The 144,179-nt window shown below is 38.0% G+C and overlaps 2 protein-coding genes across 2 annotated transcripts; one reads left to right on the plus strand and one right to left on the minus strand.

The window, feature by feature from the left end:
* Positions 1–8,112: 8,112 nt before the first annotated feature.
* Positions 8,113–54,731, minus strand: KIF15 (kinesin family member 15). The gene is given in 36 exon segments (XM_088150918.1): positions 8,113–9,249; positions 9,252–9,303; positions 9,734–9,865; positions 10,101–10,266; positions 11,576–11,613; positions 11,964–12,036; positions 12,991–13,100; positions 13,415–13,579; positions 13,834–13,938; positions 16,318–16,464; positions 19,584–19,706; positions 20,145–20,249; positions 21,531–21,617; positions 21,773–21,848; positions 23,025–23,110; positions 23,927–24,077; positions 25,419–25,584; positions 26,606–26,711; positions 26,991–27,098; positions 27,702–27,899; positions 28,916–29,057; positions 29,967–30,108; positions 31,356–31,533; positions 32,689–32,898; positions 33,158–33,249; positions 35,829–35,952; positions 37,028–37,150; positions 38,360–38,485; positions 38,571–38,780; positions 40,867–41,046; positions 43,881–43,978; positions 44,410–44,447; positions 46,208–46,284; positions 48,085–48,268; positions 48,591–48,624; positions 54,549–54,731. Coding segments are annotated over 36 exon segments (4,236 nt in total). The 5' UTR covers positions 54,568–54,731; the 3' UTR covers positions 8,113–9,184.
* A 4-nt stretch (positions 54,732–54,735) lies between these two features.
* On the plus strand, positions 54,736–66,950 carry KIAA1143 (KIAA1143 ortholog). The gene is made up of 3 exons (XM_007437532.3): positions 54,736–54,918; positions 58,607–58,754; positions 66,179–66,950. The coding sequence occupies exons 1-3, from the start codon at positions 54,811–54,813 to the stop codon at positions 66,376–66,378; spliced, it is 456 nt and encodes a 151-aa protein (XP_007437594.1). The 5' UTR covers positions 54,736–54,810; the 3' UTR covers positions 66,379–66,950.
* The last annotated feature ends 77,229 nt before the right edge of the window (positions 66,951–144,179 follow it).

The following is a 144,179-nucleotide window of genomic DNA, read 5'->3' on the forward strand; positions in this document are numbered from 1 at the left end:
AGTCCTCCCCATTAAAGGTTTGCTTCTCTCAACTCATTTCAGAAGAGGAGTGGTTGTGGGAAGAATTGCAGGAGGAGGAGAACTGACTTATGGGCTGATGGCAGTAACAGGAACTGACCATCTGCAGTGGGACACGCTGAAGGTCTCTGGAGGCTGCATGTGATCTGTGGAGTGCCTGTGTGTGATATAAGCCATAAAAAAGTATCCATGGGAAAAGGGATCAACCCCAAAGGTAAAAGAACACCTTGAGTGGTAGCTTTACACAAGTAGGTAAAGCCATTTTCCCAACTTCTCAGCCCTAGGAAGAAGGCAAAGGCACAATGGCAAACTGCTTCCGAAAATGCTGCCAAGAAAACTGCAGAGAGTCAAGACTGACTCAAAGGCACACATACACATCCCCCCCTCCCCCCCAGATAGATTACTGACCTATCAACTGAGAAAAGAACACAAGAAGAGTTTAGTTTAGGAGGGAAAGATTTAAAAGATTGAGAAAGCCAAAGAATACCAAAAAGAAATTAGTATGTGCTTTGTGAATTATAGAAAAGACTTTGATTGTGTTGATCACATCAAGCTGTAGAAAGTGCTCAGAAAAATGGGAATCCCCGTACATCCCATTGTCCTCATGAGAAACTTATATACAGGTCAGGAAGCTACAGTATGGACAGAACATGGTGAAACACTGGCTCCAGGTCAGCAAAGGAGTGCAACAAGGCTGCATACTCTCCCTTTATTTATTCAATATATATGCTGAATATATATTAAGGGAAGCTGGATTGGAAGATGAGTGTGGTTTTAAAATTGGAAGAAAAAGCATCAATAAGCTGTGCTATGCTGATGACAGTACCCTGATAGCCAAAAATGCAAAAGATCTGCAAGCCATAGTACTAAAAGCCAAAGAACACAGGGAAAAAATGGGACTAAAATTAAATATAAAGAAGACAAAACTAATGACAACAGGTAGAACAACCAGCCTTAGAATTGACAATGAAGATATCGAAGTGTTGCATAGCTTCTGCCTTTTAGAAGCAACTATCAGCAGTAAAGGAATATGCTGCAGTCAGGAAATTTGCTGCAGACTAGTACTTGGTAGAGCAGCCATGAAAGCCTTGGAAAAGATATTTAAATGCCATGATGTGTCTATATCTACAAAGATCAGAATTGTGCAAGCCATGGTATTCCCTGTGATTCTCTATGGAAGCAAAAGCTTGACTTTGAAGAAGCAGGACAGGAAGAGTATTGATGCCTTTATGCTTTGGTGTTGGAGAAGACTCCTGAGAATACCATGGACAGCCAAGAAAACAAACTGATGGATCACTGAACAACTCAACCCAGAGTTCTCACTCGAGGCACAAATGACCAGGCTCAAATTATCCTACTTCGGACACATTATGAGAAGACCCAACTCTCTGGAAAAGGCTGTAATGCTGGAAGGATAGAGAAGAGGATAACCAGCAACAAGGTGGATGGATTCAGTTACAGTGGAGATAAGTGCACCATTGGGAGACTTGAAAGAACAGGTTAGAGACAGATGTTCATGGAGAAGATCTGTGTGGTTGCTAGGAGTTGAAAATGACTTGATGGCACATAATCAATCAATCAGGAAGGAAAGATGTATGTCTCAACTGTAGAACAGATGATCAACCAGTAAGTATTATTCTGAACTATATGGAAAAGAGACACCAAATTTAGAGAAGATTACAGAGTATTTAAAAGCAATACAGATTGAGATTCACAGATCAACAAAAGAAAGCTTTTAATAAACCAGTCATAAAAGATGGAATAAAATAAGCAATATGAACATTAAAACTGAATGAATTCCCAGGAACAGATGTTTTTCTGCAACATACTATAAGACTTAAAGAAATACTGATGGAACCAGTAATGATGGACATCAAGTATTTCCATTTTCATGGCAAAAGGGATTTATTTTATTTTTTTTTATTTACAAAGAGATCCAGCTCATCCAGAGACATCCAGGGCTATCTCTTTATTGAATGCAGATGAAGAGCTTCTAACGGTTATATTTGCAGAGTTTAAGTGGCCTTCTACTTGATCTAATTCATCCTGATCAGACTGGATTTGTCCTAGAGAGACATATGAGAGATAATAGATATATCTAGAATGCAATTGATAATATTAATTAGAAAAATAAGAAAGCAGCTGTGATTTTTTTAATATATAATTTTGGATGGCTTTTTATATTCATTTCTTTGAAGAAGATGAATTGTGGCTCGATTTTTTTCACACCGATACCAAGTATTATTAATGAACAAAGAGCCAAGATAATTGTAAATGGATTTTTATCACATAAATGCATTCTAATGAGAGGGATAAAGCAAGCATGTCCTTATCTCTTCCTTTATACATATTGGCATTGGAACAATTTGCAAAGAAGATATGGCAAGAGAATAAAATTTCAGGAATCAAATTGTCTCTTCAGGAGAGGCAAGCTGTTCAGGACCTCTTAAAGGAATTATTAGATTTGGCCTGCATACAAATAGGCAAGATGGAACCAAGATTGTGGGAGAAAAGTTGGTGTGGCTTTCAACTAAGTTTTTGCCTTCCTCCCACCTACCTAAGAAGCTGGACTCAATGTTTATTTGCCCTTTCACTGTTACACATCAAATTAGCCTGGAGGTTTCCTGTCCACAATTACCTCCTTCAATGAAGATTCATCTGGTATTTCACCAGTTGTAACTTGTTTAACAAGAGCCATCCTGTCACCTGCGTTCTGCACCTGTTCCTCCCCTCCCCTTCCCCCCCCCCCCCGCTCCACCACCCCCAGCTCTGATGGAAGAGGAATATGAGGTGGAATATATTCTGGATTCTGTAATCATCAGGTTGGATAATTTTTTTCATGCTTGTTAGCAATCTCATAAAATTCAACTATTCTGGAAGATGATTCACCTTTGAAAGAAACTGTTTTTAAATATCAGCTTTTCATTCTTGCAAGCTTTTTTTCTGTTAAGCATTACTAAACCTTACATTCCTATTAACTATACAGTTGGCCCTGTACATAACAGCAGCTTTAAGTACTTTAAGTTTCTTACAGAATTTGCACATAATTCCTTTTTTTTTAGAAGAATGGAAGACTAAGCTATAGGAGTATGCATCAATCTGAAAAATAACTTTATATTTAAAAAAACACACATTTGATACTGAATATAATTTAACATAGAAACTATAGCCTATAACTCTGCACATGGACTACTACTTTTGAACTACTTTGGGGTTTCTCTTAATATAAAGCTTTGAAATATTAGATTTTGTCTGATTTTATTATAAGGATAGGTTTTCTGAGATTAGATAGAAACTCCTGTTCAAATGTTTATTCTGACTGATGATTCTTATTATATTGGCTGTCTTTGCTAATGATTGATTTTTGACAATGGTTTTAAAATGCAAAATTAATATATCGTTATAGGCAATACTAATCTAATGTTAGTTCAAAAATTCTTATTCAGTTTTATACAGCTTGTAAAAATATTTCCCATCTTTTTTGTTCCTTTATTTCTTTGTTCCTCTTTTTTCTTGATTGTGCTTTCAAGCATCTGTTAAAACAATAGAATAAGCTTTTTTTTTAAAAAAAACCCTGTCAAAATGGCTCATTCATGGCACATCTCAAGAGATGGCAATTGGGAATGTAGCTATTTAATGGTGTTAACACGATTTTCTACAGTTACTAATTTTTAGTAGGTGGCATTCAGCCAAGCCATTCTCTTTTTTACCCCTGTATTACTAGGTGTGTTTACTCTTTTGCATGTCAAGATTTCACTGGGTGGCATATCAGTACGAAAGAATGCTGCATATTGTATGACCCCTCTCTGTTGTATGGATTTACTTTACTCTTTGCTAGAGCACCAGAACCATTATAAAATGAAGAGACATGGAATATCAGTTGCATTTGTTTTTGGGCCCAATAATTTTAATTTGGAGAGGATTAACTGCAGTTTGAAGCCAGCTGATTATCTTTCCAATATAAAAATCTTCAATTACAGAGGAGCCCAAACCTAAAGTGTTAATCCCTTACTACAGCAATATTGAAAATTCAGGAAACTTTCTATCTTTATGTTTGTCCTTATGGCTCTGAGGAAGTTGAATAAACATAGCATTCTTCCTAAGCCGTGTATTTTATAAATACATATATCATTCTCTTATTGATCCAATTTATGGTCCTTTCAGTGTTCCATGATGGGTAGCAATCTAATTTTATACTAACTCAGACCCACAGATGACAGACAGACAGACAGACAGACAGAGACAGACAGACAGAAACACAAATGTGGCCAAATTTTCTGTAGTGGCCAAGTAAGATTTGAAAAGACAGTATTCCTTTGCTTCATTGAGGGAAGGCAAATTTTATGTCTTGTGTTTGCTATTTTATATTATTTTGTGTACATGATTGGTCATTGATTTAAGTTATGCTAACAGATTTGACCAAATTTATAATTCTATTTTTTCCCCATAACCTGCTTTTTCTGTTGATCTAATTTCCTACTTTTGGCTATCACAGTTCCAATGCAAGATACACTTTTTCAATATTTTATATTTAGCAGCTAAATTAATTTCTTATGTTTCATCAATTACACAAAAAAGCTAATTTTGAAAGAGTAGATAATTTTTCAAATATGTTCAAAAATCAATCAAAAATACTCTTATTGGGCTTTGCCACAAGAGATATTGATAAATACTACCTTATTTACACCTCTGCTAATGCAGTGTAAAAAGGTTGTAATTTTATACAGGATAATTTTAGTGAATTAATATTTTGAAAAAGCTAGGGAGGATCAGTTAGTATTAGTGTGGGAGACTGCCAGGAAATTGCAGGATTATAGACAAGACTGGGAAGGAAAAAAAACATTTGGAAGCCACTAGCAAATCACTTAATTATTGTTTGTAAGAAAACTACATTGATGTACCCATGTAATCACTAGGAGTCAAGCTCAATTTGAGGAAGCTTTGCTTTTTAAATGACTTCTCTGAATTTAGCAATGGCTTGCTGAAATAGATGTAAAGCTAATTCTATACAAAGTTTAAACATTATATCATCCTCCCACCTGCCCAGAGTTTAAGATTTTCAAGAGAACTGACTGTGCTTAGTATAAGAATTTTACAGCAAGGAGATTCCCTGGCTATTGAATGAAGTAGATGTACACCATTCTTCAAATATTGTTAATGATCTTGCTTGATATAATCTAAATATTTTACAGAGAGGGCTGGATTTGACTCTTGAAACCAAGCTGGTGTTTTGTGACCATTTATATTGCAAAGGATTAGTCACAGCATTGCCATCTATTATTAATTCTCTAATACTATACACTCATCTATCTTCTTGTTCTTCCAACTTTCTACTCTATAGACTCAGTCACCCACTACAAGATCAGAAATGGGAAGATTAGGAGTGTTCTAAATACAGAATTAGAAACAATTCCTAAAGGAAGGAGTGAAGGAGAAATGCCAGATGCAAACTTCAGGAAGATTTGCAAATTTGAGGTTGTGGTGAAAACTTAAGAGATTAATTGGGCTATGGACCAATCAGAAGAAACCAAATTTAACTATCCTTGCTTGCAGGCTTGGGTATAATGAAAGCTGGAGTGATAGAAGAGGTTTCTCAGTGGAGCAGCAAGCATGAGGATCCCCTTCTTAAATGGTAGGAATTCTTCTGCTCCCAAATCCTGGACCCAGTGAGGGTCCCTTACCTCATTCGTGGGGGATTTAGTAAATTAAGAGTACCCCAAACCAAGTTCTCATGTTAAGGTGGACCATCTGAATTTTATCAGTGAGATGCCAGACAGAAATATCGTTTCCCTTCTCTTTCCTGAGCACGGGAAAAGGGGAAGAATAAGTGGTTTTTTGGCATGATTATCATTGAAAGAATCTAAGAATCTCCTTTTTAAGAAGGCATTATATTGTGCAGAACACTGGAATTATAGATTATTCCAATATCTCAAGATTTAGTCTATTTCTTTCAAGTTTAACATCAGAAAAATGAATACATATAAGTTGTGCTTACCTAATAGTATAATCAATCCTTCTGTTTGGGCCTTTAAGCAATGCCTACAATTTTGTAAGTTTACAGGGAGATGGAATCCATTGGAGTTGGGTGGCTACAATAAATTTGAAATAATAATAATAATAATAATAATAATAATAATAATAATAATAATAGTTATCTGCTTTGCCTGCTAGTTTTTTTGTGTACCGGCCATGTAATACTTGGCATGGCAAAGCAAAGTATTACAATGGCCAGTACACAAAAAACTAGCAGGCAAAGCAGATAACAAGACCTGGCAATGGCTAAGAGCAGGAAAGTTGAAGAAAGAGACAGAGGGGCTAATTCTGGTTGCACAAGACCAAGCCTTAAGAACAGATGCATACAGAGCCAGAATTGAGAAGACAGCAACAGACAGCAAATGCCACCTCTGCAAAGAAGCTGAAGAAACAGTGGACCACCTAGTTAGCTGCTGCAAGAAGATTGCACAACTGACTACAATAGTGGACATTACAATACCCGGAGATAGCAGAATAGAAGAGAAAGGACTGGAGAAAATCACAAGATATAAAGACCTGCAAATAGAAATAAAATGACTATGGCAAAAGAAAGCAAAGATAGTATCAATAGTAATAGGCACCTTGGGTGCAATCCCAAAACATCTGGGGTAGCATTTGAAGACCCTTGGCATTGACAAAATCACTATCAGTCAATTGCAAAAGGCAGCTTTACTTGGAACAGTTTGCGACGATACTTTTAACACCATCAAACAACAACATCTGCCTATCCCAGGTCCTTGGGAACAACTCGATAGGTGGATAAAAATGCCAAATCCAGTCTAAACATCTGGCTGACTGTGCGACCAACAACAATAATAATCGAAGCATTATAAGACACAAGTCCATCAAACATGCTTGCAGGTTACCCTCCCCAGCCCCTCTGTGCTTGTGCTGGCCACTTATGCAACCCAAGCCTCGCTGAGCCTCCTTTGCACCCCCGTGCATCTTCCCCAAGTCTCACCTCCCTCACGCACCCTCCCCAATCCTTGCCATGCCTCCCTCACACCTTCATGCACTCCCTAGCACCCATCCCAAGCCTCACTGCGCCTCCTTGACCCTTGCCATGCCTCCTGTGCATCCTTGTGCAGCCTCCCTTGCACCCTCCCTGAGCCTTGCTGCACCCTCACATCCCCGCACACCTTTCCTGAGCCTTGCAGCACCTCCCTCATACTCTCCCCCCAACCCTCGCCATGCCTCCTGTGCACCCTTATGCACCCCTTCACACCCTCCCTGACCTGGCAGCAGCCACTTAACTGCCTGCCTGCCTGCTTGCGAGCTGTCTGGGATTTGCAACTTCCTGTCAGCTTCCCCACTGACTTGATTGTGGGAAGCCAGCAGGAAGTTGCCTTGCCTAAGAACTTCAGAATTCAGTTAACAATGGCAACTGGGACTGCAGGGATTGCTGTCGCTAAGCAGTGCAGTCATGCTTCCCGACTGCATTGATTAGTGCCAGAAATTCCAGTCCCAATTGCTGTCATAAATCTAGGACTATCTGTATAGTATTGGGTAGAGTACCATATAGCAAGAAGACTATAAAAATGTTTTATGTAATGAAATAAAGAAGATAGCTGGATCAGAGAATGGGATGTCTTAAGCATATCCTGATGTTTACCTGGTGGGCACACACTCTTCACATTAAATATGTTCACAGTGTATTAAGCCATGATTTGTTGAACAAGCCATGATTATTGGTTTCTATAATACATTCAATTAGAACCAAACAAACCACATTATGGCTTAACATGGTATGTGAACTCATTCATCAAGTCTAATATAGAGGCCATATTGCAGAAGCTTTGAACCTTGCCAACCAGGATAGGATGTATAGATAGAAGCTTGGAGGGCTTTAAAGTGGCTGTGGAGCTATAGAAGGATATTAACAGAAGTACATTTTCCAATTAATTCCTGGTTCTCTCTGTTCTATAATGGAAAGCAAGAAAGAATGAGGCTTTTGTGAATTTCACAAAGTTCAGTAAACCACATGCCCTAAATAAAAATAAGTTTTAATACCCCCCCCTTTTTTAAAAAAAGACTCAATTAGTCATACATTTTATATTTTGGACTTTAAAAAGTAATCATACCAAACATGGGGGGAAATCTTATACTTAAAAAAATACTCAAGAATGCATTAACATTTACATGGTTTGTAAACCAAACCAACCAACCAATCTACATACCTTTATTATTTCAGTCAAACTAAGAATAATGGAACAGAAAGCTAGATGATAACAAAAGGATGTAAAATGTCCACATTTTCTTAAAGAATAATAATATCCCAGTGAGAAATATAAATTGATCAAGTTTCTAAAATACTTACTAAGGGGAGGGAATACTCTTGATGGCATAATAGTGCGAAAGACTATGTATTCAGCATCCCTTGGTTTAAGCTGGGAAATAGGGAAGCAGTTTTATTGTGCAATTTAATATGTAGCTGAAAATCTACAAAGGGAATACTTTACTATGGACTCTTTACTGAAACTACTTACCTAACAATATTTTTCCAAGTCAACTTTTCACATTGGACTGTAGTATATAGTATTTACCTAAGTGCAATAAATGAGAGTAGCAACATGTGACTTTAATTGGATGACAATTCTAATATTAGTCTCAAGTTGCTTTAGTTTCACAATTACAGCAATCCGCTAAAAATGAGCACTAATGCCAAGGAAAGAAAAATGCTATGAAAAGAAAATCTAGGATAGTAAACTGGAATTGCCTACTTAGGATATAATTAATAGTTTTGTTTTACAAAAAAATTTTACTTGTAGAAAATATATTTGAGTAATAAAAAAAGTACATTAATATCCAATGTACATACAACATTCAATATATACATTATGGTATATAATACAGGGACTTTTAAGTGTAAAATTAAACCAGTATAAGAAAACTGACAGAAAACCATGAAATCATTTTACAAGTCATTAAGGAGACAGAAATCATCCACAGTATTTACAATATAAGTAAATGGGGCTGATGTGCACTTTGGTTCATTGAAGGAAGAATGCAATAAAAACAGAAAATTCCACTGAAGCACCAAACATCTATTCAGATCAAGAATATTCTACTCAGATTTGTTTTATAGTTTATAACAACCTTCAGGAAACAGCAATTTTGGCTACTGGCAATAAGATTAGTCATAGGCCTTTGCTTTGTGGATATTATTCAGTTTAATATTCTTATTTCTTGGTATAGTTAATCTTGACATCTTCCTTTCAAAAAGGCATTCTCGACACGAAGTACTTCAACTTCCTGCAAAAAGAGAAAAATAATATTCAGCTAAAACATAAATTTATAAATGTAGCCATTTATTCTTGCTTAGATTAAAAACTCAGATGTAAGAGCAAAACTGCTAAGCTCATGAAGAAAGATACTATTACTTGAAAGAGCAGCTGGAATATATGAAGCAAAAGTTGTTGAATGGGACACAAACAAGTTAGATGTATCCTAGTTATAGTGCATTCCAAACCTGCACCCTTTGAATGTATTGGGACCGCAATTCTCAAAACTTTCTGGCCATCCCAATATATCTGGAAATTGCCTGATTTGGGAAGGCATGGAATTTCTTCTGAGCAGAAGGTGTGCAGCATTAAGAGAACAAAAGAATCATTACTAAACATTTGCCTTAGCTCCTAAAAAGAATAAACTTTAAAACCCAGTTTCAATTCTCTTCTAATCTTACCTCTATTAATTTAGCATTCTCTTTTTTCAACTTCACAAGATACTGGATCTTCTGATTTGCATTTTGGTGACCAACCAGCTTTCCATTCTCTTCAGCAAGAGACTCAATCTGTTTCCTTAGCAGGGACATCTCCTGTTTTCAAGAGAAGCAGTGGAGAAATAGGGAAATTTACTTGAAGATACCCTCTAACAACTTAATCAATACAGTATACAAAACTTTCCAATAAAACCAAAATTATAGCAATTCTGTCTTTCAACTGTACTGCAGGATTTCTATATTTTTCTGTTTCAAACTCTGAGGTTCATTCACAGTATGACAACTAACTCCAAAACTGTGCAATTACCAACCAATGTGCATTAATTAATACCGTTTCAATTTTTCCTTTTTCTTCAAACACTTCCTCCAGCTCCCGTGTCAATTGTTCTTTCTCTTTGAATGCCTTTGACTCTGAAGCTTTTGACCATTCCACTTCTTGAATAATTTCTTGAAAGGCAATCTCCTTGTTTCTAAGATCATTTTTGATGTTCTCTAATCTATGGAAAAAGATTTTAACATGAATTGTGAAGTTAACTGTCATACTTTTTTTTTTTGGTTACCCATAGCTTTACAGAAACAGTGTCAACTTTTTTTTGCAAAAGCAGGGATGTATACTTCTAAAAAACAGAAATTGGAAATTATTTAGCAGCTGCATCTCTGTGCTACTGGGCTGCCATAATTTACCAACAGTTAACCGTGGAATCCCATCTTGCCTGAACTATACTGCCTGCTGACATATTTATGGGACATTGTTTATGCACTGAATATTCTGACTGCTGACAGCTTGCTGAGACTAGGCACATGGGAGAAAACAAAGGCAACGTCAGGAAAACCAATGATCCCACTCCTAACTGAGGGTCTGGAGTGTATGAACAAAATGGTCTCGATGGAAAACTCGCTTGCTCCATCCTCACTTGGTGATACTTTGAATGCTGGACTGTGAGAAATTGAGAGCTCTGTTGCATATGCCTGCCCACTAAGGAGACCACAAAGCTAGGACTGATGGAAATAACTTCAAAGGAGGGGCATTTTTCCATGTTTCATAAACATTTCCAATTACATCAGGACTGTATTATTGTTTTCCTCATCCTCCAGACCCAATAGATTGTTTTTTAAAGGAACCACAACAAAAGATTGGGCAAATTACACAGCCATGTGGTCACCAGGAGTTGAGCTGAACTGAGGGAGGGTTTACTTTTTCATTGAAGGTTGAATTTTTTAACCACCTTAAAGCTGATCAGTGCATTTGTTCTGGAAATCTAACAAAACTCTTTCAATAATTCAAACTGACTCATAAAGGATAATTGTTAGTGAGTTTAGTCTGTTGGCCAGAGCAGTGTAATCCTGGAAATCTCCAATGAAAGCACTAAGGCTATGGGTTGTTACTGAGGTTGCAATTAGAAAGCTTAAAGAAACCAAGTACAAAGACATATAATTGTAATATATTCCACTGTAATCAATTCATTGATTTCCATGAACCTTCAATTCCAAATAGTTTATAAAATATACAATATTAGTTTTCTACTGCCATCTGCTGGTTGAAACCAAGGGATAGGCCACTTTTTAAAAAAAAGAAAAGCAACACTATTCTGCTTTAAATACTTGCTTTTTAAATCTTAAAATATTCAGTATATCCTTTTTACTTCTGCTTAATTTTAACTCGACATTATTACAATTATACATATACGTACATTTTGCTTGTTTAATAAAATACACAGTAGTACTGGTCAATACTATTCAAATTCAGCTAATCTACATTTAGCCATACTTAGTTAATCTCTATATATTTAGAAATGTTTCACTTACTCTGAAATAGCTTTCAGCATTTCTTCTACTGCTTTATTCTAGATAGAGGAAAATAAAAGTTTCATATAACTAGCAGGAACCATATAAAAACTGTTCACTGATAGTCAATCCATCTTCTGAAAACAATATGTCATCATTCTCTAGTTTATATTGTCTTATCTATAATGACAGATATAAGAGATAATATATATATATATAATCTCTTATATAATATATAAGTGATTGTGTAGGTCAGCTCCATAAAGGCAAGGAATATTACTTTTTTCTTGACTTTTCTCAAAATGCTCAAGAAACACTACTTAAACAAAAGACCAATAAACAGAGTTACATCCATAGTGAATGTCAAATCTTTATGAGATAGCCATCATTATATCAAAAGTTGCAATACCTTTGCCAGTCTCTCTTCAATTAGTTCCCTCTCTTTTTCTCTTAGGTCTTGAATATCTGGATATTTTGTACCACTGTAAAAACCAGTTTTGAAAAGTGCATTTTAATTTTAAAGCATGTGTTTCTTCATATTTACAACAACCAGTTTTATTATTTCCCTTACTGCCTCTAGAGAGTTGAGGTTTAAAACATGGTATCTGGCCATCAACTGAATGTTACATTGATGAAACATATTATAGAGCACAAAAGCTTGTTAGTTTTTAAGATACCAAAAGTCTCATAACACAGCCATCTATAAACAGGGCTCAGATTCAAATTTTTAGCAAATAACTGAAAACTGAAGTGTTCCTAGAAAGCCCCCATTTTAAAAATCACATAAGCATCTTAGCTAAGAAGTTTCATTTTATTCAGAAATGTAACGTAACACATTTCCACAAAGTAATTACAATATATATTTGTAGTTTCCTCCTGACATCTACTAAGATGGATATTGGAGTTTTCTACTGTATCTACTATACACCGGTTTAGGAGCCATACTATTATTAACAGTTGTTGTTTTTCTTTAGCCTTTATCCTGCTCCGTTGCGTAGGCTGCTTGTTTTGCACTGTGCTTGGCTAGTTCTTACAGCAAAGTTAACAGTGCATGATGTAACAAGGAATTTTGTTTTTAACATCTGGCCGCAGAACCTGATGCTGATTTGGGGTGAGCGGGAGTGACTGGTTCAATGCCACTTAACTGTTTTCCATACCTAAAACAAAACTAGAACTTGGGTCTCTCTGCTCCTAGTTCAACACCTTATCTATTACACCACACTGGCTCTCACTATCATTAATGCTAATCTAATCAATTTTTTAATCTAATCAAGACAAAAGTCCAACACCATTTATGGAATTATGGAATGACCCAAGCTAGAGAATCTTTAAAAACAGACTTCTGTAAGCGTGATACAGGATGGCAGAGCAGGAAACTGCTTCTTTATTTTAAAATATTTTAATGTAAGATAACCTAAAGTTAAGCTGATTTATACCTGGTCCTCCTCCCTCTTTTGAATTCTTCAAGCTGGCTCTGCAAATGTCTATTGTTTTCCATTAATACTTGCATTTCCAGACAAGTATTTTCGAAATCACATAACTGACCCTAAATCAAAAAGGATTATATGACTTAAAACAAGCATTTCATAATGGTTCAATAGCAAACCTGCATGTTTTCCTATAAACAAAAAACTGTTGACTAAAAAGAATTATGTTCATGTTTGGAAAGATTATATGGAATCATTTTCTTCAAGATTAATGATTTAACCCATGGGCTTTGTTTCCCTCTCTTGTTTAAATTAAAATAACTCCATCAGGACATTTAAAATTATATTTTTATAAGGACATCAAGTAGATTTAAACATTAGTAATAGGCCACTAATGATCAAATTCAATGTACAAAGTATCTGAATTATTTACCTTTAATCTTAATATTTCATTATTTTTAGCATCTCTTTCTTCATTTAACTCGGATACAAGACATTCCAAGGTAACTGCAGTGGCTCTCTGGTCTTCTATTTTCTGTTCACATATTTCTAACAGCTTTGCCAGATTTCTGTCATAGTTTGATGGAGTTTGGGGACTCTAATTCAGCACACATTAAAAAAAAAAGCACTTGAAAACATTGCATGTTGCATATAATACAATATGGTTGCTGTGGAAAAGTTTTACTTGACTTACTCTTCTGTTAAAAGTAATATATAAATGGTGTTTGCAGTAGACCTTTTGCCTTGTTTAAACACTAGAATCTCTTTCAACGTTGAAATATATTAGACATATACACTTCATGGAAGCTGCTGCATATGAAACAGTGAATTACTTTCTAAGAAATACCATACCTGTGGAGTTGCTTCATTAACAGATTCCATAACACAGTCTATTTGATGCATTTTCAGTTCATACTCATTTCTCCTGCTTTCCAGTTCTTCTGACTTTTTGTCCAACTATGGAAAACAGCCAATGTTTTAAAAAAAATCACAGAAAAATCATATTTATCTTCAACAGAAAGAGGAAAACCATGGTTCTAGACAATTCTGAGAACCTGAAACATTTGTAATTGCATGGTAGAATCTGCTTTTAATACTACAACTTATTAGAAAGCAATACCCTTAGCAAATTTTCTATGAGATCATAGCCAAGATCAGGGGTTTTCAAACTGTTTCAGGCCACAGAACCTGTTAGTATAAATAAATAAATCACAGAAACCCTGATGCTCTAGTAAAAGAAAATTGTCTGGATTTGAGTGAAAGGGTGTGTGTGTGTTTGCCCTTAGCCTTTCACGAAACTCCATCAAGTTTTCAGTTCCACAAAACAGTTTGAAAAACCTTAGATTACTTTTACACTGATGCATCAGTGCAAACACTTGGACAGAAACATTTCTCTAGCCATTAAGTGATTTACTTCATATTCTGAGAGTTTGCTATATATACTGTGATATTTAAATATGAACATATTCATGGTCATTTATTACTAAAGGAACTAATATTATGAAGGACTTAGTTGGAGCACAGCCAAACATATATACATTGTGAATGGCTTGGGAATAGGAAGTATTCAGGGGAATGGGAAGTATTCAGGGAGCTGTTTATATCAAACCTTAATGTAAAATCTGAGAATGATGTAACAAACATAATGAATTTGCCTTATTTTTGTATTAGCAGCCTCACAGTATATTGAGTCTAGTCTAGCACTGCTTGCTTCATATCAAGGCAAGAAATCAACAGGACTAATGTATGGCACCTTTTATTTCCCAAGTTTCAGTAAAGCCAAATAAGAAGACTTGAGATGAGGCTTTTAATAAACAGAGGTTTTATTGGCCAAGGAAACCTTCTGGATGGCTCAAGGAGTGTTGCCCAGAACCACACCTCGCAAAGCAAGCAACAAAGATTTTATAGGCATATTCGGATATTTCAGATAGTACATCCCCTCATATCCATACAAGGGAATTTTGGGATGACCCAGGGAAAGGTAAAGGTGGGCCTAAAGAGGTGAATCTAAGTTTACATACCTAACTTCTTTGGAATTTAGGGCCTCTCTCGTTGCAACTTCTTTGCCTGGTACCGATCTAATTTATGGCTTCAGGCATATGGCTAATTGCTTCTAAGGAAATGGGGTGGGGGACTGCTGTGCTCTCTTAGAAGGCAATCAGGCATTCAACAAAGGGATAAGATGGAGGAAAGAAACGCTGTGCTCTTTACAAAGCAAGTTAATCCTTTGTAAATAAGATAGAGTGCACTATCACATGCATGCCCACACATTATGAGAGAGTGTAAAATTGTGTATCAAAACAATGCCCTTCACTAAGACCCATCTTGCAATACAAGAAATAAATCTGTTTCTATTTGTTACTCTTCGAGGCAAATTTGTACTTTAATCAATCCATTTCCAAGTTATTTTTTCAAGATCCTAATCTGGGGAACATTTGGAATATGAGAATATATTATATGCAAAAAATTTCACTTCAATTTTCAACATGATTGAAACATTCATTTATTGAGTCCTTATCCTTATGAGCAGATAAACACAAATCCTCTTAGGAAACTGGCAGATGCCACATTGCTACCTATGTTTAGTTGATTCTCTTTTGAAAAAAATAATCACTAGCCTCAAATGTGAAAAGCTTCGACTATTACCAATTAGCAGACAGAAAAGTCAAGAGATCAAACATAATCCTTTATTATAAAATATATTCAGAAACTTTGCAGTAAGGGGCCTGCAAAGCATGCATTTCCAGCAAAAATGGAACTAATTCATATATTACAAGAATATATCCTTTGAATATATGTTCAGTCTTTGATAATCCAGAGTTCACTTTGTATCTGAATTTTGTATTTAAAAAATGCATGCAGGCCATTCTTTTTAGCATATCATAAATATGGGAGTGTTATTTATTTAAAACATTTCTGGCCTTGTTTAGAAAATGCTAAACCATAGTTAGCATTACATGTATAAGCCTTAGACTTTTTCATTGCTTTCCCATTTATATTTTCAGATGCCTCCACCAGGAAGAGTTCAGAGGTTTTACTTTCATTTTCAATTAACTGCAATTTAGTACTATCTTAAAAGATTTTATGTTTATTGGAAACAAATCAATTTTATAAGCTAGGGTTGAATTTGGCTCACTTTCATTAAGTCACAATTTATTAGTCATAAACTAAACCGCGTTCACCTGAAACAAGCAAAAGCTTCTAAGTTCTTTCTCACACTTGAAATTAAGAAACAGGAGCTTGTAAACTTGATGTTCATTCATATAATGGATCAGGAGAAGAGGCAGTTTTTTTCACTATTAATCAGGGCTAATAACAATAAAATTTCACAATCACCTCTTTCTGAAGTTCTTGGATTAATGCTTCTTTTTTAATTAAGTCTTCTTGTGCTGACTGAAGAAGTGCTCCATGATTTTTAGAAGCTTCCGTTAAATTGCGCAGCTGTTCAGAGGTATGATCCAGCTCCTCACAAAGAATCTCCTTCTATGTAAACAAATAACCTCTGTAACTAATAGCTCAGCAAATAAGATTGTTCATGATACAATTAGCATGCACACAAACACATAGCCTTTGCTGTTTCTGCATTTTTTAAAGCTGTGCTTTAAAATAAATGTAATAGAATGGTTCTAGTTACCTAGAATTTAAAATCTTAGATAAAATTATTTTACATAGCCGTTCTAGGGCCAATTAATATTATTCTAAAGTTAAGTTGTTTGTGCAGTACAACTCTGTAAAGCCACACTATTCAATACAGTTTAAAATAAAGCTGGAAGCTAGAAAGGTTATTATCACATTCTATAAATTAACAGATTATATGAATGTAAACCAGGAATAGGCAACGTAATGCCTTCCAGAAATTTTGGATTACAGTACCTAAAAAACAAAACAAAACAAAACCCCGTATAAAATGAATAATGTTATCATTGGAGCTACTTGGGTTACTTGAGGGACTGCCTCTTCCAGATTACATCTACCCGCCCTATCAGGTCCGGCAGAAGACGTATGTTATGGGTTATTTACTAAGGAGCTACATCTGGCGGGACCTAGGAGATGGGCCTTTTCTGCCATGGCACCTGCCCTGTGGAACATCATCCCCCCCAACGTGAGATTGGCCCCATCCCTGTTAACTTTCTGTAAGTCTGTTAAAACTTGGTTATGTCATCAGGCCTGGGGTCTCAAGGGATTGGTGAGTTAATGAGATGGTTCCACTGTCTGTAAGATCTGATGCTCTCTCCTTCCCTTTTTAATTATATACTAATGTTTTAATTGTTGATTGCTTTTTTATATTGCTGTTTTATAATTTTTATTGTAAGTCACCCAGAGTCACGTTTTGTGAGATGGGTGGCTATATAAATATAAGTAAAACAAATAAAAATAATAAATAATGGTCTGAAGTTGTGGGAGTTTGTAGTCCAATCATCTGGGGGCAGCAAACTGTGCAACGTCAGTTAAGTTATAGATTTTTCTGCAGTGGAGATTACTCCAACCTTGCATTTCCTGTAAACAGATTAAGTAACTACATGAATCAAATTTTGAAGCTAGTGATAGCTAGCATGACAAGGCAATCCAGAGCTGGGCTTCTATGAAAATCTTGTTTAAAACAGGCAAATAACTGCAGCCAGGTGTTTTTTCTCCCTAAAGAGGAAGAAGTACATCAATTGCAGAATCCTGTTTCTAAAGCAGATGAAGGACACATTCCTGAATAACCTTCATGAGGCTTAGTCATGAAATAAGTACAGCTACAGTATAATTCAAAACTAAATTTATATATTTCTTGGAGTACCTGTTAAAATTAAGAAAGACATCCTGAATGTGACAATACACTGCATATATGTTTACTTTTTGGGATGTTGGTAACAGCATGCTGGCTTGCATGTAGTATCTATATTACATATCCAAGCTTGTACAGAACAGCACAAACATGTTTGGAGTAAAGCAGGGCTGTGGTTGTACTTATGACAGATAGATCAAAATGTGCCAAAGTTGACCAATACTGTCTTTGCTGTTAGCAGGGTTAGGGTTAGTAAGTAATGTGTGCAATGCAGTATCTGTGTTATACATTATCTTACTACAGTTATGTGAAAGCTTTAATTGACCAAAGTCATGATAAGCAATGGATGTGAGTATTAATGGGCCCATCTGGTAATGATAATGAAATATGGAACACCATTGTTTGAAATATAAAAAGAATAAATAATAAAGCATAGGGATTAATAAATAAAATTAAAGAAAAATATTGTGTGTCTGTGAAGCTAAGAAAAAGGGAAAAGATGTAATAGATCTGAATGAAGATTGTCTGAACTTGCAGAGTGGGGCTGATGATGCATGCAGGGAAGTAAAGATTTATGTTTAATTATTTGCAAAACAAATATATTAAGGAAAAATAAAAAATTAATAAAGGGGAAGACCAAAAAAGTTGTAGTTGGATGGAATTGATGAGATTGTGAAAAAGAGAGAAGTGAAGTTTATAGAACAAAACTTTTTGAATGAAGCAATGTATGGTCATGATGGAAGCAAGGATGGCTTATAAGGATAGAAAAGTCTGGAGAGATAAAACAAATGTTGCTGGTATAAACCAATTTTAGCTGTTTCTTTTTATTTTTTCATGCCTTTAATTTCTTTGGTTTACTCTTTCTTACCCCCTTTCTGTTCTTTGTATAATGTTGCTTACTCCAAAAGGAAATTACATAATCTAGTCCTGAGTCAAGTGCTGAAACAGCTCTAAACAGCCAAAGCTGCATGTGAACCTTCCATATTGTTCCCAAAGAAAATATATGGATGTTTTCCATGAAGACAAAAGCAGTTGAACTTGCCTCAAGACAGTCCTTAGTTTATGGACTGGATGAGGGCAACAAAATGTAATCCACACAAGACAGAGATATTCCTTATCAGAAGAAATGTAAATTAAAACTCAAGTAAGTCTTTAGCTTGTACTACCATCAGATTTCCAAAGTAAGTATCACAGAAGAACTTTGTACTTTAAATGTTAGATAAAAAAATATTTTAAAAATAATACATAATCTAATACATGTTCTTAGAAATAATTTCCATTGAGCCCAAGAATTTATGCCAAATTTAATGCCATTTAATTCTTGCTATCTTTTATTTATTTATTTATGCAATTTATATGGCCGCCCAAGTCACTCACAGTGACTCCAGGCAGCTTACAGGAATAAAAATCCAAAATCCAAAACCCACTACACCCCCCTGACCCTCTGGCAACAACAACACATTTATACTAGCCATTTGATGGGCTCTGTATCAACCTGGGATCACCAGGCCCACTGGCAAAACCATCTCTTCAGGGCATTGCGGAAGAGCATCAAGGTGGGGGCCAGTCTTATCTCTGCGGGGATTTTTTGGTTTCTGATTGTGTCCATTGATTAAAACATTATTCAGTAAGAGCTGAAATTTGTTAAAAAACATCAGAGTTCTGATTTTATACTTGGTCATGATTAGCTGGGTCAAGAAAAAGATATAATTTTTTATTCCAACTAAATGATTTATGTCAATTAGGAATTTTATGTACATATTTCAGTATGTGACTGAATTATAAAACGTGATACATACTGTAAAATAGGAAGATACACCATGAATCTTACCTCAATTTTATCAGCAACCCGTATTCTCTCCAAGGTGTCTCTCAAATCTTCAATCTGTCTCTTCTGATCTTCAATAATAGTTTCGTTTTCTTCTTTTGCAATCAAAGTGGAATTATACTTACTCTAAGTAAACAAGCAAGAATCTCACATTATGGTAGAAACATTTTAATACTAATCAGTAATGAAAACTGCTGAGAATAGGCTCTGTAACACACATCCCTTACCCCTTGTCTCCCATATCTACAGTATGAAGAATTAAGATTAAATATATTGGCTTGAATAATACCACAAAATAAGAAATCTTGCCCAAAATAAATATCCTGTAACAATATTGCTATTTACATATTCTAGTTATTAACCAGAAGTTTCTCCTAATTTTGCTATTACAATTTTTTATTTTTAGAACATCCAAGCTTTTGCTCCATGCCCACATTTCAGTTGTTCAGCTGCTAAAACAGACGCAGAACATTCAGCATAATCTGCTGATCAAAGAGCTCCAACTGCTTTTATTCCACTTTTACCCTTCACTTGTGGTACCATGTGGGTATGAATGTAGCATACTTTTAGGTCCTCTAGCTCACTTATGAGCCCTTCTATGCATTCTGTCTTCTGACTGGCAGACATCCTCATCTCCAGAATCTGGCTCATGAGATCTGTTATAACCCCCTAAAACAGCAAAGCAGAATTAATTGTGACTTTTTAAAGATGCATAATTTTGTACAACAACAGTCAGCATCACCAGATTTGTTGTCTATGGACACAAACACCTAAACAGTTCTTGCTGTCAAATCTGCTTTTAAGGTAAGAGAAGAAACTTATCTTCTCTGTTGTTCACTTTTCCTAGCCTCCTGGATTGCTCCCCCCGCCCCCAACCAATGAAACCTCGTTTTAATAGACCATTTGGTGAGAACATGTCCATTATTCCTGAATTCTGTTAAATACAGAAGTATGTCATCATGGTAAATTTCTGCCATTTTATCTGATGATATCATTGCATAAATGATACAAATCACCATGGAAATCATAACATGAATGTAAACTTAACATAAATGTACTTATTCCTCCAGACTATTTCAGACACCACACACTTGTCAGTTATTTCGGGAGGATTTCTGGGTGGAAATCTGGTCTGCTGAATTGAAAGTCTGCTAAATAGTAGCCAATTAAAACAAAGTTTCATTGTTTTTCATATGCTTTCTAAGAAAACCATAACTACTTCATGTAATGTATTTATTTCTTCACAACTGTATTTTATCTTTCCTTTCTGTTCAGTTTAACTGCTCTGTGATCTCAAGAAAAGATGCATTTCGTTTAAAGAGTTGCAGACAGCTGTTATCTTTATGCTACAAAGTATTTTTTTATCTTTGATTCCATGACACTGCAGAGTACTACAGGGTTATCTCTACTGAAATATATATGAAAAAGCTAATACTAAAGTCCACTGGGGTACATTTTATTCCCAGTAACTAGTTAAAGTAGGATAAGGAAAATAATTTAGAATTTTGCCTGTACAGTATTGTTCCATTTTTTAGTGTGTTTATACCACTTTAAGAGCACCAGAGAAGATTTTTTTTCTTGTTCCTCAGCCTCCCCATATGCTAGATGAATGAAAACCCACAGTTTTCATACTATAGGGGATTCACTATAAAGAGTGAATTTTGCTGCAAGTTGGCTTTACTGCAAAACAGTAATAATAATATTTAATAGACTTGACTTCATTAAAAGTATTAAAGAAAAAAAGATCCAGGTTGTTAGCTTGTTTAGCAGGCCAGATTTTGGAAAAGTGAAACTAACTCTAGAACTATTACCTTGGAGCAGTTCAGGGAATGGGCATGGTATACAAATCTGGGGCTTCACTCAGTCTCATAAAGATTTTATGTTAGTTTCGGATTATGTGTGAACTGGCCCTATATTTATAAAGAATACAACTGAAATTGTACACATTACCTTATCAGCAGTGTTTATTTTTTGCAAAGAAGCAACTGTCTCTTCAGCAGCAATTAAATCTTCCTCCAATTTCTGCAATTTTGCTTCCTAGAAGAAAATTACCTACTCTTAAACTTTGTTTTCATGCACTTGAGATGGAAAAAAGATTACAACCTCTTGGGGGTTTTGCAAAAATAGAAACCAAATACCATAAAGAAATTCATAATTGGAACTTTCTGAATTTAAAGAATAGGTTGTAGTACCTGCTGCTCACATCTTGACACCATTTCATAGGACTGTTTTTCTAGCTCTGAGATTTGAAGTGCTTTCAAGTGTTCCCTTAGAAGAGAATGGATACGTCCTTTTAGGAATCCTCATTTATATATTTAAAGAAAGGTACTAAAAGCAAACCAGTTTGTCTAATTCACTGTTGTTCTAATAGGGCTTATGTTTTAGCCTAATATTTAAATGATAATTTTATTACCAAGGGGAAACAAAATCCTTCTCAACTCATTATGGTAATAATTAGAACTCTCTCAACAAGCTACCGTATTTTTCCGACTATAAGACGATACTTTTTTCTAAAATCCTTACCCTAAAAACTGAAGGGCGTCTTATTCAAGGAAGTCATCCGAGAATCGCGCGGTTCCAAACTGCCCATACTTTGTTTCTGCAGAGAGGCTTCCTCCTATTGCTAGCCTCCAATCACGAGTGACATAGCTTGTCTCCCAAACAGACTTCCTCCAATCATGAGCCTGATGTAACTGACGTCAGCTGATGCTGGACAAACCAATTAGAGGAAGGCTGATTGCAGAGACAAGCTATCTGCAGTTTCACTAGTGATTGAATGTAATCAGTTAAGCAAAAGAGCCTGGAAATAGAGCTGCAGAGAGACAGTTTGGACCTCCTCCCACTGAGTGTATCAGGTCAATGTTAACTAATTACTAAATAAAAATGTGTTCTGCACTATCTTTAAAATATTGATTTTTTAATTTTGGACTGGAAAAGTGGGGGTCATCTTGTACATGGGGGTGTCTTATTGTTGGAAAAATACGGTATTATATAATGAGAATAATAAAGTTCAATCAAACATAGTTTTCATTTATTTAGTGCTATGCTATTTGGCTCTGGTACCTTATTTTAATGTAACATTAAAAAAAAACAAAGATGGGCTTTCATTAATAATAACTGGTAAGGTTTATCCATTAGCATCTGGACAGTATTTTTCTGAATACTGCTCGTCAAATATTGTCTCACTGAGCTAACTATCAACATGTTATTTTGAGCTTGTATTAAATTAGTAAATTCAAGTTGAGTTAGAAAAAGATTGGGCACACATAATGAAAATGTAAGGAGTGAGAATTTCAGAAGTGGTAAAAGTATGGCACTAAAGGTTGTATTTCATTCATTTCTCCTTTTGTGTTTTTCTAAACTTAAAATAAGTATTCATTTTTTTCAGTGAATGATACAAGAAACCCACAGTAGGAATCAAAATTTCTAATACGCAGTCCTTACTTAGAATGATGTTCTTTATCTTCTTGTAGCTGCATTGTTATTTTGCGATTATGTTCTTTTTCACTTTCCAACAAACCTAATATATTCTAAAATATAACAAATATTAACATATTTGGTGCATGACTAGAAACATTTTCAATTCTCTTTAAGTTTACATGATATCCCAATTCAAAAGTGATAGGCAGAAGCAATGGAGAACCTCCCTCATGGCTCTGATAAAGAATCGGCTCTGTTCCACATCACGCTCCATTGTGTCAGTAATTACTGAGGTTGCAAGAATTTTAATTTACAGATAAAAGTCCAGAACACTGTACAGTATTTAAAAAAGAAGAAAAAGAGGAAAAAGCCATGTGCAGTGGGACTACAATCAACATAATTTTGGAACTATGGATCAGAGACTGGAGTCTCCATTGATCTAAACATTTGGACAGCTACGCATTAGCACTGGGAATGCACAAAACTCTCAAGTATTTTAGGTAATGCAAAGCTACTGTAAGAAATTTGTGTTTAGCATTTATTAACAAGGACGGTAGCTTGGGAATTATTAACCCTAACCCTAGCTCTTATCCTGTTCTATGATCTTAATACGATTTGATTGATTATGCAGAATTACATAAGATCATCTTCAGTTCAACAAATTAATAAACTGCTTTCTGTGACAATGGTCCTTTTTAGCTATTAGCTAGTTCCTTAGCTAGAAGAAAGTCTATGAAGGGATGGTTCTCTTTACCCTGTCTTGTTTCCTCATCAATGTCATGCTTGAATAAGAAATTTGCATATGTATATTTGCAACATGTATCTTGGGAGTTGAAAAGAGCAGGTCTAGACTTTACCCATCACTGTGAATAATTCTGGATCTACTGTATATAGTACATTAAAGCTTTGGAATGTTTATTGCTCACCTGAAGTTCAGTTTTCAGTTCTTCACTTTCATGCTTGCTGTCAATGAACTGCTGTGTCAATTGATCAGTCTCAAATTTCAGTATTTCCTGGAGATTTTCATATTCATCTTGTAGGCCTGTTTTTTCTTCAAGTATTTTTTCATATTCTAGCCTTCAATGAAATAATTTAATCATGATATATGCTTTAAAACAAATTGAGGGCATCTTCTCAAAGATGGAGGCAAGGATAGCTAAAAACAGAAAGGCAGGCAGGCAGACAAAGCAAGCACCAATACACATGCATTTTTGGGGATGAAATCAGATCCTTATAACCCTTCATGTAATACTAGAAACTCTTTGCACAGTAGAAAGAAGGTCTATTTATATCATGCAATTTAAAATTGCTGGTTTATATTCTCCTTTTGTCAGGGAAACCTTGCTACATCTGACTTGCCTGCTGATGAGTCACTGATTTAGGGTTATTTTCTTATTGTGCTTTTATTTCTCATAAGAAACAAGCTAGGTTTCTCTGTTCTTATGATTACTCAATGTAATTGAGAGCATGACCATCCAACAGTCTATACTCTACAGGAAGATCAAGAGGCAAGACATCTTTAATGAGAAATTATCTTCCATTACAGATCTTACAACTGAAGAGTTCCAAAGAACTCGTAAGTGCACTAGAATACAATTAAAACCCCCCACTGCTATAGACTTACTGTTTTCCCCCTTAGAATAGATTTCTAAGCATGTGTGTGTGTGTGTGTGTGTGTGTGTGTGTGTGTATGTATGTATATATGTACTGTATGTATGTATGTATATGTGTGTATATATATACACACACACACACACACACATACAGTATATGACAACAAGATCAATGTTTTTAAAATATTTAAACCAGCACTTCAATACTCACAAAAATCTGTTGTAGGGCAGACAGATACTTTGTATAGTTCAAACTATAAAAAACTAATATTGCACCAACATTTATACTGAGATATGTATACACACAGTTATTTACTATATTATCCACTATGCAGTTATCCACACACAGTTATTTACTATATCATCCACTATGTTACTATGTCTTTTTAGAAGAACCATACGAAATATACAGAATTCTTCCATAGCCATGTTTCCTGTGATCACAAGATCAATTCCACTAGAAAATAGCAACTGATGATGATGATGATGGGAAGATGTAATGATAAATGATTTTTAATGGAAATTAAAAGTCAGAGTAAGAGTTTTTTTAAAAAAATTCAATTAATTAAAGGAGTCCTGCACAATTGTAGTCCAATTTTTAAAAATTACATAACTGGCACTTTCATTTAGGAGAAAACAACCTATGTGAGCATGATACAACACATGCAGATCTTTCTGAAGTCATCACATGTGGCAATGTACACTACATAGTAATGCTATTTGGGTGGGAAATAAATTGTTTGATGTGGCCCTAAGTATATTTTCAGTGATTTATAAATGAACCTTTTTGGTGATAGTAACATACCTAACATTATCAAGTTGCAGTTGTACATTCATATGTCTAATAGAAAGATCGTTGATTTCTTTCTCCTGATTTTCTCTGAAAATATCATATTCCATTTTTAGACCAGACAGTTCCTTATCTGCAGACTGCAGAACAATTCTCAGGTCATGAACCTCACTCTTCAGTACTGTTAAGTGAAATGAGAAGATTCAAACAAAATCCACATAAAACTTGACTATTGTAAAAGTTTCATTAAAATATGCTAAAACCACTAAATGCAAAACCTTGTTTAATAGCTAAAGAAATACGTACACATATGTTCAAAGTTATTCTTCCCTATTTTCAGTAGAAACGTATATAAAGAAAGAAAACAAAGTCCAAATATACAATTGCAGAAGATTTAAGAGACAAAAACAGGCTAAGCACTTCGGTTAAGAGATTAGGTCAGTTAATCAAAACTCTTCTTTCCTTATTTTAGTTTCCTTTAATTTCATCAGGATAGGTTTCCCAAAACATTTGTTGACATAAATATAGTTTTATTATATACTAATTAATTCAGCATTGGTCAGTGACCGTAATAAATGATTGATTGAATTAATTTAACTTTCATTCTGCAATCACTAATCAGTCAGGTTATCTGGACTTGTATAGATGGTGTTAAGAAAGCAAAAGCTCAGAATGAACTGTAACTTTTATTGTGACTCTCAGTCCAGAAAGCCATAATAAGGCAGCTTGCATAAATAAGCATGAGTACTTCAAGGCTGATTCTTCCTCTTTAATGCATACATAGTTTTGGGACAATATTCGGCATTCTTCCCATCAACACCTACTTTTTATTCAATTGTGGCTTTTTTATCAACTCTCGCCCTATCATACTCCTGGCTTATTAACTTTTTACTCCTTTCTCTTCAAGACTGCAGGAATTTTCACTCTCTGTGGACAGTGCAGCTGCTATGCCTCTCAGATACAAAATACACTTACAAGCTCCATGCTTCAGAGGAACTGACACATTCCTTTAATTAGAAGAATGGAAACACAGACTACTCTTATCCACCAGTAACAGTGACCACAACAATTTCCAAAAAAGAGAAAAGTCCTTCCTCGCCCCACCAAAAGCCATTTCCACACATCTGAAACAGGTTTTAACCACAAAAAAACAGTGCAAACATTATACTAAAACCAATACAGTCTTTCATTAAGAAACTTACTGTCAGCTGTGTTCTGAGTTTCCTGGTACTGCTTTTCTAGACAGTCTATTTTTTTAAGAAGCTCTTGCTTTTCTGTTTGCCAATCACTTCTTTCTGAAGCAAAAAGCTTCAGTAAGGGGGAAAAAAAGAAAGAAAAACACAAAGAAAAAAATTAACAACTGATGTCAAACACAGGGATGCATATGATACACAGAATCATCTGTTTCTGTTCTGATTAGCTCTAGGTCAATCTTGGAGATGGAAATAACTGTAAGCATATAGTCTAGGAAAAAAAAACACAACTCCATTTTCAGTTCAGGATTAATCAAGCAGTGACATGTTCTGTGCAACAATGATAATAATTTAAAGTAGCTTTCATTTCTTCAGCCAAAGAAGAATGTCTTACCTCTTGCATTTGGGAAGAATGGTGCTCCAACTTGCTAATATGCTGCTGAAGCTTTATAGTTTTACTTTCCTCTGCATCTAGTTTGATCTGAAGATTGCTCAGTTGTTCCTGCAGTAAAGGAACATTTGGGTTTTTTTTAAATGTCACTTATATATTTTAGTACAACCTTCAGAGGAAATATTTGATTTCTGTGTAACTATACTGTAGACATCTCCAACACACTAGATATAGCTACATATTTTAGAAGTCTAACTATACAGTTTATATTTGCCATCTGCCACTAACTGCTTCTCAGAATTTCAGTGAACCAAAGTACTGTTGCTAAGCAAATCATTAGTGCTGCCAATCCAACAGATTTGTAACTTTCTATAAAATTTTGGCCAGAATTCACATTGAGAGACCCACTATCTGTGGGTACTGTATAATATAATGGTACTGTACAGATAAAAAGAGATAAAGCCCAAGAATATATCTGGAATCCAAGATACAGAATTTTGCCTGGGGCCTAAAGTGAAAAACCTTATAGTCTTAGACAGCTCTCATTGGAACTTTGAAGATATACGCATAAATTTACTCCAAAATAGTCTACCCAGACTACTTGATCTAACTCCATTCACATTTCCAAACCCTAGTCAATAATAGCTACTTGAGTATTCTGCTTAGTGTATAAGGTTTTTTTTTTTAAATATGCACTTTGATTTGGAGAATTACCTGCACCATTCCCAACTCTTCTGCAATAGCCTCATATGCTTGCTCATTCATCTCAGGAGGCATGGGTTCATTAAAAATATCATCCACTGGCTGTTCTGAACTCTGAATATCAGCAGATTCTTGTCTCCACATTTCAGGAGTTAATCTTGGCACTAATCGAGATCTCAGCTGATAAGCTTTTGTAGGTGTAGTCATGTTCTACAATAGAAGTTTAAGATTTTTTTTTAACATAAGACATTTACTTAAGTAAATAACAGCAATATGACTAGCTTTAGCAGCAGATTTGGATTCTGAAATAAAATTTTAAAAATGTTAGTAAATGAACGTTCTCCTTATCTATTACTTGCTCCTGTCAAAAGTATTTCTAGAAGATCACTAATGGACCTAAAGCTATAGAATAGCCTAATATTTTAAATAGTGTAAACACTCCAAAGTCACATGATTTTCTCTTTAGTTTCTTGTCTTCCTTTTTTGGAGGACTCTGATTGTTAAATTTAGCTATGTTTCTTTTGAAGATCTTTCTTGTGACTTTTCTTCAAAACTGATCCATTACAGGAATTCAATCAATCCCATTGAATACAACTACTCAAGTTGTGACCTGGATACCCACAGAACCATCTTTTCCCACTGGCTTCTGCTCATCCCATAAAATTGGGAAGGATAGGCTCTCTCCACATTCCTGCTCTTAGGGACTGTCATCTTCAGGGCACAAGAAAGTAAATCTCAATTGCAGCCTCCTGCTTTGGAACAGTTTAACTCCTGAGATCAGATTGACTCCCACCCTTACTCAGCTTTAGGGAAGCTATCCTAACCCAGCTTTTAAAGAGAGCCTTGGGAATAAAGCTCCTATGAGCAATGAACACCCATCATGGGTTATGTTTGATGTTTTACTGTTTCTCTGGTGACAATTTCTTTGTAACTGTAATTTGTTACATTATTTATTTTGATTTTTTTAACCTTCTACTGTAATAAGGGAATGTAAGCCATTCAGGGTCCTTTTGGATTGGAACAGCATATAAACCCAAGTAAATAAATAATTCAACCAACTAGAAGAAATATGGCATAATAATATTACAAAGAATAACTTTCATACATGAAATCCCCAAAATTTGTACTAATTTTAAAAATGCAAATTATTGCACACCATTATTTATGTCATTCATATCCCTTTTAATTGTGGTGTCTAGATGAACTTCTATCATCACAGTTCATACCTTTAATGTTTCTCTGTGGATTTTATTAAGATGAGACACTTCCTGGCGTTTACAAGCTTTAGTTGCTTCTAAAATCTTTTCAAGATGCTGATTTGCCTTCTGCAGAGACTGAAGTTCTGATTCTAATTCCATCTGCTTTTTTCTGTTTAGAGTAAAAAAAGTTAAAAAATAACAGTTGAAGCACTAAAGTAAGTTGTACATAAAAGCAATTTCACAATGAAAAGGACAGTTATTAAATAAGGATGCCCATAAAACAGGAAATGTGTTTTGTTTTAAGCCTTGAATAAAACAATCTCACTTGAAACATTCTGTAAAAATGGTTGTTTTCCATTAAAAAGATCCAAATGATTTTTTGGAGATTGAAACAAACCTCTAAAAATGCAGTTTATTTCAAACTTGAAGCACTTAAAATGCCCTATTTCAAGTTTCTTTTCTGTGTTTAACATTTGGAAGTTGCCACTTGAAATAGCCATGTTTGGTTCCAAGGTTGAAACAAAACATGTTTTGACCTTAAAAGCAAAATTTAAAAAAACCTATGTTGTTTCATGTCCATAAAATTCTAAATGGCCATTTTGCATTCCTTCTACTCAGATGAAGGGAGATATCTCAAAATAGGCTAAACTTCTCACCTATTTGTTAAATCCAAGATTTAAAGGTTTGGAAGTAACTGAGATCAGTCAGCTGTGACTGGAGTGGAGGAAGAAGGCATTACTGTTTCTAAAATCTTGGTTTGGATTGTTTTATATTTGTGACTTTCATTATTAATTCATCATTGTTGTTTGTACTTGATAACTTGTTTGTTAATTTGCACTGGAAATTTCTTGTGTCACAATATTAACTAAATTCCTACTCAAGTTACTAGATACAAACAAAAAAAATGTTTGGCTTTTCACACAGCTTTTTTCTTCAATCTTTTCAATTATTATTTTTTCATTTCATAGATATAAGTAATACTACGTAATAAAATTTTCTGAACCAGAGTTTTAAGAATTAATAATGTGTAGAGAAGGTATTTTGTAGAAGAATGTTAGGATACATCTGTTCATCTTACTTTGTTAGCTCCTTGAATTCTTCATGTTCTTGCTTAGAATTTGCCAGCTCACTCTGGGTATGCAGCAGGCGTTCCTTCAGCCTTTCAACAGATCCTGCAGAACTGCTATCTGCTGCCAAGGTGGCAGAACATACCTGCTGACCTGTTGGGAATTTTTTTCTTTTAAAGTTACTCAATACCCGTTCCTTAGTTGGCTTTTCTTGCTAGCAGATTTAAAACACTGACCAGTTAAACCTAAAATGTGCTTAATATACATTAAATCTGTGCAAATCCTTCAATGAGCCACTCTGAAGGCTCAGTGTAGCTGCTCATGACCTTCCTGAGGAATTTGGTCCATGCCTTGAAGGATCAACATAGTCCTAATATACACTTTCACTTTTTAGTTTTAACCTAGTTTTCGCAGATATATGAGCTGGAAAATATGGCTTGCTAACATCACTTGGACTGTAAATGAGGCATACATGGTTGATTGTTCCTATGCAAACACATATTCGTTACATAGAAACTAGACCTATAAAATCAATGCCTCTTATATTTATGCACTTTTCCCATATTTTCAGAAGCTACTTCTTATATTTCTTTGAAATAAAAAGACATTTTATGTATTCGGTCATTTGAGGTGATCTTTCATTGTAAGCACTGCCTCCATGTTTAATTTAATTTAACTTTCCAATTTTGAGGCCATGAGACTCCACAGTGACACTGGGCAGCTTACAATGAAGTAACATTCAAAATAGCATATACCAAAGAAAAAAAAAACCCAGTTTGGTGTAGTAGTTAAGGCACCAGGCTAGAAACCAGGAGACTGTGAGTTCTAGTGCCGCCTTAGATGTGAAGCCAGCTGGGGACTGTGGGCCAGTCACTCTCTTTCAGCCCTAGGAAGAAGTTCTTGTAGAGAAAACTGCAGGGATTAGTCCAAGCAGTCATCAGGAGTCAAAAAAAAAAAAAGGAGAAGGAGAAAGAGAAAGAGAAGGAGAAGGAGAAGGAGAAGGAGAAGGAGAAGGAGAAGGAGAAGGAGAAGAAGGAAAAGATGATATAGTGGACTGGAAGACACATCCTTAATAGAAAACCAAAAAATATCTAAATGAAAAACCCCAAAGGAGAATGACCAACCATCCTATCTCAAGGGCTGGGAGAACAACCAGGTTTTCAACAATTTACTATGTTTATCAGTATTTGGTTCATTTAATTTAGAAAAAACATAATTCTCCAAAGAAATTGGATAAAACTGGCAAGCTTGAAAATGCAGTGCCCAAAAAATTAGTGAAGGATTGCTTTGAAAGGAAAATAATGTCATAAATAATGCAGTATTATTTGATTAAGGTGTAATTGTTTTAAAATTAGGGTTAATTTTAATTATATGAAGAAATTTAAATACATTTTCCATACCTTTTTTATTGCATTCTTTATTTGAAATTTCTAAGAAAATATTTTCCAACTCGGCCATGGTCTGAGCATCCATTTCTTGGGTTATTTTCACTGTTTGTAGTGAACGAAGCTGTTTATTTTCCTCTCGGAGGATATGGTTCTCCATGGCATATTTTGAAACTCGTGGATGCTGTTCTACCTATTCATAATTGTTTAAATTTATGTATAAACATATTAGTACCAAACTTAAAACAAAATTTACATTTGTTACTGTCTATGTTCATTTAAAAATCTGCTACTACACATACAGAATTGGATTCAAAATTATACTCATAGTAGACAACTACAGTCAGTGGAAATTAAATTAATCCCAACTAATTTAAGTGTCACTGATTTCTATGGGAGTTCTCTAAATAATAATTAAGCCTGGGCCAATCCAGTAGCTTGAAAATATTTACATTTACACTTACACTTAAAGTTCAGACTTTATCCTAGTTTGAAACCATTTTTAGAATATAGCTCAAAACAAATATCTAAAAGCCTTGTATCTTATACTCCTCAAATAAAGCAGAGATAAGCACTTCCTTACCGAGTTAGTTTTATTAATAATAAGTATGTATTTTAACCTCATGGAAAAATCAATAAAAATAATAGTTTTTAAAAATACAATATATAAATCAACAAGATCAAATAAATATCCTATATGAAAGGAACGCAAAACCTATAAAATCAAAATTCAATCCTTGAGTTATGTAACAGTATCTTAGTAATACATTTAAACTGTTTACTAAACTACCTGCAGAGAACTGGTTCACACAAGATGCTAAACTTCGGTTAAACGCAAATGGAATGCATCAGGAGAAGCTAGAGAGATACATTTCCTTCTTGTACTATAATAATGTTGTATTAAGGTATAATGTCTGGTTTGTACACAACTACAAGCCATGTGGAAAGGGAAACTGTCATCCCCCCCCCCCCCAATTTTGTGGAAAAGAAGGATAATGTGCAAACTGGAACATTGTTAAGGCTCACCTGGCTAGTACTTAATCATGCCTTAACTTTATACTGTAGGTGAAACAGTTCACCACAGCTTTTCCATCTGAATTTTAAAAATGATAGTAATACACATATTTCTAACCAAATGCTAACCAAAATCAAGCTAAGGAAGGACAGATCTAATCTAAATGACTAAGCATTAAGCTAACCTCCATGCATAGGGCAGTATATTAGCTATTTGCAACTTAAGCAGGGAAAGGCAGTTGCTATTTGTATGTTCTTTGGAGGCATTTGGCTTGCCGTATCTAAACATAATGGATATACTCCAAAAACTAGACATTTAACAAAATACATCTACCTGTTCTCTGAGAATCTTTAATTCTTCCTTCAATTCTCTGAAAAAATCTTCTTGATCTTTGGGCAAAAAACTTCCATGAGCTTCTTTATGTATTTTTTCCAGGCGAGTTATATGATCCTCTCTGAATTTAATTATCATTTTATTGGACTGAATGAATTTTTCCTTTGTCATACAGAGATCTTCTAGTTGTCTAACTTTTTCTAATAGCACCTTAAAATAAATGTAGATTATTTAGCAAATATAATAACAATATGAATCATACATGATTTATTTTGGAAATGATCAGAAGAAATTATTTAAAAAAAGGCAGGAACACATTGTTAATATTCTTTTTGTATTCACTGTCTTTATTCTCAATAAAGAAATACTGTGTTTATTCTTTCACAAGTGGAAGAAAACTGATATGTGACAGCATAAAGACATTTGTTCTTTGAACTTCTTAAATACTATTTCTAAAATCAGTGCTTACCTTTTTTTCACTTTCACATTTTTCCAAGAAGAGCATAGCTTCAAAGAAATGATTCATATAACCTGTATTTCCAGCATCATGCATGACAGTAGCTTAAAGATAATGTACAGTGATATAAATGTTAGAATAAATTAAACCAGAAAAATATTAGCTATGTTTTACTTGGTATATTTAATGTTTTCATATGCTGTAACAAAATGCACTTTGCTTAATAATGATAATCAAATATTAAAATAGATTAAATAATATTCAGAATGAAGAAGAGTTTGATCTCTTTTCTAAAAATAAATGTTGTATTGCCTAGATACCATAACTCATTAACACTTTAATTATGCATTAAATTAAATCTGCACAATCGTAAATATGATTACTCATTAATCAGATTCACTAGATTAAATTAGTTTATCAGTTTAAATTGGTAGAGAATTAGGTTCATCTAAAACCAGTGAAATAAATAGGGTTACTTAGAAATGCTTACTTCTCCATAGGATTAGTCATTAGATTGTAATCTTATGTATATTTAAATGGAAGTAAATTCCACTGCATAAACTGGGTGGATGAAGTTCATTAATTAATTAAAGTTCATTAGTTTTAGTAACTACTTAAATCAATAGTGCCAAGTCAGAATGTCATCTTGCCTGTTAGAAACAATAACTGTGCAGCTAACTATACCTGGATCAAACTATTTTGATTAGGTTTCAAGTATATAATGTTATATGTGCATAACACTCCTAATTTGTTTGCCTACAGAATTTTACCCTTAAGTTTTTCATATTGTCTAATTGTGAGAGACAGCCTCTGTGGCACACAGACCAGCACCTTTCTGGAATGGAGGAGGTAAACTGAGAAGTATTAAAATAGGGACAGCTGAAAACTAGCACAGGTTAGAGAAGGGCTTGCTATTTGTGAGAGCATCAAAACTGTGAGGTGGAGATGGCTGAAAAAAAAAAGAAGACAAAAAGCAGAAGTCACAAAGGCTATAGAAAAATCCATTAAGAATGGTGATGGTTGCTGGGCCAAAGATGGGAATTGCTGGAGAGTAGCTGTGTGGGATCTTGAGGCAAGGACAAAAAGAAGAGAGCTAGCAAGAGAATAATTCCCACAGGGGCCACTGGGAGAAGGGTGGAGCCTGAGAGAGAAGAATGGCATGGCATCAACAGGACAAGGCAAGCTACTGCTGTACCCATAATAAGTAACTTCAGACCCAGGTGCTTGAAGGAAAAAGCAAATGACTCTAGGGAAAGAGGGGAGGGGAGACAGAAACAAGAGATAGTAGTAAAAATAATTAAAGTCTAAGAGTTAAACTACAAAGGAATAAGAGTCAAGAAAGTGTTAAAAGAGATAGATAATCAGGGAGAAGTGAGAGCAGGGGAGATGAAGTGAAGAACAGTGTTAGGGCACAGAAAGATGTTAAATGTAGATAAAGTTTCAAGGTCAAAAACTGGAGTCTAAAGGAAATTGAATTGAAATAAGACAGAAAAGGAACAAACTCTTACAAATGTATAGGGAGAAGGTTTAAGCGGGACACAAATAAGATATCACAGTCTGTAATATGTGAACACCCAGTAATATTTTGAATATAGTTGTGTAATAAAGCGTTTTCTGTAATAAGAGCCTGATCTCCTGTCAGTCACCATCATTAATTAAAAAAGCAATAAGAAAACTAATCTACAGCAAAGGTATGTACACAACATACACCCAGTACCAATAACAGCCTTATACAAGTGAACCAATTGCAAAATGTTGCAGCAGAGTAATTCTTTCCAGAGTTCTAACTGGGTCCTGTTTATACTCCAGGTTATTTTCATTTTTTACTGACCCCTTGCAATTACTGAATTAATAATCCATACTCAGTGGGTTCTTTGGATCTATGTTTGGATCTTACAATCTTCAGAGGAAAAAAACCCTATTTGTTTTGGACTTTGGGGTGTATTTCAGTAAACCACTTCACTTCAGATTGCAGTTCACCAAGCCTGCTATTACTTTTCTCTAGTGTATGTAAGATATTTTTTAACTAATTAAGGAATTTATACTCAGATAACAGGTGGCCAAGTTAAAATTGAAAACATTTCTTTTTAAAAAGAACAGATTAATTACACTAAAACAAATTAGCTTTTGGAAAAACAATACAGGTAGTCCTTGGTTAATGACCACTTGTTCAGTGACCGTTCATAGTTATGATGGTGCTGAATGAGTGGTACTTAGACTGCTCCTTGACGTTCTGGCTATCCCAGCACCACCACGGCCACATGATTGTGATTCAGGCACTTGGCAATTGGCTCACACTTATGACGGTTGCAGCATCCCACCGTCACATGATTGCCATTTGTGAACCTTCCCTGCCGGCTTCCTACAAGCAAAGTCAGTGGGGAAACTGGCAGGGTTTCCCTGTAAGTCGCTCCCACATCTGCCCCTTTTTCTCCTGCCGGCTTCCCCATTGACTTTGTTTGTTGAAAACTGGCAACAGGTCACAAGGAGGTCCTCACTTAACAACCCACGATCTCACTTAATGACAGCAATGGGGACTGCCAGGATTGCTGTCACTAAGTGATGTGGTTATGTGACATCACACTTTAACAACTGCATCGCTTAGCAATGGAAATTCCAGTCCCAATTGCCATTGTTAAGTGAGGACTACCTGTATACAGATAAAGATGGGGGGAAGACTTACCAGCAGGAGTAGAAATACCATTTATACTCTGCCCTGAAGTAATCAAAGCAAGCTGCTCTTTCAATTTCTTCACTTCAGATTGCAGTTGTTTTACATTCCCTTGAGTATCTTCATTTATCACAGCCTTGAGCGGGAATTTAAGGTAATGAAACAAATACGAACACAAAATTCATAATCACACAGAAAATCCTACTATACAATTCAATCTAAGGTGCTCACTCTTAAAAGCCATTCTATAATGAGAAAATAATTTTGAAAAATAAGACTATATTCTGCTGGTAACTCATTATTTAGCCCAGAAATTAAAAAAAATTGAATGTAGTGTTCCCTTGTAAACCTTATTTTTCAGAAAAATAAACTGAGCAAAGCACATACAGCAAAGGTTTTAAACCTGAAGGCTCAGAATGAAAATGGACTTTGGAACCATCTTCTCCTTTTTTCTGGACACTACCTCTACTTATATCTATTACTGTTTCTTCCTCATCTGTTTAATAGTTGACCATCATGCTCTCTGTTGCCACAACCCTAACTTTCCATGTTCAAAACTAAAGCATTTAAACCACAGATACCCACAAATGTTTATAAATAGATGCATAAATTTGATTTGTATTATGTAAGTTATCCACATTATGCACAATTTTCTGTCTTTCAGTTTTGTTCTTTCTAGTTCATTAGTTTTTAACAAACTGAACTAAACTTTTAATGCCAATATTTTCAGCTTATTATCTCATGCAAAAAAGCTAGCGTGTCTTCAGTCTAATCACAGGAAACTGCAATTTAGAAGCTTCTTCAATATCATCCAACAGCTGAAATGGCTAATATTGTTTTTGGAGTCCAAAATCCTCAATAAGATTTTAAATTTAATAGATAATACATATTATTCACAAATATAAATACATATTTAGTTATAGAGCTTAACAATGTGAGATCTAGCTCCATGTATCATTTTAGAAGTTACATAAACATGGTAGAATTCTTACTAGTTTAAAGGTCTGAATTACACTCCAGATAGCTTGCAGTTTATGACAAGGATGTTAAGCTATAGCCAAAATCTAGTATCAGAACAATTAAAAGGAACCTACACCTGGTAATGAAAAAAGTTTAAAAAGTCTAACATTCAGGCAGCAACTCACAATAACACAAAACAAGTTGCCTCGTATTAGTCATTTGTGACCTGACAACATATCCCAATACTATACCTTATTTTTTATCAATTTTGCCCTCTGAGCAAAGTTAAGGGTAGACAAGGTTTCACCAAAACATCTGGATCCTGGATGAACATTTGCTATGATGCATGTTTTTGCATTACCTCCAAGTGAATCCTGTTTAAAGACATGAAAACTCAATTGAGAGATTTTAAAAAAATAACTTTTAATATACTATCTCACAATATTGTTTTTAGTAAACAACAAAAACACAGTAAAACTATTTTGTGTGAATCTGCTGAATGGAACAGAGTTTCTTAAATAACAGATATTTCAGAGCAATGATGGAATCTTGTCTTGGAAGTGAGAAGAATAAAAAGTACTGTTGAAAAATGAATTGTAGAAATGACTGTTGAAAAGCATTAGAATGCTTCTGAACATCAACCACTCCGGAGGGGCTGCTTGCCTACTGCAAGTTAATAACTTTTCAACACTAAACTGAATTTCTTTGCTTTCCTTCCCTGTTCAATTATAATTTTTATAGGGGTATGCAAACTATTTTGTCTTGAACTGTTTCAAGTGCAAATTTCAAGAAAAATCCAACCCCTCACCTGTCATTGTAAGAGGGCATTTTGAAAGTGCCCTCTGCCTGAAACAGTATTTCAAGCTTCAAACACTTCAGGAATGCTAAAAGTGGGGGATTTTATGAAATTGTATAATAAGAAACATTTTGCATACCCCTACTTCCCCTCACTTCTATTTAGTTATATCCCCACTTTCTCTTTCTTTCCAGTCCCAGTGCAGCTATCCCTACAACATCACTACTTTTTTTGCTAGATATGCTGGAAGGAAGTAGGGGAACACAAGTGTCTTCATGTGTTCTTCTGTAGATGAATAGTTTGTGTATCATAAAAAATGGTATGTATAGATTAGGAAACATTTTTAATGGATTGTTTCACAGGCAATTTTAGTAATTATTGATTTAATTATTCACAAAATAATGTCCTGCATCAAGTTCAAATGCCAACTTTGAATGTGAAATAAATGTTTTCTGGCATAGAACAAGGCTGTTTCAAATATTTTGGAAGTGTTTTTAACTCAAGGCAAAGTGCTTTGCTCTCAAAACAGTGGTTTCAAGGTGGAAGCACTCCCAAAATTCTCAAAATAACCCATGTTACATTCAAAATAGCTGCCTTGCATTCAAAACACTGCATTTGGACTTATAATGGGATATTTCACATTAGAAAGATTCAAATATTAAATTTCTGCATATCCTTATTATTGAAAAATAATAGATTTTCCAAAAATCTTTATCACAGACTTGAATAATACAAAATCAAACACCTTTCCAGAACTATTGTCTAAAATGTTATCAGTTGCCATTACCCGCAGCAGAAACGTGAGCCTGGAGTCCCTGTAGCAGATATGTCTCTGCTTTCCATTGCCCACATCAACAAGTGCAGTGATCACCTGGCCCAGGCAACTTAACGATCGATTTATGTTCCCTGCCTCCTATACGGTGCAAGAAAATAAGAGTGAATGGATATGCATCATCATTGTTTTTAACAGAAGGTTTTACCACTTTTTTGTTACTGACCTTTAACCTAACACCCTCAGTATGAGTATCTTTTTGTCTTTCAGATCCAGCCAAATCTACCAAATTGAGTTGAGAGGATCGAATGTTCATAACTTCATTGTTCTTCTCCATTGATTCTACTGTGATAGTGAAGACAGCATGTGACCTTGAGGATTCTCTGTTCATTGAGGTAGCTGCTACCCGACGATTTCTCCAGCCCATTGTTAATACCTAGATAAGGCACAAATAAAATTTGCAACATGTTTCATGTTGAGCACTACTACTGTATACTGTTGCTACTACTCATTAGCTATTTATTATCAAAACAGATACAACTTGTTCTTAAGCCAGAAAGTCTCCCAGAGCAGTTTATAGTCCCTGAGGCTCACAAACCAAAAAATAAGACAATTTTCCTTCAGTGTAGGATGTAATAATGAAAGGAAGAACATCCAGATAGTAATTAACAAAGTTGGAGGTTCATGTAATGGTAGCCGTGACAGAAACAATCAGCTCAGAAGGCCTAATACCAAGCTCATAATGCTCTACTGTACAGTGCAGTTTGGATTAGATAGCCCTGTAAGGGAGAAGAAAGAAGCCATGCCATGGTAAAATCAGCAGCATATAGAGCAGTTCCTCAGTCCTGACTGCTGCTCCTCTTATATCTCCGTCTCTGAATTAAATATGGCTGAGTTCAAACATCACCAGATTAAGCCATGTGACTTGCTTTTTTTATATTTTTAGCATGATATGTGACTCAACCCACTGAGAGTTTTTGTAAACCGTATTTTTAATGATGGTGCAATGTGTAAGTTAATTTTATTGCGATTTATTCAACAAATCAGGGTTGATAACAATGTGGTTTAGCACAATGTGCAAATTCAACTTCTATCTTACATTCAGAAGTATGTAATATACTTAATATAACAACACAGTTGGGACACAGTTCTAAAGGGAATAATCAAGAAAGTTTCAGTTATTTAAATGGTAAATTTATTTATTTAATAAATAAATACACAATTCAAAACAAAACAAAAACAGTAAAAACACAACCAATAATTAAAAACATAAATAACAAAATAGCAGCCAAGAACAATCACAACATCCCACAATCAATATAATCAAGAAATGGCCTCACCCACACTATCAGGCCCCAGGCTTGACAGCAAACCCAAGTTTTTAATGTCTTATGAAACGCAAGCAGGGTCAGGGAAAGTCTGATCTCAGGAGGGATGATGTTCCAAAGTGTGGCTGCCACAGCAGAAAAGGCCCTCTTCCTGGGCCCCACCAGAGGACCCAGAGCTTGCCTTTCTTGCCAGATTTAACAGGACAGATAGATACCACTGAGGAGAGATGGTCCTGTAAGTAACCTGGCCCCAAGCCATAAAGGACTTTAAAGGTAACCACCAGCAACTTGAAGCATACTGGTAGCCAATGCAGCTCGCAGAGCAATGTGTCACATGTGCCAAACAACTGGCACCCATAACCGCCCTCGCTGCTGCATTCTACACCAGCTGAAGCTTCCAAATACTCTTCAAGGGCAGCCCCATGTAGAGGGCATTGCAGTAATCCAACTAGGAGGTGACTAAGGCGTGACTGACTGTAAGCAGGGCCTGCCAGTCCAGAAACGGGTACAACTGGTGCACAACACAAAGTTTTGTTAGACTCCACTGAGTTGGGCTTGGCTCCTACTGACTGCATGGACAACTACTCTGTGTAAAACATGTATTAAAGTATGTTCTACTACCATATCCCCATATTACTCAGAACATGACTCCCATTTAATCTATTTTGTTTTAATATACGCACATGGCTTTCCTCCACTTCCAGCAGTAAATTAGAGTAAATAGCAGCAATAATGACCTTATTTTGATCTTGAGAAGTATAAAAACACTAGTTTAGACTTTGGACAATTAGGTTATAGCTAACTTAAGCCTCACTGATTTTTATGGAGCTATTATAAATAAGATTGGATAACAAAGGGTCCAATTGCAAAATTTTCCATGTGCATACAACATGGGTTTAGGCTTCACAAAATGCTGTGCTCAAAAGCTCCCATAAATTTTATGTGACTTTTGATATGTGTCTACACATCTACTGCTAAAAGAAGTTTGTAGTCCATACATACAAGGGAGATTTACAGGGTATTTTCCCAGGATAGGGAGCTAAAAGAAAAAAATATATATAATAAGCTTCCTGAGCAAAAGCACCCAAGTCTTTTGTAAGCAAATTCTTTCAACCATACTATTACTACTTCAATTAGTTATCTCTTGATTATTGTAAGAAGATGTGTACCTCTACCCATCACAATAGATCATACCTGAAATGCTTCAGCAGCTGAAGTCAAAACTTTCTCTACTGCACCAACCACAAATACTCCTTTTGTGATATGCTCTCTGAGGAAAAGTCCAACTGAAGCAGAATCCAATAAATCAAATATTTGTTCATTGTAGATTTCAATAAATGAACACTTACAGAGAAAACTCTTTCCAGCACCAGCCTAGAAAAGAACATTTCTGTTAGAGCAAATGATTCATTAATATAGTTTGGTTTCTAATAATACATATAATCCTGGAAAAGGTCTATGTGACCAGAAGCAATCAATTAATGATATGCGTATTGACTTCTTAGGACTTACAGAGGGACACATTTTTAACCAGAAGATGAATCCTATTTTCTGTATTTATAAATCTTGTATTACTTGCTTGCTGCTTGGTCCTGTTCATAATGAACTACCTTTTCATCTAGGCTACCAGATAACTTGTCTTGGGGTAATTACACTGGTCTTCATAGATTCAATTACATAGGTCTTCAGTCTGTAATCTGGGAACACAGCACAGTGCTATACCGACAATAGACACAGCTCTATTGCCTTTCTTTTAAATGGTTAAAAATATTACAGTACTCCAGAATGTCAGTACATTCACAGATGGTATACCTAGCTCTTGCCCAATGCCATATCCCTATGTTTTAAAGTTTCCAGTAAGAAGCAAGGGTCTCCTGCTGCAGCCATCTTTATTCTTGTTAATGACTCCAAATGTTATATTGATCTAAAGGCATGTTTTCAAAATTTAATTTGATGGATAGATGGAAATTAGCATTTTATTTTGAAGAGCTTAGTTCTTCAGAGTGAAGATGAGAAGATTTAGGAGTAGTGTTCTGTCCAAATAAAACTGAAGCAGGTCAAGTATTCTGGCCATAGGAAATACTTGGGAACTGACTAAGAGACCTATGTTCCCAAATTGCTTTCACACCAGAGCCACCATATTAAGTGCTGGGGTACTTGATGCTGACTGCTACTGGCCAGCCAAGTTGCAGAAAATTAGCCAAATACTTATTTTTAAAACTTTTTCAAAAACTTTTAAAATATATATATCACATGATAGAAGTAAAGCAAGCTAAAAACAAAACATCCCTGTTCTAGTTCTTAAGAGACAGTCAGTCTTCATTTATTAAATAAACTCTCTGAGGCCTTCAAATATTTGTTCTTGGATACAGAGAACAAGAAATTAATCCTCATCTTAATTCATTCCATTAGCATATATTTTATAACAGCAGTAGCACACCAAACCCAAAAAAGAATAAGAGAAGCCCTGCCAATTAGTACAAATTGCATTTAAATGTTTTTATTATTTATAAAATATTATTAAAATTACTGCACCTCGGATAAGCTCTGTGTTTTGCACTCTTGCATTATATAATTTTTGAAATGAACTCTAGAAGCTCAACTCAGCAACAGGATACAAAAGCATGCACAGAATGTATATATTCACCAAAGCTGAACAAAGCAACCAACCAAACTAAACCTTGTAACAGTAGTCCTTGCATTTACACGCACACACACACACACACACAACTGCATGTAGTTTTTTTCTGTCTGCTTAATGCTTCACTGCTACTTTCCTCAGCACTTTGGAGTACTTGAAACATCCATTCTGAGGCCAGAACATTCAAAGGTCAAATATTTTGCCCATCCTTAATTATTACTGAAGCACTCCAAAAGAAAGGGAATTTTTTATCTTTATCAAAGAAATTATGTCCAGGTCAGCATCAACGGTTAAAAGTATAGATGACAGAGAGAATACAGGTAGTCCTTGCTTAATGACCATTTGTTCAGTGACCATTCAAAGTTATGGCAGTGCTGATCTAATGGTACTTACGCCCAGTCCCTGAAGTTACGGCTGCTGCAGCACCCTCATGGTCATGTGATCAATATGTGGGTGCTTGGCAGCCTGCTGGCACTTATAACCACAGGGGCACCTCAATTCCCCTCACCCGCCTATCTGCCCCCCCATCTCTATCCTTTTGGCGGTGGTGCTGGGGCTGAAGTAGAGGCCCAGGACCTTCAGCAGCCTCAGTGGGCTGCCACCACCCTGGGCCTCTACTTCAGCCCCAATGCTGCTGCAGAGTGCCACTTCAAGCCCCACCAGCCACCCCAGCGCAAAGGCTTTCTGAAGCATTACAAGAACAGTGCGAGCGGCCTCAGGAAGAAGGCCTGGCACGGCCAGCAACTGCCTCACATAGGGCCAGACTGAGAGCACTTCGTCAGCAGGAAGAAGATAGAGAAGGTCAGCTGGGCATGGCAAGTCCTATGTAGTGTACGGTGGCACTGGAGTGGGTGGCCACAGTGTGGGGATTGAGGCGACACTCCTTGGCACTGGGGCTGAAATAGAGGCCCAGGGGTGGTGGTAGCTGTGTGATACTGCTGAAGGCCCCAGGCCTCTACTTCAGCCCCAGGGCTGTTGCTGCAGCTGAGGAATACCACTGTGCAGGGCGGCCAAAAGGGCAAAGATGGGGGGAGATAGGCAGGTGGGAGGAGTTGAAGACAGTCCCTTACCTTACCGAAGCTTGGGGCTGGGAGGGACCAAGCCAGTAATGGCTTGGATCGGGGTGGGTTCTTGCCTAATGAACCGTGGGATTCAGTTAATGACAGCAACAGGGACTGCCAGGATTGCCATCGCTAAGCAATGTGGTAACATGATGTTATGCTTTACTACTGCATCGCTTACCAACAGAAATTCCGGTCCCAATTGCCATCGTAACTCGAGGACTACCTGTAGTAAATGTTCCCTGGATAACATTCTTCAGTGTTCAGTTGGAAATTGAAACACAGATAAATGTATGCTATAAACCCTGACACTAAATGCAGCAATGGCAACAGAAAGTAAGATTCTAGAATATGTAGTCAAATTACAGTTACCCAAATAATAAAAATTTTCTAAGTACTAGAAAACTTTTAAGTAATACTGTTTCAGTAATAGTTAAACTGAACCACCCAAACTAATGAATAATCAATAACTTTATCTATTAACTTCATTATTAAAAAAAAGTTACCTTTTCTTTTTCTCGTTCAATTAGGAAAAAAAGATATTCAAAGCTTCGTGGTATTACTCCTCTCAGATTATGAGTAAAATTATCAGAGTCAGGAGGTCCTAAAAAGAGGATTGTTCTGATAAAAATCTGAAAAAGGTTTCTAAAGTTTGCAAAGGAAATAGATTACTTTTTTAAAAAAATTTTGAAGTAGAAGTTTCCTTAACAGAGAAACACTACTGTTAAAATACATACAAGATTACTTTCTCCTTTCAGTACTAATCTTTCCAAATCAGTATGCTGGTAATCTTAGAGCTCCCCATCCTTTTTTACTTTTCCATTGGTGAAGGAAGATATTAAATCCAGAACAATATTTGGTACATGTGATCAAAATATAAACTTGGTTGATTACACTATACTTGACACAGTTTACAAGCTCCTTTTAATAGACTAGTCCTAAAACAAGGAAAATTGGTCATGTACATAAATAATATAGAACAAGTACATAACCAGTATCTCACACTGGAGCACAAATCAATGACTATATACTTACCCATCATAGTAAATGTTTTCCCTGAACCAGTCTGCCCACTAAAAAAAAAAAAGGTAGATACAGAAAATTGTCCCTTAGTAAACAGCAATTATCATTTTTATATAAGACAAATTCTACATACAGGTAGCCCTTGACTTACAACCATCCATTTTAGCAACCGCTCAAAGTTAGTGGCACTGAACAAAGGGACTTACAACCCATGCCCAAAGTTATGGCTGTTGCAGCGCCCTTGCTGTCATGTGATCAAAATTTGGGTGCTTGGCAGCCTGCCTGCAGTTATGACTGCAGGGGTGCTTCAACTCCCCCCACTTGCCTATCTGTCCCCCCATCTATGCCCTTTTGGCCCCCTGCTGCTCTGCACTCCACCACCCCAGCTGACCTTTACCATCTTCTTGCTCCTGCTGCTAATGAGGTGTGCCTGGCCTGGCTGCTGGGCTGAGCTGCGCTTTACGCTAAGGGGGGAAAAAAAGCAGAAACAAGCTCCAGAGCTGCAGCATGCCAAAAAGCCCCTCTGCACCACGCTCATGGGCGGGGTGGGGCTGGGCTTTGTGCTGCCACTCTGGGGCTGCTTTCTGCTTTTTTTTTTGCAGCGTGAAGCCCAGGCCCAGCCTGGCCCAGCAGCCAGGCTGGGCACGTCTCATCAGCAGCAGGAGCAAGATGATGGCGAAGGTCAGCTGGGGAGGCGGAGTGCAGGGCAGCAGGGGTCTTGGAGTGCAGGGTGGCAAGGGCATCTGTAGCTTCCCAAGGTGTGGCAAGCAGCCCCAAAGCTGCACGGTTCTGGGGCTGCTTGCCACCCTGTAAGGCAAGGTGCAGGGCAGCCAAAAGGACAGAGATGCGGGGGAGATAGGTGGGTAAGGGGAGTTGAGGCAGTCCCTTACCTTACTGAGGGCTGTGGCTGGGATGGACTAAGTCCAGAATGGCTTGGATTGGGGTGGGTACTTGCTTAACAACCCGCGATTCATGGTTAACGACTGCAACCAGGACTGCTGGGATTGTTGTTGGTAAGCAAGGCGGACATGTGATGTCTTGCTTTACGACTGCATCACTTAGGGATGAAAATTCCAGTCCTAATTGTGGTCATAAGTCAAGGAGTACCTGCAATGTCCCTGGAACATGTATGTGTAGTCCAGACATGAATCTAGAACAACATGCATGTTCCAGGCAAAAATGTCCCAAAATGGGTAAAGAGGAGGTGGCAAGTGATAGTGGTTAAATGGAGCTAAGAGAAATGAAAACATGGGAAAATGGGGGAGGGCCAGTTGATTGGTTGACATGTCCCACATGAATTCAAGTGCAGGGGCAACGGCAACATGTGGTGGGGGATAGAAGAAAGGAGTGGAAAGATCAGGGGAGCAGAGACACGTCATGCAGTAGATGAAAAAGACAGGTGAGGCATACCAGCATTGTCTTACTTGCTCCATAGAATTCTCCAAATTTGTCTCAGCCAAAGCCCCAGATAACTAAAATATTCTGGATTTTGGTTCAGCTGGATGATTCTGCCCAGAATTGAGGCTGAACTTAATCTGTGTATTCCATTCACAGAACAAAACCCTTTTTCCATTCCTATTTTATATTCTAGGTTTTCCCATATAGAATTTTTTTAATTTATCTCATGGATTTTATAATGTCATATATTATGAAATATATTGGTTTTAAAAAATATTTATGTTTCATGATCTCTAGTTTTTACTTTTTATATTTTTATTATTGTTTTGGACTTTTGTTAATTGCCACAGACTGGCTTTGCCAGGAGCACATGCTACACAAATGTGATAAAGAAATGAAGTTGAAAGCTTACTAAGCAAAAATGGTTCCATTGTAGCCATTCATGCATGATTCCACTATATTTTTTGCCACACTTGAGAACACTGATTCCTGGGCAGAAAAGATCAGAATTAGTTAGCATTTATACTGAGGAAAATAACTTTACCTCATAAATTCATAAACATAATGCACACAGAACTTTATTTGTTGAACAGTATACATCTGTATATCTATCTATCTATCTATCTATCTATCTATCTATCTATCTATCTATCTATCTATCTATCTATCTATCTATCGAGCCAATGTGGTATGGCTGGACTATGAGCAGGGAGACCCAGGTTCTAGTCCCTTCTTAGGCATGGAAACCAACCAGTGGATTTCAGGCCAGACACTGTCTCTCACAGCCATAGGAGAGGACGTCAACAAGTTTTATCTACACACCCACACTGGACCAGTATGATAGATTTTAGTCCATAACCTCCAGTTATGGAGGCCTTCATCCTGCAGTGGAGTGATTCAAGCTGCTGCTGCTGCTATGTATTATGACATTAAGATTTTTTCCATTCAATATGAGCAATTCTGCTGACAGTACAGAATTATTATTATACTCAAAATAGTGAAATCAATGAGACTTGCATTCAATTAATAGCTTGCAAGAAATAGGTTAGCGTCATTATGAGATGAATGTAATGAATATAACTAACACAAAAACATAATTTGTTAAATGTGACATAAATTTTAATATTATAGACTAGTTCAATCAACTTGTTTTTCAACCTTTAGATGACATTTCTGCTTCTTTGCTTTAATCTTTTTCCTGTCCTTCCTTTGTCTTTCATTTTTTAAGACTGGTTGGTTTTAGCTGGTTCATCTAATGCTGCTTTCTTTTTCACCTTTGTCTTGCTATTTGTTTATAACTGGAAAAAATTATAACCATTTGTTTTTCTTTTTCAAGCAAGCAGAATATTGGAAAGAAATCAGCTCAAGACTCCATCAGCAGAATAACTTTCTAAAACCAGAACAGAATGGAACTAAATTTGGTGTGCCAGTAAAGCAAAATAAAAAATAAAAAAAGGGGCCAGATGCACCCAGGGCCCAAGGACAAAAAAAATTCCAGTGCATCCCTTTGGGAGAGGCATTTGTGCAGGGGTTCTGAATGCTGTAACTCTTCCATTCTAAGTTCTTCTCTTTCCTGGCCAAGTGACCCAGAGCAGATTGTATGTAGCTCACCCTCTGTTTCCCAGCACATATAATCACACATGTAACATGAGGGGAGGTCAGAGATTCACACATACAGTGACAGAACATAGCAACACCCACCCTGATTATACCTTCATACAGAAGCAGAGTAAACACATATGTTCCTTGCTCACTACAACAGGAAAAGATGGTTTCAAAATTTTAAAATCTGAAGAGGCGTTTCAGATTCACTCTGCAATTATGAATGGGGGCTTAGAATGCACTGCTTTAGAAAATTATACCAAACTTTTGCAAATCAGTGCTATATACAATCAATTCCAATAAGGGAAGGAGGAAGGGAGAAAACATTATATAGACCAGCTTGAGTTATAAAAAATAAAGATGAAATATAAATCAAATAAACAAGCTAACTAGGAATAAGACTATTAAATCAAAGCTTTGGTTTGACTTAACTGTTGAATATCACAAAAGGTAATGGTAATATATTTTATTCTTTCTAAAGAAAATCCTGGCTCAGTTTCTACTCAGGAATTAATTAATTATATAGGCAAATTGAGGGGAAAAAACCAGAAATGCTTGGCAACAAATGATATCAGCAGCCTGCTTAAATAATTCAACTCTATTTTGGTCACTCATTACTCCTTCATTGGGCAAGAATCCTTCTGGCATAATCTTCCATATTTATATATGTGAATTCTGGTAAATTACCTGAGTTGTATTAGCATCTGCCACATTATCAAATATGAATATCTTAGGCTCAGGCTTTGAGTGCAAACGGATACTGTTTGATGAAAGAACAGATAAACACAAGCCATTATCTCTATCAGCAACTGTAGTTCCTTCTGAAGGAGGACGCACTCTTATGTAAACCTTGATAGCATCACCATCAGCACTAAAGAAAGAAACATTTACATGAGTATATTAATTAATCAATCACATGTTAGTAAAAATTTACCAAGTTATTTTGACCTATTGGTATACAGCTACAACTAAACAAGTACAAACACACTGTTATAAACACATACTAAAATGATATGTTTATATCCTATACTTTGAGACTGTTATAATTAAGCATTACCGTAGTGGGAAAGAGTGATCTAACTTTCCTGGAAACTGATAGACAGAATTCCTACATCTTATAGTCCTAACTGGCTTGTCAGTCTCTGATCTGGTAACAAAGTCAGTAGCATTTATATATAAGAAGAAATTCTTACCTAGTGGGTGATGTCACCATGTCCTGTGACTCACCTAAAAACAAAAGTGATAAAACATAATAATACATAAAAGCAAGCAAGAAAAAAGGCTACCATCTAAAAGAATTATTGCCAGTTGTTAATGCTGATGACAGGTGCTGTTGGCCTAACAAAATTTGATATCCAGATTCTGGAAAACCTGGAAGGCAAGCCTATCATATATGCTACCATGTCTTTGATTGACTAACCTTCATTTGGGGTGGCAACCCTTATTCACTTTCTGCAAACAGATATGCACATAAATGTGCTGCTATATGATTATTAAAAAGATGCAACTTACATGTTAGTTTTTAGCAGAAAAAACAGTCTACAACATTAATAAGTAGTTGATTCATTATGGTATAGGGTTTGTGGACAATTACCCATTTTGCTGTGCAAGAATTGATGTCAAAAGGAAAAACTGAAGGAAGAACATGAAAATTAGTTTATAAATAATAAATAATCTTCATGTAGGAAAATAAACTATGGAAGATTTTATTTAAACAAAATTAAAGCAGCTGTATCCCACTGAGCTGAATCAGATTTACTTCCTATAAAGTATGCTTAGAATTTCTGCTGCATTTTTATTCAAAAGATATGATATATTGCAAGCCTAGACATCAACTTACATTTTAATTGTATCAGCATCCATAATGGAATAACTACTTATGAGCAAAAGGTAAGCATTTGTGCTTCTAGTATAAACGCCAAAATATAGCCCATGGGATTGAAAGTTTGGGGAGGGGGGGTAGGTTGAGGGACTAATCATACTTAATTACCAAGATTTATTTCCCTCCTAGGGCATTATGACCTTGATGTGGCAGGAGAATGTGAAAACTATATTTCTATAGTTTTGCTTATTGCTTTTATTTTGTTTTTAATTGTTAGCTCCCCCAGAGACATGTATTTGAGATAGGCCGCCATAGAAATGTAATAAACAAACAAATAAAGCACAAATACCATGGGAGCAACACCAACAGATATGCAAGCATTTAGTAGAATCACCTTTGCCACTAAGTTTGAAAGGAGAGGGTAAGAGTAAACCACAATACAACAGGAGCAAGAATAGGTGGGGCTCTGTAGGTGTCAGAGACATTATTCCACTAGAAGGAAAGTCCAAAATAAAACTGAAAAAAAAAATGGCAAACCACTTCTGTACTGTTGCCAAAAAAACTGACATAGCTCTAACATTTAGAAAACTTTGAGTGCCAGATGATGAGACCTCCAAGTAAGAAGGCATTTCTCTAATTACTGGGGAAGAGTATAAATGCTGCAAGGAAGTCTGAATATTGATAGTACCAAAATTGATAGAGAAGTTCCTACTTTTACAAGGACACAAAGAATCAGAAAACACAGAGTGAAGGAAGCAAGAACAAAGGGGAACCTGAAATTATCAAGGTAGAAATTACTACAGGTAGACCTCGGTTAGCGACTGCCTTGTTTAGCAAATGTTTACAGTTACAACAATGATGAAAAATAACTTTACAATCAATCCTCACATTTATGACATTCGCAAGTCTGTAAAGCAAAGGAAAGCTGAAGTAAGATCATAAGCACAGTTGGATTTCACTTAGCGACCACTTTGCTTAACAACCGAGTTGCCAGTCCCAATTGTGGTCACTAAATGAGAATTACCTGTACAACAAATGTGTGCTACGTATGTGAGTATAACCCAGTAAATGGCAGGATCATATTTCTTACTATTAGCATATTCTGTATCTAGTAAACATTAACATTGTTCAACATTATACAATGTCATCCCATTTTTACAGAGGAACCAGAATCTCAGGAAGTCTTGAACTGGGTATATACAATTCAGGAAATAGGACGGAGATCACTGGATGGACAACACTGGAATCTGCTATGCAGTAGAAAGTAGAATAGGGAGGTATACAGATCCAATTAGATAGGACATTCCAGGTGCACACTGTGGAACAGACCATGAATTATTTATGTCAAATATAACAAGTTAAATTTAGAAAACTAAAAATAGCAAAGTGGGGCAGCAAGTAATGACATGAAAGACATACAATCATAATATAAGATCAATCTAAGGAACAGATTTACTAAACTTATGTGAAAGAGAAAATGAAGAACTATGGGGAGAGATAAGAGACTTTGTGAAATCCAAAATGGGAAAAAATATTCCCAAAATTTCATCAAGGAAAATTCAAGTGGCTTTTAGCACAAATTATCATTATGGAAGAAGAAAGCTTTGGGTACCAGGAATGTACAACCAATGAACACAAACTTTCATCATCAAGCAATAAAGGACAAGGAAAGATTCAATCAAGAATGTCAACTAACAGAGTACAGTAACAAAAAAAAAAAGAGGGGGTTAAAGATCTTTTTAAGATCATAGAAATCACAGAAAAATGTATAACTAAATTAGAAATACTCAGGAATAATCATGGAAGAAAACTAACAGAGGCAAATGAGATTAAAGGAACATGAAAAAACTGTAACAAAAGCCTTTACAAACAGGGTTAATAACAGAAATGTTTATAGAAAGTGAATAGACTCAGAAATCAACTCCAATAGAATATTTATCTATTTATTTAGAAACTTATATGACCACCTATCTTATACATGCTGATCCTAATATGTAATAAAAACAGAATAAATAAAACCAACTGAACCCCACACCACCACCATATATCCCAACCACAGAACCATAACATCCCATGAACTCTACATTTAGACTTGTATTTGCTGGCTCACTTCTATCCTAGCCCAATGCCTGGGCAGAGCCCGGTCTTCACAGTTCTCTGGAAGGCTAATAGGATGGAGGCCCTCCAAATCTCAGGGAGAGGCTGTTCCAAAGCATCATAGCAGCCATGGAAAAGGCATGTCTCCAAGGTCCCACCAAATGGCAACATTTAAGGAAGGGACCTGGAGTGCACCCACCCTATCTAACCTGGTGATGGGCCAATACCCTCAGGGAGAGGTGGTCCTGCAAATAACTTGGCCCCATGTCATTTAGGGTTTTAAAAGTGCTAATCGGCACCTTGAATTGCACTTGGAAAGCAACTGGAAGCCAGTGCAGCTTACACATCAGCAGTGTAACACAGACAAAATATGAAGCACCGAGACCTGCACACTTTGCTGCATGCTGGACCAGTTGTAACTTCCAGGAGGCCTTCATGAGGTACAAGAGGTAACAAACCAACCATTAAATATGAAACCAGTAAGTGCAGATGAAATGCCCATTGAACTATTTAGTGAACAAAGATAGGAGTAGATTGTATAGCCTACAGATTTGCAAAGATATATACTTGGACCAAAAAAAAGGGAGTTGCAGGAAAATTGCAAATTATTTAATAATTGCATGCATTCCTCATAAAAGCAAAGTGTGGCATACAGGGAAAGATAACTGTCAAATGAACAGGTAGGTTTCAGAAAAAACAGAGACAAAAGAGGAGATGCTAATGTAAGAAGGATAATGAAAAGAGAAAGAATCTAAAAAAGTGATTTTTACAGTATCCTCGTTAATTATAGCAAGGTCTTTGACTATTTGTATCATGTCAGGATGTTGAATATATTAACAGTAATGATTGTATGAGAACATCTGATTATAAAGATTCTTCAGAAGAATAATGAACAAGAAGCTATGTTTGGAGAAACTCAGAAAATACAAGAGAGATTAGGGAGGAGGGGAATGACAAACACAAAAAGATAATGAAGTAGAAGGTTACATCTGTGATACCAAGTTCAGAAGAATAAAAGGAATGCTCTTTCACTGTGAAAGCTGGACACTTGGAAAATGCAAGAAAAAGATATGCTATCGAATTATCGATCTGGAGAATGTTATTAACAGAATGGTCTGCAAAAAGTACCAACTATTCAATCCTGGATCAAATAAAGGCTGAATGCTTCTTCACAACAATGATTGGCAAACAGAAATTCACATACTATTGCCATGTTAACACAACTAAAGAATGATTATGATGTTTGGTAGAGATGTGCAAAATCTACTGTTCCTCTTTCAGACCACACTAATTCTGGATGTTTCAGGAATAATCTGGTAGTTTTTCAGAAGTTAATCCTCCAAACTGGATGCAGTTCATTGTGGTCTGGACATGGCATTCCAGCCAAAACACTTATTTTATCATTGGACCACCGCAAACCACTTCTAGTTTGAAGGATTAACTTCCAAAAAATGACTGGGCTGCCTAACCACTTATATAACTGATCAGTGTTACAGTGTTTTCCATCTTCTTCTGACATAAGCCTTTATTACATGCATAATTTGTGGTGCTTTGGTAGTGACTGTGTTATCATGTGGCAGAGGCTGGCATCTGCCTAGTTCCTAATGGCTGTATTCAGTTGCTATAAGCATAACCTCTCCCGCCTGGTCACTGGTGACTTCTCTCCATGATAATTTTTGCTTGTGCAGCAGGAATGATCAGGCATCTGCCCCACTAGCGCTCACAAAGCTCTGATCAGATATTATGCAGGCACCTTGTTTTCATGCAGTGTTACATAAAACTGCAAGATAAGTGTAAAAAAAGATACCAAAAAACAAAACCCAAATCACAGGGAACTTGTATGGTGGAGCAAAACCTGTTGAAGTGAATTCACCATGCCATCCACTTGCAAAAGCCTATGGACAGCTGCTTTTATATAGAGCAAAAGAGACACTGAGAGATCAAGGGACAGAATGCAAGAGAAAGACCAAGCAAGAAAGCAACAGAGTTATCAAGGGTTGAGAGACAGAGCAAGACAGTGAAAAACACCAAGTGAGCAGGAGACAGCAGCATGAAAGCAAAAGAGAATGACAAATGAGGGAGAGAGAGAGCAAGATGAGCGACTGATAGAGCAAAACCGAGAAAGACCAAGGGAGTGGGAGACCAATGAGCACAAGACAGATGAGCGTGTAACAGTGTGTGAGAAAGACAATCAGCAGCTCAACCACAGAATGGATGAAGGCCTTCAGGTAAGCATGTCCTGCTTTATCAGGAAGCCCCCCTTCACCTTGTGGGGGAACTGAAAGCCCTCACATATCCCATGGATCAGATTCTGACATGGCTAAACCCATAGGTCTAGCCATCTGTCAAAACTGGCCTCATCTCCTAGCACTCATTAGGGTGAGTGGTGGATATCTATACAGTAGCACTGCTCTCTGGCCTTACCAAGAGACTGGCTGTCAAGTCAGAACAAATTATGCTGGCATATGCTTGTGCTGCCTCAGACACTGAAGGAAAGTGTATTAAACTGGCTGAATACATGCTTGGCTTCATGAATCCAGCTTCTTACTGATGCCCTAAGTCTAATCAGAGGAACCACTGAGTCTTTCTGAAGCAAATCAGACTTTCCACTCTGTCAAATTAGGGATTAAACCAAATCTTGCAATCAATGTGCACTTCTAAAATCATGTCGCTCTAAGTAAGTAGCACTGCCTTCTATGACTTTGTTTAGGCCTGCTTAACTGATATAAGGAGAAGAAAAAGAAGAGCAGAATTTGGACCGAACTGAGTCAGGTTTTTTAGGTTACACCTTCCTAGACATTAAAAAAATATGACGTACCAGCGCAGTTACAACACCAAATATTAGAGTTCCGGTTAATGAAAAACACGGTCAGCTAAGAAGCCAAAGCGAAATGGCTGTTCTGCGGCTGTGTTTCACAACAAGGTTTACGGCACAGCCTGATGTTCTTCAATTTTGACTCTCTAGAGACGGCGGTACCCTGCAAGGGTTGCAGGGTTGTGGCCCTCGGGCTAATGAACTAATCCTCACAGGGCTCTCCTGACCATTTTAATTTGAGGCTCCTGATACCGAAGCTTTTTGTCAGTCAAGAGCTGCTTCCGAGACGAAAGTCAGGGGTAGAGGGACTAAGCTAGGTAGCATGAGGGGGCCCAAGAGCTCAGCAACAGCGGGGTGCCGTCTTCCTCCTACAGCCCGTTTCAGCCTCCCACCCGCCATTCTCTCAAGACCACTTACTCCTGGTCCCGGGCGCCATCCTCTTCCTTTTTCCACCCCTTCAGTTCCGTCCCCATTTGGGACTGAAGCTCCCTCGGCTCAAAATGGCGGCCCTTTGAATTTGGCGCTCAGGAAGCCGCTGCTGCTGCGCTGAAGCCAAGGTGGAAGCGGCCATTGGCAAACAGGGAAAGGAAGCCGCTGAAGCCAGCTCTCCCACGTGACACGGGCGGGAGCAAAATGGACGGGTGACAGAAGGCGCCGTCTCTTGACCCTCGCTGCGACCATGAGCAAAAAGAATCAGGTTTCGTATGTGAAGCCGGCCGAGCCCGCTTTCCTGAGTCGCTTCAAAGAGCGAATCGGCTATCGGGAGGGGCCCACGGTGGACACCAAGGTAACAGTGTCAGACTTCCGCCCTTCTGTTCCTAATCCCTTTGTTCCGCCCTTTTGCTTAAACGCCCTCCCCGTTCCTTCCTCAAGTGCGAGGTGGAAAGTGTAGTGGCCCCCTGGCAAGGGTGCTGCGAGGGGCCCCCGGCAGGCCTCTGCTGGCTGAGTTTCCTAGGAGTGATACTCGTCCCTTCCACTGCAGAGGAAAATGCCCCATTGGGGAGAGAGGGAAAGAACAAGAATAGGGTAGGGCTGCAAAACTCCGGACGACCACTAGGTGACACCAGAGAGTGAGAGCGTTACTGTTATGGATATTCTTGCTGCCACCTGGTGGGCGTTCGCAGGTTTGCAGCATAGATAAGGTAGCCCTAGGGAAGGGCAGGATCCTTGTTAGGGCCGACAAAAAGCCCACGTGAACAGTATTTTCCGTGTACCCGTTTTGCAGAGTGCCAAACAGCGCATTTCCGCATGGGAAGAAAGGAGAAACGGAAATTAATAAATAAACAGATTCGCATGAGTTGCATGACTTTTATTACAGGATTTCTCACCATTTCTGCTGTTCTCCCCTGCTGCTGCTTTTGACTGTGTGGATCGCTGTGTGGATAGCGTATCTACTGCCACAGCTTTAGTATGAGATGGGTTTCACCCAACTCACCATGCCTCGTTTATACATGTGTGTCCCAAAGGAGTAAGCTTGGGGTGCATGCTGTACCACTGCTTGTAGTGACAGCCTGTGGAAACCGCATCTGTCTCATCTGTATACTTTTAACCCTTTCCTCTGTCACTTTTGCGGTCGGATGTGTGTGTGTGTAAAAGTCTGCACTTGGGCTTTGAATAGTGTCTTGGGAGCCACACTCCAAAAAGTAGTAGGCGAGCCAGGAAAGAATTATATTTATTTTCACTTCCTTTACATTTAAATGTAAATAAAATTAAATATAGTTAATAAAACTATCTTTGGTCACATATTTAATACTTTCTTCCATTGAATCATATTCAAAATTGCAATTTTGTAATAACTTTTGGCGTTTTCCAAGGACCACACCGAAGGCTTTTCAAGATTCATTGGGATCGCAGATTATGAATCTTTGATCGAGTGGGTGCTTTGCATAAAGCCAAATAAAGCGGTAGCTTATTTGGGAGCGAAGACCACATTTAGCTTTTGAATATTGTGTTGAGGCAGGCTTTAAGAAATATCGGTGAAGGCAAGGAAAAATAATTTTATTTTTATTTATATTTCAGTAACATTAAATACATTTCTTTATTTTTGTCATATTAAAAATTATAAATTGGTAACAACTTTTTAAACATATCTGAAGGGGCACACCTAAAGTTTCCAGAGGCCTCAGGCAACTCCTTGCACCTATAGAATATGATATTGTAAGAGAACTCTCAAGGCAAGGGAGTAATGACAAACAAAGAGCAGATTAATGTTTCAAGTCTTATCTGGTAAAAGTGTTGCTAGTCCTTCAGTCTGGGAGAAAGAAGCTCAAGCAATTCACAGAGGCCTCACTTTAATGAATTTGCTGATAAATGAAGGCTGGAATTTTGCTTGTTCAATTTCCAAGATTCACTATCTTCAAAGATTCCCCTTTTTCTAGTATGAAACCTGATTAATAAAACTCCATGTGAATCTTGCTCCCGTGGTTATGCATTATTGTTTAGAGGCTTGATAGATATGCTAATTTAGAATAGGAAGGATTGGATTAGTTAAATAGCAGTGATTTCTTTAAAAATAACACTTCATAAAAAACCATAAGTTGTACAGACCATACAGCATAAAAAAGTTCTACAAGATGACATATTTGAAACTACTTTGCAGTTTCTGCTGCTATCCTAATCATATTTGCTTGGAAATAAATTGCTTTGATATTAGCTAGACTTTCTATTGGAAATACTAGTTAAAGTTTCTGTGGGTTGTAAGAATGTAATAGAAAAGTTTAAAAACGCTTATTTAGAAATAAGCCCAATAGAACTGGGAAGATTCACTTCTGAGTAAACATGTAGGCTTATTCCATTCCATTATTATGTTTAATCATAACACTAGCACTGTTGATCACTCTTCCATTTTGCAGCAATCAAATAAAGCTGGAGAAACTGATTTATTCAGTAAAATCCCAGTAGAGGTGAGCTGCAGCTGCAAGTCTAACACTGGAGCCTTGCAATCTAAAAGTATGATTGTCTTGCTTTAGCAGGGTGCTGATCTTTTATTGGTCACAATACATGATCTCAAAAAAGTACTTGTTAGAGCCAGGCTGAATGATGGAGGAGTCCAATGTTACAGTTCTTATTTTAATGTGCATGCTGGCTGGAAATTTTGGAAGTTATTTCAATTTATCTAGCATGTACCATTTTGGAGAAGGTTGATATTGATGTCTGAGTGCTTCCTTACTAATAGTTGTTGGTACAAGATTACCAGACTGTGATGAATATAGTTTCCTGACCACCAGAAATACTTATACATTCCCAATAAACATTCTCTTGTGCAAGCTACAAGTTTAGGATTGAGTTTCCACAAGGAGTCATGGCTTTTTGCAACATAGACATAAAGAAATACCCCAGCCCCATCCTTTATATTGGGATAGAACATTTATGGTAATATGATTTTCTGCTGGCTTTGGGATGGGAGGAAGCATGGCAAAGCATCTATGTGGATATGACTGAAGTAGACCCGGAAGCGAAAAAATAAAGGAAAAAACTGCGAACCAAACCTGGGAAAAGATACAGCCTTTGATTAAAGTTTGGATTTGCCAGTAATCTGTAGAATACCCAGGTAATAGAAACAGAGGGAACATCCAATTTAAGAGAATTCTAATTCTGAAGACATAGATGACAAGTCTAGACAGGAATCTGTGCTAAGAATGTCTTTTTTCTATGCTGTGGAAGTCACTTGTTTTTTCCCCCTTATTTCTCTGTAATGCTCATTAATTGTGTGTATTTTGATATTTTATGTATATCCTTAGGTTGTGTGTAAGGAAACAACTTAAGGATCTTTTCTCATCTGTATTAATTCATATGAAGTTTTTTCCAATATCTTTCTATAGATTTGGGTAGAATGCTCATTTACAGCAAACCAGCAGCATCTTGTGGTCTGCTGGAAACATTAATTTCCTTTTGTAAATTTTCTTAATTAAACTGTTTTTCCCTTGCTCTGAATAACTCTGTAATTGACCTCCTTCACTATTGAACATTGGTATTTTGGATATTTAAAGTTAAAATGGTTTTTAGTTTATCACTTTTAAAATAAAGTTTGTTTTTATTTATCTGTGATGAAATTGATCTATCTTCTAAGAGGAAAAGGAAAAAATGAAAACTGAAACCTCTAGTCACACACCTTTAAGGTACATGGCTGCAAATTCAGGTTTTGTACTTTTTTCCTTTTAATCTCCAGAAATGCAGCACATGTTGTGACAACTTTTATCTTTTTAAAAGGTGAATGCCAGTGAGGTGCCCCCTGGAAGATAGGTGATGACAGCAAGAATTTCTAAGGGCTACTCCAAAGTAGGAGACAGGGTCACAGTATGAAGACTTCTGGAGGAGGAGGTTAAATCCACCTTGTTAGCTCAACCATTCCCTGTATTCCTTGTGTATATTTTATACTTGGTCATTAAAGTATTTGCATTTCTATTTGTATTGTATTTAAAGTTTCTTTTTTCAAGGGTGACCATCTGTTTAGATTGGTATTATATCTTTTCCAGAGAGAGCAGCTTCCAGTTCCTGAAGAGGACAGTGGAAGTGACAAGGAAGATGAACAACCACAGGTGATTGTACTGAAAAAAGGGGATCTATCTGCAGAAGAAGTTATGAAGATCAAAAAGGAGATCAAAGAGGTTTCCAAGGTCACAGGTATGTTGTGGAATCACTAATTCCTAATTCATTGTTACACCATTTGTCCTCCAGGGAAAGGAGGCAGAGTGCAGAGTTGCTGCTGCAGCAGCCAATCCACTGGTTTGCTTTTTCACTCCAAACAGTTCCTTGGCGTTTTATTTTCTTAGCCTTTTTCTATCCTGTAGCTATCCACTAGGCAAGCTTTTTGTTCTTGTTTCCAAAAATTATAATTAAAAAAAAGAAGTGCTATCTGCTGCAAATTTGCTGAGCTATCCAGCCTTAGCAGCAGAAGCAATATTTACTTGATCAACTATAGAATGATCAGCAAATTAGTCCCTTGGCCATGGTTAACATTAAGCAGAGTGTGAATGCCTCTTTGTAGGGCAAACTTATTTGTTAGCATCCTTTTATACAATGTTCATCAGTCTCCTTATTTATTTCCTCAGGTTATATGCCTGTGCAATTCAGAATGACTCTGGGTGGCTTACAACACATTTAAATACCAAGATAAAACCATTATCTCGAAACAAATAGCAACCAGGGATTAACATTCTTCCCCATAAAAGATCTCTTAAAAATATATCTCAGAGTCAACAGGGTTAGAATGGTCCAGATTTCAGGGAGTAAGCTGTTGCGTAGGGCAGATGCTTCTTATCCCCCCTTACCTACCACTCACTTCAATGATCTTTACTTACAGCCATCTGAAGTGCCTGTTCTTTCAGCTGTCACTGTACAGGTAGAACACAATTGGGACCGGAAATTCTCTCACTAAGTGGTGCGGTCATAAAGCGTGACATCACGTGGCCGCATCACTTAGAAACGGCAATCCTGGCACTCCCTGTTGCCATTGTTTACCAAATTCCACTGGTTAACCCATCCCAATCCAAGCCATTCCAGGCTTGGTCCCTCCCAGCCCTGAGCCTTGGTTCTTCCAAGGTAAGGGAATGCATTCCCTTCAACTCCCCCAACTGCCCTTTTGGCTGCCCTGCACCCTGTCTTGTGGGGTGGCAAGAATCCCCAGAACTGCACGGCTCTGAGGCTGCTTGTGATGGAATATATCTATGAAGAGGTGGGTGAAGTGAGAGACCAAGGCTATCAGGAAGGAGGGGGTGGATTCCAGGAAGGGAAAGGAGACAAAAGACATCACAGCACACAGGAGGAATGTGGGAAGCGTAAGAGGTTCAGGATAGCCACTCCCTCGGCCTGACACTGTCTGCCATGCTGTGGCTCTTGCGCTGCTTGGTGGGCCACGGCTCTGGGGCTGCAAGAAGCCTGAGCTGCAGCACAGCGCAAAGCCCTTCATAGCACAAAGGCCAGCCCCAGCCTGGCCCAGCAGCACAGCACAAAGCTGTAGCCATCCCAGGAAGCCACAGCCCCCGCAGCCCAGTCCCAGCTGCATCACCCTCTCCACCCTGCATTCCAAGGCCCCTGCTGCCCTGCATTCTGCGGCCTCAGCTGAACTTTGCTGTCTTCTTGCTCCCTTTGTTGATGGGATGTGCCCAGCCTTGCCCTTTGCGAGGCAGTGCTGGCCACGTGAGGCCATCTTTCCCATGTCTTGCAAGGAAACAAGTCCCCGTTGTGGGGAGATGGGCGGGGACAAGTCAAATAAATAATAAAATAATAATAATAATAAACTGCTGTGTGCAACCTGGGGAAGAAAGCCTTTTGTGGCCAGCAGCTGCCTTGCGAAGGGCCAAGCTGGGCATGCTTGATCAGCAGCAGGAGCAAAAAGACAGCAAAGGTCAGCTAGGGTGGCAGGGGCCACAGAGTGCAGGGGGCCAAAAGCGTATAGATGGGGGGAGTTGAAGCACTCCTGCGATCATAAGTGTAGGCGACTGTCATGTGCCCGAATTTTGATCACATAACTGTGGCGCCCTGCAATGGCTGTAACTCTGGGGACTGGTCATAAGTCCGTTTGTTCAGTGCTGCCGTAACTTTGAACAGTCGCTGAACGAATGGTCATAAGTCGAGGACTACTTGTACTCCTTTATTTCTTGTATCAAGCATGCCTTTCTTTTGTTTTCTCTCTCTCCACTTCACTTAGCAGATAATGAGATAAGAAGAGTAGGCTGAAGTGAGGTGGAGGTTAACAGCAATAGCTGTTGGGAGGACAGATAGCTAGGCCAGTCTTCTTGATCTGAATAAGACAGTTCCTCATATTGTTATATCTTCTTCACATGCAGTGTTATATGTGTCATATTTAAGAACTGAACACACACATTAAGTTCATATAGTTACGTCATCTTTTTAATCACACTTCTTGGTGGAAAATTGGAATAGATCTTCTCTTATGGAGATGTGTTTAGCTGTTAACTAACTCATATGATTATTTTCCTTTAACATTAGTTTGCTTTGAGAGTAAAACTAATTTCTAAAAATAAAACCACTTCAGTAAGTTTATGCAGTGTTTTGTTTTTTACAAGGCTTCCACATGAATCCTGAAGAGAATTACTATCTTGTCAAAAACACTTTTTTACAAAATAACTTTTCATATAAAAAGTAAATTGGGGTATAAAGCCTTTTTCATCTATTCATTATGTCTAAAATTGATTTCTTTTTTCCTGCAACTTTTCTAATACTTCTTCCTCTGGGACATTGTAGTGCATGCGTAAGTTGAAAAACTTGGCAGCAAGGTTCCTTACTCATTCAAACTGTAATCTTATTTTAGTCTTGTTCACTTTGCTTGCTTGTTTTTTTTCTCCCCTTTTTTGTCTTAAAAAAACAAATGCTGCACATTATTTGTTAGGGCATTAAAGTATACTTTCTTTATTCCAAAGTGCTGCTTTAGCACTTTAAGTGTTGATATTTACCTGATTGGCAGCCTTATTGAATTGCTGTTATGTTTGTAACCTTGTATACAAATTGATTTTTAACACTGGGGAAAATAGATTGGCTTTCAGTGCTCTTTATTTCAACACTGTTTTTTTTCAGACAGACATCATTAGGTAGGTGAAGGTAGTACTGTACTGTAGTCTGAAAATCATGAGATACAATTCTAGTGGCAACATTGGTGCACAAACCTTCTTAATGAATCGTTTATATAGACCTGAATGTACAGACGATGTAAAAGAAAGTCAAATAATGCTTTTAACAGGCTTGCAGTTAAAGTTACTCAGTGATTGGTTTCACAAACTATGTTAAGCTCTCCTATGGTTCATTTGGGCTTAGTATATGTGAGAATAAAGTATGCAGGAGATTAAATATAATGCTCAACAAACAGTTCAACACTGAGTAGGATTAAGACAAGGATGTGTTATGTCCACTTGGTTGTTTAATATATTTATACATAAATGTATAATGAATGTTGTAGTGATGTTAGAAGTGTGTTGGTTTGGGATATGAAGGTACATGTAGTTTTGCATGCAAGCAATACCATATTGTTGGCTGAGACCCCAATGTTTTGTAACTAATATTAGATTGTATAAAGCAACAGATCAGAAAATTAATGTATTGAACAGTATGTTAGTTGTGCCTGACAGGGAAAATGGAGTGAGTGAATGATTGGAGGTTCTACATAAATTGTGAAAAATTAGAGACACTAGATAAAGTTGTGGACCTTGATAAAATGTTTACTAAAGATAAAGAAATTGATGGAAAAAATTAACATGTGAAAATGCTGGTAGAAAAGTAGTGGGTAGAATATGGTATGTTGTGAGGAATAAATATTTGTCCAAAAAAAGTAAAAATGGCTTCTTCAGCCTACTTTGTTATATGGAAATGAGAATTGATTATGTCAAGAGAAACAAATATAAATTGAATGCAGTGGGAATCAGTTACTTAAGAGAATATGTGTAATAAAGCAAGAAGAGAAAGAGTCAGTAATGAATAAGTGCTGAATGTGAATTGAATAAGTAAGGGAGTGCCCAGTACAAAACATATGTTGGAGACAGTTTATTCATATAGGGAGAATAAATGTGATTTGAAACAAAAACCAATATATGAATGAAAAACAGATGGGTTGAGAAGAAGGGGAAGAATGAAAAAGTTGTGGGTTAGTTCATGGAGTTGATGAATTCCCCAAAAGAGAGAGGTGAGATGTTTAAAGATAAGGATATGTGAGTTGGTGGATGTGAGGGAAGCAAGGATGGTTTGCAAAGATATAAAGGTACAGTATAGAGAAGTCTAGTGAATGGTGTTGTATAAATTAAGTTTAGCTAAATGATTTTGCCTTGATGAGCCTCGGTTCTTGCCTGGGAGTAGTGTAGGGTTGTTGTTTTTTTTCTTCCTTGTTAAAGAAATATTGAAAGACCACCATACAACTCAGAAGGAAGGAAACCTGGGCTCGGTGTATGTTCAGTAGCAATTTTCCCAAACTTGGCGCCCTCAAAATATGTTGGAATACAACTCCTATCTTCTCCATACAGCAGGATACAGTACTTGTTAAAAGGATTGTCCCGTTAGCTATTTTTAAAGAATTAGCTTGCCTGTTCCTGCCAAATATATTCTTCCTGAACTATCATAGCTTTGTTCTTTTCTAAATGTTATTGTGCTAATGTTATTATATTCATTGCATTTTGAAATTAACTTCTGCTTATTATCTGAGGGTGGGGGTGACTTATAGTCTTTAGGTGACCTTTTACAACAATTTGCTTTTCAAAATCCTAAGATAGAGTTTTCCCAAGCTTCTGGCACAGTATTTGTTTCTTCTGTAAATTTCTTTTTGAATTCTTCTAGGATAGGTAGCTCATCAGTTTTTGGAGGTCATTGGCCCAGATAGAGTATGCAGTAGAAATTCATCACTCTTCCTATATCTGAGGATGAGCTCTGCATATTTGGCTGTTAATTAAAAAAATGGTATCTCTTCCTGCAGGCCCCCACAAATCAGCGTTTCTTTACTTCAACATGTTAACTAAATTGATTTAGGATCTCATTCTCTTTTTTACTCTTCATAAAGAGCATGCGTAAGACTTTACCTGTAGTCATTTTTTTTTCTGATCCCCTTCTTTATTCACCCCTTTTGCCATTATGGGAACAGTCAAGAATTCCCAGAAACGTTTGTTTATGATTGAAAAATTTGGGTGGCCCTGAGCCAGCATACCCTTTATTTGTGTCTGCTGGAAATTAACATTCAGGGTGTGATTTTCTAGAAGATTTTCCTTAAAAAATAATTTTAGCAGCTTCTAGATTAGACTCTTTCAGTGCTGGATTTAGAAACATGGAATCCAGGTAAAACGAAATGCTGTCATCCTAAAACGGTGCATGATGTTAAATCTCATTCTTTGGAACCAGGGGCTCTCCTTCCATGATGTGAGCTTTTATGAATTGCTTTTCTCTTTAACAGCTGGATCCCCTAGCAGCCCTTTCAGCAGTACTTCTTAGCATAATGTTTCTTAACCTTGGCAACTTTAAAATGTGTGGATTTCAACTCCCAGAATTCTGGGAGTTGAAATCTACACATCTTAAAATTGCCAAGATTAAGAAATACTGTCTTAGCATATTAGGAGTGTTCTAAGCTGTTGGCTTGTTTAAATCTAAATTTGAACTCCTTGGAATGGAGTGTGTTAGACTTGGTCCTAAAATTGTTTTCGAATGGCATAATTATTATGAGTGGGATACACTTGACATGCTCGATCTTGTTCAAATTTAGTCTGTCAGTGCAGAGACTATCATAACATTTTCAATGAAAAAGGCACCCTAATCTATCAAAGATGTAGTTTATTATTAATTTCCTGATAATTGTGGTATAAGGATACAATGTAAGTTATTAAATAAGGTGAAATCCATTGCACTGAGGGGTTTGGAGTAAGTTTTTATTACAAAATTGATATTTAAAATATTCTGTTACTTAAGAAAAATAGGTTACCCAGTAAAAGTAATGATTGTTGGTAATGTTTCATAATCTATAAATCATCTAATTACAGGCAGTTTCAACATAAGACTTGGCTTGTGAATTATAGCTGTAGCTTTCCTATATAACAACAACAACAAAAAAGTATTGAGGTACTTTAATCTAGCAGCTCATTTTTGCTCTCCTGTACTTTCACCTCCATGAAGTGATCCCAAAAAATGAGTAGCATATATTAGAATTCAGATCTTGGATTCTGATTTTGTATGTCCCATGCTATTGAGCAGCCACCCATTTTTTTGGAGGACTGTGTAATTTAACTGAGTTAAATAGTAGTTGTGCAGCAGTTTCTGGTAGACCCCTTAAGTGGTGGCCTGATGTAGCTGTCCCAGCCACCAACTTTGATTTGGCATAGTTGAAAGGACTTCAGGATTGTGCCATCAGTGCATCCTTTATGTGCTTGGCCTTCATCCTTCACTTCCTGGTTGATGAAACTAGCTTCCTGAATTGTTCAGACTGGGGAAATATGATTATTCTGAAGCAAAAGAGAAAGTTGTGCCTTGAACTGGGTTCCTGGTTGGTGGAAATGAACTATTTGGACAAACTAAGCTGTAGTTTTATAAAACAGGATTGATTAAGCTATAATTAATAAACCAGCAAGTAAGAAATTGCAGAACATGAGCAGGAAAGGAACAGGAAAGAGAAAGCGGGAGTGCCCAGAGCCTACTTCTTTGACCCAAACTGTGGCTGCAACATTTGAACTGGACCAGTTTAACCAGCAGAGTCCAATGATTTCAGAAAACATTAAGAAACATTACTTTCTTACCAGTCAATTTATCAGGTAGTTTATGCCTACTGAAACCATTTTTATTCTCTTGGGGGGGGGGGGAATCATAAATTGTCAAGTTCAGGACCACAAGGTCTGGGCTTCCAAAATCTGGACAACCGCTGGACAGTGGCAAAGAAATACAGAATATTCTAAATATTTTGCTGCCATCTTGTGGCCATCTGAATGTCTGTAACCAAGGTTTGGTAGCCCTAATCATATTTCTGGTCATTTTTTTAAATGACCAACATACTATTCAAGTTAACTGTATTCTTTCCTAATCCAATAGATTAAAAACTGTGAATTTGGTCAATTTCTGTAAATGCTTTACAATAATTTTCTAATATTTTTGCTCATTTTGTAATAGATTCAGAACCTGCGTTTCTGAAAGTTGGAATTTTAATGCATTGCAACAGGAGTGAGTCTTTGGGACAGCTTGACCTTACTCTGACCATTATCAATTATAGTATAGTTTTTGTGGCTTTAGTGCAGCACCTGGCTGCAAGAAAATTGTCTACTCCTGTTTCACGGTAAGAGAACTGAGAATAAGGATTTAGATTACTGTTTCATGATTAGAAAATTGCTTATAAATCAGACAAATCATTGATTTATGTAGCTCAAAATTCTGTATTGACTGGTGACTTGCTCTCTGGCATTTCTAGTGGAAATCCTCTCAGTTCTATGTGGTGATGCAGAGTATGATCTGAATCTTTTGTATGTAAAAATATGCTTTATCAGGTTTTATTCCTCACGATATTTGAGGTAGTCTGCAGGATCATTGTAGTTAAGAGGAGAAAGTATGTAAAGGATCATTTGTGTATTTACCTCTAGAAGCTGATCCTGAAGATGGGAAGATTGTATTCCGGAAACCTCCCAAGCGTTCAGCAGAAGAGAAGTATTCTGGTTTGACAGTTACTTCAAGTAAGAAGATTAAAGAGACAAAGAAGATTTCTCCAAATTTCCAAAATTCAGCTAAGCAAGTGAAAAATAGTAGTTTGCTTTCTTTTGATGCAGAAGAAAGTGATGATTAGGAACAATCTGTAATTGCTACATACAGTTTTACTTAAAGCAAAATTTTAAGAGTATATTATGGAAGCAGAAACAGTGTTTAAGTCCTCTAAATGAGGCCTTTACATTCTGCACTTAGAATTAGTTTCACATTTTTGCGCATTATACTTGAATCTCCCACAATGAGTGCAAGATATTTTTTATTTGGGACTAAGAATGCAAAATGTTGCTTTAGCAAAGCTTCCTGTTCTTTCTTAAAATGCTGAAGAAATGTAATGGGATTATGATTGCACTGACTATATTGATTTCAAAGGAAAGATCCTGACACAATGGAGGCTTTGGTGGAAAAATATTTGGAAGTCCAATATGTTTGTAACCAGGAGTGGATTGTGTGTTGCTACAAAACATGTAGCAGGATTAACAATGTAAAGCTTCATCAAGGAGCTGATCTGAAGTTGCTGTGTGCAACAGCTGTTTTTAGTAAAGCTGATATTTTAATGCTACTACTAAATGACTGTAAAATTATTTTCTGTTTATTTAAAGTTTAGCCCTGTTCTTCAGAAAATAAAAATGGTTTTCTCAGTGTACATCACAAGATTTTTTAACAGCGTTTTTCTTCATATTATAAATGATTATCCTTTAATCTAAAGAATACAGTAGAGCCCTCAAACATATGATTGAGAAAGCCCCAATGAATGGATTATACTGTGTAACTGAGTCTTAAGAAAGGATATCTAATTTCTAAAGCATTCAAGACAGATGCTTATCTATTCTAACCCTCACTTTAAGCTGGAGTGGTAGGTTTGCCTTTCCTGCTGCTTGTAAATATATGGCCTCGTATCATCTTTGATAGTTATGTGCATACACTGCAGTTATGCCATCAAGTTCAACTCTAACCAGCCATTTCCCCCTTCTTCTGGCTAGCAGCAAAAGTGGATCAAGATATCTTTTCCTCTCAGAGAAGATTATGGGGAAGATCAAAGAGATAGTCTTACAGAGGAAGCACAACTTACTTACCAATTTATTCTGCTATTATAAACTTTAAATATTCAACAAGCTTATCTTGAAGAAAATATTCAGAGAGAGATATCCATGATGCCCATCTTCTCAGCATCAGATAAAAGTGGATTTTGTATCTTAGGTCTCAAGGGTACATATTTACATATTCATTATCCTCTTTAACATAAAATGCACAGGATTATTATTAGCGCCTGACTGGCATTTATTTATTTATATTTCACACTTCTAGGCTGCCCAACTCCGATGATTTATAACATATAATATATACCATAATATATAAAACGGTAACCAATCAAAATAAAACCCCAAATACTGGGGAACTTCTTTAGTACATCTCACTTTGCTGGATAGGTTCTCTTCCAACCCAAGAAGATACATTACTGACGATTTGGCATATTTTGGTCTTACCTTGTCAGCACCACCTGCTTTGGGACTTGATAAAACCCTGGCTGAAATAAAGCAAGAGGATTTGGGATCTAGATATCCAAAATGATAGAGCCAAAGTCTCCCATCCCTTTTATAGCATCCCTTGCTCTTCGCTGGTCTATCCCTAGATATTTCTATAACATCTTATATGCTCCACATAGGAGACTATTTACTTTGGCCCAAATTGGGGCACTAATTATTAGGGTAACAACTGGTAGATATATAAGCCCCCTGTATGAAAGCTGAATTTGTTCAGAGGTAGAATCTATCTTGAGTGTGCTATTAAAATGTCTGTCATATACCCAATGGTAGTCAAGTTTAATACTTCCAATTGTTACATTATGTAAATAAAAAGGAATTTATTATTAATTAATTAATTTATTTATTTATTTATTTTGTACACCATCTGATTTCCAACAACTCTGCATGGTTCACAAAGCAAAAAACACAGGAAAAATGACAGTAACCCATAAACAATAAAGAGAAAGGAGCAAAAAGATGGCAGAACTGGGGAACAACAAAAATATACACACAAATGTTCTTCCTGGCAAGATAAGTTTCTAGCCAATGGATGAGGTTAGTCTGTGAGAATCCTTCAATTTGTGGAAGTAGGGCTACTCTAAAATACATTGTCTCCAAGGATCCATGATCTCAGAAATGACTGCTGTATGATTGTGTGAGTTTGTGTCAGGACTGTGTGCAACCCCTGAGCCCCACTTATTTGTGAACTCCAGAGAACCTCTGAATATAATTTTTGAAAAATCTGGCATGGTTTCCTATCATTTTGAAGTGGGAGATGCAGAAAAACTATAGTGTAAATCTCAAATGGGCTTAACATAGTTTTAAATAAATATACATATTCAGTAAAGAAAATGTAATAAATATTAAACTGTGTTTAAATAAATATAGTTTTCTTTTAAAATAAGAAAAGTTCCCAAACCCCCAAAAGAAAACAAATGGAAAACCTCACACTCCTTTTTGTAAGACAAGGTTGTCCACTTTGCATCAATGTTGCTCCTGGTCACCAAAAGGCTGCCCACCTTTCTTTTACATGAACAACTCTTCAGTCTGATTAAACAGAACTTGCAAGTGGTGCTTAGCTCCTGAAATAGTTATGGATTCTCCCATTTCATAGTGTGGACAGGGAGTATGGGGTGGGGGTAGGGGAATAACAGTTTAGACTCAAGATAAAGCTTTATTTTATAGGTGATGATTAATCCTTTTGGAGAAGGGGAAGCAGGTGTGGGGCATCTCTGAAAGGAAGGGAAAGGAAAGAAGTTCTATCAGAAATTATTTTAAACGTCAGTTAGAATAAAGGAGATTGAAGAAGAATACAGGGAATGCTAGCGGACCTCTCTGGTTGGCAGCACTTAGGCTGAACAGGCAACCATATGTTAGAATATTTACATGATGGCAGACTTGGGACTACTGAAAGCTATTAAAAAAAAAACAGTGACACACATTGAAAAAAACTCTGTGCTGCTGTGCAGTGATAATAGTAAATATAGTGGATGCTGATTGCCATAGTATATTGCCCAACTATTTGCCTGCTTAACAAGTGAAGAAATGTACTTTCTGAGAAACTGGATGTGTGCCTGAAATTTTCTGGAGTCTGTTTTCTACACAAAAAAGCTCTGTATGCATTTTTCTGGCAAAGTAGTTCACATTAACTGGAAGGCAATCCCAGCAGCATGTCTATCAAGGTGATGAATAATGCCTAAAAAATCAACAAGAAATAAATGGACCTTGAAAGCAGGGAGCAAAGGGGTGGGAGGAGGAAAGGAACCCCCCCATCAACCCAATTCTGAATAGTCAAAAGCACTTGTTAGGAACACAGTAAGCAATCTGATTTCACATGGCCCCTTTGAGAGGGGTCCTAGAATTCTGGGAACAGAGCCGGCAGCTGTTTCCACCACTGCTAGCCTGTCAACCTTGCAAGGTAGACCTGACAGGAAACACAGCCAGATGAGCTAATTCTACTTTATTAAAAGGTTACATTAACAGAATCTTGCAAGTCTGAAAGTACATCCCCCCCCCATCTTTACAGCTCAAGAAACTAGGGAGGGTCCCTTCTGAGCCATTTGCCCCATCCACATTTCTGCTTTGGGCTAAGTTGCCTTTTATCTGACCATTCCCTTGGCTGTATCTCTTTGCCATGTCTTCCAAGGTCATTCCCACATACCATTACATAACCCAATTGCTCAGCCCATGCACTTTCTGTCCTTAACAGGATTGTCCATGGGTCCATGGCATTTCTGTAGTTCCATAGCATTAAATAAAATAGAGCAGGGTCAAGGCCATTGATCCTTGGGGACAAAGCTCTGAGTCAGCATCCTCCTTAACCTTAAACTTCACTGTAGCCTGCCTGGGTCCTTAGAATTAGTTGAAGTGGGTGGTTTTCTGCAGTGTTTCTATTCATGATCCTAGGAGCAATAGTGGTTCAGATCTGCTCTGTCCTGTCCCCTGACTCCTTGAGTCCCTTAGTACAGCAGAGCTAGTTAAGAATCTGCTCCTGTCTGAAGCCACTTTGTAATCAGGATGCAGCCTCTTCTTGCACCCTCTGCAAATTAAATCTGATGCTTCTTTCTTCCACCTTTTCTGTGGCTTACAGACATTTTGCTTTGCATTTTTCAAGCCTACTGAGAGATGACAGTGGATTGTTGATACATTTGGCATTCTTGTCCTGGGAAACGCTAGCTCCCAACCTATCTCCCACGCTTTGAATTCACAGGGATTTTGACAAGGGTGGCTGCTCATACATCACTATCATCACTAATCAACAAAAATAAAATGGCTTTCCCCCCAAGCCTCATATTTGCATACATTTTGCATGCTTTAATTTATTTGGGGATCCATTCTTACAAATTTAAATAGAAACATAATTTATTCCACCATAGAGCAGACTGCGTCCCTGTTCTTCCACATACTTGCTGGCTTCAAGGCTATTACTTTCCTTTATTGGGTTGTTTAGCTTTAAACTGGAGTTGGACTGGACAGCTCTTCAAACAGAGGACAATCCTCTTGAGACCTTCAGGCTGACTATCTTCTGTGAAATAAGATAATTGTCAGCCTATTTCTGACTTATAATCAGAGCTCCTTGAGCTTTACAATCAGCTGGTAATTACACTATTAGACTATCCATAAATATACAAATCAATAAGGCAAGACTTTGAAGAGCTATTCCATACTTCAGAGCAATGAAGTTCGCAGTACATACAACATTTCTGAGCAAACACCATTTATAGTCAAGGTTTAAAGCCTGGTTCATATGTTCAGGTAATAGTCTAATCAATAGGCCAGCAAATACTTTTTGATCCATTCACAGCTCTTCTTACTATCTGCAGACAGTGTAAATACCATTACAGAGAAAACCACAGGTTCTCAAAAATCATTTTATCATGTAATGATTTCAATAAGTAATAAGTGGACACTTTGATCATTCTAGAATGCACAAACTGAAGAAATGATTGCCATCCCTCAAATATTTTTTTGATTTATAGCCAGGAGTGTACTTTGTGCTGTTTAAGCTACTTTATCCTGCAGGAAGTTCAATGAATCAGCTGTCCATGCCACATCTGTACCAGTGTAAATTTTACATCAGCCTTCATTAACCTGATTTTGAGAGAAGTTTTAATATTTTTGAATGTTCATATTCTTTTGAATTACATACAAAATATATGAAAATTGATGGCTGGACAACAGAAATGGATTCTCCGCACCTTTTTCTTGCTGAGAAACTTGTTCTTCGACACTGGAAAGATAAATGAATAGCTCCAATGATTCAATGGAATGAAAACTTGATGTTATTTTCAACTTACAATTGAGTTGTTAACAGATGCAAACTGTGTTTTATAATGAAATATGGCCATCCTTCTCTGGAACTTCTATGTAAAACTCCATGAACATATACACATGCATGAGACCCCTCTCCCCCCCCCCCTTTTTTGTTCTGTTTAATTAAACAAAGGGAAAACACCCTTCATTAACTGGATTTGTTCCAGAATTCTTGTACTATATTTTGAATAATTTCCAACAGCAGGGTAGCAAATTGGAGAAGATTTAAAATAGATTTTAAAATTCTATTTTAAAAGAAATACAAGTCTCTCTCTCTCTTCTATATATTAAATTGGCTATAACTCCTGCATGAACTGTTCAGTTCTGTCATAGATTTTAACTTGAAAGTCAGAGGAACCTGACTGAATAGTTCTTGGGAACATGGTCCTCAAGAATAATGGAAAAGAAATACCAAGATCATGGCTATTTTGACTATCCTATTGTAATTCCTTTAAAAGAAAAAAGAAAGAAGATTATTTCTGTAGTCATCCCAGACCTGCTTGGTTAATTTAGTGGTCATTATCCCTCACCCCTTCCCCACATAATGAAGTAGCTAGCTAAATCAGGAGATGCTACAAGGTGAGATGCTGGAGGACAGAATATGTTCATTAGGTGCTTTATGCTGTGACCTGTAAAGAAGGTAGCATTGCCCAGATGCCACAGAAGAAATTTAGCAGTCGCTAATACCCATGTAAGGTTTAAATGTTGATCTGGTCCATTTCAGTACATAGGAAGGGAATTTTGCCTTCAAACAGCAACATGTTTTGGCCAGCCCTGCTTTTACTGCATGGTCTTGCCTTTTGGAGACACAGAGAAGATGAGAAATGGTGAGCCCCAAGCAGCGCATTTGAAGTGCTGCCCTGAACACCAAACACTGGTCCCGAGGTATTTCAATGCCGTAAAATGCTTAATGATAAACATGTCAGACCAACAGGTTCTTTTTAATGGATAATCTTGTTAAGATTTGTATTGAACCAGTGTTGGCAGTTGTCTCAGCTGATTGTTTCTCTTGTGTCACAGTGAATTAACCAAGTAATGCTTCATTCAGCAAAGTGGGGACAATTTCCTTTCAAGGACACTAGGCTTGCCTTTGGCACTGCACGAGAGAGATGATAAGGCTGTCTCACTGAGTATTTTGAAATGGAGCCAGTTAATATCTTTGGTGCCGATCAAGTTACCTCCTCCCCCTCTCTTGAGTTTCTTGATACAAATGCATAAGCCCCATTAATTATACACAGGCAGAGAGAGAGAGAGAGAGAGAGAGAGAGAGATTTTCTAGGTCTCACATAGACAACCAAATCAAGAGGGCTTTATTTACTATTGATACTGTCTTTAGCAACCGAGTTATTAATACTGCTTACCTCAGAGCAGGACTTTCTCCCATTAATATTACTACAAATGACAATTCAGTCATTGAAAAGTGATTCTGGTGGAACCGCTCCAGAGAATCAGACACATGGAAGAATTGATGATCGAACTGGTGTGTCCATCAGTGCAGCTGTCCCTTCTGAACCTGATGATTAAGGGAAAAAGAAAATCCTACTAAGAACAGCTATAACTCAGTTAAGCCTCAAACTGTTTGTCTACATCATATCTGTAAGTGCATCAAGACAACAGGACTTTCATAGCCTAATTGGCATCAGTTGAAAAAGAGAGATAAAAATGGAGGTCCTTAGCACAAGTGATGAAACCCAACCCTGCATTTCCAAATGATCACCACCACCACAGCTTCATATTCAGGAGGGAAAAGAACAAACTAGAGATCTGAGAAAAGGCATAGGACAACAGCTGTGGATCTCCTAGTCTTTGGGGACAGGAAGTGATAACTTTATTTATGTCTCAGACCAGTAAGACTGATACTTCTTCAGCTAAATCCAGATCAAATAATGGCCAATGAAAAAGAAATGCAAATTAAAAATTGAAACATTTAGCCAAACAGCATTGGAACTATGCAAAACTGTCATTTTTTGAAGCAAAGCCTCTTCAAGAGATTTACAAGATAAAATCATAATAATAAATAATATAATTTGCTGACTAAAAGAGTAACAACAGCAACAGTAAAAACAGTTTATAGTTTTTAAAAAGCAGTGGAAACATAGGCAACATAGGTCAGATGTTCTACATGAATGTGTCTTTAGGAACAACTTTTAGGATATGTTAATTGGGTTCTGTACATGTATATTAATTGGCATTCCCAATGAATGAATGTTGCCATTTTTTATTTGAGCCTAAATGTAAGAAATAAGTCAGAAAGCCATATTGCTTGTAATAAAGACTCCCTCAAATCAAGTTTGACTCTTAGTGATCACATGTAATTTTCTTAGAACAATTCAGAAGCATTTTGCTATTTTCTTCTCCAGGATGTATTTTCAGTTTTCCATTCCAGCCTACAGCCCTGGAATTTCCTGGTGATCTCCCATCCAACTACTAATCAGCTCTGACGCTGCTTAGCATACTTTTTGAGGGTCAGTCAAGGTTAGCTGGATGCTGCCTCCTACTACAGTCTGAATGTAATGAACAAGAGACTACACCAGAGTTGGGGACTTATGGTCCTCAGATGTTGGGCCATTAGTATTGGCCTTATTATTCCTGCTCATCAGCCATGCTGTCAGGGACTAGACACACATTTATTTAGAAAGCATATTAATATCTATTGATTATTTTATGTTCCACCTCAAGATAGGTATTTATCTGAAAAGGAGATTCAAAGAAGGCCTGATTAAAACTGTGTCTGTGATTAGAGTTTTGATGCTAACCTGATTCAGTTTGATCTGATCTGAGATTTATCCATGGACTATAATGGGGAACCTTTAAAACATCCAACTTGGAGCAGAATGGGATAAAAATATCTGGGATGGTAGACCTCTTAGAGAACATTAACCTTGCCAAGTTGCATCCAGATGGTATCATTGGTTTTACTATAATAAATGTTTGAAATATTCCCCTGTACCTCATTTTTAGGTCAGAGAGAGCTTTAAAAAACTGTTTAAAAATACAAGCTTTCAAATTTATTTTAAAAATAAGCTCTTACATTCCATTTGGTATTCATGGGTGCCACAAGCTTGTGCTTTACTGTCTTTGTTCCCTGGTTTTTTTGGGGTGCCAAAGAACTGGCATAGCTACTTATCAAGCTCTGCCCTCCCAGAAAGGACCCCCTCAAGAGCAGGGCCCATCACGAAGCTTGATTTCTTCTCAGCAGGACTTAGAAGTATGCAAATTTACTTGCCTTCATGGGGTCATGAATAAGACTAAAAAGACTGAGTCTGCATTTGTTGCTGTGGTGTTTAGTACATCATGTTCAGACAACATGCTAAGCCAGAATTTACTTAGCACTGTTTAGTCTGGATGGCAAGGGTTTTAGTATGTTTCTTTTTGTTTGTTTTTATATTTCTATTGCTGCTCCCAACTTTCCTTTGGTCATTGCTTCAATGCTTTGTTGTTAGCATCTGGCATATTAGGTAAGGAATTGATCCTCATCACAATCTTTACAGCAGTTCATTACTGCTGATATAAATATGTTCTGCTATAGTTTTATATTTTCATTTTACAATGCTACTTTATATCAAGAAAACATATTCTTGATTCCCAGGGAAAAGGAAGATGGACAGTTTTTCTGGGATACCAGAATACAGGTAGTCCTCACTTAATGACCACAATTGGGACCAGAAACTCCATCACTAAGCAATGTGGTTATTAAGTGAAACATCACTGACTGTACCAGACTTATGACATCAGTACAACTGCAATCATTAAGCAAATCACCTGTGGTCGTTAGGTGTGACATCACGTGACTGCAATTTGCAAATTACTGCTGTCTACCCCACTGACTTTGCTTGTGGGAAGCTGGCTGCAAAGCTAGAAAATGGCAATCACATGACCACAGGGTGCTGCAGCTGTTGTAAATGCATGCTGGTTGCAAAGTGCCTGAATCATGATCATGTGACCGTGGGGATGCTGCAATGGTCATAAGTTCAAGGGCCTGTCTTAAAGCTATTTTTTTCAGTGCTGTTGTAAGTTTGAACAGTCACTAAATAGGGCAGTTGTTAACTGAGGACAACTTGTATCAGATAACCCCAACTATTGACCATAACACATTGCCTGCATCAGTCCTTAATTAAGCCCTTTCTTTTCCCAATCTGTGCCAATGCTTTACTCTTTGGTGTTCATCTTTGGCTCACTGGGCAACATGCTAGTTATGCTGATCCTCATCAGATACAAGGAGTTCAAAAGCATCTCCTTGCTTGGTTTAACCATCTTTCACTTGCCTTTCATTTCCTCACTCCTATTTTGGGCTTATGGGGTAGCACATGAGTTGGTATTTGGAGATGCACTGTGCAATTTTTTTTCCCTGCAATCTACTTCGTAGGTTTCTACAATGGATGCTTTTGAATACTCCTTCTGCCAGTTGATGAGGTACTGGGGAATTGGGTGTGCTTTTTCACTGAAAGCTTGGACGGTTCTTTATGGCAACCTTTCAATGTCATCACGTGGAGCATAGCATTATTAGTCTTTGTGCCAGAATTAATTGTTTGACATGATCAGATACAAGAGAAGAGCTGGAGATGCAATCTTCTTTTTCCTAAACAAAAGGAAAATGAGTAGAAGCAAATTTTACATTTAATGATATTCATTTGAGCTGTAGCTGTTCTCTGTGTTTATATAATTGTTTGCTACATTTAGACAAGAATGGTTTTGAAGAAGGGTAGGAATGACAGAAAGCAAAATTCATTAGGCTTATGGTGGTTTACGTTTTTCTGGATCCCATATAGCAAATTTGCCGCAGGCCTATCAAAGTTCATTTTTCTCTTGTGACTTAAATGATTTGTAAGTTTTAGCAGTTGACATAATACAAATAATTTTTATGATCCATTGATCATAAAATGAATCCATTGATTCAGTGCTGTAATTTTTGCTTCTGTGGGGGAGAAAAATCTCTTGTTTTTTTCCCCCAAAAGCATGTGAGATGTTAGGCTTGTGCAAATCAGCTCGGATTTGATTTAAATCAAAAAGGCTTGATTCAACTTGAGTTTGTGATTTAAGATTCAGTGGCAACCTGATTAGTTAAATCTATTTGAGATTTAAGATTTTATCTGAAAAAAATATGGAGAAACTCTAAAACTGGTTTACAGAAAGATATGAAAACAGCAGCGATTGTAGACCTTTTAGAGAACATCAATCCCACCATGTTTCAGCTGGATGGCTTCGGGGGAGTTTATCAAAAGAAACGTTTGAAATATTCCCCCAGCCATATCCTCTCTTTGCTGTGGTCTTTTCCTTTATAACCTTTTAGTTCTGCTGCCAGTATTAAACAAGGGTTCAGACATTATTTAAGTCTCTAAGATAATGTAACTGGGTTTTATATGGGGAAGATACGGGATAACACCGATTCTTGGTCAAAGTAGGTAGAAAGGAACAAACCGAATATTTCATTAAATATTTTGAAATGAGTTTTAAAACAGGTTCACTTATTTCTACAAATCATTTATAGCCCATCTATACTAGCCTACCCTGACCCTAAAATTATTCCTAACTCTTTCCTCTCCTAGTCCTATATTCTTCCTGCTGGAATATAAGCGGCAAGGAGGTACCCAGTGTTCCCATTGCCATCCTTTGTTTGGCGGTTTCACTATCCAGTCATCACAATCCCATATTTCTGTTAGATCAGCCAGCTTTTGGCCTGTACTAGGTTTCATGTCTTCCATGAGTCCACCAACCTCAGGGATCAATAGAACACAGTTAACAAAATAATGATTCCAGGTTGCAGTACACCTGTTACTTTTGTGTAATCTTCAGTCCTAGCACAAGTTCATCACACTGCTTTCACAATGAGAAGGCGTGTGTCCTTATTAGAGAGAGTGGTTAGAGATATGTCCTATTCTAAGGAGGATGCACACTCAAGGTAATGTAGGTTAATACAGGAAAGGATAAGCACACGTGTCTCACTCAAAGCAACAGTATTGTTCAGTGAATCTACATTCCTCTCATGTCCCCATTCTTACCCATATATCACATGCAGTGTCCACAGCAGCGAAATGCAATTCTTTATGATTGTTACTTTTTGTTTCCTTGCATTTATAAGTCATAAATCTATAAGAATAATCATCTTAAACTCTAAAGCCAATTGTCCTTATTCAAAATGATCAACATAGCCAGGATTATGCCAGATGCAAGTGTAGGAACAGCTGGTGGCCAGCCAGCCCTTTCACTCATCAAAGTGAGAGGAGTTGATTAGATGTTGGAAGCTAGAGTGTTGTTGGAAACGGCTGACGTCTGGAAGGCAAAGCAAAGGCCTGGATTCTTCTGTCTTTCCTGTTGGCAGAATTTTCTACACATTTTTATTCTCTCAAAAGTCCAGGAGGCTTTCCAGAGGTACCTCTTTCCCAGGCTCTGATTCCTCTGCTCTGAGTTCCCTTTTTGGACCTCCTAAAAGCCACTCAACTTTCAAATTTCAGTGCATCTTTAGGGCAGAGAGACTGGCCTATGGAAAATACAATACAACAGGCCTCCACATTTTCCAATGTATAGCAAAAAGCCTGTAGAATAAAAAAAAAAAAGTGGGCTGAATCAAAATGTGTCCAATTTAAAAATGTAAACTTCAAAACTGTTTTAAAATTGAAATGTTCAAACTGATTTTTTCCAAAAATAGCCTCTTAGCTTTTCACTTGTTTTTCTGAGTTGTCAGGTGGACTAGCATAGCTGCTTGGTAAGCATGGCTGCTTCTGGAAGAGCCCCCCCCCCCCCCAAAATAAAGAACCTGGCAGGATTTTTTTTGTTGTCAGGGTAGTGTCTTGCTGGCAATGCTTGATGTTTGATTGGAAAGGCAAAAGAAACAAGATGGCACCATAAGAGGCAGCCACAAAGAATGAGGCTGGCACAGAGAAAGCAGGATTTATAGCCTTGACACACTACTCCTATTTTAGAATAGTAAAAATTTGTGTTGGTGCCTATAAGTGATAGCCTGGTGCCCATTTGTTCATTTTCAAGAGACATAAACTGATGCTCTTGTAAAGAAATTAAAGTAAGAGTCAGGCTTAAAATGCTGAAAGCTAAATTGAGCAGGAAAACTCTATTATCACCCAAAAGAGTAGTTAGGGTTTATCCCTGGTTGGCTCCTTCCTTTCCTTTCCTTTCCTTTCCTTTCCTTTCCTTTCCTTTCCTTTCCTTTCCTTTCCTTTCCTTTCCTTTCCTTTCCTTTCCTTTCCTTTCCTTTCCTTTCCTTTCCTTTCCTTTCCTTTCCTTTCCTCCCCACCTCCTTCCTCCCTCCCTCCCTCCCTCCCCCCAACTCGCAGGTCTTGTTAAAAGCAATAGACAATAACCATCAGAACAAAAGCTAAAAACACATCACACTTGAGCCCACTCACATATCTGCACAACTAAACCCCTTAAAAAGCTCTTGAAGAACATTCAAGAAATTGAGAGCTGGGAAAATGAAGTCCTGAGTAATGTTAGCCTTGCCACCTAGAAGAGCTCTGATAAGCAGACAGGTTAATAAGGTTATAAATCTCATTAGCTGTCTAGTCTTGCTAATGTTAGAATGCCCATCATACCACTCAGCCGGCCCTCTCCCCCAGCATCCTCCATATATAGAATTGAAGTTGCAACACTGAATATTGTCTCTTAGAATCTCAGAAGCAACAGAAAAGCCACTGGATCTCTGAATCAATCCAGACTGATCTGGAAATTTCCCATTCAGTTTATTGGTCTGGATCAGGTTTCTCTTTTGACTGGTAAATCTGTTTCAAAGGGCTGATTTGATCAAATCACAGAATCAAAATTTTGCACAACTCTAGTATTTAGATCTTACATTTCTCTCCAAAATGTCTTGCTCTGAAGAGTTGGGAACTATAGATCAAAGATAATATTTTTTGATTGTATTATTAAAATAATGGCAGCTTTAATTTTCAGTCCTGCATAGTTTTTGCAACACTCATAGGAATTTGTTATTAGGTTTATGAGCAACAGTTAATTGCTCAGAGCAAACTGGCATTAGAGGAATGTTGAGAGTTTAAGAGTTCAGTGGGTACAAATCTGATTATAAATTGTTCTTAAATCTGAATTTTTTTCGACAAAATCAACTCATTTTGTTCAATGAGACTTCAGCAAAAGAATTAAGACATAGATAACAGAATGTCATAAGATAATTTGTGAAATTTCACTTTTGTGTATCTGAAATGCTTATTGAATGCCACCCAAAGCGATTAGATAATGTACCCTATGCAGCCAGATATAATAGATGGATGGGTGACTTTTCTCCTACACTGATCTCTTTAATTTCCATGAAGCCACAGTAAACAAAATCAATAATATGACTCTGAATTAAATGAAAGTAAATTTAATTATGGCAAATTAAACTAATCTAAATTGGAAATGCAGCTCTCAAGAGGAAGCAATCAGGAATAGGAGTTGTACGAAAGTCTGTAATATGCAACCCATTTTGAACTGTTTACTCTAGGCTGCCACCCCATTATGAGTGCGCCCTATTATTCCATTCCTATTCCCACCCATGAGATCAGGATTGATGGAGGCAAAATTTGCTAGTAGGTTATAATATATCATTACATCATTACAAACTCTGGAGTGAAAAGCAGCAGGAAAACTGTCATGATCTTCCAGTCTTCACTGGGATTATTTACCAGGGTCTTCCCCAAAGTCTTGCCTCTCATCTTAATTTACAGAATAATAATGTAATAGGTAGTGCTGAACTTTTGCGTATGTGTGTGTGTACGCCTTTGAGTCAGTGTTGACTCCTGGTCACTGCCTGGACAAGTCCCTGCAGTTTTCTTAGCAAGATTTCAGAAGTGTGTTGTCATTGCCTGTGTCCTGAGGCTGAGAGAGAGTGACTGGCCCAAGGTCACCCAGCTGGCTTTGTGCCTAAGGCAGGAGTGGAAATCATGGTCTCCTGGTTTCTAGCCTGATGCCTTAAGTACTGCACCAAACTGGCTCTAGTGCTGAGCATTATTGCAGTAAAATTATCCATCCATTGTTTGTTAGGCTGCCCAGTAATCATATGACCCTTTATTTATTTATTTATTTAATCAATTTATATAGCCTCCCTATTTAGTACATGTCAACGCAACATACATCACCAATAAGCCATTATAAGTCAATAAAACCACATAATAGGACAAAGCATAAGATCATAATCCAGAATAACAACATAGCATATTGTCACATAAGTGCTGGGAAAAAGAGTCATCCTATTCCAAAGGGAAGAAGCAGCAACAGAGAACACATCTTCTGGGTCCTGTCAGATGACACTGCCTAAGTGACAGGATCCAAAGCATGCCAAAATGACAATCATGTCAATCATAAGTTATGATGAATGGTGAGTACATTGATATCATTGTGCAAACTCTTACTGACCAATTCCTGACATCACTGGTGTATGTATATAGTAGTTGAGTACCAAAGACTACCAAAAATAAAATGTGATGGGAGAGATGGTTAACAGAAGACTGAAAAGAAAGTTAATATATTTTTTAAAAATCCATCAGTCCTGCCTATGTTTATATTCCATAAGAGGCACAGATGGTGAAGAGCTATTTGAGTCAAAACAAATAACATAAAAGAAGCGGAATTGCATTATATGGCTGCCTGGAGAAAAGAGAGGCTGAAGTACATACTTGAGAAGATCTTGGCTCTAAATGGAAAAATAGATTGGCGCATCTATGGATTGGTAATGGATTTGCTTATAGCATCCTATCTTGTTGGATAATGAATGAATTGGAGCACAATACCTACAGAGGGTCCCGAGACCCAAGGTTATCAGCTTGACTCTAGATCATATGGAAAAAGAATAGGCAAACTGGAGCCTTTCTGTCATTTTGGACTTCAGCTTCTATGAGTCTTACTCAGCATAGCCAGTGGTCCAAAACTGAGAGAGCAACAGATTGCCTATCTCTGGAGTAGTGACTATCTGATAACACCCGTGTGTCATGCCAATGGCACCAAGAAAGCTGCTTCTTAAGTAAACTTTCTTTCCATCAACATAGTTCTAATGCTGGTAGAAATGAAAATTGGGACAGTATGGCATGAACTGGCTTGAATTAATTACTTTGGGAATCCCAAACCTATCTAACCCTTAATCCGCAACACAGAAGGAAGCCTAATCTGTCCCTGAAGTTACTCTAAATCAATTCTCTATCACAGCCTGCAATTGCAGGAAAATAGATTTTTGGATGTACACAAAGAAGTGATAGAAAAGATGGCAAATGGTGTTCCTTCCTGATGTCTACTTGGCAGTAGGAAAGTTTGATATCAAAGGACTCAGAGGACAGCAACAGGATTACCCTGTTCCCAGCTTTATTACTACAGTACAATGAGAAACTTAGACAGCATTGAGTCCTAAGTTCTGCCAAGAATATGAATGGTGTTGGCAATTAAAGAAAAGTCCAGAAATCTCATTAGATGAATTCTGTACACATTTATTTATTTATACGTACATACATACATACATACATACATACATACATACATACATACATACACAAACACAGAGCCAGTCCAATCATCTGAAGGGATGAAGGTCATCTCTCAGGTAGCAAGACTGTGGATCATTTAAGATGTACAGATGTTGCTCTTTGGTATTCACAGACTTTAGCCTTTTGAAAGGGTTGATAAGTATCATCCTTCAGGTAACTCTGCTTTAAAACATATTTGCTTTATATCTGTGCCATTTTGTGGACCCATCAGATATCACAAAGCCTAAGGCTGTCCCTGCAGTCATCTGCTGATTTAGACCCCAACCTGGACTTACTAGAAGCAGGAGGAGGAGGAGGAGGAGGAGGAGGAGGAGGAGGAGGAGGAGGAGGAGGAGGAGGAGGAGGAGGAGGAGGAGGAGGAGGAGGAGAAGAAGAAGAAGAAGAAGAAGAAGAAGAAGAAGAAGAAGAAGAAGAAGAAGAAGAAGAAGAAGAAGAAGAAGAAGAAGAAGAAGTAGTCAACATTGTGAGCCAATTCAAATGAGAATGTTCTAATATTCTAACGGAAACGTAAAGACTACTATTTCTGGCATAGATTAAAATCTGGGACAGAAATATAACTTTTGAAACTGTTATGGATCAAAGTAAAACATAAATTAGGACAAAGGCAAGCAATTTGATCTGTCAATTTACAGCAAGTGTTGCATATACTGTATAATGGAATTAAAATGTTTTTTAAGATGCTTCTTGAACAAGCACTTCATGGAATTGAAATTACATTTTACTTTATGCTATTAATCCCTGAACATGATAGAACCAGATTCTTTTATTCCCAATTCCCAGTAAACATTGGCCTGAAATTCAGTGTTCTGCATGGATGGAAAAAGGGTATCACTTCAGATAAGGGTAATAGGAGATTTCTGTCATTTGGACTATTATTTCTTACTGACATGTACATGAAATATCTTTACAGCACCAGATCAGTTAATACAGATTACTTCTTTTTTTACACAATTTTAATTGTTCTTTTGTATATGCAGATGAGGTGATTGTAGTGATAATTGGATGATACTGAGCTTGGGTCTCTGTGGCAATTGTCAAAAAATTGTTTCTTAAACAATATGGTGCACACACACACACACACACACACACACATCACAAACAAAATATAATTGTCACAGCTTTCCATTTGAGAAGTCTACCTGATCACAATGGAGCCAAAGAGGAACTGCCCCCACACTAATAGGTGCTTCTCTTCATTAACCATTAAGTTGAAGGATTTTGTTTATCATTTTACAAAGAACAATACAGCACAAAACAAGAAGGACAGGAAAAAACAAGTGAGACCTGACTGAAGTTTTTCTGACTCTCAAAATATGATTAATGGTGTTATAATAATGTCCTTTAAGATGGCTGCCAGGTTACAACCAACCAAAATTTGCAATACAATGAATGAGATAACCCCCCCCCCCCAAACCCAATAGATGAATCAATTATTTCAAACAGCAAGAGGAGCATAAAGCAGTTGGGCCACTGCAAAAAGTGATCAATTCAGCAGGGGGTTTAAAACAGGAATTATTGATTTGATGCCCTTCAGAAATGAGAAAGGAGGAGAGAGAAAGTGTGAAGGAGAGAGACAGCCACCTGACTTCTTTCTAAGTTCCATAGTCATGAGGTGGTGGGCTGTCACAGTAAACTTGGGAGACAGGAGGAGCCTAGACAATGGTCTGAGAAGAGATATCTCAGCCCACAGCAGGAGTGGGGGTGGAGAAAGCCTCTCAGAGTTTCCTCTCCTAGTTCTCTGGAAAGTAAAGGCAAGAGAGGGGGGAAGTGCTTTTCAACTTGCAAGATTTGGTTACTGTAACCTTACAATAAAGGTAGGGTTAGTACTCATGGTTTGGGTTTCCTGTCTGGAGTACCTTGAAGCGCTAACACATGATACTGGTAACCAAGTAAAGCTAAAAGAAACATTCTAAAGATGGTAGAATGTGGATCAGGAGCTCAGATGCTGAATTAAGTGAATGAGCATGTTCATAAGGAAAGAGGCTGTTCTTGATAATAACCTAGTCCCAGGCCATTTTTGAAATCAGGAAATATTAGGCCATTGATTAGCAACAGCTTTCTCCATCTTTAGTACATAGACACCATAGCAACCAAGGCAAGATATAAGTGCATAAATCATGTTAATTGCACTCTTAAAATTAGGATGAATTGTGCTATGATGAATAGAGTAACACTGAATAATAAATATCCATTTGCTTTTCTCATCATTTATTGGAAACTGATTTTCAGGCAGTTATGCTCTCTGTCAGTGGTTCACATAAAAGAGAGAGAGAGAGGGACATCTAGAACTTAAACACATTATTTGATGGTCACATTGATTCCAATCAGAACTTCTGTTTAATAATGACATTAACATAACATTACAACACTTACGGAGGGAAATCAATAGTACATATGTATTCAGTTAATACAATAATACTGCTTGCTTTGAAGACATCTCTATTTTTTTAGCGAGATAGAAGGTGACATCCAGAAGACCGCTACTTGAGCAGTCATAGAATCTTGCCTTGGAAATAAAATTGAATGCACAAAGATCTCTCTTTGGGATGGGGATAATATCAGAGGTGTTTGCAGGAAGCTGAGATGTTATCACAATGGCAGAATATGTGTCACAATGTCCTGATGCAAGTTCTGCTCCTCACTGATTTGCCTGGGACATTGTGATGCAGGTACAAAAGGTGTAGAGTTTGTGTTGCAATGACATGATGCCCATTTATCATCTGGTCACTCTTGCACACTACCCCACCCCATGATGTTCCATGATTAGATCTGAGAGGTTCATATACAATCTTATGGCCTGCTAGAAATGTCTGAAGAGATTTCAATTCCAAGAGATTGGAATATTTCAGTTCAGTGTTATTGAACTGTACTCCTAGACTATCAGTGTTAACCTCTGAGCACTTGGATCTGGAGAAAATGGGTTTATGTGTAAAGTAAGAGTGAAATTATTTAGTAAAACATTTCACTGAGACAAACAGCTGCTATTCTACTTATGGTATCTCCAAACAGTCAAATGGCTGGAAAAGTAAATCATTTCCTGTTCATATTCCAAAACATAGCCTCAGAACATAATACTGCAATGATCAGACTATAGTGAATCTTAAGAAGACAAAAAGGGCTTGCGTGTTAGAGAACCTGGATGGCAATGGAACATTCTTGACCTTTAAGAAAATATATCTTATTTTGTATTATTTACAGTATTACATATGTATTCTGCTTTGTAGACCAATACACCCAAAGTAGTTCAACTCAATAAAATAAAGGAGAGAGAGGAAAAGAGCAAAAGAAAAAGGTAGTGCAGTGTTGTCCAAACTTGGCCACTTTAAGATGAGTGGACTTCAACTCCCAGAATGGGAGTGAGAGTGAGAGTAACTGGAGTGAGAGTACCTATTTATCTACTTGCTTACACTTTCGAGCTGCTAGGTGGGCAGGAGCTGAGGGCATAAGACGGGAGCTCAGCCCACTGCACAGAGCTTGGGCTCGAACCGCTGAAGTGTCAACCATTTCTGGCTGGCAACTTCCAGCGTTATTAAGCTGCTGAGCCACTGCGTCCCCCATAACCAGATCAGGCCAGTGTGCTAAACATAGGGCTCACCCACGTGTCCCACTTGCCATGAAGCAGTCACCCTGCTGAACTTTCTTGAGAACATGGTCTCACATTGCAGCCCTCATCTCGTCACCAGCCCACTGCTGAGGCAGCCTAAGAGGGGTTTTGGGTGTTCCAGTATGAACTTTTCTTCTTACCACCACACAAGACCTTCTATGCAAACATTCTAGGACCTGCCAGGCTCCATTTGGACTTGGTGGGTCTGTTTCTCCTGGCTAGTCACTATGCTCTACAATTCTGTGTCATTGCACCTGTGGCTGCAGGAGAGACCAAACCAGACACTTGTGCAGCCATTTTCTTCTTTTGGGCAGGGGTGTTAGTGGTAGAGATCAGAATATCTACTCCACCAGAGAAGGGAAAGAGAAGAAGCTTTTCATGTAGCATGTGTGTGTGCACACACATACACACACCAGAGGAAGAGAAACCCACTTCCCCTCTTTTCTCCCGCTGCTTCATCTGCCACCCAGAAAGTGGGGGGGGGGGGGACAAAGCTCTTCTTCTCTCCCCTCATCCCATGTTTCTCTTGTCATGAGAGAGAAGCAATGGAGAGAGGCTGTTTGGTGCCTGTTCTTCAATCCCAAAGAGCAACCACAGCCCTCATGGGTCTTCTGCTGCCAGCTATGGGCACCAAAGGAGGTATTCCCCTTTCCCACCTCTCTTCCAACCAAGTTCTCTGCTTGGACAGAACCACTACTCTGCTTTGTTGCCAAGGCAGAAAAGGGATCCAAAGTGCATTCAGCCCTTCTTTAAGCCTGCATATTTTTGTGCCAGTTCCCACACTGGTTTATAGCACTTTAGTGCTGCCATGCAAAAGAGTCCCTACTTGTGACTCTTGTTCCTTTTGTAACAGAAGGAGCCAGAGTGTTCTTTCCTCCGACCCAGAGCAATGAGTTTTTTCTTTTTGTCTGTTTGTCAAGAGGAAAAGATGAGGTTTTTGCTCTTTCTGGCTAAACAATGAGCCATCCTAGTATCTCACTTGCCCTGACGTTATTCATGGGAAGCAGGGATTGTGCTTTCTGGCCCTTCCAAAGTTTTTGGTCTCCTGGCTCATAGCAGAAGAGTGCACTTCACATCTGTTGGCCAGTCTTCGAGTGGTTAATACTATAGTTCTATAACACACTACAAAGAAACATAATTCAGTTTAAAGAAAAAAATGTTTAAAAGGAATATGGTAGAAGAGAAAGACAGAAAGACAGAGGTTTTCCAAAGGCATCTGACTAAGAGAAAAGGTGACTATTTAAAGATGAAGGAGTAAGAAAGGCCATCAGTTTGAGTCTACATTTCATACTGGTGGGTGGAGAGCATGTTCCAAGATTTTGCCAGTCACCTGCTGACTTCGGATGCGACACTGAGATTCCCAAATAGCAGGTGGTGTCTGAATATGTCTGTGCTGTCAAGTCGAGATTCCACGAGAAGACCTTGAACACAGCCAGTTCTGTTTGGGGTTCGAAATACCCCAGCAGTGATCATTCAACCCTCACCGTAAGAGTCACCAGTGTAAAGAGCACAGGATCTAGAAGTAAAGTGACGATCGTGGCTCAGACCAGAAAGCAACTGTGTGTGCGCTTCCACATAGGAATGTGAAAGAATCCCCACCCCCACCCCCGTTCCACATTTGGAAATCCTCCTCCCCACACACTTCACAGTAGCATGAACACTAGCATCCAATTGTCTGCTAGAAATGGTCTTTCCCTGTGCAAACATCCACTTCGAAAAGTGTCTGGGAAAAAGACGGTATAGGCAAATAGTGACAATTACATTCCTAAAGTGAACTTACCTCTGGGGAATTCATGTTTTTAAAGTCCACATCAAGGATATGTATACATCTAAGAATAAAAAAAGATGATTTGCATTACTGACAGTTACATAAATTAGGGAAGATACCCACAAAGCCTTTGTATGTTGTAAGACAAACATAAATAGTTATGAAGTGTCTGTGATGAAAAAAAGGGTTTAGGCAGATAGGAATGGGTGGTAAACAGGCAGGAGATCCTTACTACTTAAAAAAAAAAAAGAACTTTATTAAATTTAAGTATAAGATAAAAAGAAAAAAAGAAAAAAATAGCAAAAGAAAAAAATATACAGAAGAAAAGAAAGTAAAGAAGGTAACTTCCGACTTTCTTTGGTACAGGTATAGATATAAAATACATTCACCTCTTACTCTAATATTTAAAGACTACAATACATATCCATGTCAACAAATAAGATAAAACAGATTAATACAAAGTATCTCTCTGGTTATAAAATAAATCAGTCATGAAACCCCAAAATCAGTATTTCATTTTTTTGAGTCTCAAGTAAAAAGTCCAAGAGTGGTTTCCAAGTAGAAACAAAGCTAAACGAGATCCTTACTTCTGAGTAAAATGTAAACAATAGAGAAGGATTGCTGGAGGCTGGTGCAAAAGGGAACAACAGCAATAACTCACAGTTGCTAAGGCAAGATCAGTTTATTGTGACAAGAGCAATCTTGCATTGTGCAGTTGAAAACAAAGAAGCAAGCAAGTTGCAAACCTTTGCACTAATATGAAACTTTGTGGAAACAAAAGTTACACTCATTCTATTAAATCCTATTAAACACTAATCTCACACTCTAAAACAACAGCAGATTTTTCATAAAACTAACAGGAACAATTCTTCAGCTGCTTAGTGTCACTGAGATTTCACTTTGTATATTTAACCCAGAAATCTCTAGGATAGTTTTGATTTATTTTTCTTTCGAGAAGTTCAGGTTGTCAAGAAGTTTAGAGCATTCTTTTTCAAGAAGTTCAAAGTACTGATGATGTTACCTAGTTGGGTAATGAAACGTCTGCAAGCAAACAACCAAGCTCAGAGGGCACTAAGGACTCCAAAGTTCAGGTTTGCCTGGAAACATATCCAAGTTAATTGTTGCAGTTCAGGTAGTCATCTGTTTTGCTCAGGTTATCAAGCAGGTTTACAGGGTATACATATTTACATATTCAAGCTGATGATACAGGCTGCCTATATTATGGTGTTCAATGTAAAGGGGAACCTTGGCCAGCTCTGGCTGACGTGCCAATTGCAAGCCTTTTTGAACTGGGATGCCCTGGCAGTAGTGACTCACATCCTCATCACAGTTAGACTACAGTAACAGGCTGTACATGGGGCTGCCTTTGAAGACGACTCATAAGCTTCAGCCTGTCCAAGTATGCAGTGACTCATCTCCTAACTGGAAGCAATAGATTTAGCAATATAATACCTCCACTGCAGTCACTGTGTTACTTCTGGTCTAATTAAAAGTACTGATTATAGGTCCTTGGATGCCAAGCCATGGAGGGCTTTAAAGGTAATAAAGCCCTCCATGGCTTGGCACCCAAGCACCTGCAAGCCATCTATCATGCCCAGACTTCTTTGGCCCATCCCATGTCATCTTTAAGGGAAGGAGTGCTGAGGATACCCATCCCAGAGGAAGTTTGGGGGATGGCAGCTCTTCTCACTGGCTGCCTCTGCCCCTTGGAATATGCTGTTTCTTGAGACAAGGAATGCCCCAACCTCTTGATTTTTAAGATATTAGAGAAGCATTCCACAGAGTACGTAGGTGCTTATTATTTATTTGTTTATTTATTGATTTATATTTTTATTTGTAGTTAGTATCCATAATTTAATTTAACGCATTCATTTAATAAATTATTATTATTGTTTAGTATTTATATTTAGTATTTAGTCGTGGGCTGCCTTAATTCTTATGACATTCTTGATGGTTTTTCATTGCTGCATTTTTATTACGTGGCCCTGTAAACTGCCTTGAGTCCTTTGGGAAATGGAGGTGTCTATAAATAATTGCACCATGCATCAGTGCTTCTCATGCAAATCCCTCTGTAGGTGAGCAAGGGCACACACCTGAATGTTTCTCACATTCCCAAATTCTCCACAATCATCTTTTAAGTCAGCATGGGCCATTGCCGAGAGGGTAAGGAGCCAGGCAATAATTCTTGACAAAAAATAGGCCCAGCTGGGATGCAGTGGTTAGTAAGATACAGTCAGTACCCCTGGGTTCCTGGGCCAAGGACCCCCTCTGATGCAATTTCACAAACAACTTTAACAGCTGACATGTGGTATAAGGGAAGGACACCTCCCATTTTGTCTCTTAGGATTCCCTTGGAAATCTATTGAGATATTTAGACTAGATGTTGGATTGTTTGCCTTTATATAAAATACCCCAGCAGATGCCATGATCTAAAAATAAAATGGTAAATGTACACAAGCATATACCTGTACATGCATGCACACACACGTACACAGCTTATGTCATAGCAAAGGTAATTTTATCAAGGACAATTTCACATTTTATTTTCTCTCCATAGGATAAGGCTCATTGTATGTTTTGTTTTTGTTTTTTTAAATTAGCAATCTTTGATTGGTCTTTGGTGTATACTAGGATTGGGCTTGTCACCATCTACACATACCATAGTTCTATGTATCAGTATGAGGTGTAATTGAGATTGTATTTTGCTTCTACTTTCTCTCCTATCTGAGTCTCCCAGTATTTCTCACTTAAACACAACCAGTTAATTTCAATATGGTACCGTTGGAAAATTTTGCTCTCTACTGATTCTACCATCTAAAATGCCTGCCCCACCACCAGCCTGTTAATATGCAAATAATTCAAACATAATTTAACTAATATGCAATTTATCTACTTGGTCCTCACTATTTATAGATCTCAGGTGCTTTCAGCATAGAACTGCTTACAGTATAGAGGTCATCCCCAGTTTAAGAACAAGTTCCGTTCCCAAGGTCTGTCCTTAAGTCGAATTTGTATGTAAGCAGGAACAATATTATTGTATAAGTAGTGTTGTGTAGTTAACCCAAACCATTGTGTATTTAACTTGAATCATTGTGTATTTAACTTGGATTTTGCTACAATAAGCTCCGTTCTTAGCTGGGTTGTCCTTAAACCGGGTGTTTTTAACCCAGGGACTACCTGTATGCTTACCAGTCTGGAATTTGGGGAGAACCCCTTTAGCCAATTATTGCTCTATCTGAGCTAGCCAATAGCTGAACATAGAAAATGAAACCAGTGAGCATTCAGTCTTTTCTGTTCTGGGAATAAACAAATAGCCCTTCACTGTCCTTTCGGGAAAAGAGAAACAATTGGGTTTTTATTGTCTGCCTCTCCCCACGTACTGCCAATGATTTTTTTTTTTTTTTGGTATCAGCACACTTATATATCATGATTGACAAACATTTCTCCTGCTAGGCTGCTGTAGGGATGCTAAGTGGATTTTTTTTTTTTTAAATTCCAACTTAATCAAACGTGGGAAATAAATTTTGTAAAGGGAGCAGAATTCTGCCAGTGTATCTGTCTGTCCAATAGCATCACTCTGTCCAAAGTGTTCACTGGGGTCAAATTTGTCAGTGCGAGTGGTGAAGGATGGTGGTGGGGTGGTGGGGAGAAGCCTGCAAAAGAAAGAATTTGAAAATGGGCTGGATTAGTCTGGGGGATTCAGAGAAAAAAAGTCCTCCACAACTTTCCCCAGTCCATTTCCATGGGAGAGGCAGTGGCTTGGAAGGGTGGTGACTGCTCCATTCTAAAACCTCCCTCTGTCGCTATTCAAATGACACAGATCAACGTATAATAAATACTAAGTTTATTGTTATGACCACAAGTCATAACATAACATAAAACATAACATAAAATGCAATATACAATTAATTAAAACTAAAACCAATGCCACAATTTAGAACATAAAAATATTTTTGAGTTTAAAAGAGAGCATGGCAAAATTAACAACCTGACTGCTAAAAAGTAGAATTGCATCCCCCCAAAGTTTTTAAATTGTTCTATGTCCAGCCTCTTAAGTTTATAATCAGTGTTTTCCCCAATCTCATCTTAGGTAGGGCAATAGAGGACATGGTAGATGATCCCTCTGCTTGGCCAGTGCCATAGGAACAAAACTGCTGTTCCCTTGCACATTTGTCGAGTATATGCAGTCCACCCTGTGCTTCCTAGTGTACATATACACATAAAGCACAAAGATGCAACATGAGGTGACATCAGAAATACATACACACAAAGGTGGAAAACATTTACACAGAAGGACATATTCTAAGGCCACTGGCAGTAAAGTGTTTGAAAAGACTTCCAGAAACCATGTTGTGCATGCTTTTCCTACCATGCCAGCAAAATTGCATTCAAGGGCTTTTCCCCAATAGCAAATAGCATGTGGCATTTACTAAATTGGATTACATTAAATACTGAATAGAAGCAGCAATGTGAGGGCATGACAGGCAACTACTCCAATGGAAAAAGAGATGCCCGCAAGCATTGAATGATTTTGCTAGACTGAAAGTTTCACCCATGTCTGAAGTTAGTTAGAAAAAAAAATCAAATGTGTTTTCCAAGGGTAGAAAGGAATTAAAGTTTTAAAACTACATCAGAGCTGGTTCACAGTGTTATGTGATTGATGGGGGCATGTACGGCCTAGGAAGTGGAGAAATATACCACCATTGGAAGTATTCTGAAAAAGAGGGAATGCACTCTCTATGTTGCCTGCAGTAACATATCATTGTGAGTTCTGACTCACTTTTGAGGTGTACAACAATTTTTCCAACTTATCTTCCTCATATACTCTTTTTCTTTAGTGATCTGTTTATTGGCTAAACTGCTTTTATAACACTTCTTTTGGAGTAATGTTGATGTAGCAGCAAGGCTGAGTCTGCAGGGTGAAAGGTTAGAGGTCTTAACCCCCTTTTCTGAGGAAGCCCCCTGGATCTTCATATCCTAACTCCTGCTTCCTGCTTTGGTGTGCAGCTTTGTAGTTCTTGTTGTTGCCACCACCTGTCTTGTAGGGAGCACCTACCTTAACTGCCTGATTGTGCTCACCATTTTGACATCATTGATCACCTCTATGAAGAACCCTGCTTCTTCTTTTTTTTAAAGTTTACTGCAGTCTTGGATCAGTACAAGGATGATGCTCAGTGAAAATATACAACCCTGCTTCAAGAATGGGCAGTCCACAACCCATGGGTTATACATGCTCCCCCATCACACTCTCAACATTCAGAGCCTTTTCTACCAGAAGCTCTACCAGATTTCTAGTTAAGACTTCTGGAATTGTTGGGCTTTTCTCCATTTGCACATAATTGTGGCACAAACATGGCCACAAGGTAGAGGAAATGGCCTTGAGGGACAGGAGGAAGAGCTGCTACCAAGGCAACAGTTAGATAAAAGGGGCCTGAATCCGGAGCAAGAATGTGACATGAATAAACATCTCAGACCTTCCCTAATTCACACAAAGATAAAGTGAGAAAGGGGAAACGCATTCAGACTTGCAAGGTTTTGTTACTATAGCCTTACAGTGAAAGTTGTACTGACCTACATCGCATTGCTTTCCTAGTCTGATCTACCTAGAACGGCTGACAGTGGCCTGGCAACATCTATTTCTGCTGTTCCTCTATAGTGTTGCCTTCACCCCATCTCCAGTATACAAGTGAAACTGACTTAAATTGTCCTGAGCTGTGTTACTGTTAAAGTAATGTGTTCCCCTTTTTCCAGCACCATCCACGGGCAACCTCAAGGGGTGAAAAATTGGTCGAGCTTCCACCCATTCCCTTGAAGACAAGTCAGGGGACTGTCATGGTTTGTACCAGACACAATAAAGGCAGGGTTCAGCAACAGGGACAGCAAATGTCATGCTAGTATCTTTTCTGCTGACTGAAAGATGGGCTGATAACAGTTCAGCTCAGGATTAGGGAAAGGTTCAGAGACTCAACACAACTGCAGGGAACTAGGCTGGGAAATCTGAACTATAGTAACCTACCAATTTCTGTGTGGACATTGAAATAAAATAAAATACTGTTTTGGAGCACTGGGAGGAAATCTAAGCTAACAAAGTTCCCTTGGGGTAGAACTCAACATACAATATTTGGAAATTGCTGCTTTGAGCTGTTGTAATTTGCTCAGTTTCAGCCCCAGCTGTTTTCCCAACATTTTTGCCTTCCTTTTTGCTGAGAAACTGCAGGGGGCAGTCATACGTCATCAGAGCAGAAAACATTCTCCCATTTCTGCTTAAAAAAAAAAATCCTTGTCTGCAAACCTTCCCAAACTTCTCTGCGCCCAGGGAAATCTATCTGGGCTCTGTTTGTTTTTAAATGGATTATATCTGGTCTCCTTTTATGAAAGCGTCTAACATCTGGCATTCAAAGAATATAATCACTCTGGACTATCAGTGCCAGTATTGGCTTGTATTAAATTTTCGTTTGTCTTCCCAGTCAAATACCCCTTTTTTCTCTCTCTCTTTCTTTTCCTGACCTTTCATCTTAGCAGGGGGTCTGACAAGAAAGAGGCTTCTGGAAACAGCAGTGGGATTTTCATTTGGTTTTTTTTAGCCAAAGACTTGCGCCTGATTCGTAATTCTCCCACCCACTCCCACTCCCCACTCCATATCTATTGTAGCACCTGCTGCCTAGATTTTTATTAAACTGGAAAGGCATGAGAAATAAAGTACTGAAGGAAAAAAGATAAAAATATGAATTTAAAAATCATCCTCCTCCTCCTCCTCTTCCTCAGAATGGAAGTTGTACAATTGGGAATGTGTTTTTTAATTCCTGTCAGATTTTTCTTATGTATCCACATATGTCACAGCAAGCCTCGGGACCAAATTGGGCAATGGAATCTATCCTTTTTGTTTTTTGGTAAAGGGACATAGAATAATTTGAAAGAAAGAAACTAAGTGGATAAACTAAGTCACTGTTCTAAAACATTGCCTCATCTTATTGCCTTCATAAGCTGAGTGTAATGGACTGTAGGAATAACCTTGAGGAACAGGAGGAAGAGCTGCAACCAAGGCAATGAAGAAGAAGCTGCAACCAGACAAAAGAAATTTGAGTCCTCAGCAGAAATGAAATTTGAGAAAGCTTCTCAGCCCTGACACAGAGGCTGTTTAAGATCTTTGTTGGCTGCTCCAGTTTTAAAGTAGCATTTTCCCTCTTCTCCTGACACAATTCTGGCCATGGATACCATCTGGCAGGCTTCACTGGTGCTGTGGTTGCTGACGTGACCAGGGGCTGGGATTTGCCCAGCTCCTATGGGCCAGGCATGCCTCTTTCCCTCTGGTCACTGGAACTGCCCTCCATGGTCTTTTTGGCTTGGGCTCTTGGAAAGATTGGACACTTGGCTTCCACAGAGGCATCTACGTGCATTTTGCCTAACTGGAGTTTTCCAAAGCGCAGGTCAGGTCTTATGTGGGTTTCTTATAAATACAGAGTGAGTGCTAGACCTGTTTTTCAAACTTGACCTCTGCTTAAAAAATAGGACTAGTGCTCTTTTGAAAGATCACTACCACTGTGTTTAGTAAACAGACCCCATTAGTCCTATGCTGCATAGAAGGTCAATTTAAAACAAGAAAGGGGTCCAGGTTCTGCCAGATGTGTGTGGCTAGTTCTGTCACTACTGGCTGAATTACAGGTTTTCCGTTGCTTCTGCTGACAAAGGGCTTCATATTGATGCAATTTTTACTGTTTTATTACTGGGGAGGGCACCAGTTTGCCTACTCCATTCTGGCTCTGGTGGCATCAGGTGTTGCAGGCCATGAAATCAGGATTCTTGGTAACTTGCTGGAGCCCTGCCATTCCCTGGAAGTACTATTTAAGGATGGAGCTTACTTGTTATTGTTACATTCACCCTGTACCTCTACTTCATGCCTGCTACCTGTCAGCTGGACTACTTTTAAACATGCCTTGATGCTCTTTCAGAAGAGTCCTAGACTCATGGTCAGAAATAGCCTGAGTCATAGGGGCAGAAGAAAGACTGTGCAAAGCAGGAGCATCAGGGGCTTTCAGGGGTACAGCTATTATTTAGGCAAATTGATTGATTGATTATATGTCATCAAGTTGGTGTTGACTCTACCACATAGATAGATTTTCTCCATGGTGATGTGCTCCCCACCAGTTCCTTCTTCCAACAGCACACCTATTGCCACTATACCTGAGTCCATCCACCTTGCTGCTGGTCATCCTCTTCTCTTTCCTTCTATCTTTCCCAGCATTAGAGCCTTCTCCAGAGAGCTAGGTCATTGCATCATGTGTCCAAAGAAGGATAATTTGAGCCTGGTCATTTGCACCTCAAGTGAAAACTCTAGATTGATTTGTTCAATGATCCATTTGTTTGTTTTCTTGGCTGTTCATAGTATTCTCAGGAGTCTTCTCTTACATCAAAGTTCAAAAGTGTCAATACTCTTCCTATCCTGCTTCTTTAAAGTCCAGGTTTTGCTTCCATAGAGTATCCCAGGGAATACCATGGCTTGCATGATTCTGATCAGTCATTATGGTGTCTGAATATCTTTTCCAATATCTTCACGCCTGCTTTACCAAGTGTTAATCTGTGGCATGTTTATTGACTACTTGCTCCTTTACTGTTGATAGTTGATCCTAAAAGGTATAAACTATCTACCACTTCAACATCTCCCTTGTCAGTTCAAAGCCTGATTGTTGTACCTGTTGTCATTTGTTTGGTCTTTTTTATATTTAATTTTAACCCCATATCTTTTTGCTACCATTTAGTGGGTGTCTGGATTTTGTAGCCCGGATATGGTACAGTATGTTCTCTAATAAGCTCAGTTCCGGAATTCCATGCATTGCACAAGGTCTGAGCAGAAATTCTACTAACATCCAAGCAAGCCTAATTTGAACCTGTTTTATATTCATGAACCTGCCTTATCCAAGTAGAAGAGTCTTACTTGCATTCAAATAGAAGCAATTAGAACTGCAGTTCAGATCTTGCTGATCTGGAACCAAGGGCAGAACTGAACACACAGACGATAAGGAGCAGAGCTAGTATCACAGCTGGTCAGGGGATGGGGGTGCCAAGAGAGCCATTTGCCCATGGCTCAAGCTTAAAAAGTGCATTTTAATTTTTTAAAAAGAATATTGAAGTTGTATCTCATTTATGTGTTGGAATATCTTTGACAATGTTTTATTTTCATGTCCATTATTTTTAATTTTTAATTACGCATGGGGGCCAAAGCTGGAAATGGCCTCTCTGAACCTTGGAGAAGGCCTGTCCAGGATCTATGATTCTCCAGCTTCAGAGTTTATTTCCCTGAGAATCCAGTCAAAGAACTGAGAAGAGCTACAGTGTTGCTGTATGGACTATTCAGGTCTGTAGCCAATTGGACCTGCCTTCTTCCATGATATTCCATTCATTCCCTTCAGTTTTCCATTTTTCCTTTTCTTCATAAAATTTGCAATTTGTGCCTATTGAGCATGCTCAGTCTTCATTCGGCTGTTTAGAGGGGTAATTTGCTCCCTTATTTTATATTCTAATTGCTGTTGTCACTATTGTAATACTTCTAAAACTCTTGCTTTTCACTGGCTCTCTTTTTCACTGATGCTTCTGTAGAAATCCAAGAGGTATACATACTTCTCTAGAATTTTTAGTCTCAACAATAGGGATATTCAAAACTGCTCCAACCTCTTGAATTAGCAATTCAGCTGTATTTCTGATACAGAACTATATTCTTAATTGTCATGACTGAGTACAGTTTCATGATGAGATCTGATGCTCAGATGAACACACCACATTCATCAACATACAAAAGAAATACTGTATATTTTTAAAAATGGACAGGTGGGCTTCTACTAATGCAAAAGACAAAGGTCTAAAACAATGTGATGAATAATATTTATCAAAAAGGAGCAGTGGAGTTCACATCAGTAAATTGATATTTGTAGAAGTACAAAGTTAAATAGCTAACCACCAAGTATATGTTTGTTTTTTGTTTGTTTATTTCAATTTATATAGCCACCCATCTCAGTCAGACAGTCATTTTATTTATTTATTTATTTATTTATTTATTTGTTTGTTTGTTTATTTATTACATTTTTCAACCCCCCATCTCCCCCCAATGGGGGAACTCTGGGCGATTCACAACAAACATTAAAAACACTGAAGTCTCAGACCAATACAAGAAATGTGTCCATAAGTGGTCTGTAAGCACCTATTTTTCTGAGTCTTTAATAGACTTTAAAGAAAGTCTACTGGCTTTCTTCCTCTGTGATTTCTCCTACTGTAGAGATATCAGCTGCAGTCTCAGTCCAAGACTGGGTTCATGCCCCTCCTCAAAGAGCAAATTTATAACTTTGAGGTCCTTCTGGATTCATGATTAGCAGATGGAAGCCATGGCCAGGGAGCGTTTACCTAGCTTTGGGTGGTGCTCCAGTATGGCCCTTCTTGGGGCAGCAAGCATCGGCAACAGTGATTGGTGTTGTCATCACCTTGAGCCTGCATCTTGGACTGCCTTTGAAAACTACCAGGAAACTGCAGTTGGCAGAGCATGAAGCCGCTGCCCACTTGCTGGCAGGTGAGAGCTACTTCAGCAGTTGCTGCATTGGCTGCCAGTAGCTTTCCAAATATAATTTAGAATGTGGGTGTGAACTCACAAAGCCTTATCTGGTCTGCTCCCAGATACCTACAGGACAATTTCTAACTGAATCTGCCTACCTTTTACATTTGATCTAAGATGGAATGCTTCATATTTCCTCCCCTTGAGAGTTAAAAGAAGCAGGGACTTGAAGAAAGACCTTCTCAGTCTTGGCCCTGTCACTTTGCAACAGCTTGCCCCAAATACCAGGATGGCCTTCAGACTCTCTGGCTTTATGAAGGTGGTAAAGGCTATCTTATTCTACTGAGGAATTAGAGCCTAGAGCCTTATGGCTATTTTTTTTGTTATTAATTTATATGTCATGGTTTAGATTCTGAGAATTTTTGAATGGTTTTGCTTTATGAGGTTTTATGCAATTCATTGTTTTACCAATTGAAACTACCTGGAGCTTGATGATTGAGGTGGTATATTAACACATAAATAATAATAGTAATTCTTATTACTCCCAACTAATGTTGAGCATCACAAGAGAGAAGCAAAAGAAACTGAGTTAGAGTGATAAAAGAGGCATGCCAAAACAAGCAAGCTTAAAATATATAGCCTACCTCAAAATGTAGTGGACTTCATTCAAGGTTGTTAAACAGAAGATGAATAGTTACCTATCAGGGATGCTGTGCCAGGAGATTTCCTACATCAACACTTGGATTGATAAGATGACCTTTGAAGAACAGCTTGATGAATCAATAAGGTTCCAACTATTTTAAGCATAAGATTGAAACACTGGTTGGAAAGGAAATTATTGAGACAACTACTGTGCAATAGCTGAGTATTTGGTAATAAAACAAAATAACAAATTGTCTATGTGAATAGATCCAGAGGTATAATGGCAAAAGCCAGGAAGTGGGACCATGTAAGATAGGAAGTTCATGATTACCAGGAAGTAGGGCACAAAACAAGATTAGATGTTGTACAGTTTTCAACTCAGCCGTTTCTGGAAATATCAGCAGCTGACTCAGTGAACAACTGCTGGTCAGTTGCCTCTGAGAATTTTAATAGAAAGTCACAGTTCTTTTCTAGCTCATTTGTCAGTTAATGTCATATTTTCTGAAAAATGTACAGAAGAAAACTCTCCAAGAATGAGGCCCAGCTCCAACATAGCTACAGTTCCCAAGCAGAACCATTTGACACTGTCTTGTTATTCAAACAATATTGTAACTTCCTTCCTTCCTTCCTTCCTTCCTTCCTTCCTTCCTTCCTTCCTTCCTTCCTTCCTTCCTTCCTTCCTTCCTTCCTTCCTTCCTTCCTTCCTTCCTTCCTCCCTCCCTCCCTCCCTCCCTCCCTCCCCTGTCATCATTGTTTCCCCACTTCGTATTCACCATTTTTTCAGTGCAGTATTTTGTCTTCCATTGTGGAAACAAATTGTTCTATGTGACCCAACTAAACAGAGTCATTTGGTTGTAATTAATTTAAGGATCTGTTCTTTTGCTGATTTACTTGCAAAACTTTGATTAACATTAATAGGGGCTATGCATGCATGTCAGGGCAAAGCAGCCCCCTTAATAATGTTTCATAGAATGTTATTATATTACTGCTGTAATTACATCCTGCATGCACATCACTTTAACTTTACTTCACAACATGCCCTTCAACTGTAGTTTGGTGAACTTCTATTCTATCATCTAGTCCTTTGTTCAGGTTGTTAAGATAAATATATCTGTTTGTTTTCCAGGTCTCTACATAATGTAAGGAGAAGCTCCTGAATAAGTAAAATATTTAACTAACAATCACTCTGTTATTTTCAAATTCTGCAAACGTTTGACTTTTAATTTCTGCCATGTTTTGTTAAACTATTGATTAAAAAGGCTTTAGAAGGTGAACATTTTCACTGTTGTACAGCATAAATATGCAAAAGGAGAAGTTCCAATAGAAGAGAATACATGTAGCTCAGGGTTGAACTGTGGACTTCTTGGTGGTCTCTGAGCTTGGTTGTTTGCTTGCAGAAGTTTCATTACCCAACTGATGATGTTACCTAGTTGGGTAATGAAATGTCTGCAAGCAAACAACCAAGCTCAGAGACCACCAAGGATTCCAAAAAGAAAAGTATATGACATCTCCAATATTGCAGATAAGATAATGTGTGGACTTACATGTAAATAAATTAAACAATTATAGAAAGTTTTGCCTTGACTTTTCTTGTGAGGACTATACTATACATACTGACCCATGATTCATGCAATTAAAGTGTAAAAAAAAAGTAACATAGTTTATTAGAATAGTATGCCTTCAACTAGCATTTGCCAGCTATTCAAGGTATTGGTGGGAATGGCATCATATCCCACTGTGGTTTGGTGCCATTCATCTCCTTTTTTGCACTGATATTACTTTGGAGGTTGTCACAAAGGCAGTTTCTGACTGAATTCAAAACTATCCAGTGTAGCCAAATCTGAGTGATGGTAACATACTTCCTGCTCTCATTTTGAAGGGGCTTCAAATCTAATTGGAATATATGACGATGCTGTGAAGCTAAATCAGACTAAAGACAGTGAGTCTACATATATTGACACTGTGTAGCTAAAACAGTGATAAACAACAATGGAGAATGATATCGTTGCTGCTTGTAAGATGGGTAAGCAGTTCCCTCTTGATCTTAAGGCCGCTCAGAAATCAGTTAGGATCTTCGCTGTTACCGGCAGAGTCCTTTTTAACTGTTCTGTTCTAAAACTCACCAAGCTATCCGTATGGTTCTCTATATAACATTTTCTTTCACTTTTTTTGGAAGATTGTACCCCCTTCTTTTGTTTATTTGCTTGTTTGCCTTCTTCATATGTATGTTCATCTGAGAAGCACATCACCCCCAAATCAAAATTGTACAGTATAGCCTCTAGCTTGCAACCTATATTTGGTATTCAAGCAAGCTGAATATAAATATTTTTGTCTTGATTGAAAATTAATGGGGCATAAATGTCCATCATTTATAACTTATAGATAAATCCTATGCTGATTTTTCTTTTCAACTCAATATTTGCATGCACACAAACATGCACAAGTTCAACCTTGATTAAAACTAAAAAACAAGACATTGAAAAATACCAAACACAAAATATGCTTATATTAATCAGCTGTAATAGTCATTGAACTCTGATAATTATATGTCTGTTCAAATGAGGTAATCTTACATATGCAGAAAGTGATCAGTTTTCCTGAAGCAGGCAATCAATGACTGTTTTTATTTTCCAAATAAAAATCTTGATAGAACCCTTCAGTCCAAACTTGTATATAGATTGTCTCTTGATCAAGACAAAAGTGACTGAATTGAGACATACAGGAAGAGGCAGTCTTTCAGGGCTGGATATAATAAGAATATAATGGAAATGTATCTGTTTACAAAGCCTATTACATATATCCATAGCAGTGTTTTTCAAACTTGGCAACTTTAAGATGTGTGGACTTCAACTCCCAGAATTCCCCAGCCAGCATGCTGAGGAAGTTAAAATCCACACATCTTAAAGTTGCCAAGTTTGAAAAACACTGTGCTATAGGTACCAGAAATTCTGAAGAGCAGTCACTTGGAAGAATGCAAGAAGCAACCAAAATAGCCCAGGAAGCTGCATTAGGATTGGACCATATAGGTTAGTATTGTGTATTCTGATTAGCAGGAGATCCCTGGGATCTTATACAGGTTTCTTTCATATCACTTGCTACAGCATCCTTTTAAATGGAGACATGGGTTGAAACTGGGACCTACTGCCTGCAAACCCTCTGAAAGGCAGGCTAAATATAAATGGTGAACCAGATTCCATAGATTGTGTTGGCAGCCCTTTCCATGTGGTCAGAACTAGGTGTCCCTACTGCCCAGGCTTTACATGTGCCATATCTTGTTTTGCTTGTCTGTGATTTAATGTATTCTCTGAATCAAGCCAGCTTGGCATGTCATCTCAAGCAACCAATTATGTTTTATTCAATAAGCCATGTTTGAGCAAAAGAAAGAGTGAATCCAGTTAATCAATCCAACTATTGGTCCATCTATTGGCAGCAATTTATCCTAATGGCTTCCTGGAAATATTGGAAATTGAAGCTGGGATCTTTTTCATATAACACACACTCTGCCACTGAACTGCAAGTATCTGGCAACACAGAATCAGGAATATTTAGTAACACAATCCTTTTCCCCCAAAATATCCATTTATATCATCAATATCCAATTAAAACTTTTGAACTTAAAAAATATACACACCACCACCATGACCAAAACTATCAGATTAGATTAAGGCTGAGACTCATGGCAGAAGATTTCTGTGCCCAAAGCTACAAATCAAAGTTGTCCATTTGAGTGGGGAGGCAGAGTAAAGGCCCTGTCAAATGTGATTTCCTGTAAGATTTCCTAACAAATAAGCAGGCTCATATTGAAAAAAGTTTTCCATAAGAAGCATTGAGCCAAACCTTTTCACAATTTGTGTCTTGAATCATGTTCAGAAGCCAACAGGTGACGTGCAGATGTATAGCCGTCTCACAGAAAAGCAGCATTGTCAATCTTCTCTAATAAAAATATGTTAGTAATTCAGTATGTACATTAATTCTGTGTTTGTGTATACACACATACTGTACACACACACCTATATTCCTCCTATTAGCAAGGACTGTTTTAAAAACAGTTCATAACAGTGACTCTTCTTCATTTCCACATCAATGCCTACACAGCCTATGATCCAAATAAAGTTTCTTCCAAAATCACATTTGATTATGTAGCTTCCATTTGGCCTATCATCAACAAGCAACGGCGATGGGTCTACAGTTAAACCGATAGCTTAAATGCACACAAATCTTACATCCTTGGTGACAACCAAATGAAATATATGTAATATGAAAGTCCTTTTAAAGTTGCTTTTTCCCCATTCTGAGCCTTGCATACCACAGAGAAATGTCTAGAAAATAATCCTCAAATATTCAATATTTCTAGAATTCACAAAATCTCTTCAAGTCACAGAACAGTTTTCCTAGACTTCTTTCCAGTATCTCCACATAGTAAATTAAATTGTGCTGGGGTTTGTGGAGAGGAAAAGAAAAAAAAAAAGAACAAAGAGAAACTGTGTAGGTGTCTTCCTTTTCATCAGAACAAAACTTTTCAATTAGAATTTACTCCTTTCAGGGACTGACAGCTGCAGAGGGCTGAAATGCATACTGTATTCTTTACACATTCATTTCAGCTGAGTGATGGGGCATACAGTGCTATGTGTTTATTGGTCTTGATGTCTCTTCCCCATCAGCCCTGTGGGGAAGAAAGCCTGAAATAAAGAGCTTGTTCCTAAATTGACAAGGGGAAAATATTGTGTGACATGAGAGCCTGTTGAATATTGTAGTTTAAGGTTTTAAACTGGGACTGGGGAGACCCAGGTTCAAAGGTCCATTGCCTTTGATGCTTTCTGAGTGACCTTGGGCCACTTGCTTTTACTGAGATTAACAAAATCTAACAGGTATGATTTTGGAGATAAGAGAGCAGCAAACCTTTAAGGGGGGGTGGTCATCACTTTCTTAAGCCCCTTCTTGGAACTATAAAGGGCTAGTGGGCAGGCAGGTAAAAAGTAATGTAGCTCTACCTGTTTGGGTCTGGTTCCTGGGGTTTTGCTCCTGGGCCTGGTTTACTGAAGACATGAAGATGTAACATGGTTTGCCAGTTTTGGCCTAGAGTACTGTGTGAGCCCAGGCATTATAGTTTGTAAACTATAATTACCCCTTAACATTATTTTACTTATGTATGTATTAAAGATTTTTACTACCAAGTAGTGTAGTCACATGGTGGTTTACAATAAAAACACAATATTAGAATTAAGAAAAAAATTAAACTAACTTTAAAAAATAGAATGAATTTATAGCCATAAACAACTAAACACTGTGATTTAAAGTGTTCTATAAATGCCAGACCACCATAGCTTTATGTGTACCCCTGATTAATTGTAATTTACTCACTATACCATTATTAAGCACAATGTGGCTTAGCGTGATTGTGAACTAGGCACAGAGTAAGTGGAGGACAAACATAGATAGTCCAAAAGTCTAGCTGGGCAGAGAGGGGTTGAACAACCAGTTTGGCAGGATTTAAACACCGGGCTCTAGGAAGTCACATATGAAAACTGGCAATGCAAGTCTCAACCAAACCCAAACAGCACTTTTTAGGCTTTCATCAGGTTCCCCCAGGACTACTCAAAGGCAACAACCAACTTTACTTCCTGACTGGAAACGGAGAGTCAAAAGCTTTGGATACTGGCCCAAATCTGCCTCTACCTTTTGGACTTGGTTCCATTATTTCCTACAACTAGGTTTCTCCTCCTTCTCCAAAAAATTTCCTGAGGAGACTCTGACAATACTTAAGCTTTCCCTCTTAGAAATAAACCTCTGAACAAAAGTTAACATGGCATGGTTATTGCAAATGTTGTCAAAATATAGGAGAGATGTTATATATTTCTGTGAGTTAAACAAGGGAGTGCCAGACTATCCTCTTGTTTTCTGTATACTGCATTTTGCAAATAAATATGGATCTATACAAATGTGGGTCCAGTTTGGGTATTAGCTGATTTCATGAAACAGAACAATATCCATTCTGCAGTGTTCAATCCAAGCTTGGCTGCACATGAAATAGGATATTTAGATGGATATGTAATCTTTAACCAAACACCTTGCTCCTGAGTATCTTTTTGGGGGACGGGTGGGCTTTGAGTCGGTCTTGACTCCCAGTGATTGCCTGTTTTCTTGGCAAGATTTTCAGAATTGGTTTGCCATTGCCGCCTTCTTCCTAGGGTTAGGAGAAAGTGACTGGCCCAAGGTCACCCAACTTGATTTTGTGCCTAAGGTAAGACTAGAACTCACAATCTCCCAGTTTCTAGCCTGGTGCCTTTCAGCACTACACTGTACCCTCTCCCAATATCTTAGCAGCCAATAATCCACCCCTCTCTCCATTCTTATAAGAAACTGATATTCGTCTGAGTTTTAATCCACAACGTAACCATGTTAATGTCAAAACTCCCACTGAAATTAATGGAATTGCAACTCATATTGTGTACTGTTGAAATCAAACTGGACCCATAACTGCATTTGAACAACTAAGCTTTTAACACTCTGTTGGAAGCAATTTAATGTTCCTTTGACTCTGTGAGACTCCCCCCCTCCCCATCCTTTCCCACATGTCCCTTTGTTAGGGATGCAGCATCAGGGACTACCATGTCATTGTTGTGGCTAGGCATAGACAGCTGTTGCTTTGTTAGTCTCTAAGAGGCAGGAGGTGGGGAGAGATACACAACTGGTAAGATGAAACCTTTCATCAAATCTATTTCTTTTAGTGTAGCAGCTTCTGAGGTATTTTGCATCTCTTCACTGGGAGAAATACTGTGACTCAAGTTAATCCAACTACTAGTGGAGAATAAAGATGCTCATATAAATGTATTTCCTTGAAGGAACCAGAATTGATAAGCACATCTGGCACGCTCTGACTTTACCTCACAATTACTATGCCTGTGTGATTTTCAAAGCCATGGAAAGGAATGGAACTGAAAACTTGACACAGGGCATCTAAGGGCACTACCAGATGTGACTTCAGATCTACTTGGGAAATAAATTGAGCCCCCCTACTGATCAGTCAGTGGTATTACTGGGAATTTTTCATCATAGCAGGAGAAAGCCAGAACCTGGTGTGAATCCATCAACTCATCAGTGGGGAACTCAATTCACTTCTTATGTGGATAACGGTAATGGCCTGACTCATTGGCCTGGTAATGCCCTAACTCATGACATCCCACCTATGCAGTTTCATTTTCTTAGACTATTACAGCTAAGGACACATTTCTCTCTCTCTCTCTCAACAATTAATAAAATAAAAGTAAGCCTTGTTTCCATTTGCAGCCTTCATCTCAGGATTTATTTGGAGCATAAATAAACTTGCTTATTCTCCTTCCTCTGCAACTGTTTTCAATGGACTGTATATTTCACTGGTGACTTAAGGTGCATTTCCTAAAATCTATCTTTTAAAATAAGACATTTAGTACAGGTCAAGCTTTGCCCCCTCTGCTATTTTCCCTAGAAATCACTCATAAAAGCTGCTACTTGCTCCTTAAGATGCTATTTGTGCCATTATTAGCCAACCACAATCAACTCCATTCATCTGGCTTCCATGCCAGAAAGGTCTGGCTGCTAGCCTCAGACTTAGCATTTAAGAAATATAGGATGACTTATGAGACAGATAAAACTTTATTACAACCAGGGATCAATATACAAGGGAGCAACTGAATGTTGCCCATTATTTATATCAACATTTACCATAAAACATACGATGAACAGGAGTCTTTAATAGCTGGCATAAGCACACCCATATTTTACTTGGCTGGAAGTTGGCACATCGTCTTACAGGTGGCATATCAAAACTAACAACTTGAATTGCTAAGTGTTGAGTCTTGATCATCCAGGCGTTATCTAAGGTAAAATTCATCAGGGTGTCCAGAAATATTCCTAATTAGAAGTAATACTATGTTGTAAAGTTTATCCTGATAAAAGATGCAATAAAGCAAGATGTGCAGTATTTCAATGGCATCCAAGTCACAAGGACAAATTCTATCACTGTAAGGGATATTCCTGAACCTGCCTTCCTATACTGCTGAAGGAAAAATAATAAATTGAATAAGTATAAATGCTTCATAGTATTTGGGGAGAGATACTAAATTTGGAAACACTGCTACTTACTCCAGTATTTGTGGGACAAATACTAAACTCTGTCTAGTTGCTAATATATATCAGTGTCGGCTTTAGTGAAATTTTCCTTCAACAATGGTGGGAAGAACCCATAATTGCCTCTTCAATGTCACAATTCCAAGTGGATGTAAAACTGTTAGCAAGAGTTCAGCCTTTAGAAAGAAAAGCATCTTCCCCCATACATTCACAATCCTAATCTATGCATTGATCTCTACCTTTAGTAAACTTGCTTCTATATGGAGGACCACACTGGAACATACGGTCCACCTGAAACAAAATTTGACTGATTAGTCTCATGAGTGGTTAATATGGAGCCTTTCCAAATTCAGAGCCATATAAAGTTTGAGCTCATTGTAGCTGAAATGTAATAGGCTCCTCAGATACAAAGGGATAATATGATAGCTGCACTTCTGTTTTAGGCATTCTGGATAATGTGCATAGTATGGGCTTTACGCCTGCCTGTTGAGTGAAAAATCACCCCTCAACATTTAAAGCATAGCATGTTGTCTGTATGCTGTTCATTAACTATCCAGGTAAGCTGTTTTATTTTTTAGACAAAATCATAATCTTGGTTTTATCAAAATGTATTTGCAACTGCTCTTCTCTGCAGTAAAAATATAAGGTCCAGTGAACCTTCACGAGCCCTACTGGTGAGTGAGAAAGAATTACTTCAGGATGTCGTACGCTATTCACATGGCAATGCAAGTGCCTATAATTTCAGATATTTTGTAGGGCAGCCAATCTCAGAAAATACAAAAGACTAATCTGTAAATGTTGTGCAGTTCAGAAAGTCCAGTGTATGTTAAATCAACTTCAGTCTTGATGTTGTTAAACAAACCGTGAGTAGTTACTGAATCACTTGGCTGGGTTCTTGTGCTGAGTTATGTTTCTCAGCCTCTCTCTCTCTCTCTGCTCATTGTGAAACTGGACAATGAATTGTTAGAAATTCCCGTTTGCAGACAGATGCCTTTGGGGTTATGTCAGCATTGTCGGGTAATGCCAACAGCATCTGCTATAGCATAAGTGGACTGTCTGGATGAAACACAAGCTTGAGATTTCACAGGGTGTTCTTGAGTCCATGATAAAATGGCACAGTTGACATTTCCTTTCAACACAAACTGCAGCGGAGGGTGACTAAAGTGCAGCCAACAGACCACATGCAGCTCTCCAGTGATATTGATACACTTCAGCACAGATCTCTAACACCTCCATCACATGCGCAGCCCAGCCAGACCAAAGAATGGCAGCCAAATGTCCTGCCACCTGCTTCCTGTTTCCATAACTTAGCAGGCCGAGAGAAGCAACACAAAATGACTGAGAGGAGGAGGAGGAAGGTGGCCCAAAGGCAATGCCTTGGAGCACTTGATTCAATAGTAAATAGGGCCCACTGGTTTTATGATTCCCTCTGCTGGAATATAGGTTGGATTTACATGACATGCTTAGCTATATAGGTAGTCCTTGCTTAACTGTAGTAATTGGGACCAGCATCTCCGTCGCTAAGTGACAAGGTCCTAAAGCATGACATCATGTGACCAGGTCGACTTACAACAGCAGTTGCGGCAGTTCCAGTTGCCATTGTTAAGTGAATCCCGCACCATCGTTAAATGCAACATCACGTGATCGCCATTTGTGACCTGCCGGCTTCACCATTGACTTTGCTTGTTGGAAGCCAGTAGGGAAGGTCACAGATGGCAATCGTGAGACCCTGGGACACTTTGATGGCCGCCACTATGAGGACCTATTGTAAGTCCCCTCGTTCAGCACTGTCGAAACTTTGAACAGTTGCTAAATGAGTAGTCACTGAACAGGGACTACCTGTAAAGCCAAATGCATGCTGCCATTTTCAACTAAGTTCCCGTCATGCACAGCTCTTTAACCAGAGTTGTAGGCTTACCATGTTGCCTGAACCTGGAAGGCTATTTGGGGCTGAAGCCTATGGCAAGCTTTGGCTGCAAATGAAACTTTGGTTTCCATGAATCCCAAATGGAGGCTCCTACAGATTCAGATGACAGGCAGACTCTGATTAAAGAGCTGTGTGTGACTGAAAGGAAAATGGAGCAAACGCACTGATTTGGCTTTTTGATTAAAGTAGTTGTGTAAAGAAATTCATATTCTCTACCAGGACAGCTAATCTATTCTGCTCCTTCTTAAATTATTATTATTATTATTATTATTATTATTATTATTATTATTATTATTATTGATGGAAGTTGTGTTGAGAGAATATGCAAATGTTAAAAACAGAAGACAAATTTATTTGGACCTCTCATGAGTTTCCAGAAACAACACAGGATGATTTCACAATAAAAGTCTCATTTGGAAGCATTTTTTTTTTCCACAAGAATGAATGGTAGACATTTACTTAGTGGAATTGCATGCTTAGGGATCACTGGGGTTGGGACTAAACTACCTTCCTTTTTGCCCCCAGGGAACACAACCAATGAGAACCAGACTTGCTTTTCTTTGTGGGCTTTTCTGCACTGTGACCTTTAGTTGTTTGTCTCCTTTGCGTAAAGGGGCTAAAAATGAAGTCAGCCTAATAAATCCTTTCTGGAATCCAATTCCTTTCTTTGCTGTGGCCATGTTCTGTCTGGACAGTGTTTACCACAGCCCCTGACTGATGGATTTCCATGCTTCTTTATTCCTCCTAGATTTAAAAAAAAGAAAAGACCACAGTTTTACCATCTTTTGGGACACTTGGGCTGAAAGGGGAAAGTGGCAGAATTCTTGTCAATTTCACCTAGTTAAAATAGCAAACCAAACCAAACCAAACCACAGACTGGTCCACCATTGCTCTATTCTATCAATGAACTTGCAAACATAGCAAAAACAACTCCCCCCATCCTCGAAAAACAGTTTTTCACTGTCCCACTGGAAAACTTGTCAAAAAAAAAGATAATGGAGGGGAGTGACTGGAGGGGAGGGGACATCCCTATCACAGGCTATATCACTGAACTGAAGTGATGGACCTTGAATTTAAGAAACTGAAGCCCAGCACACCAATTGGATAGCATGGCTTGAGCCAGTGCAAGACAGAAAAACTTCTTTTGAAGTGGAACCAAAATGTTCCAGCAATTATTGTGTTAGTTGCTGGCTGGGGATGGTTGAGGATGATGTTGTACATTCCTTCCCTTGAGAAATGTTGGATGGCTTGTGTATGTTTTAGGTTAAGCTGGAAGTGCAGAGTGCTCTGTGTTAGGGCTATGCAGGTATTTTAGGAGGTGTTTTCATGATGCATTGATTGATTATGTGCCATCAAGTCATTATCAACTCTTAGCGACCACATAGACAGATTTTCTCCATGGCAATCTGTCCCTAACATGGTCTTTTGGGTCTTCCAATAGTGCACTCACTGTAACTGAGTCCATCCACCTTGTTGCTGGTCATCCTCTTCTTCTCTTTCCTTCCATCTTTCCCAACATTAAAGCCTTTTCCAGAGAGCTGGGTCTTCACATAATGTGTCCAAAGTAGGATAATTTGAGCCTGGTCATTTGTGCCCTGAGTGATAGCGTAATCCCACCTTCCACAAACTCAGCAATTGGTATGGCCATTGCTGAGAATGGTCACACAGCTGGAGGGCATTCATCAGGGAGATTGGCCTAATCCTTGGATCTGATTCTTATTCTGTCACAATGATTTGATTCACATTTATGTGTCCTAGACCACTCCAACTCCAGTGGTACTGCTAGAGGGATGAAGTGAAGGCTCAGAAAAGGCATATGGTATGGCCTCACTCAGTCAGCTTGTAAGTGTGGAATTACATGATTAAGATCTCTATTCTAGTAAAACTCCTCTTGCAGATATAAGCATGAAGGAGAAAACATAAGGTTTAACAATACACTTCAACTCACATAGTGCCTTTCTAGAAGCATCTGGCCAATCGTAAACACAATGTGAGAATGCAAAATTTTATGGTTAGCTGGAGGTATCTGAAAATAAAGGCATAAAATAAAAGGAAACATCTAAAGGCCATTTGGACTGCCAATGAATTAATCTCAAAGTAATTCTACTTCTCTAGAGATTTAGGAAAATTCCATCTATAATCAACAAATATAAATACAATGCTTTTATATATTATTTTTTGTATTTAGCTTCAACCACTCCTTCAGTCCCATTGGTTATTTCCTTTTATAGATTGGCCATATTTTAAATCAAATGCTGAAGACAATAAAATTTAATTTGCAACATCTGGCTTCTAACTTTGCTGCAGCAGACTGAAACTGAAAACTTCATAGCGAGATGTGCATGATGCACTAAAACACATTTCCTGTAAGCATCTGACTCTGGGATCAGATACTATAAAGAAAAATGCATTTTCTTGGCTCTACTTAGCAGTGAATCTTGTATTAAGTATTTTGCAAACATTTTAGATTATGTTTTTGGGAAATCTAATGGAAAAGAAGGCTAGGCAAAATAAGTCTTTTGTTCAATCTGGCATCACTGTTCTTATATTCTTAAGGTTCAAACCCAGTTGCCTTCCACAAAATCACTGTTTTCATTTCCCAGACCCTCAGAAAGAGTCTAAGGACATATCCACACTATCATTTAAGCTGTTTCTGTCCTGTGCTCATGCTGGTTTAACTCTAAGCCAGTTTAAGAAAATCTTATCCAAATGGAGACACTTTGGCAATAACTTGCAAGGTATTCAGTTTGGATTGCAGGATATTATGTCCTCCTGTTAGACAATTCCTCTACTGCTGTGCCAGGAAAGCAGCTGTCAATCTCTTTTTTCTGTGGGTGAGACTTCCTGAATGGATGTGCGTGCGTGCGTGTGCTTAGATAAATAGATATTGTACACACACAGAGACACACAAAGTGAAACTGAAATCACATATACAAAGTTGAAGCATCAAAAAGCACATACATTTTGCATTTTGAAGAAGCTTTACAAAAATTCCCTTGTTTGCATCCCATTCCACTCTTACTTGTTTCTGTATCTCCCTTTACTAGCATCTTTGAAATAGCACAATGGATAAGAGAGTTGTTTAGCATAGAAAAGGTTCCTGGTTAGAGATCTGCCACAATAAAAAAAAAAGAGAGTGGGTTACTGTTTTATCATTTTCCTACTCACCTAAGATAGAAGAGTTTACCACAAATGACTGGAAAAATGGTAAATTGATAAATCCCTGGCTTTGAAGCTGAGTGTAAGATTAATAGGTGGCAAAGTTGTCCATTTCTGCCCTCCGGAGTTGCCTGCCCATTCTGGGAATGTGGCAACCAGGCAGTGCAGATAAACCCTAAAACTGACTGGCATTGATCCTTACTGCAGCTGGCCTCAAAATGCTGAGAACTCCACTTGAGCTCATCTGCCTGACCAGGGGCAGAGAGAAGAAAGCAGTGGCTTGTCCTCCTCATCCAGATGGTGTTTTTTCTTTGATGATTTGTCAAAAATTAATGTAGTCATTATGATGAGAGTAAACCACTATGGCACCATCTCTATGCTAACAATTTAAAAGAATGGTAAACAGTAAAATGATAGCATCCTGTCATGAGGCCACCATGGCTGATTTCTAGAAGCAGCCCAGGATTTAGAAGGTGAGAGTTAGCATTGCAAGTGGAAAGTTGGACTTGCAGTGATTGCTGATATAGTGCAGCTGAACTAGAACTAAATCATTCAGCGATCTAATCACAGAGGCACAGAGCTGATCCAGGAACAATGCAGATGCTATGTGTGAAGATACCCCTAGAATGAGCCTCCTTTCTAATTTGAGAGCTTCCTGTTTTCACAAATATAGAAAATGCCTCTTTTGAAAACTGTTGGTTCAGTTCAGGATGGGGAAAACAAGAGGGTAGGGTCTTAGGGTTACATTTCCTGAGATATTTTATTGTTATTTTCTGAGATATCTGTTGGGACTCCATGACTATGAAACAAGAGTTGAGTGGGGCAAAGCAAAAAGGGGGTGGCATTTTTGAAACCCCCTTTTTCCATGCCTAAGCTACAAGCTGCTAGGAAAGGGCTACAACTCTTACCAGAGTCTGAACTGATGGTTATGCTTCCACTGTGGCTTGTCTACCTGCTTTCAGTTTATGCTGGTAGCAACTAGTTTCTTCCACTGATGACACCATAACCAGCTATTACAAGATGAATAAGCTCCTTAGTATCATCAGAGATTGCAGGTCACATAAAGGTCATTGCTGCTTTGGATTTTAAATTCAAAATGGCTAATAAACTCCCTCCCACCATCCTTGCTGGCTGGCCAGTCAGATGCCAGACCTGTTTTGCAGAAATGACACTATATTCAATTTCCTAAGCTGGAACCAAGGAGAAATTCTCACTTGCAATAGCAGGATGGCACATGTGTGGCCATCCAGATACTGTTGAACTACGACTCACATAAAACTTACCATTAGTCATGTTGGTTATGGCTGCCTTTCAATAAGGAGTCATGCTATTGCATCTGTCTTCCCCAAAGTTATGCTATGAGTCAAAAATCACTTAGAACACCTTTCCCCAACCTGGTGCCCACTAGATGTGTGGGGACTTCCAGAATTCCCAGCAAGCTCCCTTAGAAAGGTGTTAGCTCTATGATATTCTTCAAAACTCATTTGGGCCCAGGAATCAGCTTATGATAAATATATATGACTGAATGAAGGTGTCATTTTCATTTCTGAGAAGTAACTGGACATGGTATAGTTGAGGAAAAAAAGATAAGACAACAACATTCTTCAGAAAGAAATGGATAACTAAAGTACTGGATGCAATTTGGATTCTACCAGTTCCTATAAGCAAGCATACAGGTGAGACAAGCGTGCAATGAATGTACATGGCAACATGGACTGACGACAGGCCAGCTCTGTTCTCACTACTATGCAACTAATCTCTCATTGTTCAATAGATGCTCTTTGATTTAGAGTTCCTTCATGCTTTGCAATAAGCCACTTTAGTTATTTCATAATGGAATGACCTTTTGTAATTAAATGAATCTATCTAAGGACAGCATGTCTCCGGTGAACTGAACACCTAAATATTATTGGAACACTGTGATAAATGTTATTGATTGTCAGTGGGCTTTCTGGATTTTTTAAAATGTGAAGGTGTTGGATTGGGCTGATTTATTAATCCAGATATCTAATCTATATAATAGGCATTATTGCACAGTCCCTTAAGGTAGTTTCATCATTAGGGTGCCAGTTCTTCACAATTCACTTTTTTAAAAATGTCCAGGAACCAGAAATATACTCAGGATGCCATTTCTCCATAAATATAAAAATGTGCAAAAGAGATTAAATCTCTGTCTCTATGTGAGAGGATGTACAGTACCTCTCTCTGTGTGCATATGAGAGTAAGAGTGAGAGTGAGAGAGAGAAATAGAGAGATGTTTTGTGTGTGTGTGTAGTTGACTTTATTGCATTTAAATTAGTGGAAATGAATCAAACAAGTTGACTACAATGAACTGAAATCTCATTGATCACAACTAATGTTCTCTTGATCCAAATCAAAGGGCTGTTTACCAGATATTATACAAAAACATTTTATTGTAGAAGTTCTTAATTTTATGTAACAAAAAGGAAAGTATAATTAACATGACATGAGTTCAGTAAGGCATGAATGTAAGTTGTCCTCACTTACCGACTGCTCATTCAGTGACCAAAGTTATGATGGTGCTGAAAAAGGAGATTTACAATCAATCACCAAAGTTGTAGCTGTTGCAGTGTCTCCATGTTCACATGATTGTGATTTGGGTGGTTGGCAACCAGCGTGCATTTACAATGGTCGCAGCATCTTGTGGTCACGTGATCACCATTTGCGACCTTCATGGCTGGCTTCTGACAAAGCCAATGGGGAAGCTGGCAGAGAGTTGTAAGTCACAGTCATGTGACATTGCATTTAATGACTGTGGGTGATTCGCTTAACAACCACCGCTGGAACTGACATTGTAAGTTGGCACAGTCACATGACATGTCACTTTACAACCGCATCAGTTAGTGATGGAATTGCCAATCCCAATTGTGGTTGATAAGTGAGGACTACCTGTAAGTCATCAGAATTACCAAGACGGACATAATCTCAACCCATTTGATACAAATCATATGATATGCAATTTGTTGTTTAGCAAGTACTTTATGATGGGAGCAATATGAAAGCCAATCATATGTATGAATCCAGCGTTCCTTGAATCACTGCAAAGTGAAAATTCTGATTTCTGAGATTTATCAGGCATATTTTAAAGATAATAGCATGCTGAACCCATTCATAATTCTAACTTTGGTGTGGACCTCTTAAAGCAAAATACCTTTATTCATGGATTAGCTCAAGAGTGAGCAAAGTTTTGGCAGCCAGAAAATGGACTTAATGGTTCTTTTTTAATAGGAAGATGACGCAAAGTAGGTGAAACTACACTCTATATGGGAGGACAGGATTTAAATTTCTATCTGTCTGGGGGTGGTTCTAAAAACCATGTTAAGCCTCTTTTACACAATAGTTTTCCTGTCATTTCTGTCTCAAAATATAGCAAACTACATCACCAATATTTAGCTATGGCACTATTAAAATGTGACATTGTGATCAGAGGGGGGCACGAATAGAGGAGCACAAACAGACTTGAGGTGCACGTGGTCCAAAAGCCGTAAATTTCCCAGTGTTCAATCAATTCTTTGGGATATTTGTAAATAAATATCTGCACTGGGTAATGTGCAAGGGAAACATGGCAGACAATACTGAATGTGTCTGAAATGTGACCTTTGACTCTGCTAAGTTTGGGTTGCCACCAGTACCCAGTTGATAGCCTGAATATTAAGGCCAGCATATGTCATGATCAGTTGGGAGGACTGATCTTGGGGACTTCAGTAATTGGCAGATCTCATCAGGCTGGTCAAAGGAATTCTCTTTCAAAGAACTGCCTTCAGGGAAGAATGGGGGAAGGGGAATCCTGGAGGCAGTGAATCAGAATGAGTCTTGATGTGTTGGCAGATGCTCCTGGATCAATGGCTGTATCATAGCAAGAAGTTACAGGACTCTCCGTTTGATCAGCTGTTTGGCAGGGTATGCAAGTCCTGGTTGCATAAAAACAAACAAATGAATAATGGTTGGGCAGGGACATATTCAGATTGCTTTAGAGTGTGCTGCATTGAGATTGCATGGCATCCGGAGATAGAATTTACAATTGATTAGGAAAGCAATACACTTTTTCAATAATGACAGCATACAGTGCATGCCTATACTTTTGCCCTCTATTCTTTCAAAAGTTGTATTAGATCACTTCTGAGTTTTAGCTTTTTCCACCCAGTTTCCACCATAAAGATTAACTGTAATTTCAAGCATCAGGTAAGCACAAGAAAAAAAAAATCCAGGCAGAGGAGTTATTACTAAGAGATTCATTCATTCATTCATTCATTCATTAATTCATTCATTCATTCATTCATAGCTGTATTAGGTCACTTCTGGGTGTTGGATTTTTTTTTCCAGGTGTTGTAGACACCATGGAAAATGAACTCTAATTCCAAGCATCCGTTAATCACAAGAAAACCACATTCAGGCAGAGGCACTATTAGTAAGTTCTGTAACAACAGAGGAATGGAAGAACTTTTTTTGTGGGTGCCTTTGAGTCAATGTTGATTCCTGGTGGCTGTCTGGACTAGTCCCTGCAGTTCTCCTGGCAAGATTTTGGAAGTGGTTTGCCATTGCTTCCTTCCTAAGGCTGAGGGAGTATGGTTGACACAAGGTCACCCAGCTGGCTTTGTGCCTAAGGCAGGACTAGAACTCCTGATCTCCTGCTCTCTAGCCCAGTGCCTTAACCACTACACCAAACTGGCTCTCAGAACTATTAAAATCCTCTTGGCCCTTTTTCCTCCTGGACAGCTCTTACTGTTGTTTGTTCAATTCTTACTTCAAAACGAAGCCCTGCTATTTGTTTCTACCCTCTGTGGTAGAATGCTGGGTAGATGTTGATTTTTCCTTCTCTCTGTTTCTCATTTTTGCAAATTTGCAAAAAGTTTCAATTTTTCCTGAGTTCATTTTTCTTTTAAAATCTTGGTTTGCCACATTTTCATAAGTTTGAATGTTTTTAGTACTAACATTTATATGCCTACTTGTGCACCTTTTTCCAGATCCCTACACCTCTTGCAACTTTGCCTAATGTAAACAATTATGCCTAATGTAAACTCTTCCAAATATAACACATTTTTGTACATTATTTTTATAACTATAGCCATTTTTGTGTAGACTTCTCACTAACATAACTTTCTTTAATGGCTAAATTCAGTGCAAAATTCAGAAAAGTGTGAGTTTGAAAAGATAACTATATCTCAACTCACATATCAGTTTGAAACCACAAAATTAGATCAGCTCACATTTGAATGTGAATTAAATTAATTTCTCCCCTATCCCTGCTCTGTTTTTGCTATCTTGGCTTATTCATACCTCAGCTCTGGCACTCCTTGAATCACTCTGTTTAAGCTGCCTTTCTGACTCCTAAACTTGGCACTTCCACAGTATTTTTGTATGCGTTCTCGACAATATTCATCAGAAACTTCTGGCTGGTGGATCTTGAATTTGGGGGGGAGAAGCTTTGAACTTTGGGGCTCACAGTTTTCGGTCAGTTTCCTAACACTTGTCTACCGAATAAGTCTCTTAGATCCACATCTGATTATTTACCTGTTATAAATAAGGATCTGTTAAATTTTCAGTGGAAATTGATTGCTGCTTGATGTCATTTTTAGGTCATCTTTCTCCTTAGATACATGACCTCAGTTAAGAAGAGTTCACATAGAAAACATGATGACCTACACTGCTAAATGACCAATTATATTTGGTTATGCAATGACAACGTCGGGGGAAATGAAGAATTCTTCATTTTAAATTGAGAACAAGAAATGCATCTCCACTGTGTTTCAGCAAATGCTGCATTGGTGCATTGATGCATTATTCATCTGCATTATATAGTAAGACTTGTGCTCCAATATTTGCATGTCATATGCCCAAGATATTGGGAAGAAAATATGGAACAGGATATGCCTTTGAATATACTCCCAATCACATTCTACTCCAACTAATCAATAGCAGAAATGAATTTTACCATGGGGATGGGTGGGGGTAGAGATAAAATTAACACAATATTTCCCCAACATATTTTTATCCAGAACTAGTTATAAGAACACTTCTCTCTAGCTTCCAATACTCAGCTAGCTTTTGAATAAAGCAAAAAGAGGCAAACAATACAATTAGTTTAGATTGGCTCTGACCCTGCTGGTTTTTCACAAGGCCTTAAAGACGTGGCTTTGTCACTGGGCTTGAGGGTCTGGATGTGTGGCAGAGCCTGAACAGGGGTGGTGTTAATTTGTTCTTGTTGGCTTATTTGTTTTTTTTTTTAAATCTCGACTTGTGCAGTCTTTTTTATCTTGTTCTGTTTTTGTATCATTTTTAATTGTTGTTAGCTGCCCAGAGACATGAATTTGAAATGGGCAGCCATATAAATGGAAATAATAATTAAATTAAAAAGATTTGGAGTCCCTCCGTCTTGGTCAATCCAGATCAGTCAAGATGAAACAGGGACAAATACATTTTGCTTGTTTTGCATTCCTGGATTGTGAGATTTTACTCATAGTTACTCATGCCCTGGTCATCTCCCAAATGGACTACTATAATGCACTCTACATGGGGCTGCCCTTGAAGAGTATTCAGAAGCTTCAGCTGGTGCAAAATGCAGTGGCATAGGCAGTTACGTGTGCCCCTAGAAGGACACACGTTACACCTCTGCTCTATGAGCTGCATTGGTTGCCCGTTTGCTTCCGGGTACAATTCAAGGTGCTGGTTTTGACCTTTAAAGCCTTACATGGCATGGGACCAGGTTATCTGAGGGAATGCTTCTCCCCAATTACTTCTACCTATCTCATCAGGCCCAGCAGGAGAGGCATGTTGTGGGTCCCATCCGCTAAGGAGTTCCATCTGATGAGACCCAGGAGGCAAGGCTTTTCTGCTGTGGTGCCTGCCCTCTGGAACATCATCCCTCCTGAGCTGAGGTTAGCCCCAACCCTTATGGCCTTTTGGAATGCCCTCAAAATGTGTTTTTTTCATCAGGCCTGGGGATCCCCTGGCAGCAGAGAGCCCACGCATTGGTTGCACCATGTACGACATCTTAATTAACCCTCTCACAATCTTGTTTTATTTATGTTAATTATTTAATTGTTTTAATTGGTTTTTATATTTGGTTTTAATAGTTAGTTTTATTGTACACCACCCAGAGTCATTTGTGTGAGATGGGCGGCCATATAAATTTGATAAATAAATACAGAATGATTGCCATAGTCTATGCACACCTGAGATAGGGCTTCTATGCCCAGTAAAGACTCCCAATAGATTTTAAATGCTGTAGAAAATATAATTATTTTATGTAAGAACGTTCTATGTAACATGAATTGGAAAATGGAAATTTTCACTGAAAACTTCAAATGGACCATTGTTTTCCTCTACTAAGTTTCAGAGATGTAGATTTTACAAGGAATTGATCTCCCAACTAATCTAACTCTTAATGGATAGCCTGGCCGTTCAGACCAATAGTATTTTGAATTTTTCCAAAAAGATCAACACCCTGAAATTATTTACACAACTGCTAAATTCTGTGGCCAAGCCCTAAGGCTTCACTATGTTCAGACCTGACAATAGAAGTAGGTAATTTACTTAATTAATGAGATATTTGCTGAATTTTAATTTTTATTATATTGTGTTGGACTGTAATAAAATGTTTGTTTGCTTATTCATCCCTGTACTAACTTTACAGAAGCATATTTGATTACATACCAACAGTTTAACAATAGATGTTCATTTTGCTGTTTATAAAAATTAAAAAACCAGTGATGCACTTTTTTTTCTGTAAGATAAAATAAGCAATATAATAGAAGGATAGCCTCCTTTCATGCTGCCAGTATCTTTCCAATAGGATCTTCTGATAATACAGATAAGTACAAAACACAGTGGAGTTAATATTATGGGGCAATTTAATAGCTGAAGCAAGGAAGAAAAATATTTGCCTGTCTATAACACATTATAAAAAAAATTCCATGGCAGAAATCTGAAAAAAAGGTATGGTCTGTTATGGGCTTTAAGATGTTTGTTTTGACTTAGACCAGTATGTCATATAGGAGTGTATCAGTGATAAAACGGTAATATATTTTAAAACAATGTATCTTTGGCTATAAACATCAGATAGAGTATGCTTATAGCCTCCAATTCTAAATACCTATGTAACTATGCCCCCAACATCAAAGCTATTCTACGGTGCATACTTAATGGGAGTAAGCTTTTGAGTAAATATATCTAAGGCTAGACTTCAAGGTTGTATCCCCATTTTCATAATGCTGGGCCTACCTCTTCTAAGATGATTATATCAACATTAACAAAGGTCAGATATTCCTGTTGTTGCAGGCACCACTAAATATGTTCTTAGAGATGCAGTTGTTCAGTTGTGCTGTTTCCTAAGGAGTTTTTCATTTTTCTGTGATTTTCATCTGGTCTGAACAATCACTGTCAGAATCTTTTGTAATGGTTGTCTGATTTGTCTGATTTTTAGGCATCAGTGGGTGTCATAGAGAAGACATTACATAACACATAGTTTGAATATAACCCCAACTGATGGTACTCCTCTGAGAAAGGTAGCAGCTAATATCTTTAATTATCAGCTAAAGATAAGCTCCATGATTTAAACCAATAAAACTACATTGAAGCTCTTCTCTTCAGGGTTAGGATCAAAGGCATTCTTGATATTTCATCCATAAGCAGATATTCACCATCCCCCAAACTCAAAAGGAGACTTTCGTTGGTGTTCTTATCCCATCTTTAGCTGGAGATGGGAAAATGGAGTGGGGAATGCACTTTTAATCTCGGTGTTATGATTAATGTACTATTGACACTGAACATAGTTTATAAGGTAGTTCCTTTCTTTCTTGGTAGAACAAGTAGATTTACATTTAGAACTTTAGAGCTTAGGGTGCTTGGAACAAGAGTCCTTAGCTCTAGTCCACAAAGATGTCCTGCTATAAAGCAACTTTTTTCAAACCAGCCACATCCAGATGTATAAGACTACAACTCACATCATATTCAGCCAGCATTGTACTGCTGGTTGGAAGATTATGGAAAGTGTAATCCATCATATCTGAGGAAGACCATCAGAGTCAATTCAGGATATTTTGCTGCCTGAAGGAAGCTGCAAATCACACCCCCCTCCCCAAACTACCTCTTGAACTCACAGTTGAACTGCAGCAGTGGAGACAGACTAGTATAAATGATAAGGACAGGAAGCATTTCTCAAAATCAATCTAATATAAGGCTGATTCACATGACTGGCTTGTCTCAGTGCAAGTACAAACCACTAAGTATTTCTCAAGCACAGGAATGCACTATATTTGGTCAAATACATTTTGAAGCATTACAGAAAGCGCTCTCTCTCGCCCTACCCCCAATTTTTGTCTCTCTTTTTTTGCTGTATCTAGGATTTTAGATGGCATTTTAGCAGTGAGAGAGTTCACATATTGCACTAAGCAATGTGGATTTGTGGCTTAGTGCATTATGTGAAATCAGCAACTGTAGCTGTTTAAATAGTATAAATCAGTTTATAACTTAGCCTAGTATATGAATTCACACAAATGAGTCCTATTCAACCAAACATAGTTAAGTAAACTATATCCTAACCCAGTGTGCAAATATATACGTATATATTTCTTGGCTTAGAAAATAGTGGCCATTTTAAGGTGAAAATGAGGAGCTGCAGGGCTATATGAAATTTATCTTATCTTCTACATGTGCAAGCATAAAATAGGAACATTTCACTTTTATTTTAGAATTAACCACAGTCTATTATGAAATCTGAATCCAGATTACTATGCATGATTCTGAAATATTTTTCACCCAATTTGGCACTGTGTCTAAACCAGGACAACAGTTTGATATACTCATTACTTGAAAGGGCAAGTTAATTCAGTAGCAGGAATACTTGAGAAATTTTATCTTGGAAATAAATTTGGAAATAAATCCCTGATCGTCCCCTCCCAGATACTGTGCAAACTAAACTGATCTATCCTCTTTCATACTTCCCAAATGTTGTGATGCAGTTCTCCCTCAAAAAATAATCCTGCCTGAAATGCAGTTTGAAAGAAAACAATATGAGATATAGTTATTCTGAGAGAGAAATACGATTTAAAATATTTGAAATAGTCACTGTGTTGCGTATCTGCATACGTATCATTCTTGATCATGGGGGTCCATAGTGAAGATGGCAGATGTGATGGGGTGATTGAAGCTCTGCCTGCTTTTTTATGAGTCACATGCACAAGAAAAAAGAACAGGCAGAGCTTCAACCACTGTTGTGACTGCCATCTTCACTTTTTGTGACAATAACCTGTGGACACCCATGATGAAGAATGATATGGATGCACAAATGAGATGACAATAGATGAAAGTGCCCATCTTTACCTACTGATCCACATGAAGGCTCAGGGTTGATGGCACGGTCCACTGGGGTGGGGTGGGGGTGATATGGATGATCTTGTACAATGTGGTCATTCTTTTCTTTCCCAGGGCCCACCCTTGCTATTAACCCTAAAGCACTCAGGTTGGATATGTAAACGTAACCGCATCATTTGAAAGAGAACCAAAGTTTGGGGAAAATCCTGCCTTTCCATCCCTTCCATTTCTTCCAGCTTCACCCCTGGGCAAAGAAAATGTTATTGTTGGGATGGAAAGGGTTAAGCTCAAGCAAGAACCCAGCGCTTCAACACAGTTAATCCATATAAAGCTCCTGGATTTCTCTGCAGTGATCTTTGTGTTGTCATTTGCATTTCTCCCCTTTTTGGTGAAATCTTTTCTTCTTTCCCTCCCCCCCTCCCTTTTTCATCCATTTGGCCTGCACGGGGAAATTAGCATATTGTACCGAGAGCTGGAGATGTAAGAAGCCGACCCCCTGCTGTTCAGCGGATTGTGCAATCTGCAGGCGGCATCAATTTTTCAGGAGTTTTCTCATTTCTCATTACAGTCATGGTACTGCGCAGCGCCCGATTCGACATCATCCCTAGTGGTCTTGCAGACAAGCACCCAGGCTGTCAAAAAGCGACCCCAATACTTTGGGAGCGTTAATACCCTTGTTTATGCCTCCTGCCATAATTAATCAGGGTATTAATAAAGGCTGGGCTTAGCTTTGCTAATTATATAGGGTAGTGTGGGATAATTGTGTCAGCATGCTCCAGTGCTTATACTGGAGAGCAATTTAGCAATCTTAGGAGAGATACATTAGCCCTCTGGCCAATTTTTCTGGGTAAATTGAAGAGTGGGGGAGAGAGACAGAGAGGGGAGAGAAAGGGTGAGGGAACAACAGCAGAACTAAGTCCACAAACTACAGTTAAGAATCAGAAAGCCCTTAAGTCAGAGGATTTGATTTGGAGCCAATTTCAGCCCTGCTGACAAGAAGACCCCAAATCTGCTGAAATCCTCAGGCGCTGCCTTGAAGGTTCAGCTGTCTGGTTGCCTTTTGGCGACAGCACGATAAAGTTGTTCTGGGGTGTCCAATGCTGTGGTTGTCATAGCGATGTGTGTATTATTACGAGGGCGTTGCTCCTTCTGCCAGCTAATCTTCTAATGATGATGTCTCGTTATCAACCCTGGAGAGTTTTCCCGCATCCTTCCCAGCTTCCCCCTCCTCAACCCTTTTCCACTTCATGAATAGGGCTACAGTCTTAAAGGCAGTGAACAGGGCCCATAAAGAATAATGGTCTGGGACAGTGAAGTCTACTTGTCAGTTTAATCCAGGTTTGCCCATGTGACTGTGTGAGAGCATGTATCACAGAATGAGACCTCTAAAGGAAAAAAAAAATCCATCAAGAATAACAAGCCCCCCCCATCAGTAAAAAAAGTACTAAACTAATTTAACTTGCAAATGGACAAATGGGAAAGAGTTTTTTTTTTTTTTTTGAGGCCCATCACGTTAGTCCTGCACCTTTTCTTGCTGTTTGCCCATTCTGGCTCAATACCTTTCTGGGGGTCAATGAAACTATTTTGCACCCAGCATATGTCTTCCTGGAATATCCTATGCTTACCATTAGCCCCTTGGTATCTTTATATAAAGCTATTAACCAGGAGACTGGCTCGCTTTTAATTCTATGCTGAGGTTTGCCTCCAGTTGTTATATTTTTTTCTTCCCCTTTCCCAGACGATCCAATTATCACAGTTTGTCACACCAAGACGGATGGCCCACTTTAATCATTTGCAGTACCAGCTCCACTTTAGAGACAAAGTTTCCATACAGTCAATAAAACGGTAGAGCTGCAGGAAGTGAAGATGGGCTTGTGGGGAAACAGCCGCTAGATTGGTTTCAGTTTGGGTTTAATTAAGCCCTTTGTTTTGTTTGTGGCTTGGCGAACAAAATTATCAAAACAAACAGACAATCCTCTTCAACAGCAACAAGGGTAACAGCCAAACAAACTTGAAATCGCTTGTGAAATTTCAAGTTCTGGAATTTGAAAATACTTTAAAGAGTTTACTGCTGGGGGTGTAATTAGATTTATTTCTGTAGTGATGCTGCTGTGTGTAGCAAACTGCAGAACATTGAACATATGAATGGCCCAGGGGTTACCCTAAGTGTTCTGATTACAATCTGCTGCAGGAATAAATTGGGTTTTATCAGCATTCACCAAGACCGAAAGCCTTGTGGGGGACGGTGTTCAATAGCATACGTGTAAATTCCATTTTAGTCCCTTTTTCCTCATCTCTGCAAACAAAAATAAAACACAAAACAAATAAAACAGCAGGGACAGTAACAAAAACATAGCCAGAGACAACAGTAAAAGGCATGAGATAATGGCCGCAGATTCAAGAAATGTTTGAACCAAATTTTTATGTGTTGGGATATATACCACTCAGAGCTATTTGTAATTAGAGCGGGCTATAAGCCTGGTAAATAAGGAAGGAAGGAGAGAAGGAAGGAAGGAGAGAAGGAAGGAAAGATATAAAATGTCCTAGAGGGAGATTTTCTCAGCCTCAGTTCAATATGAAGTATTGTTTCTAAGCAAGCTGAAGCTCACAGAAACTCCTCCATGGAGTTCTTCACTTTCTCTTATCAGCTTTCCAAGGTAGAATGACCTATGTTGATTCTGGAGAAAGATGGGACTGGCATGGAGGTCATAGCAAAGGAAGCAACAGACTAGCCTTGTTTGAGCTGGTCCTTGTCCAAGGAAGGCTCTACCCAATCCAAATGGGAACTGCCATGTTCAAATAGGGTGGTGTTCACATTTTGAACCCCTCTTTAAGTATCCCATATAAATCATCAATGAATAATTGGATGAGAAGCAGCATGGGAAGCCATATCCAAAATTAGACATGGTTCTGGAATTATATGAAGAGCTCCGTAAGGAAGCCCAGATAGGGAGCTGATAGAGCTGATCATTTCCAACCCAAGTTCTGTATGTTGATTGACTCAGTCAGGCAGATAATTGTAATGGCTGTCTATGCAGCCTTTTATGTTGACTGGAAATGCCGTCAGCCTATAAGAGTATTAATTTTTATCATTATTCTTGGTTTCTTTGTTGAGACATACAATAGCTACACACATTCCTTTATTTGTTTACTGACTACCCCAGATAAGCTACTCAGCTTTCATTTCTATGACTTTTGAGAAGTTGTAACATTTCATTCTGAAATAAAAAATGGTAAGTTTCAAATTATATCCAGGTCCAGTACTCTACTCTTCATGTCTCAGGCAGAAAACCTGAAACCCAACTAATATTCAGATTTCTGGGTAATTAGGTCTTTATTCATATCTGTTACTGAAATCTCCAGAGCAAACATATAAGAACTTCTGAACAGCAAAACCCTGACCTGGGATTCTGGGAACTGAAATCCGACACATCTGGGAGACACCTAACCACATTTGACTCACTTAGAAATGCATGCTTCCTAGTTCCATATTCACTGCCTCTGCTAGTACTATGCTATTCTGCCTGTTGTCATTCCTGCATTTGCCAAAAGTTAGTGAATAAAAAGCCCACCCAGAACCAGATTCTGTATCTCTCTTTGATCCTCAAAGGAAGAAGGAAGGAAGACTAAAAGAGCTTTAATCCAACCTGTAGCTGAAAGGCAACGGATATAGGTTGCGTGTGCACAAGAAAAGAAGGCTAGCCAACCATTTTATTGTGCCAGTAGAATGGCCTATTTACCCCACGTTACTTATCATTTGAAATCTGCCCATAACACCCAGTTGGTAGCCTAACATTTGCTTATTTGTCATTCTCTCGGTGCCACAAAAATAAAATAGAATAGAATAAAAGCTGATTTTTAAAAGAAAATTGCCAGTTTGTGGCATCATTGAAATATCAGATATTTTAAAATACTGTAGTCTCTCTTCCTGGAGGAAGGGTTTGTGACTTCATGTTCAAATAGTTCTTTTCTTCAGACCCTTATTCCACCATGTCCTTCCCATTGTTCATAGGCCATTTGAACCAGCTTATGTTGTTTTTACAGCAGATGAATAGGTGGATTGGGGAGGAGGAAAGGGGAGGAATCAAACTACTAATCAGTTCTTTATTTTCTTTCTGGGCTGGAGATCATTTTTATATGTCCCAGGACCATGCATATTGAAGAGAAATGGTGGTGGGGGTGTGTGGAGATGTGCATGACCCACAAGGATAATTTTTGAGTGTTCAGCTTGGAGCCTGGCAAGAAGAATAATTGATTGGTTGGCATAGGACAGATCCACATGTTCTGCTTGCTCCAGTGCCAGTACGGGCCACGTACCATTTCTTGAATGCAGGAACCGATGATGTTGCCCTCCACTCGCTCCCAGCCTCTGGCAAATTCACCCATTTCACCCATGTTTTGAAGCTGTGATTCAAACTGACTTAGGGCCTTAGGTATATTTGGGGTTTAGCCTGACAGCTTGTACCTCAGCCAGTTCGTGGTCCCAGAAGCCCCCAGATAGTCATCCTATGTCACTGCAGCCTGCGAAAGGACACCCTGTAAAACTGCCATCATTACTGAGCAAAATTCAGTATTCCATCACATCACTGCTCCAGGTTATTGTGTGAGAGACAGAGGAGAATTAAGACATAAACAGAAAATGATGGGGGGGGGGAGGTTTCTGTCCATGAGCATGGAAACTATTACCCTTGTTATTTGTTTAGATCAGTGAAAGTTTGGGCCTGCTTGTTGTACATGTACCAGCCATTTAATGGAACATCTTTCTGGAGAAGGATTTAATCTGTTTAGCTGACTTCTCTTTTAGCTCCTTGATTTTTATGAAAAAAATGATCCCTGTTTTTTTTTATTATTATTATTGCATCTGCTACACTGTTTTCTTGCTTACTCCAAGCTCATACACTTTCCTGGATGTATTTTCTTCTAATGGTGATTGATTTTACACATTTTGAAATGTTATTATTATAATTAGATTATGTGCATCAAATAATAAAGTCAGCAAACTTTTCTATTTGCCTTACAACAAACCTGGCACTGGGATGTGGGGGAGGGTAAGCCAGTGTATTTCATTATGGCCCAGGGTAAAAAATCTAAACCTTTATGGTTCATTTAGGTAAGATGTTAAATGGAACAATGCATATAAATGCTATCCTGCATAAAAGATAATGTGGAAAATTAATAAAAATGACTTTCTTTCATCCAAATGAATCATGCCCATTTGATTCCTCTTTGAAATTCCTCTGCATCTCGTAAAATTGCAGTGATATAGTAGAGGTCTACCTCATACCAGCAAAGCTTGTTTTGCTATCTTTTAGGGGCATCTGTGGGGAGGGCAGTCAAAAAAGTCAAGATGATGCCCATGACTATGCAATTGAAGCCCACCACTCTTTACATGCATTTGATGCATGTAAAAAAGGTGAGGCTTTGTAGAGTTGTGCTGCCACCATCTTGAATTTTTTGACACCTCCCCACCTCTGCCTTGGATGTACTGGTATCTTCTATTCACTTCTGGGTGTTGTAACTCCAGATGGATGTTGACAACTAGTCAGAGAAGAACAATAAGGTCATAAAAGATGCAGAGGCACATTACAGAAGGAAAGGTTGAAGGATACATTTAGCCAAAAGAGAGAAAGATTAAAAGGATTCAAGCTGATAGCACCCACATATATCAAAAGTTGGCCTGCAAAACCCCCAGGATAGCTATTTTTCATCTTTGGGTTGGATACAGTCCATTGAAACAGAATGAAGGGCTCACTGATAATGAAAAACTGCCCTACCTCAATGATCCAGTGCTTTGGTGCCTTGGACATGTTTAGGTGGTAAGATTATATGGGCCAACCTTCATTATAACAGCACTGCTACAGAGTTAAATAATGTGATTAAGAGAAGAATTACATGTAAATTGAAGTTCTGTTTATTACTATGGCAGTCTTCTCTCATCTGATGCCCTTCAAATGTGTTGGGATTGCCATTACAGTATTTAAACAACCTCTGAAGAATGGTCCTGAATCCCACTTCCGTTGGCAAAAGGTGCTGGGAAGCAGAAAGATCAATTTGCAATGATACCATTAATCTGCAAGTAGAAATGTTACCTCACAAAATACAAAGACCTTTGGAATAAGCTATTAGCAAGGCAGGAAAACTATGCTACTTGGGTTGCTTATAACACTGCTCAGAATTCAGGGCTGTCTAGCGTCATTTTTTGACAGCCCTGAATAAACCTTTAGTTCAGGTCCTCTCTGCAGTCTCATCCAATATATATGGCCTCATGAGTCGGTCATGAAGAAAATCTGTTTTAATTCTAAAACTACACGTTCTGCATTTCTGAATCAAAAATCCAAAGAGGCAATACCTTTATTAGACCACCCATTTTTCCACAGTTGCAATCTTTTGAATTGATTACAATTTTTCATCAGGCTAATTAATTAGAAATCAGAAAAGCTGGGGGATAGGCAGGCATGGTGATGTTTTTCCAATCCAAGCCATTTTGGACTTGTTCAGTGATAAATCCAGCTTATTTTTTATAACTCTAGAGGTAGAGAATTTTAAAAATCAAAGATATAATTATATAATTAGATATATAATTCATACACATTGTACAGTAAAACATGAATTGTTATAGGGATTTTATATATGCATACATATACATATAGCAACTTTGATAGCTATTTTAAAGCTAAGAATTGAATTGTAAAACTTGTAAAAAGGATAGACTCAGAAGCATAAGAGAATGCTAATTCACACATTAATTCAGGAGGTGTGGACTGGGTCAATTCACTTCCAAATGCAAAACCCTAAGCATCCCTAACTGTACATAAGTAGATAATAAACAAAGAGTAAATATTGTGCTTCTAACAGATATACCTATTTCAACCTGATAAATAAGCACAGATTGTCATATCTGCTATCAGATGCAGTAACTTTTAAAAATTCTGGATAATGGAGTGAAAGGAATCGAGTCCAACAACAGGAATAACAACAGTCATACAGAAACACTTGGTAATGTAAACTAAAAAATTATATGTCTGCTTAATCACGATTTATTCAATAAATTGTGATTAAGCAAACCATAGTTTAGAATGCTATATGAACCCAGCCAGTGTATGTTACAGTATTTCCTCTTTCCAGCAATCTCTTTTAGAAGCAGGAGCTATGATGTATGAACCACACTTCCACATTGTTTGCCCATTCACTTCTATGGATAAAGCAGTTCTGTATAGAACATTAGAACATTAGACCATCGCATTCATTAACACAAAGAGGAAGCATACAAGAAGGCTGGATAAAAATAGTGATGTATAGAGAGAAGACACTACCAGATCTGAGTTTTGTTATATGTTCTTGAAAAAAAGCCTACAGTATATTGATAAATGAAAACAGTAGTTCTTGGGAATGTACTGTGCCTTGAAAGTTTGGAAGACTGAATACTGTAGTCTTGATCCTTCCTTCCTTTCAACTTATAACAATTACACTCCTGGAAAAAACAAATACTGTATATCTTGTACAACTTTTTTGAATTGGGATATCGGGCTTTTCCAAACTGGTTTGTCAGATGAGTAAAAGTACAAGCGTGATATTTCAAATCATGATAAAGAACTCCTCATTTATAAAATCAACCTATTTAGAAATGGATCCACTCTACATAGTCATTACTGTGTCCTTATCCTGTACATTCCAAAGACAGGCAAGCAGCTATCAGCAGTAATTTAAAAACTTCTCAGCTACAGGCCTTTTTCAGCCAAAGGGGCATTTTGTATTATTTAAGATACTTCACCATACATTGACATCAATTTCAGATCTTATTGTCCTTGGTTGTTAGAATGTTTAATACAATACCTCTCCTCATAACCTGGGGGCACTGAATTCCACTCATGTTACTGCAGAACTATCTAGTGCATGCAGTTGATCATGTTATTAGCAAAGAAGAGAAGGCAATGCTGAAATTGGAAACAATATTTTCAGCCCTGTGAGAAGATGAATAAGAACTGAGGGATAATTCACACTATCTAAAAACCGAACATGCTTATTTTCAGCCATGAGCCTATTCAGGCCTAATATTACAAAGTAGGCTAACTGGTTAGATAAACATCTCATGGGTTTGTGTGACATTTGGGGGAAAATATAGGGTGGCCCTACACATACCAATTTCAGCCAAATTATGTCCCTATTGTGTTTTAACAACCATCACTAGGGAAGCTATAGCACAGTGTTTTTCAAACTTGGAAACTTTATGATGTGTGGACTTCAACTCCCAGAATTAAGAAGTCCACACATCTTAAAGTTGCCAAGTTTGAAAAACACTGCTATAGCAGAAAGCAAGAAGGGCAAACTCTTCTAGCTTTCTTGAAATTCAAGCAACATCTAAAGATATTCTCTCTTTCTTTTTCAGTAAGTAAACATGCCTTTGGTTAGCAGAAATTGGTACCTTAGATATGGTTCTTTGCATTTAAATCACAAAATGCAACCATGTTTTGAAGCAGGCTTGCAGACTATGGCTTGGATAACTGTGGTTAAAATTAACAACACTATAAACCTAATGGTTATTATCTGTGAAACTGAAAAGGGAGGAGGGGGATGCTTGAGCAAGAAGAGAGGAGGATGAGAACATTAATCTATCAAATAGCCCAGACTGGTTAATTGTAGTTGTATGAATAAGTACATATAGTTGGCCTATAGCATAGGCTCTCACTTTCACACTTCTCTACCTTTTGAATATCCATCCAAAGTAGAATGCACTAATCTTTCCAATGAACTTCCTGCATTACAGAAACACAAAAGTGGGGTGATGAGATGATGGTGATGGAATCAGACATTTTGGAGAGAGTTATTAAAAGTAATAGTTACATAGCACTTTTCCTCAGTGAGAAAAAAATCCACACACTTTGTAAAGATTATGACAGTTTGGTAGGTTTTATTATCACTGCATTACATACGAGAAAGCTTGCTTATGATCACCCTGAAAGTTCATGGCTAAGGTGAGATTTAATAAAAAGATTTCCCAGCTGACAGCTTACCCTCTTAGCCCCTGAAGTACAGTGGTCAGCAAAGATTAGGGAAGCATAGTTTTTCTCTAGGAAAATATGGACAATTGCTGGAGGTGAAGCACGCTCCTTCCTTCCATCAAACAAGTTTGTGGTTGGTCCAGGAAATCATCTACCTCCTCAGATTAGGTCAATACAATAAAGGACATTGAAACATTTCTATCAGCTGCTGGTGCTGAAAATTGGAAGAGTAATCAGCTACTTTTTTTCAAGCCCCCATCCCTTCCACCATCTGAGATAGAGCTCAGGAGGAATTAATTGGAATTAATTAACTCTCTCCACAGTATAAATAACTGAATTTGTAGCCTGATCCAGCCAAGGTGTATTGTTATGATACACTGGTGTTAATGGGAATGATATGTGAGATTTGGTTCTTACACTGATAAAAGTCTAGCAGCAGTTCCCAAAACAATCAACATGTACAGATTGCTGTACCTTCATGAAGGTGTCAAGCCGCCTCTCCTTACAACAAAGAAGTATCAGAAACTAACCAGAATCTATCATCTTAAATTATCTACGTATAGATTTCTCATTTAAAAGTAGAGTACTTGCTGGAGTTATGTTGTAACCCTTTATAATCAATATTAATAACCAGAATTTGGAAAGTCTTGTTCTTTGGATTAACTTTTTCCACTCCAGGTTGCTATAAGAGAAGTCTGACAAGTTTAGTTTAATTTACTCTTCATCTGAGAAAGAGTCATATCTCAGGGGCAGATCATATCTGTCAACCTTTGAGGTTGGCCAGATTAGGAAACAGACACCATAAGAACTTCTGGAACTCTATTTTATTGTTATAGAGTATCAGAACAGAATCTTGAAAGCCTGACAGAGTTTCACTCTCCCTTCTCTTATACCAAAGAGTCTCAAGGTCGGGTGAACTTAAGTTTCTTCCTCATCTGTTCCTATCTTTCATGCTAAGCCGATGTTTTCATAATGGCTGCTGCGTACCTTTTTCAAGGCTATATCCATACTCTTCTACAATATCTTTTTTGTGCAAAACCATTCTTAAAATTCTGAGAATTACTGATTGTGTAGGTCAAGGACAGGCAGTATGGTGCCATGGGAACCATTATATTCATGAACATTTCTCTTGGTATCTACCAGACTTCCTTTCCCACTTGACTAATTATTTTAGATTCTTTTAATTTATAATGAGAAACGAAATTCTGGCATGTTGCATAACATACTGCTAGTCACCAACACCATCTTTGTTTTTTTGTTTTTGTTGTTTTGTTTGTCAAGTATCCATATAGACTCCATACATGCCCCATAATCATTCGTTAAAACTACACATGATGGCTAGATGCGGCCAAGCACTTTATGGAGCAATCTGACAAGTTTGCTTACTGGAAATGCTCAGGATGTTACCACTAAAGGTTGTGGTAGAACAAAGTTCTTGCTTTGCAAGAATGCACTTCCAGGTTCAATCTCTGTTGTGAGAGAGCTGGAAAAATTCTTGCCTCAGATCAGGAATGCATCAGCATGAAAAACTAGGCTTGTCTGACTCTGAATTAACAGCTTCTGTTGTATGTTCCTGTGTTGATTTGCTTGTGGGGGTGGCGGGGAGGGAGTGGTTTTTGACATGGCAAGTCATGTTGGAAGTTGATTTTGACATGGCATTCCACTGAAGAAGCTGTAATAATGACGTATTGCACCTTTTACTTAGGTACAATGATAATAGTAATTGGACCTGGAAAAATCAGGTATCTGCTACAGTTGTAATGATGCCTTGGCCACATCTATCCTGCTACTATGCTATGGCAACAGGGTTGGGCTTGTTTGGCACTTGGATGGGAGACCACTAGGGAATACCACAGCATTAAGCTAAACATGGAGACTGGAAAAAAAATCTGGAATAAAGCAAACTGCTTGTGTGTTATTGCCAGGAAAATTAAACAACTGAATGAATTTTGTGCATTGTTGCCCACATTTTAAAATGTATAGTAAGACTACTGAGTTTTTGCAGAATGAGTTATGACTTAAGGAAAATAGAAAATAAAGCATTTTCTATTTCAAGTTTATCATTTTTTTAGATTCTCATAAAAAATATTTTGGTAACATGCTTCAATAAATGAAAAAACAATTCCTGTGACCCATTTCAGAAACCTTTATATCTGAAATCTTTAAACTATTTCACAGAAGTTGGAAGACCCAGTTGTAAGATGCTAAAGAAACTATCCCCAAAATAAGTCCTAATGAGTTCAGAAAGACATCCAGATTCATACAAAATGCTAAACCTTGATTTGTTTAATCATGATTTGTTGAATAAGTCAGAACTGGCTAGATTCAAACAATCCACTAAGCAAAAGCCAACAGAACACATTATGGCTAAGTGCAATGTGTACATTAAATGATGACTGTCTCTAAGGAACAGGTTTTAAATTGCTAAGACATACCTTTGAGTAAGCCTTAGCTTTCATGACTTCAGGGCAAGAGAGTAGCCTAGAAATACTGAGCTATTTCTCATGCTGCATTTTTAATGCATAGTCCTTAAAAATGTCTTTTATAAGATATGATTTGTGAGGTAGGTGCTGCAGGGAATGCCTGAGAAGCTGCAGTTCCCTGTACTGTGTTCTCAAATACTGAGGCTCATGCGTGATGGTCTTTGAGTATAGTGTCAGCCTTCAGAGGGATATAGGTAATCCTCGCTTAACGACCATGCATTTAGTGACTGTTCAAAGTTATGACAGTACTGAATAAGGGTGACTTACGACCGGTCCATGAAGTTATGGCCATTGTGGTGGCCCCACAGTCACATGATTGCGATTCAGGCGCTTGGTGACCAGCCTGCATTTACGACTGTTGCAGTGTCCTGTGGTCTTGTGATTGTCATTTGAGACCTTCCCTGCCAGCTTCCCACAAGTAAAGTCAATGAGGAAGCCAGCAGGAATTTGCAAGTCGTGGTCACGTGAGGTCCTCACTTAACCACCGCATGGGATTCGCTTAACAACAGCAACTGGAAGTGCCAGGACTGCCATTGTAAGTTGGCGCAGTCATGTGATTTTTTGATCTACAACTGCATCACTTAGCGACAGAGTTTCCAGTCCCAATTATCACTGTTAAAGTGTAGTTGGGCTTATAAGCAATCTTTTTTTTTTTAACATGTTGAAAGATATGCGTTTCTTTCCTAGATAAATCACTGAATTTGAGAGAAAGTTATGTTCTGAACTGACATTAAATTTGTCTCTTGTTCTTTTTTTGCCTGCCACTAGTCTTAATATCATGTTCAAAAAGTTTTTGCCCTCCATGGACATAACTGATTGGTGCAATATCTTTGTTGAGATTATGGTGTGGGTACAGAGGTAACTGTCAACCATTGATCAATAACCCTAACCCTAACATATTTGGTAGGAACAAAAGTGTGAGACAGCTGAAATAAGTGGATGTAATCAATTGGTACATGAAACTCACTGGTGGGTACAAACTTTGTGGTAGGCAACAAAGGAACAGGAACCTTAAATGTGTTAGAAGGAGGAAAGTAGCACTATGGTAATCAGGTCTAGACTGCAGAAATCTGGACAACCACTAGATGGTGCAAGATGCACTGCCATCTAGCAGTCACCTGAACTTTTGCAGCCGAGCTATGGTAACCCTAGAGGAAGGGAAACAAAGTTATAAAACTGGGCATCAGTAGGCAAATTAAAAAACTGTGGATAACCTCGTATATCACACTAAGTTATGATTTATTTTGTTGACTAAATCACAATTGGCTGAGTTTGTATGACACACTATGTCATAAACCTTGGTGTACAAAGTACAATGGATGGATTCGCTTATATCCACAAAAGCCAAAACCAATATACCTCATTATGGCTCCCTGTGATGTGTGAACCTAGTACAGGTAGTTCTCGCTTACCTACTACTCTTTCAGCAACCATTTGAAGTTATGATGGCACTGAAAAAGTAACTTTATGACCTGGCCTCAAACTTGTGGCCATCACAGCATCCCTGCGGTCACAGGATCACAATTTGGGCACTTGGCAACTGGCATGCATTTACGATGGTCGCAGCATCCCACAGTCATGTGATCACTATTTGCGACCTTCACAGCTGCTTTCCAACAAGCAAAGTCAATGGGGAAGCCAGCAGGAAGTTGCAAGTTGCAGTCACATGACATCACGCTTAATGACTACGGTGATTCACTTAACGACCACAGCCAGAACTGATGTAAGTCAGGCATGGTCACCTGATGTTTTACTTTATGACTGTGTCACTTAGCAATGGAGTTGCCGGTCCCAATTGTGGTCAGTAAGTGAGGACTACTTGTAACAGATTTCAATGCCCATCTTTTTTAGGCTAAAAATTAAGCTGAGATGGGGACTATAATGAAGAGATAGACAAACAAATACAAAAGCTTAGTGATAATGCATACTTTTGCATTTGAAAGAACCTTATTTAAGTCCCAGGCATTTCTAGGTGGGGCTGGGAAAAGTATTCCCCCCATATACATTTTCAGAAATACTTATTTCTTCATGCTTTGTATTTTGGAGGTGACAGAGTCTCGTTCTGAAGACCACAAGGTAGAGAAGTATGCTTTTATAAAGAGAGAGAGAGAGAGAGAGAGAGAGAGAAGATACAATTTCTTTCTTTGCAGAAGTGATGAGAGGTATTTCAGCAGGCAGCCTTGATATGACATGTGTTGTGACATGCTCTGGGCATAAGAAGAAAAGAAGATACCGGAGCAGAAAATTGTCTGCATTTCCAGAAAAAGAGATCAAAGGTTAGTTTATTGAAAGAAAGAAAAAAAAAAGCAAGAGTTTTTCATGAGCCTCTTCTGACAAATACAATAGAAATTGCAACATGTTGCCTGAGGATGATGGGAATTGGACAGCAGGCCTGAGCAAGGTGACCTAGATTCACTTCAACAAAGCAAAGAGGCAATGTTTTTTACTTCCATAAAGCATTTTGCCTTCTCTCAAAGCTTCTCCCTGTCTTGTCCCTGTCACTTTCCAAGTTTGAGGACCTTCTACATGATCTGTGCAGAAGCTTCCTTGGGGTCGGCATTGGCACACTAGAGAAGATGGTGCAAGGCATCCTTTGCATCTTGACAGGTGTTTTGGAGGAGGTGAGCAGCACATCCTGTGCAATGCTCGCCAAGATTTTGACATATGGTCTGGAGAGCGGAGTGGTGCATCATCCACAGCTTTGAAGTATTCCCATTGGTTTGCTCAGGAAGGTGAAGGAAATGCTTTGCTCCAACCTTTGTCAGAGCAAAGCACCCCTTCAAAGATTTACACAGACCTATGGTCTGTGCTTACGAGGAAATCATATTGTATGGAGTGAACATATTTACAGCCAAATGGATATTTTTCTTTTTTTTTAATATAATTTTATTCAAGATTTTAAAAAAGAAAATAAAAAACGAATACAAATGAATATAAAGTAAGAAAAAGGAAAGAAAGAAAAAAAATCAAAGGAAAAGGTAAAGATGCAAGAAAGAAAAAAGAAAAAAATAGAAAAGAAAGAAAAAGATATAAAAAAGTAGTTTCTGATTTTCTTTACAGCAGTTATAAGTACAATTATAAGCTTGCCTCTTACTTTATGGTTACAACATGCCTGTCTTCTTTCTATAATCCATTTTATCTAATTATCAAAGTTTATTTTTTTCTGTTTCACACAAAAATCCATAAGGGGTTTCTGGTCAGCAATAAATGTAGATATTGTCTTTTTTCTGATCAAAGAAGTCATTTTGGCCATCTCAGCAAGTTCCATAATTTTCACCCACCATTCCTCCATTGTATCTTTCCATCTTTGTGCACACAATTATCTTGCTGCAGTTATGTACAAAAACAAAGTTCCATGACTTTTTTCCAACTGTCCATCAATCCCAAAATAAAAGCCTCCAGTCTCAATTGTATATTAATCTTTAAAATCCTTTGAATCAGTGTGTGTATTTCAATCCAACATTTTCTAGCTTTTTTACACATCCACCAAACATGATAAAATGTCCCTTCTTGTTCACATTTCCAACATAAAGTTGAAGTTGAAGTGCCTTTATACATTCTAGACAATTTTTCTAGTGATATATACCAATGATACATAATCTTATAAAAAATCTCTGTAAGATTATAACATAATGTAAATTTCAATCCTTTCAACCACATATTTTCTCATTGTTCCATCTGTATATTATAACCAGTTTTTAGCCCACTTTATCATACATTCTTTCAGTTGTTCTTGCATTTCAAATTTCAGTAACAGCTTCGACATTGTTAGCAATTACATGTTTGTCAGTTGTACACAATTCTATTTCAAACTCAGTCTTACAATGTTCGAACCCATAAATTATTTTGTCTACTTTAAATCTTTCTAATAATTGTAAATATGAGAACCACTGACAACTAATATCCCTCTGCCACCAGTTCTTCTCTTACCAAATGGATAATTTTCTTGCTGAAAACAATTAAGCTTACCCCATGCTGTCCTCATTATAATTTTAGTATTCATGTCCCTAATCCATTTCTATTGCAGAATCCAAATGTGCAAATGTGCAAATTCTTATTATCTAAGAAACTACTATTTAATCTCTCTCTACTTTTAGCTTACATTACCTTCCTACAATGACAATAGGGACGCATGTCTGCACCTTTCAAATTCAATCATTTTGATTTATTTGCTTCACTTCTGGCATGACCATTTGTTTCATTTTCCAGTTGTCAAGTGTCTTATTTCTCTCTCTCTCTTTTTTCCTTTCCTTTCCTTTCCTTTCCTTTTTTTTTTTTAAATTCTTATTGATGCTGTCCATAGAGAGGCTTGGAGTAATTTTGCCTGAAAGGCTGAGGTTTGTGGGAAGATCTTCTCTTTGGCCTGTCACAGGTTGGATGGAAAGGCCTCCTAGCCCAGATTACGCCTGTGGGCTGGCACTTTTCTTTGCCTAGTCTAACTTTCCTATTGCTTTCTGCTTCAGATAACAATTTTATTGCTGTGTAGTGCAATGTCTCTTGACAGAAACCTCTGCTGTGAGAAACAGTGAAGACAAATTAAAAAAAATTTTTTTTCCCTCCCGGTTTTCCCATTATTTTCCCTAGTTTCTTGTAGGAATCAGTTATAAATAAATAAGAATGTACTTCTTTTTCTTATTCCCTATTCATTTGAGAAACAGAAATATTTCTAAAATAAAAAGTATACATTTGTAACACAGAAGTGTACTCTGTTTCACAGAGAAAGAAAGGTGAGAGTACACAAATCACTGCAATATCAATTGTGCATTTAGGGTTGGATCTTGGGGCTACTACCTGGGCCTCTGAGCAGAGCATAGGAACCCCTGTCCCATAAAATATCTCAAAACTGCAGATGATGGTGAGTGACTCAGCAGGTGAGAAGATGGGTTGCTAGGCAATGGGTGTGCCTAAACAACCTCCATTTTATTGCATTGTTTTTAAAGTTTTTAATTTTATTTATAATTACAGGTCTACTATAGGTATTTTACTGTTGTGCTTTCTGTCCCATAGGCTGTAATAAAGGTTTGATTTGCACCTCCAGAAGAGCCAATCAGAAAGGGAGCTCAAGGCCATCAGCCTATTAGCTTGCACCGGATGGGTCCTCCCATAGGCATCTGAAGCACTGAAACAAGGCAAGGATGATCAGGTAACAGTTGTACTTAGAATAGCCACATTTCTATGCAGACTTATTGCTGAGTCATGAGCATTTGTGCTGAAAGGTGGGGGTGAGTGTTGTGTCACAGGTCCTCTTTGTTGTGGGATCTTTTCCTTAATTATCATGTTCAATTGCCATGACTAAACCCGTTTAAAAGTTTGAAAATTCTTGAAGACTCTAAACGGGGCATTTGTGGGGGTGGTCAAAAAAATCAAGATGTGGGCTGTGATCTCATGGTTGTGCCCATCTTAAATTTGTTGATTCCCATCTCTAAGGTAACATCACTGGGTTGAATGTGGGGAAGATAGGGGATAGCAGTGGTGTAGTGGCTTCATGACGCTGGAGTTGCCGGCCAGAAATGGTCAACACTCCAGCGGTTCGAGCCCAGCTCCTCATGATGGGGTGAGCTCCCATCATTCGTCGCTAGCTCCTGCCCACCTAGCAGTTCGAAAGCATGCCATCCGCGAGTAGATAAATAGGTACTTCCATTTTGGTGGGAGGAAATGCTGGCGGCGCTTTGCACGGGGGACAGGAACTGGTTGCTGGACCCACCTAGATACGATTAGCGGAAGACGCAACGCGATCAATGGAAGACTGGTGGACGAAGAAAGCCCGGATGATCTGACTCCCCTGCGACCACTGCTGGCCAAGTTCAGTTAATGTAATTGTTAATATGTAATTGTTAGTATATAAATAACATTGTAAGCCACTCAGAGTCTCTTGTAAAAGCAAGATGAGTGGCTATATAAATATGATGTAGTAGTAGTAATAATAATAATAATATAATAGCACAAACACTTGGTTAACATAGTAGACACAAAGGACACATTGACTTGTATTAAATAATTAAAATGGGTTTTAAAACAGGTTCACTTATTTCTACAGATTATCTATATCCTGTCCATACTAGCTTACCCTCCTAAAATTATTCATAACCTTGTTTTCATATAGCCTTGGACTCTGAGCCTCCCTCAGACCAGTCCTTCCATTGGACTTTCTCCCCTCCCAGAATCCAGTGGAAAAAGTGAAATTGATAAGATTTTATTTATTTATTTTATTTATTTAGAAAATTTATATGGCCACCCCCCTCACACAGTGACTCCAGGTGGCTTGCAAAATAAAATCTCTAATACAAAAACCCATCAACACCAACTCTCTGCAGTGGCCCAAAACACATTCAACACAACCACTTGATCAGCTCCTTTTCAGCTTGGGGTCCCCAGGCCTGCTGGCAAAGCCATGTCTTCAGGGCCTTCGGAACGACATCAAGGTGGGGGCCAATCTTAATTCAGTGGGAATAACATTCCACAAGGAGGGGGCCACCGTGGAAAAGGCCCTTCTTCGTGGTCCCATCAGATGTACTTCCTCAACAATGGAACCCGCAACATAGCCAACCTCCCCACTTTGGTGGGCCAGGTAGATATAACTGGGGAAAGGTGGTCCTGCAAATAACCAGTCCCCAAGCCATGTAGGGCTTTAAAGGTGATAACCAGCACCTTGAATTGGACCCGAAAGCAAATTGGCAACTAATGCAGCTCCCGCAAGAGGTGACATGTGCGCAAATCTGGACTTGCACAGAACTATGCAGGCTGCTGCATTTTGAACAACTGAAGCTTCTGAATACTCTTCAAGGGTAGCCCCATGTAGAGCATGTTACAATAGTCCAAGTGGGAGGTGACTAGGACATGGGTGACTGTGAGAAGGGCACATTGGTCCAGAAATGGCCGCAACTGATGCATAACTCGTAGTTGTGCAAAGGCCCTCCTGGCCACGACTGCCACCTGCTCCTTGAGCAGGAGTCATGAGTCCAGGAGAACCCCCAGATTGCGCATCAGGTCTGTCTGGGGCAGGGCCACCCTATCCATGACCAAAGATGGTAATTCTCTCAGAAACAAAGAGCCCCAGATCCAAAGCCACTCCATCTTGCTAGGGTTCAGTTTCAATCTGTTGACTTTCCCTTGTGCTTGACACTTTCCTGCATGGCACATCCACTGGGGGGATGGAGTTTCCCTTTCATCCCTCCCCCCTCACGCACCCCGGTGGATGTGCCATGCAAGAAGGTGTCAAGCACAAGGGAGGGTCACAGGTGAGGTTCATACCAAGGGTTTATCAATGGAAACTATATTTCCTCAAAGACCTGCCCATAGAAATAAAAGTAAGTACTTGCTTTCTTGGGAAGGGTAAAGAAACAGGGAAATCCACCAGTCAGGGGCCATGATAATGGTTGTTCAGAGAGAACACTTGGCCAGCATCACTGAATTGACATCTGAACAGTAATTTTTTAGGATGGCGTCATTTCTAGCTGGTTTCAGCATGGGAGCAAGCACTTCTGACTGCCATATGGAAGAGCTCTTAGCTTGGCCTTAGCAAAGAACTTTGTGGTGTGGAAGTGACACAATTCTCTATGATAAAGTAAACCAATAACATTGATTGGCCTCAACGAAGGACTTTGTGTTGCTTTGAAGCAGCCTTCCTATGTCTCTGTCACTTGTAAAAGTGGAAAGGGCTTCTGTGCAGATGATGCACCTGTGCAGAAGCCTCTTTCAGGTTTCATGAGTGAATGTTGCTGGAGAACACCAAGAGGAGCTGCGAGGCAACTCTCTCTTCTCAGCCCGTATAACCTTTTTCAGAATCAACTCATTCAGATTGCTCTGTTTGCAAGAAATCAAACATCAACATTCATAGCTTCTAGGATCCTTGCTAAGGCAAAGATAGGAAGCCTTTCTGTCTCTCCACTCTGTTAATGTTTCACCCACCCCCCAACTACAAGATGATTTTTTTAAAAAGAGAAAAAGTAGCCAGCAATTTATGATTGCTCTTTTCAGGGTTTCTGTAAATCAGATTAGGTATTATGAAGTCAGAAGCAGACTGACGGACTGAAGACGGACAATGATGGCATGGTCATATACCTTTAAATGCCCAAATTTGTTGTTTTCCCTTTAGTTTGAAAACATTTATTTCCAAAATTTTGGGTTATATGCAGGCCAGCTTGATGAGGTTCTGGGAAAAATATCCCCTAAAGGATACTCTAATCTGTCAGAAAGCTCTGAGAGGATTTTTCAGACAGTTCTATGGAGTATTGAATGGCTAGAACTAATCATCCAGTTGATTTCCCAGAATACTTTCCCAGAAAGCTGCAAGGTGATGCTATGTCAATATATTCTGGAAGTGTAAAAAATCTAGTAGAACTGTGCAGAGATCTGGATTTGAAGGGCAAAATATAATTCAGAGCACTCATGGGTATACATGTAGCACTTCTCAGGAACATCTTAAATCAGCTGCCTTTTTTTCCTAGGCTCCTGTGGCTGCCATCACATAAGCCCAGGAAAAGATATGGTTGGTATAAGGCATTCCCACATCTTAAAAAGTAAGCTGGATTTTTAAACTTACTACTATTTGGAATTTGTTCTTGATAGTGAAACTATAGATCCCATGGAGTTGAATTCCTCTCAATACACAGATGGTGTTCAGTCCCAAGGAATGATCTTTGGCTGTAGTGAAACTAAACTGGTCTCTGTTTCTTTACTTCTTGACTGAAAATATGCAAATCTGCTCTACTAAAACAGAGCAAGAACATCCATCAGCATTCTAGCTGAAACTATGCAGATTTAAACTGCACCTATCAGTGTTCTGCAATCCTGAAAAGATTATTGATGTGCTAAATGCACCAATATTGCTTTATGGTGAGGTCAAGGAGTTGTAATAAAGAATAGGTTTGGGAAGGTGGGGAAGCAATTACTTGTTTATATTTATTTTAGCTCTTACAGTCTTTTCTAAACTGTGATGGCAAGTCACCTTAAGAGAAAAGAAAGGCAACAGAAATAAAAGTGGAAACCAGAATAAGGATAATAGCAAAAAGGGCCACATCTTCAAACAGAAACAGATCAGGAAACTGCGGTCTCTTAGGATAAAGGGAAGTGTTCCCGTGACTCTTTGGTATTTCAATTAAACATAATTTTATTAGGTAGCATTTGTTCTATTGTCCATGCTGCTTAAGAAGGTTAAATGGTATGTACAGACTATTGTATAATTGTTTCCTGCCCTCAGATGCTCACAGACTCTTGTTTGGCTTTGACTCTACTTATGGCTTTAATATATCCTCAAACTATGGTTTTAAAAAGAAGGAAAGAACGGTCTGGTGGGCAGGTGATGTCTATTTGCATGTGAAATATGGAGAGTACAATTAAATAAGAGAGGGGGCTACTATCATAGAGGTCTTGGTGATTTCTAGATTCAGTACTATAGGGCTACCCTTAAAGAGGATCCAAATACTGCTTCTGGTTCAGATGCATCGGACATTGCATCTTGTCTAGACTGGCATGAGTTTATTAAATCCATTTTAAAACAACTTTGCTGGTTTATTTGATTTGATACAATTTAATGTGTTGAGTTTAACCTTTAGGAAATTGTTTGTTTGTTTGTTTGATTGATTGATTGATTGATTGATTGAGAAACCTAGCACACTTTTATCTCCTGTAGCTGGTAGAAGTTCTCCAGGTCCTCAGGCAGAGGTTTTCTCCCATCATTTTCCACATAAGGTGTTTAACTTATGGAGATGGCAGGAACTAAACTTGAGACCTTTTGCAGACAAAAAAAGGTCAGCCTTTAATGCCCCAAAATATTTAAGTTGTGACTCTTCTGTGGAATGTTTCTACTCACATGGGTGCCTCCAAATACAGAACATGCTGATTATCAGTATACAATATACTCATGCATTTGATAGAGGCACTCACTGTCAGTAGCGCTGGACCTCTGCCAACATGAGTGGTGATGTGGCTCAGCTGGGTGGCAGCAGGAATTGGCAGAATAGCAAACAATGATACTAAGTGAAGTTCCTGGCCTGTGTTGTCAAGAGACTGTCCCTCACCTTCATCTAGTCCTAGACTTTTCATTTCAATTAATGTTAGAGAAAAATACATCCAAGCAGAGAAGCCCTATAGCACATGAAGAGAATTTCCTCTGCATGTCTTTATGGGAATGACAACATGCTGTTTTGCAGCTTTATCAGTGTGGCTTTGGGGGCAGGAAAACACTGAATTATTACAAAACATCCAAAGCTTTATTAAACTCTTCATTTTCTCCTAGTATATGAAAAAAATGTGCCAATAATTTCGAGAGCAATATAAAAATAGTTGAAGTCATATTACTGACTTGTAATATGAAATGAATAATTGTAAGCTCTCTTCCTATCCTCTTGAAAGTCTTAATCCTGTTGCAGATGGATAGGCGACTGCCCTTTCTATTCCTGAAATAAAATATTAAGGGTGAAACTCTGCATTCTAAAAGTATCAAACAGAAACGGATGCATTCCAAACATTGACAATTAACAAAGACCAGTCTATTTCAACCCAGTG

The sequence above is a fragment of the Python bivittatus genome, unplaced genomic scaffold (genome assembly GCF_059951505.1).
Source record: "Python bivittatus isolate LINGU-HERP-01145 unplaced genomic scaffold, Pbiv_v1 ctg000610_np1212, whole genome shotgun sequence".
In the NCBI taxonomy this organism is placed as follows: Eukaryota; Metazoa; Chordata; class Lepidosauria; order Squamata; family Pythonidae; genus Python; species Python bivittatus.

What these genes read in the sequence shown, in the direction of transcription:
- KIAA1143 (XM_007437532.3), top strand. Translation starts at nt 54,811, where the DNA reads ATGAGCAAAAAGAATCAGGTTTCGTATGTGAAGCCGGCCGAGCCCGCT. An exon ending in GGCCCACGGTGGACACCAAG is followed by an intron (nt 54,919 to 58,606) that starts GTAACAGTGTCA and finishes TATCTTTTCCAG; the next exon opens with AGAGAGCAGCTTCCAGTTCC. An exon ending in AGAGGTTTCCAAGGTCACAG is followed by an intron (nt 58,755 to 66,178) that starts GTATGTTGTGGA and finishes ATTTACCTCTAG; the next exon opens with AAGCTGATCCTGAAGATGGG.